Genomic DNA, 144,179 nt, shown 5'->3' with positions numbered 1-144,179 from the left:
GGTAGGACCCTAAGAAGGTAGAGGAGAGGTGTTCATTTGAGCCACACACATAATCAACTACATATGACAACGGGCATTAGTTTGACCCCATGGGAACAAGAGATAAACATGAAGTTACATTTAGCCATGAGATAGGAACTAGGCCAATACTTGTCCTAGAATATCAGGGAAAATATGAACACAATCGTGCAATTTAGATATACTTAGATATTCCCAAATGGCATGTAATGACACATCTGGCTTGGATTATTGAAGACAAAAGGGTTCCTCTTCATTCCCTTGAAATTCTCCTTTAGTGGGTTGGCGTGCTAGCCTGGAATCCAAACTGAATGATCCTTTCATTTTACTGAAGATAATGAAAGTGGGTGATATTCAGTTTGTAGTCCAGGCTATAGGCATACTGCAGCTGGCCAGTGACTCACCAAATGTAGAAGATGAAGAGGAAGCCTGGTGCTGAGATGGCCAGCTGGAGTTTACGCCAGTCTCGGATGAGGTAGGCCAGGCCTGCCAGGATGATGTAGCCAAACCCAAAGAAGTAGTCGGTGATGATCCCAGCTAGCATGCGGTGCTTTGATCCTGTCCACTCTGTGCCTTTGGGCCACAAACAAATCAGTATAGAGAGTAGAAAACCAGCACCTTATCATCTTCATTTTGCTAAGATCACAAGTCAAGAACTTTATGAATATTTACTGTATGTGCGTGTTTGTGAGTGTGAAAGAGAGAGAGAGAGAGAGAGAGAGAGAAAGAAGGAGACTGACCTAAAACAAATGCGTTCATGATGACAGCAGAAATAGTGGTTCCAACAACAAAGCGGAGGAAAACATACACGTAGAAATTTGGGGCAAACGCAGCTCCGACCCCACAGGTTGACTGGATAGTCAAACCAACCAGGATTATGTTCCTGCGTCCATACCTGAAACAAGAAAAAGGGGGATTATACCTTTTTAAATGACTAGAAACTGTTTCACTTGAGGTGTACTCACTCACGGTACTGTACGGGTGTGTTGAGAATGAATTGGACTGATAGGGAGTGGGAAATGTGCTGCAAATTAGATGCACTCTTTAATATCCCGTGTTAAAATGTGTCAAATGCTTTTGACTTGGCTGGCCTACAAGAGCTCTGAATATGACTGCTACTACTGAAAATAGTCTGTGCAGACATTTCTCTGTGTACTTTCTATAAATATTCCGAGTTACACAAATAAAATGTGCCAGCAAATGTAAATATCAATACAAGCTGCAAAGCGTTCATTGAGCTCAATTTTTGTTTTACTTCACCTAAAGTGGGCCTGAGTTTGTGTGAGTTTCGTTTAGCATGACCCTGCATTAAGTTTGTGACCTACCTAGAATACATGTCTCATAGATCATCAGGCTAAATGAGATTTTTTTTTAAACACATGGTGGAAAATGCACAGTTGTTTTATACGTACTTATCAGCTAAGAAACCAAACAGCACAGCGCCAACCAGAAGACCAAACATGTAGATTGAGGAACCAACATTGTTTAGATTGGCGTGGTCACACACCAGATCCCACTGTCAAGGACAGAGGGTTCAAATTAGTTGAAAAGCTACGTCATATTGGCAAGCACCAATTGCACAGCCCTGTAACTGTATTTTGACTGTGGTGTCCAAATATTTTGCCCATGAGCTATAGAAGCCTATGAGCACATGCTTCTCAACAGATTACATCTAAGTGTCCGTCATGGCTCTCACATCAATAATAACAGATGAGTCGTTCCATGTAATATCAGCATGCCATTACACCCACCATCTCAGATTGTTCTGAAATCGTGTCTGTATTTACAAATCGATAAGATTAGCGTTCCGGCAACATTATTTAGTTGAAAATCAAATAAAAGGGTCAAAAGCCACTGACGCACCCACCACCAATCTCACCCCTACAACCAGTGTACAGTATCAGTTCTCTATGTCTGACAAGTAGTAGGGAGCTGCAGCTTGGAGTATTGCTTCTTCATCCTAAGTAATGTATTCCCTGTGAATCGGATGTTTTTCACCACTTGTTCAGAGAAGTTAGCCATTGGAGTCCCTAGTTTGCATTTCTTTACCAAAAATGTGTGTGAAAGTACAAGGTACCCTATTGCAATCATGTTAGCACAGCGTGAAACTGTTGTACTGATTAAAGAAGCAATAAAACTGTCCTTCTTTAGACTAGTTGAGGATCTTGAGCATCAGCATTTGTGGGTTCGATTACAGGCTCAAAATGGCCAGAAACAAAGAACTTTCTTCTGAAACTCGTCAGTCTATTCTTGTTCTGAGAAATGAAGGCTATTCCATGCGAGAAATTGCCAAGAAATTGAAGATCTGGTACAATGCTGTGTACTACTCCCTTCACAGAACAGAGCAAACTGGATAGAAACCAGAATAGAAAGAGGAGTGGGAGGCCTAGAAGGCCAGCATCCCGGAGTTGCCTTTTCACTGTTGACGTTGAGACTGGTGTTTTGCAGGTACTAGTTAATGAAGCTGCCAGTTGAGGACTTGTGAGGCGAACATAAAAATGCTGATGCTCCAGATACTCAACTAGTCTAAAGAAGTCCAGTTTTATTACTTCTTTAAATCAGTACAACAGTGTTCAGCTGTGCTACCATAACTGCAAAAGGGTTTTCTAATGATCAATTAGCCTTTTAAAATGATAAACTGGGATTAGCTAATGCAACGTACCATTGGAACACAGGAGTGATGGTTGCGGATAATGGGCCTCTGTACGCCTATGTAGATATTCCATAAAGACTCTGCCGTTTCCAGCGACAATAGTCATTTACAACATTAACAATGTCTAGGACCATGCCTCAGGACTACCTGGCCTGATGACTCCTTGCTGTTCCCAGGCCACCTGGCTGTGCTGCTGCTCCAGTTTCAACTGTTCTGCCTGCGGCTATGGAACACTGACTTGTTCACCGGACGTGCCACCAGTCTCAGACCTGCTGTTTTCAACTCTCTAGAGACTGAAGGAGCGGTAGAGATACTCTGAATGATCCGCTATGAAAAGTCAACTGAAATTTACTCCTGAGGTGCTGACCTTTTGCACCCTCAACAACCACTGTGATTATTATTTGACCCTGCTGGTCATCTATGAACATTTGAACATCTTGGCCATGTTGTGTTAAAATCTCCACCCGGCACAGCCAGAAGAGGACTGGCCACCCCTCATAGCCTGGTTTCTCTCTAGGTTTCTTCCTAGGTTCTGGCCTTTCTAGGGAGTTTTTCCTATCCACCGTGATTCTACACCTGCAATGCTTGCTGTTTGGGGTTTTAGGCTGGGATTCTGTACAGCACTTTGTGACATCAGCTGATGCAAGAAGAGCTTTATAAATCAATTTGATTGTTTGATTGATTAGTCTACACTGTATTTCTGATCAATTTGATATTATTTTAATGTACAAAAAAGGTGCTTTTCTTTCAAAAACAAGGACATTTTTAAGTGACCCCAAACTTTTGAACGGTAGTGTATACAGTGCCTTGCGAAAGTATTCGTCCCCCTTGAACTTTGCGACCTTTTGCCACATTTCAGGCTTCAAACATAAGGATATAAAACTGTATTTTTTTTGTAAAGAATCAACAACAAGTGGGACACAATCATGAGGTGGAACAACATTTATTGGATATTTCAAACTTTTTTAATAAATCAAAAACTGAAAAATTGGGCGTGCAAAATTATTCAGCCCCCCTTATGTTAATACTTTGTAGCGCCACCTTTTGCTGTGATTACAGCTGTAAGTCGCTTGGGGTATGTCTCTATCAGTTTTGCACATCGAGAGACTGAATTTTTTTCCCATTCCTCCTTGCAAAACAGCTCGAGCTCAGTGAGGTTGGATGGAGAGCATTTGTGAACAGCAGTTTTCAGTTCTTTCCACAGATTCTCGATTGGATTCAGGTCTGGACTTTGACTTGGCCATTCTAACACCTCGATATGTTTATTTTTGAACCATTCCATTGTAGAATTTGCTTTGTGTTTTGGATCATTGTCTTGTTGGAAGACAAATCTCCGTCCCATTCTCAGGTCTTTTGCAGACTCCATCAGGTTTTCTTCCAGAATGGTCCTGTATTTGGCTCCATCCATCTTCCCATCAATTTTAACCATCTTCCCTGTCCCTGCTGAAGAAAAGCAGGCCCAAACCATGATGCTGCCACCACCATGTTTGACAGTGGGGATGGTGTGTTCAAGGTGATGAGCTGTGTTGCTTTTACGCCAAACATAACGTTTTGCATTGTTGCAAAACGGTTTCATCTGACCAGAGCACCTTCTTCCACATGTTTGGTGTGTTTCCCAGGTGGCTTGTGGCAAACTTTAAACGACACTTTTTATGGATATCTTTAAGAAATGGCTTTCTTCTTGCCACTCTTCCATAAAGGCCAGATTTGTGCAATATACGACTGATTGTTGTCCTATGGACAGAGTCTCCCACCTCAGCTGTAGATCTCTGCAGTTCATCCAGAGTGATCATGGGCCTCTTGGCTGCATCTCTGATCAGTCTTCTCCTTGTATGAGCTGAAAGTTTAGAGGGACGGCCAGGTCTTGGTAGATTTGCAGTGGTCTGATACTCCTTCCATTTCAATATTATCGCTTGCACAGTGCTCCTTGGGATGTTTAAAGCTTGGAAAATCTTTTTGTATCCAAATCCGCCTTTAAACTTCTTCACAACAGTATCTCGGACCTGCCTGGTGTGTTCCTTGTTCTTCATGATGCTCTCTGCGCTTTTAACGGACCTCTGAGACTATCACAGTGCATTTATACGGAGACTTGATTACACACAGGTGGATTGCATTTATCATCATTAGTCATTTAGGTCAACATTGGATCATTCAGAGATCCTCACTGAACTTCTGGAGAGAGTTTGCTGCACTGAATGTAAAGGGGCTGAATAATTTTGCATGCCCAATTTTTCAGTTTTTGATTTGTTAAAAAAGTTTGAAATATCCAAAAAATGTCGTTCCACTTCATGATTGTGTCCCACTTGTTGTTGATTCTTCACAAAAAAATACAGTTTTATATCTTTATGTTTGAAGCCTGAAATGTGGCAAAAGGTCGCAAAGTTCAAGGGGGCCGAATACTTTCGCAAGGCACTGTATGTAAATGTGATTGGTGACATTTAACATTGAAGCCAACCCTTGGAAGTTGTGGGAACATACGTTTTTGGTTTCCCATTGGTTCTGGGAACGAAGCCAAGTTTCCTGACCGGTACAACTGAACGTTTTTTTAAACGTTCCGAGAACGGAAGAGAACATTTTGCCGCTTTTGGGAAGGTACATTTTTAGTTGCAGGGAGGTTCTGAGAATGTTTTACTATAGTTCCTTAAAAGTTTTCATGTGAGGATTTAAAAAAAACAAAAGCAAATATTGCCTTTTTCTTCCCAATTTCGTGATTACGATCTTGTCTCATTGCTGCAACTCCCCAACGGGCTCAGAAGCCAGCCGCACCAATGTGCCGGAGGAAACACTGTTCAACTGACAACCAAAGTCAGTCTGAATGCTTCCTTGTCTCTTCGCTTCAACTCCCCAACAGGCTCGGCAGTGGCAAAGGTCGAGTCATGCGTCCTCCGAAACATGACTCGCCAAACCATGCTTCTTAACAGCTCACTTAACCCGGAAGCCAGCCGCACCAAAGGGTCGGAGGAAACACCATTCAACTGACGATCGAGGCAGCCTGCAGGCTTCCTGTGAGGTTTTATTAACGTTCTGAGAACAGAAATGATATGAGATTTCTAAGAAACCTTAAAAAGAACCTAAGTCAAATTCCTCAACATACAAGTATTAGGCACCATTTTAAAGATACAATTATCGTTAATCCAGCCACAGTGTCTGATTTCAAATGTTTTACAGAGAAAGCTCTACCAACGATTATGTTAGGTCACCACCAAGTCACAGAAAAACCCATCAATTTTTCCAGCCAAAGAGAGGAGTCACAAAAACCACAAATAGAGATAAAATTAATCACTAACTTTTGATGATCTTCATCAGATGACACTCATAGGACTTCATGTTACACAATACATGTATGTTTTGTTCGATAAAGTGCATATTTATATCCAAAAATCGAATTTTACATTGGCGTGTTATGTTCAGTAGTTCCAAAACATGCGGTGATTTTGCAGAGACCCACATCAATTCACAGAAATACTCATTATAAATGTTGACGAAAATTCAAGTGTTATGCATGGAACGTTAGATAAACTTCTCCCAAATGCAACCTCTGTGTCAGATTTCAAAAAAACTTTACGGAAAAAGCATACCATCCAAAAATCTGAGTACGGAGCTCAGAGCCCAAACCAGCCAAAAGAAATATCCGCCATGTTGCGCAGTCAACATTAGTCAGAAATAGAATTATAAATATTCACTTATTCACTGATCTTCATCAGAATGCACTCCCAGGAATCCCAGTTCCACAATAAATGTTTGATTTGTTTGATAAAGTTCATAATTTATGTCCATATACCTCCTTTTGTTAGGGCATTTGGTAAACAAATCGAAACGCGCGTGCAACTTCCAGCGGAAAGGTCGGACAAAAATTCCAAAAAGTTATATTACTGGTCGTAGAAACATATCAAACTATGTATAGAATCAATCTTTAAGATGTTTTTACCATAAATGTTCAATAATGTTCCAACCGGAGAGTTCCATTGTCTGTAGAAAAGCAATGGAATGGGAGCTACCTCTTATGTGAATGCACGTGACTGAGCTCGTGACTGCTGGCAGACCTCTGACTCATTCCCCTCTCATTCAGCCCCCCTTCATAGTAGAAGCATCAAACAATGTTCTAAAGACGGTTGACATCTAGTGGAAGCCTTAGGAAGTGCAACATAACCAATATCCCACTGTATATTCAATAGGGGCTGAGTTTAAAAAAACTACAAACCTCAGATTTCCCACTTCCTGTTTGGATTTTTTCTCAGGTTTTTGCGTTCCATATGAGTTCTGTTATACTCACAGACATCATTCAAACCGTTTTAGAAACTTCAGAGTGTCTATCCAATACTAATAATAATATGCATATATTAGCATCTGGGACTGTGTAGGAGGCAGTTTACTCTGGGCACGCTTTTCATCCAAAAGTGAAAATGCTGCCCCCTAGCCCAAACAGGTTAACTGTTATGAACACAAAGCACAGGACACATATAAATGAATTTTCTTACGCATTAATCATGCAAACACATTTCTTTTTTTATTGTGGCACGGCATCAGGGAAATTCGAACCTACTATCTTATGTTCTCTACCCATGGAATTAGTTCACTGCTCCACCAGTATGGAGCTAACATGTCATGTTTTTTTTTATTCATACAAAGTTGTTCATTTTGGTCAACTCAAACAGACCCCATTTCAAAGGAAACTAGCACTCATTAAGATCAGGTGTGGCCAATTAGTGGCCAACACACTTAACAAGACAGAGGATAGTTCCTCAATATGTGCTGAGAATGTTCCAAAGCCAAGCAACTATGCTGCAACATTCCCAGAATGTTGTGGGAAGGTTATATGCAAAATAACCATAGGACAACCACACTCTCACCAAGCTCTAAGAAACATATGGTTCTCAGAACTTTGTGTGCTAGCTGGGTGTGTGTTTGGGACTATATCCAGACCATTAAAACCATTAGAACTGCTGTAGTTTAATGGTTTGCTTGTTCACCAAGAATGGTTTAACTAATCCAGAAATTTTGTGAAGGGAATAAACCACACACAGAGCAGCCATTTCCTGGACACAGATTAAGCATTAGAGAAGGACAAACTAAATTGCTTTCATGGAGGACTGGCTTGAATTGTGAGGATGACCACACATTTTATTTTCATCATGAGGTTTTCTACCCACAGTTCCAAAGAAAATGTTGTAATCCATTTAAACACAAGACCAGCTGGATAAAATGGTATGGCAGTAGCAGGGACAGTGGCATCTCCAATGGCATTGAGGAGTACACCACATGTCATTGGCTTCATCAATAAGTGTATCGATGACGTCATCCCCACAGTGACCATACATATATACCCCAACCAGAAACCATGGATTACAGGCAGCATCTGCACTGAGCTAAAGCCTAGAGCTGCCGTTTTCAAGGAGCGGGACTCCAACCCAGAAACTTATAACAAATCCCGCTATACCTTCCGACGAACCATCAAACAGGCAAAGCGTCAATACAGGAATAAAATTGAGTCTTACTACACCGGCTCCGACGCTCGTCGGATGTGGCAGGGCCTGCAAACCATTACAGATTACAAAGGGAAGCATAGCCGGGAGCTGCCCAGTGACACGAGCCTACCAGACGAGCTAAACTACTTCTATGCTCGCTTCGTGGCAAATAACACTGAAACATGCATGAGAGCACCAGCTGTACCGGAAGACTGTGTGATCACGCCCTCCGCAGCCGATGTGAGTAAGACCTTTAGACAGGTCAACATTCACAAGGCCGCAGCGCCAGATGGATTACCAGGATGTGTACTGCGAGCATGCGCTGACCAACTAGCAAATGTCTTCACTGACATTTTCAACCTCTCCCTGTCCGAGTCTGTAATACCAACATGTTTTAAGCAGACCACCATAGTGCCTGTGCCCAAGAACACTAAGGTAACCTGCCTAAATGACTACCGACCCGTAGCACTCATGTCTGTAGCCATGTCCCAGGTTGGTAACAACACATCCGACTATTCACCCCCCCCCATCCCCCTCTCCACACCACTACCGCTCTCTGTTTTCATCTATGCATAGTCACTTTAATTAACTCTACCTACATGTACATACTACCTCAACTAACCGGTGCCCCCGCACATTGACTGTGTACCAGCACCCCCTGTAAATATATGTATATATATATTTTACTGCTCCTCTCTAATTACTTGTTACTTTTATCTCTTATTCTTATCCATATTTTTTGGAAACTGCACTGTCGGTTAGGGGCTCATAAGTAAGCATTTCCCTGTAAGGTCTACACCTGTTGTATTCGGCGCATGTGACTAATAACATTTGATTTGATATAGTGGGCAAAACCTGGTACTTTCACACTCATTTATCGTAAATAATGTAAGTGACTTCAATTGGTAATTTCTCCGAACAGGTGAACAAAACATCACAAGATACACAGGGAAGCAATAATCCAAGAATCTCAGAGAATCTCAATTCTATACCACAATCTGAGAAGAATCTGAGATGGTGGGTGTCAATCTTTTTGAGGTGGAACCACACCCCATGGAATGTAAACAAACGGGTCATGAGTTGACATACATCCTATTGTTTAGACAGCCTTTAACAGTTGGCCTCCCGGTGGAAGTTTATTGGTTGCGTACACAGTTCTGCAAACGTTATCGCAGGTGCAGTGAAATACTCATGTTTTTCACCCCAACAATGTAGCAATATCTAGCAAAATAAATAAAGTACAATAAACTAAGACATTAAGAACAGGCAATCCTAGGTCAGTGTTTGTAAATTAAAAACCTTCAACATGTTCTGCGGGCTGGGACCATTCCACTACTAACCGTACTAACAGTGTCACTGTGTGAAGGCCCCTCAAGATGCACTAGACCCAATCAGTTCATTCAAGTATCCCCACATCCAACCCTGATCCACATACTGTTTACTAGTGGGTTATGGAGGGAATGAACCTCACTGGCCAGGCTTTAGAGAGAGAGAGAGAGAGAGAGAGAGAGAGAGAGAAAGAGGGAGAGAGGATGCCTGCACCACAGGATCTAGATCAGGTTCAGATATCACCACCACTACACAGTTACATAGCTGTAAAAATGAGTTCCACATAACCAACTGCAGAATGGCTTCAATTCATGTGAGAATGTGTGACCAGAAGGTGTTCATCACATTTGAACCCCCCAGACAGAGACAGAGCCTGCCACGTCCATTTTCCTGCCGTGTCTCTTACTCACCTCGGTTGCCACGGTGCTGTGGAAGGTCTCCTTGCTGAATTCCCATCCCCCTTGGCAACCCTCAGTGGCGTGGCTGTCACTAAGGGCTAGGGCAGTGCTGTGATTCAGCTGGGCCAGCGGGGTGCCAGGGATCCCCCAGGGGCAGAGCAGGACTGGCCTGGGTCACCGTCTGGGCCGGTCACCAGGCTGAAGTTGAAATTGGGAGGGTCTGAGCTGGCGGTCAAGGGCCAGGTGGTGTTGGTGGAGCGACAGAGATGAGGGGGGACGGCCCCTGTGAATATGGATATCAGCATGTGGAACGCCAGCAAGATCTGGGGGAGGCAAATCCACACATACAGGCTCTTCTGGAACTTGCCAAAGCCCCCAATATGAGAAAGAATCTCATCAAAATTCATGCTTCTTTCCATGGCTGCTATTCCAATGCAGACCTTACCCTAACGTATCACCACGGATGCAAGAAGTAGGCAGGCTGTTGCTGTCGTCTGCGGTGTTGTGAACCCGCAGCACTTCACTAGCAGGGTAAATATAACTGTCATCTGCAGGGGAGAGGGAACTCGATCATGGGGTGGAGTCCAAGCTCAGAAGGAGGAGTTGCTCTTTGTGATAGCTGAGTGACTGCATTCGCTCGCTCTCCCTCTCGCTCTGTTAATTTGCATGGTGAGAATCTTATATTATGGAAACAAGTGGTAATAAGTCATATAGAAGCCCATAACACAACATACAGACATAAAGTGAAGGCTAATTGTCAAATGTATCAGAGGGACTCCAATTTCAAGAGGGATGTACAATAAAAGTCAACGCAAGCCCAAAGTTATTGTGCAAACAACTCCTTAGAAAGTGTGTGTGTGTACACGTATTTTTGCTTTACATTACGTTTTCAACAATCAGATTCCCAACAATGATGTGGGAATATTGCTAAGCTGTAAATCCACTTGCCTGTCCCCTGAGACACCACAGTTGCAAAACACCACCAAATGTCCCCAGTTCTAAAGAAATGCAAATTCTCTCTGGCACCCAATCATTCATCTGGCATGTGGATGCCAACAGGGGCGAGCTGGCTGGGGCTAAGCTGGCCAGACAAAAGCATCAGATGAATACCATGGCAGGGGACTTGTACATGACACAAATGAAAGGCGTGTACTCTGGCAACTCCATAACTACCCATTTTCCTTGGCTCTTATCATTTAATCTTTTCCCCTGTTGTGGTGTCACATGTTTGAACATGGTGAGCGCTCTTTTCTCCCAATGAGCCACAGCCCATCGCTCTCAACTAGGGAGGAACTCAATAATGTCTGGATGTTGAAATGACTGCCACTGACTAACATGATCATATTCCTCAGACTCACATGTGAAACTAGCATGTGAAGATTTCCTGTGTTTCTGGAGTGACATGAAGACAGCATCTATGCAATAGATCCTGTGAAAGGCAGTGTTGGGAGAACAGGAAGCCAATGAGAAACAATTAGTTTGTCAATTGTTTCTCCCTGATAATGATCCAAATCCATGTGTAGTTCCATAAAGGGCAAATGCTTTCTTTAGAATGATGGCTAGCGGAGTAGAACACTTGAAAAATGAAAGGGGAGCCGGCACACTCTAGGAGCTCAGATGCAATAATTGAATAACCTAATAACCAACGTTTCGACAGACAAGCTGTCTTCATCCGGGTATAATGACAAACACTGCGGGTTGACCGATTTAATATGGTGTTTATATAGCATACTATCATAGATACAATTTGGCTACGTAAGCCTACAAACATTTACAATAGCAAAATCTCAAGAATGGCTACGTTGAGACCGAAGGGAGCAAGAGTCTTTAAAGTAAAGATCCAGGCAACACCTCGTTTTAACAATAAATTGTCGAGGTCACCCTCTCTCCTAGGGAGGGTGACATGTTTGATGCCGATATAACATAGGGATGAGATCGAGTAGTTTGCTTCCAAAAAGTGGGCCGCAATTGGGTAAGTTGAGTTTTTGCACCTAATGGTGCTACGATGGTCCGAGATTCATTTTTACCACAAGGACAAGTTATAAGATAAATAACTGTCTTCGTGGAGCACGTGATAACACCTTTGATTGGGATATTTTTCCCTATTTGGGGGTGTTTGAAGGATCTACATTTCTAAGTGCCATTACATTGAGCACAGCCATTACACTTGTAGTTTCCTTCTAGTTGGGGCACAAATAGACGTTGTGCAGGGATATCTTGGGGTAGTAAATCAGAGTTTACCAATTGATTTCTGAGGTTTCTGCCCTGTGATAATATGATCAAGGGAGGGTCAGAAAACACATTTCCGATACTGTCATCGGATCTTAGAATGTGCCAATATTTGTGAACGATTCCCTTCATTTGTTCAGAGGACTTTGAATAGAGGATAGTCTTTTTGCGAGACTGACCTTGAAAAAGATCCTGTCTCGGTTTGTTTTGAATGTTCTCAATGGCAGTTTTAATCTGACCATTTTTGTACCCCCTCTCCTTGAATTTTCTTTGCGTTTCAGCCATATTTCTGTCGAGATCAGATTGTTTTGTGCAAATTCTTTTGAGTCGACAGAATTGGCTGTAGGGAAAACTGTTTTTTGAAGGGAAGCGGGTGACAACTATCAGCCCTCAACAAACGATCAGTAGGTTTTCTGTAAAGATCAGTGTATAGAACGTTATCCTCACACAAGATCAGAAGATCAAGGAAACTGATTTGATGTGTGTCAGATTACATAGTAAATCTCAGATGCTCGGAACAGGAAAAGCATGAAAAGGAAAAGCTTTAAGAAAAGCATGGAATGCCTGGAGCTGTTTTGCATCACCGCTCCATAGACCAAAAATATCATCAATATACCGTTTCCAAATAATGATGTCAGGCAAGAAGACGTTTGAGAGGATTGAAAATGGACTGTTTTTCCAAGTAACCAACATACAAATTAGCATAGTTAGGAGACATGGGGGATCCCATGGCAGTACCCTTCGTCTGAATAAAGAAATAATTTAGAAACATTAAGTGGTTGTGTGTGTGTGTGTGTGAATACTATTTCAGCCAATGTTATAATGCATGCATTGGAAGGTAGTTCATTAGGGTCACGTTGCAGAAGAAAATGTTCCATAGCTTCAATTACCGCCCTCGTGTGGAATATTCATGTATAACAACTCAACGTCAAAAGTAACTAACAAAGTATTATCAGGGAGAGGATCAATAGAGATCATAATGCTGGTGTCCTTTACAAAGGCAGGGAGGTGTTCTACGAGTGGTCTAATAAAAAAAGTCGATAGAGGGGCCGTTACTGCATCAATGCCCGCTACAATAGGGCGTCCTGGAGGTTTTGTAACATTCTTGTGTAATTTCGGCAAAGTATAGAAAGTGGCAATTTTAGGGTGTTGAATAGCCAAAAAGTCGTATTATTTTTGGGATATCTGACCAGAACTTACATACCCATCTCGGAGAGTAAAGATAGTGTTCTGAAATTTGGTAGCAGGTTCCCTTCTGAGTGTCAGGCATAGGTGGCAGGGAAGTCCGGCGCAGGAGAGTCAAATGGAGTGTAAAATTGAGTCTCTTAATAATGTCCACGGAGTATGTTCCATAACACTAAATGTACATAAACAAACATGGGTACGAGGACCCGACGCGCACCTATACAACAATCACACTACACTGACAATAAAACAATCTCTGACAAAGACATGAGGGGAAACAGAGGGTTAAATACACAACAGGTAATGAATGGGATTGAAAACAGGTGTGTGGGAAGACAAGACAAAACCAATGGAAAATGAAAAAAGGATCAATGATGGCTAGAAGACCGGTGACGTCGAACGCTGAGCACAGCCCGAACAAGGAGAGGCAACGACTTTGTTATAGTGACAGTACCCCCCCCCCCCGACGCGCGGCTCCAGCTGCGCGTCAACACCGGCCTTGGGGACGACCCGGAGGGCGAGGTGCAGGGCGATCCGGATGGAGACGGTGGAATTCTGATAACATGGAAGGATCAAACACGTCCTCCACCGGAACCCAGCATCTCTCCTCCGGCCCGTACCCCTCCCAGTCCACGAGGTACTGAAGGCCCCTCGCCCGACATCTCGAAACCAAAATGGACCGAACAGAGTACGCCGGAACCCCCTCGATGTCTAGAGGAGGCGGAGGAACATCACGCACTTCAGCCTCCTGGAGCAGGCCAGCCACCATCGGCCTGAGGAGAGACACATGGAACGAGGGGTTAATACGGTAATGAGTGGGTAGTTGTAACCTATAACATACCTCGTTCACTCTCCTCAGGACTTTAAACGGCCCCACAAACCGCGGACCCAGCTTCCGGCAGAGCAGGCGAAGGGGCAGGTTTCAGGTCGAGAGCCAGACCCTGTCCCCTGGTGTGAACACTGGGGCCTCACTGCGGCGACGGTCTGCGCCAATTTTCTGGCGCATTATGGCACGCTGAAGGTGGACGTGGGCTGCCTCCCAGGTCTCCTCAGCGTGCCGAAACCAATTGTCCACCGCAGGGGCCTCGGTCTGGCTCTGATGCCAAGGAGCCAGAACCGGCTGATACCCTAATACACATTGAAAGGGAGTAAGGTTAGTGGAGGAGTGACGTAGCGACGTAGCGAGTTCTGAGCCATCTCTGCCCAGGGCACGAACTTTGCCCACTCCCCCGGCCGATCCTGGCAATAAGACAGCAGAAACCTACCCACATCCTGGTTAACTCTCTCCACCTGCCCATTACTCTCGGGATGAAAACCTGAGGTAAGACTAACCGAGATCCCCAGACGCTCCATGAACGCCTTCCAGACCCTTGATGTGAACTGGGGACCCCGATCAGACACTATATCCTCAGGCACCCCATAGTGCCGGAAAACGTGTGTAAACAGGGCCTCTGCAGTTTGTAAGGCCGTAGGGAGACTGGGCAAAGGGAGGAGACGACAGGACTTTGAAAACCGATCCACAACGACCAGGATCGTGGTGTAACCCTGTGAAGGTGGAAGATCAGTCAAACAATCCACCGACAGGTGCGACCACGGCCGTTGAGGAACGGGTAGAGGTTGTAGCTTACCTCTGGGCAGGTGTCTAGGAGCCTTGCACTGGGCGCACACCGAGCAGGAAGAAACATAAATCCTCACGTCCTTAGCTAAAGTGGGCCACCAGTATCTCCCTTCAAGACAGCGCGTCGTCCGACCTATCCCAGGATGACCAGAGGAGGGTGACGTGTGAGCCCAATATATCAATCGGTCGCGGACAGCAGACGGAACCTACAGACGACCAGCTGGACACTCAGGGGGAGAAGGCTCTGCACGTAACGCCCGCTCAATGTCCGCGTCCAGCTCCCACACTACAGGCGCCACCAGACACGAAGCTGGGAGGATGGGAGTGGGATCCATGGACCGCTCCTCTGTGTCATACAGCCGAGACAATGCGTCTGCCTTAACGTTCTGGGTGCCTGGTCTGTAAGAAAGAGTAAACACAAAACGAGTGAAAAACATGGCCCACCTTGCCTGGCGAGGATTCAATCTCTTCACCTGCCAGATATACTCCAGATTGCGGTGGTCAGTCCAGATGAGAAAAGGGTGTTTAGCCCCCTCAAGCCAATGCCTCCACACCTTCAAAGCTTCTACGACAGCTAACAGCTCTCGGTTCCCCACATCATAGTTTCGCTCCGCCGGGCTGAGCTTCTTCGAAAAGAGAGCACAGGGGCGAAGCTTCAGTGGCGTACCCGAACGCTGAGAGAGCACTGCTCCTATCCCTGCTTCGGATGCGTCCACCTCCACTATGAATGGCAAAGAGGGATCCGGATGAGCCAGCACAGGCACCGAGGTAAACAGAGTCTTCAGATGCTCAAAAGCCCTGTTCGCCTCAGCCGACCACTGCAAGCGCACCGAGCCCCCCTTTAGCAGTGAGGTAATGGGAGCTGCCACCTGACCAAAACCCCGGTAGTAATTGGAAAACCCCCAAAAACGCTGCAACTCCTTTACCGTGGTTGGAGCCGGCCAATTACGCACGGCTGTAATGCGGTCGCTCTCCATCTCCACTCCTGAAGTGGAAATCCGATGCCCTAGGAAGGAGATGGATTGTTGGAAAAACAAGCATTTCTCAGCCTTGACATATAGATCATGCTCCAACAGGCGACCAAGCACCCTGCGCACCAGGGACACATGCTCGGCGCGTGTAGCAGAGTATATCAGAATATCATCGATATACACCACTACACCCTACCCGTGCAGGTCCCTGAAGATCTCATCTACAAATAATTGGACAACTGATGGAGGATTCATCAACCCATATGGCATGACCAGGTACTCATAATGACCTGAGGTGGTGCTAAATGCCGTCTTCCACTCATCACCCTTCTTAATACGCACCAGATTGTACGCACTCCTGAGATCCAATTTTGTGAAAAAAACGTGCCCCGTGCATTAACTCAATAATCGTATTGATAAGAGGTAGCGGGTAACTACATTTCACTGTGATTTTATTAAGACCTCGATAATCAACACACGGGCGTAAACCGCCATCCTTTTTTTTTTCACAAAAAAGAAACTCGAAGAGACGGGTGAAATGAATGGCTGAATGAACGCCTGATGCAGTGATTCAGAGACATATGTCTCCATAGCCTCCATCTCCGCTTGCGACAGGGGATACACGTGACTCTTGGGATATGCAGCGTCTACCAGGAGATCTATCGCACAATCCCCCCGTCGATGGGGTGGTAATTGAGTCACCTTCTTTTTACAGAAGGTAAGAGCCAAATCGGCATATTCGGGGGGAATGCGCACGGTGGAGACCTGGTCTGGACTTTCCACCGTAGTTGCACCAACGGAAAACCCTAAACACCTACCTGAGCATTCTCGCGACCACCCCGTGAGAGCCCTCTGTGGCCAAGAAACAGTGGGGTTATGACAAACTAACCAGGGTAGGCCTAGCACCACAGAATACGCAGGAGAATCAAAAAGGAAAAGACTAATCTTCTCCTTGTGACCCTCCTGCGTTATCATACACAAAGGTGCGGTTACCTCCCTGATAAACCCTGACCCTAATGGTCGACTATCTAAGGCATGAATAGGGAAAGGCATATCCACAGGAACAATAGGGATCCCTAAACTATGAGCTAGACTTTTATTAATGAAATTCCCAGCCGCACCTGAATCTACTAGCGCCTTATACTGGGAATGCAGTGAAAAATCAGGAAAAGAGACAGAGACAAACATTAGTGCAGCAGAGGGCTCTGGATGAGAATGGTGCCTACTCACCTGGGGTGACGGCAGAATGCCCTCTCTATTCCCAGAGGAACCAACCCGGCACCGACCAGCAGTGTGCTCTCTGCGACCTTGAATGGTGCTCGAGCGGGAACCCCCTCCGGTCTCACTGCGCACCATCCCTCCCAATTCCATAGGTTCGGGAGAGAGGGTGCGGGAGGATGGAACAACCAGACCCCGATCTAGACGTCCACGAGTAGCCAGCATGTTGTCCAGCTTGATGGACATGTCCACCAGCTGGTCGAAGGTGAGGGTGGTGTCTCTACAGGCCAGCTCCCGACGGACGTCCTCACGTAGACTACAACAGAAATGGTCGATCAGGGCCCTGTCGCTCCATCCAGCGCCGGCAGCCAAGGTCCTAAACTCCAAAGCAAAATCCTGTGCACTCCTCCTCTCCTGCCTCAGATGATAGGGAAGCTCACCCGCTGCTTTGCCTTCAGGTGGGTGATCGAATACTATCCGGAATTGGCGGGTGAACTCCTCAAAATGGTCCAGCGCCGCATCCTCCCTACTACACACAGCGCTGGCCCATTCCAGGGCTTTCCCGGTGAGGCATGAGACGAGGGCGTAACTCTTCTCACGGTCAGATGGTACTGGGGAGGCCGTGGCTAGATACAAGTTCAATTTAAGGAGGAAGCCCTGGCAGCCGGCAGTATCTCCGTTGTATCCCGTAGGTAGGGATAAATGGAACTTCAATTCCGGAGATGAAAAAACGTTCACGGGAGATTCCGGTTGTGGTGGTGGTGGCGCTGGAGAAACTCCCTGTCTCTCCCAGCGATCCATTTTCATGACAATGTGATCCATGACGGAGCTGATAACGTCAAGCTCCCTCGCTTGTTCCTGAACGCGTTCCTCCAGCTCCATGGGCATTGTGTCCTCTCCTGCTGACTTCATATATTGGTCAGAGATTCTGTCAGGCATAGGTGTAATAGGTGGCAGGGAAGTCAGGCGCAGGAGAGTCAAATGGAGTGTAAAATGGAGTCTTTTAATAATTTCCATGGAGTATGCTCCATAACACTAAATGTACATAAACAAACATGGGTACGAGGACCAGACGCGCAACTATACAACAATCACACTACACTGACAATAAAACAATCTCTGACAAAGACATGAGGGGAAACAGAGGGTTAAATACACAACAGGTGATGAATGGGATTGAAAACAGGTGTGTGGGAAGACAAGACAAAACCAATGGAAAATGAAAAAAGGATGAATGATGGCTAGAAGACCGGTGACATCGAACGCCGAGCACCGCCCGAACAAGGAGAGGCAACGACTTCGGCAGAAGTCGTGACACTGAGTTTCTTGTAAAAGGTGTTGTCAAGCAGTTGTCTATTACACTCATTTACATAAACAGTCCTATCCAAGAGTACAACCGACCCACCCTTATCAACAGGGCAGGTAAGGACTGACGGATTGTAAATCAAGCAAAACTTGTTTTTCATCCTTAGGTAAATTATGGAAAGATATGTACTCCTGTTTGTTCTTAAGGAGATGAACAACATATTATTCAACGAGTCTGCAAAATGTCTCAATAGAGTGATTGCGATTGTAATGAAGGTACAAAATAACATACTTCTAAAAGGAGTCGGGGTATGTGCAGGTGAGCAACGTACATGTTCAGTGGAAATATCACGATTAGGGGAGCTAAAGTATTCCCCTTAAACGTGTTGTTTTATTAAAATGTTTTATTAAAAACTTAAACATGTCTACCTTAACATCGAAATCGTTGCACTGAGTTGTAGGCACAAAATGTAATCCTTTACTAAGCAAGGAGACATGGGCAGGGCTCAATATCTTGCTTGATAAATTGAAGACACTCAGTCCCGTGGGTCCCTCTGCCTTTGGTAGTAGTTTCTTCTTACTCCGTCGGGTGCGGCATCTCGTCGGTGCGCGTGTCCGCCGCCACCTCCGAGCTTCAGTCAGCCCAGTCTCTGGTTGGATAAAAAACTGTCTCTGGAAGCGGGTGGATAGAAGTAAGCGGCCTCCCTCCTGCATCTATCATGGAGAGGAGCGGAACATTCTGCCAGTTGTTCAAGGCTAAAGTGGGGATTTCATAATGGAAACTACATCTTAGAGTGGGCTGGAAAATGCAGGCAACGGCATGATATCACCGGACAGGAATAAAAACCTTAGTAGAGTGGCGGGCCAGGGAATGGCAAATGGCTGTCACAGACTTGACGTGGTGGGCACTAGGCAGTGGGCTGTAATCTGCGGTAGTCTGATATAGGTTTAATGCAGATTCTTTGAATGGTGTGTTTCAAGGATAACAAATACTAATGTAAATCAGGAATGGTCCGCGGATCAATTTCCAAAGAAAAAAATATATTTATGATTTTGAGGGTTAGAATAGTAGAATGCACAAGGTGCAATTTCAAACTTTGCTTCTGCATTGGCATTTTTTTCTCTTGTGATGTCAGTCACTGACAGTCACTAAATTAGCCCATGTCAGCTAACATTTTTTAGATAGGTAAATTAGTGTAGCGGCCAGGTATCTAAACTTATAGTAATCATGGTTGAATTAACGACCGGGGTCCGCCCCTCTCCCACAGATATCATATTAAAAACTGCAACCATTTCTCTCTACTACATGTGTGGGTGTGGATGTGGGTACACAGACCCGTGAGCCACTGTGGCCCTCCATGATGAGTTCAGATTTTTTTGTGGTCGCCACCCCCATCAACGTTGCCCATCCCTGATGTAAGTGTATGTCATATCCATAAAATAATACATTTGTTTACAAACCATCAAAAACCGGTAGTCGAAACCGGCAGACCTGCCTTGAGAGCAGTCTTTGTTTCCACTATAGCAATATTGACACGTTAACATTCCTTGTTTACAATTTATTTGCATAATTCCTCAAATCTAAGTGAATCAGATAAACAACTAATCTTAGAACCTTTCATAAGCCTCATTATGTGAGGATGCATTACACTTCTGTTGAAGCATCATGCTGTTAGTTCTTCAGTCCAACATATTGTTGAACACAGATGGTTTCTATAACGGAAACCACTACTCTACTCCGGTTTATTGTGAGATCCTGTGAAAGGTGTGTGTGTGTAATTTATGAGTGGCTGAGCTGAGAACAGCACAGCTTTGGACAGGAATGTCCCCCAGGGCCCCCCTGTCTAGGGGACCTGTCAGAGATGGCTCCTGGGAGGAAGAGGAGGTGGCCATCTGTTTTGATGTTTTATAAATTACTCAGTGAGGTCACACCTACATTTTTGTTAAATAGCTTTTAGCGATCACCAACGATGGAAACAGAAGTGTGAATAATTGCGCTGTAACTGTCAAGTTCAAGACATCAGGTAGTATATTTAAGACGAGAGTGAAAGTAAAAATAACTACTCCGTTTGAACCAGATACATTTACTGCACAATGGGGTTTATGAAAGAAGCTCTATCATAAACAAATTCCTGTTTGTGATATAGGATTCCCTCTGGTTGTTCTGTGTGCCCCCTTGTGGTAGGAGAAGTATATTTTATGCAACAGGCAACTACAAAACTGTCGGCAGGGTTACTGTTTAAAAAACCTTCCGGACGTTTTGCTGTCATGCACTGGCCATAAGAGAAACACATTCATAACCCCATGCCATATGATATGAATATTTTGGATGAAAAGTAAAAATAACCATTATGTATGGATATTATGAAAAATAACTTTGGTTATTACTTTATCTTATAATCAATACATGACACTCTTGGAGAGATCATTCATAGAAGGGAGTCTTGCCTATAGAGTGGCTGCATTCCATATCAGTGTGTGTGGGTGTGTGTGGGAAAGAGAGAGAAACTGTCTGTTAGTGTGACAGGATGCCACAGGCTTTTCCACCACTTCATTAAGAAACTAATACACATACAGTGGGACAAAAAAGTATTTAGTCAACCACCAATTGTGCAAGTTCTCCCACTTAAAAAGATGGGAGAGGCCTGTAATTTGGTCCCAGGCCTCTCTCATCTTTTTAAGTGGGAGAACTTGCACAATTGGTGGCTGACTAAATACTTTTTTGCCCCACTGTATGTGTTTGTGCATGTGACGCCAGCCTCAGCACCTCCGTCCCAAGCCCAGTATCCTGTCCACAGACCCCATCCTTGCGAACGGCACAAGACGAAGGGGGACACATCAGCAGCTTGTGCCCCCACATCCACTGGGGCCTGTCTCTGTCTGTTCGATTGGCACCGTTGCCAGCCAAGCCTACTGGTCGTTTGTTCCATTGAGGTTTGTTCTATTGGCACGTTGCTATGCCAAACAAAGATTGTTGCTTTGCAGACTCTTCTCCCTTGCTAGCTAGCAAACTACACAGCTAACACGATCCCTTCAAACTGATGCTGGAGAGACAGCAAACCAGCTGCATTTTGTTTCGTTTGAACTGTTATTCTATTGAGATGAAAGTATACATGATTTTGCATGTCTTAGAAAAGCTGTCTGTCTTGTCAAGACATGTGGATTCTCTTTGGGCTGGTGGAAATCGCATTTCAAAATGTTGCAAAGGTCTGTTTAAATCCCTGCTGTTGCAAACCAAATGCTAGTATACACGCAAGGGGAAATAATGTTTAGATGCTTTTTTACAGTGGAGATCGAGTTTATGGATTGCCTGGCTGGGAAGACGAGTCAGTGAATCCACAGTGATTTCTCAGATAGAGCAGTAAACAAGTAGCCTATTTATGTGTCGTAGGCCAACCCGTTGTCAACAAAAAAATGTGCCCCGCTCAACAAAATCCAACACTTCCAGACCGCCTTCAGCTCTTTTATTGGAAAGGACTGACTTTTTTTAGTTTGTGAGACTTGTTTTTCCAGATGAAGTCAAGAAAGGTTTTATTGATCTCTTTACAAGTAGCAGGATTTACACATAAAGATAATGAGGGGTACACAAAACGATAGTCCCTCTGCCTTGGACAGAAGTACTCTCCCAAGAATAGAAAGATCTCTTTGTAGTCAATTATGAAAAAAAAAATATATATATATATATATATTTATTTTTTATTTATTTTATTTTAGGAGAGAAATTCATATGTTGTCTGACTAAGTGGTTTTTTGACAGATGTATTCCTAAATATTTAACACAGTCCTTTACAGGAATATTTTCTATTTCTTTATCATCAGAGTCAAATAAACATAAGATTTCACATTTAGAAACATTCAGCTTTAATCCTGATGCAATAGAAAATGCAGTTATAGCATTAAGGGCATGGGCGACTTGGTCTTTGTCTCTTAAGAAAAGAGTAGTATCATCAGCCAGTTGGGAAATTTTCTTTGTTGAAAATGGTTAAGCCATATACATTTGCATTATTCAGAATATCTAGAGATAGTTCCACCACCAAAATGAACAAAAATAAACTGGTTGAAAAGATGTTTGATCAATACTGATTCAATATGGTATTTAATTCCAAATAATGTATTTAACAAGTAGGGAGGTCTTCAATTTTTACTGAAATGTAATTATATTCTTGAAAGATTACCCGCCAAATTGGCTAGGTTTCACCAACAAGCTTTAATGGCCTGGAAAATATGTTTCATGCACAATTTTTCCCCACATAAAGCTCTTTTGTGGAATAATTCAGACATAACTGTAAGGAATAAGTCATTGTTCTACTTCAGCTTGCATGAGAGGAATATTGACTTTGTTCTTGATGTTTTCGACAACAAGGGTAATATTCTCACATATGAACAATTTATAACATTGAAAGAGTTTCCAATACCTTTCAGAGAGTTTATTTCTGTGATCAAAGCCGTTCCCAGTGGTCTAACTACACTAATAAAAACTCATCTTAGCTTTGGTAATGATCACAAAATTTATCCAGAACTCAGATTGGAAGGCGTGGGCTTACTTGAGAAATCATGTTGTAATAAATATATAAGACAAATTCTTCATTCACAAAACCAACTTACACCGAGAGGAAACAAATTCTGGAACACGCTTATTCCTGACATTGTCTGGAAAAATGCATGGTTAAGGCCTTACAAATATTGTATACCAAACAAAGTTATGGAAATGCACTTCAAAATTTTTTACCTAAGATGTAATTCTATGATATCCAAATTTGTGGCTATTGATGATATCTGTGTTTTCTGTGAAAAAGAAGGTGAGAATCTGTCTCACTTGGTCTTTGAATGTAAATTTGTGTGAGAATTTTGGGAAAACCTTGCAAAATACTTATTTACCATTATGAACACTACCCATGTTTTTGAAATGAAGGATATATACTATTGCAATGATAATAAGACCATTGAAATGATTGTTGTCAGGCATAGTTGTATAGGTGGCAGGGAAGTCAGGCGCAGGAGAGTCAAACGGAGTGTAAAATGGAGTCTTTTAATAAAGTCCACGTAACATGCTCCATAACACTAAAAGGTACATACATAAACAAACATGGGTACGAGGACCCGACGCGCACCTATACAACATAAAACTACCCTGACAATAAAACAATCTCTGACAAAGACATGAGGGGAAACAGAGGGTGACATACACAACAGGTAATGAGTGGGATTGAAAACAGGTGTGTGGGAAGACAAGACAAAACCAATGGAAAATGAAAAATGGATCAATGATGGCTAGAAGACCGGTGACGTCGAACACCGAGGCACCGCCCGAACAAGGAGAGGCAACGACTTCGGGAGAAGTCGTGACAATTGTGCATTTTCTTATTATTGTGGCCAAATACTTTATACACAAACAAAAATTCAAAAACCAAAATTACACTTTTTTAAAATTGAATTGAACTATTTTATTAAAACATTAACCATAGTGAATAAGAACAAGAATAACATTTTCCCCAAATCATTATAAGATGTTTTCAGAGTGATTACAATTGCACTAGAATTGTTTATTTTTTGATTACTTGATATTTTTTATATGTTTTAGTATTTTCTCGTTAATACCCGTGTTCTGTTTTGTATGATGTAACAATGTAAATTGTTGATTTGTATTTTTAACAACAAATGAAAAATAAATGTGTACCGCTTACAACACTTTAACCAATCACAATGCTTGTTTTGACCAACCCTTTGTAGAAACTACTATTACTACTACCACCCAACACCAGTCAGAAGGGAACATTAGGGCATACTATACTGAACAAAAATATAAACGCAACATGCAATAACTTCAAAGATTTTACTTAGTTACAGTTCATATAAGGAAATCAGTCAATTTTAATAAATTGATTAGGCCCTAATCTATGGATTTCACATGACTGGGAATACAGATATGCATCTGTTGGTCACAGATACAGTGCAGTAAAAAAGTATTTGCCCCCTTCCTAATTTCTTTGCAAATTTTTTACACGTAGATATTTCAGATTATCAAACAAATGTAAATATTACACAAAGATAACCCAAGTAAACACAAAATGCAGTTTAAGTGCTAATTTTATTTATTAAGGAAAAAAAAACTATCCGAACCTTCATGGCCCTATGTGAAAAAGTTATTGCCCCCTAAACCTAATAACTGGTTGTGCCACCCTCAGCAGCAACAACTTCAATCAAGCGTTTGCGATAACTGCCAATGAGTCTTTCACATCGCTGTGGAGGAATTTTGGCCCACTCTTCTTTGCAGAATTATTTTAATTCAGCCACATTGGAGGGTTTTCGAGCATGAACAGCCTTTTCAAGGTCACGCCATAGCATCTCAATCAGATTCAAATCCGGACTTTGACTAGGCCACTCAAAACCTTATTTTTATTTTTTTTTAAGCATTCAGAGGTGGACTTGCTGGTGTGTTTTGCATCATTGTCCTGCTGCAGAACCCAAATGCGCTTCAGCTTGAGGTCACGAACAGATGGCCGTATATTCTCCTTCAGGATTTTTTGGTAGAGAGCAGAATTCATGGTTCCATCAATCATAGCAAGTTGTCCAGGTCCTGAAGCAGCAAAGCAGCCACAGACCATCACACTACCAGCACCATATTTGACTGTTGGTATCATGTTTTTTTTTCTGAAATGCTGTGCTACTTTTACGCCAGATGTAACGGGACGCACACCTTCCAAAAAGTTCAACTTTTGTCTCGTCAGTCCACAGAATATTTTCCCAAAAGTCTTGGGGATCATCAAGATGTTTTTTTTTTTGCCAAAAGTGAGATGAGCCTTCATGTTGTTTTTGGTCAGCAGTGGTTTTCGCCTTGGAACTCTGCCATGGATGCCATTTTTGCAGAGTTTCTTTCTTATGGCAAGTCAGGCCTGCAGTTCTTTAGATGTTGTTGTGAGTTCTTTTGTGACCTCTTGGATGAGTCGTCGCTGCGCACTTGGGGTAATTTCGGTAGGCCGGCCACTCCTGGGAAGGTTCACCACTGTTCCAAATTTTCTCAATTTGTGGATAATGGCTCTCACCATGGTTCGCTGGAGTCCCAAAGCTTTAGAAATGGTTTGTAACCCTTTCCAGAATGATAGATGTCAATTACTTTGTTTCTCATCTGTTCCTGAAATTCTTTGGATCGCGGCATGTTGTTTAGCTCTTTGAGATCTTTTGGCCTACTTCACTTTGTCAGACATGTTCTATTTAAGTGATTTCTTGATTCAACATGTCTGGCAGTAATCAGGCATGGGTGTGGCTAGTGAAATTGAACTCAGCTTTCCAAAAAATGTGATTAACCATAGTAAATTCATGATTTAACAAGGGTGGCAATTACTTTGTCACATAGGGCCATGAAGGTTCAGATAGCTTTTTTCCCTTAATAAATACAATTATTACTTAAAAACTGCATTTTGTGTTTACTTGGGTTATCTTTGTGTAATATAAACATTTGTTTGATGATCTGAAACATATAAGTGTGACAAATGTGCAAAAAAACAAGAAATCAGGAAGGGGGCAAATACTTTTTCACAGCACTGTACCTTTAAAAAAAAGTAGGGGCGCGGATCAGAAAACCAATGTCTGTGTGAAGTTGCTGGATATTGCCGGGAACTGGAAAACACTGCCACACATGTCGACCCAGAGCATCCCAAGCATGGTCAGTGGGTGACATGTTTGGTGAGTATGCAGGCTATGGAAGAACTGGGACATTTTCAGAATCCCAAACAGATATAATATTTGACTAAAACATAATAATGTATACAGTCGGATTTGTATATGATCAAGTGTCTCTCTATTATGCGTGGGAATACCTGGGAAAAGATGTCCAAAATTAAAATGACTTCCTGGTGTTTTTACAGAGAGAATGATCATAACCTGCTCTACAGTATCTCAGATGAGCACAACATTTAAACGAATGATTACGGTTTTATAATCATTTTTGATTGGATTATTTTCATTCAAAAAGTGATTTAAAAAATTCAAAATAATATGCTCATACCACAGTAAATTGAAGCAAAAAAAAGATCAATGACCTGTTATTTTCTGTAACTGTAGTAGTCGATTGTTGTGTTTGGGGTTTGAGGTAGGTTACTGGCTGTGAGAGGGACCTCTTTACACAGTGTAAATAATTAAGGAATGTTACCTTAAATATATCCAGGTCTACCAAAACAAGGACATGCCCAGCACCACACGAAGACAAAAAACCCTGTACACTTCTACTTGAGAATATCACTTCTATATAAATTCATTCACATATACTGTCTATCTTTAGAGTATGTGTGTAGTGTAAACATGTTCATCTAAAATGTGTCCGTATAGTGTGGTTTCAAATACAAGGTTTGAGAATGAAGCACAGATGAATCCAATATGAATGTGCTTGTGTTAGCCAATAGATCTACAGACTGGGGGATAAACAAGTGGGTCGGACTTGGAGGTCGAAGAGCATACCAGAAGTTATGAAGTTAAATATTTCTCCTTCGGATCAGTAAGCCACAGAAAGGTGTGCTTGAAGGAGACAGAGGGGTGCTTTGTGCCTCTCCACCAGGTCAGCTCCCTCGATCTCTCTTTCCCATTCCCCCTCCTCTCTCGGTCGCTATCCCTCCTTCCCACTCCTTCGTTCTCGAGCTCCCAGAGTTCACCCAAACTTGGGTACTTAAAAGATGCTATCTCTGCTCTGCTCTTTGCTCCTGGTCATTCTAGCTCAACAGGTAAGAGCTGCGACTTTCCTTTTCTCTTAACAATAATGATGGGTTGTGTCTCCGCAGTCTCTGATAGGACTATGCTTGATGTGATACTCAGGGAGAACCAGGAAAAGGTGTTGACAACAAACCATAGAGAAGGGTGGTAGGGTTGATCTCAAAGTAAGGCATCAGTTGAACAGATGTTATTCACACTTTATAATTTTGGGTACTTACGTTACTTTCTAGGTTAAATAGTTTTCTTGGCCTTATTTTATATATACAACTTGATTCAAGGTTTTGTTTTGAATGAGTGGCTAATTCTACAGTGGCAGGAAATTACTATTGTGGCTTGCTGAGTGAGGCAACGTCACAGTAAAGTCGCAGTCAAAGGGGTTCCCTTTACGTCACTTTTTAAAAGACGTTCCTGGCAAAAGAGGGCAAGAGGTATGAGGTTCACTGTGCTTTTCAAATGAGCGCATTCTGTAAACCTGGTAGAAAGGATTCCAATATTTGGCATAACCAATCAATCAAATGTATTTTATAAAGCCCGTTTTACAACAACAGTTGTCACAAATTGCTATACAGATACCCAGCCTAAAACACCAAAGAGCAAACAATGCAGATGTAGCACAGTGGCTACGAAAAACTCCCAAAAAATGCTGGAACCTAGGAAGAAACCTAGAGAGGAACCAGCCTCCGAGGGGTGTCCAGTCCTCTTCTGGCTGTGCCGGGTAAAATTATAAGAGTACGGCCATTTAGTAGAGAAAAGAGTTGAGATTGTAATCAGGGGTTGGGGAAATATTTTTGGTTTTCCACGATTGCAAAAACAGGGTACTTTGCCCTTGTCAATATCTCTGTTTTCATTGTCATAAAGTACATGTCTAAGATCACACGGGACACCAGAAAGGACAATAAAGTTTTGAGATCACACTGTGCACCAGATAGGACAGACAGACCCTTGCCCCCCACACTCACTTCGCCAAAGCACAGCCCCCACACCACCAAAGGAAAATCAACAGACCACTAACGTACTACCCTGAGACAAGACAGAGTAAAGCCCACAAAGATCTCCTTAACCATACGAGCCTGAGGGGGGTACAAAACCGGACAGAAAGATCACGTCAGTGGCTCAAGTCGAGTATAGCAAAAAAAGCCTAGCATGTCGTGATGAGCCCTAGGGATGGCATGGGAGGCCCCCGTAATAGGGTCAGAGGCAGAAAATCCATGTGGCAAGGGGAGAGCCAGCTAGGCAAAAACAGCAAGGGTGGTTCGTCACTCCAGTGCCTTGCCATTCACTTTCACACTCCTGAGAGACCGAGTCTGCATCTCTCACATGGATCGGCAGACCATTCCATAAAAATGGAGCTCTATAGGAGAAATCCCCACCTCCACCTGTTTGCTTAGAAATTATGGGACAATAAGGAGGCCTGCGTCTTGTGACCATGGCATATGTGTAGATATGTATGGCAGGACCAAATCAGAGAGATAGTAGGAGCAAGTCCGTGCAATGCTTTGTAGGTTAACAGTAAAACCTTGAAATCAGTTCCAGTAGTTTACTGGTAAATTTAGAAAGTTTCCAATAATATACCAAATATTTGCAGCCCTAATCATAATCAATGGACATTCCATAGAGTTGTACATTTTATATAATATATTTTAAATCTGTGCTGTAGAATTTCTATATTGGAACAGAAATGAATTGCTCCCAGTTAAACTGACCTAAATACTGTGTCTTACTGCTCATTTTTTTAATTTTACCTTTATTTAACCAGGCAAGTCTGTTAATAATAAATTCTTATTTTCAATGACGGCCTGGGAACAGTGGGTTAACTGCCTGTTCAGGGGTAGAACGACAGATTTGTACCTTGTCAGCTCAGGGGTTTGAACTCGCAACCTTCCGGTTACTAGTCCAACACTCTAACCACTAGGCTACCCTGTACAAAGGATCTTCTTGTCTGAGGGCCGAAGAGGTTTTTCGAGGGCTCCATGTTGATTTAAACATGACAATTTCTAGATTAATAACAGGTCACTGCTGATTATGGAATGAAAAAGACAAAGATTGTAAAGCAATTTACACATCAGGTATGTATGATATGTTGTGTGTATCAAAATGCCAATCTGAGATTTGCCTAAAATCGATTTTTATAATTCACTAATGGAATTTGTTGATACTTTTGTAAGAACACCATGTTACTAGTCCTGCATTGTTTTGGTGTTCTAATCTTTTTATCCTTGTTCGTAGCCTCTTGACTGTTGTGAATGTTCTACCTTAGGTGACTTCTTGGTGAACTTTAAACTTTACCAAGAATTTACCAAAGGCAAAACTATATGAAGTCACATAAGACAACACAATCGCAGGCTTTGTTATCTATTGGGTAACGATTAACTTAGACTACATATCCATAACACATTTACAGTATTACACGTCTATTAGCATTTCATTAACATTTTATAACAGGTCCCAACCGCATTATTAAAGTACATCCATAGTATATCTATAGCAGATTCGTGTCATGCTATGCAATAACTAATATTTAGGTATCTTAATACAATAGATGCAACATTACAATGAAAGTTTAGTGTCATCATTATGGCAGTTGTTTTTAATTTCTATAAAAGAGTGCTTCTGTATACCAATGTTAGTCAATACGCCAAAAGGTATACACGAAAATGTTGCGATGGTGCCGGACGTCGTGCGTTGTTATGATTCTGAACGGTCAGATAGCTAGCAACAATGACAAGGATCTGCCATGTGGGTAGTCGTAGGTGGCTTGTTTCAGATAGTTTATGTAGTTCGTGATACGTCTTGCTTTGAGGTGTTTGGCTGATTTCACGTCAATGCTAATATGGCTACAATTCGCTAGCTAGCGAACAAACAACTGTAACGACGTATTTGAGAGACAAGTGCTCTTCGTGCAAATGTATTTATGTTTCCAATACACATTTGGAGACTAAATATAGTTTACATGTTATCAACAACAAGCCAACTCTGTCTGTTTTGCCCAAAAGTGGCGCACATATCGGTTTTGTCTTCTCACCAATTCCTGTAGTTGAGGGTCAAAATATAACTCATTAGAATTATTGCCAATCATTTGGCAAATTTTTCAGATGTAAGTGGTATATTTTAAAAACTCTTAAGTACAAAACCGATAAGACTTGTAATGCCCCCAATCTTATGTTCAGAGCCTTCGATTGTGCATTTACCCATGAGTCATTCATGAAAAATCTACATTTTCCGTGAAATACCATGAGCACATTTAGTTTTGTCACCAATACATCAAATAAAGGCTCACCATTGAAGTCATTTTAACTACCAATTGAATCCAATAGCAAATAATACATGATACACATTTCAAAACTGTTATTTTTGAAGTGCTGAATATAAACAATAGTAGATGGTATCAGTTGTGAGCATGTTGAGCATGTTGAGAAATATGTATGTTTTACAGTTTCATTATCCTTTTACAGTACAGTACAGGACAAATCATCAGAAAAATGAGTTTTGTATGACATTCCTGCCCCATGCAACATTGTACAAGATCACATTTCTATGCAACTGATACAGTACAGTATTGCCTGTCAGCCTACAGTGTATCAAATAAATGTACATAATGAATGGAATATATTGTTATATACAACCCAAGGATTTCAGCAGTGCATTGTACACTACACTATAATTCCAAAGGGCAGCACATAGTGACTCTGTCCACTTTGTCCTATTGAAGCAATGGAGAATGATGAAGTAGTATTTACAGCCACATCCATATATGATTTGGTTCTACATTCCAACATAACTTAATGTCCAACTTATACATTGATAGAATTGTACAGTGTTCAGCAGTTAATAAACTATATACTTTAACTAGACACTACATCATTTGGTTCAGTAGTTATTCGTTTTGAGTAGTTTGATTAAGTGATAGTCGATTATATTGTCAACAAATTACAAGAAAATCATATCAAAATTAAAGTTAATTTTGAAAAGTAGATATTTTGATTGAATATGTATCCAAATTGAAAGAGTGATTTGGTGCAGTGAACAAGTGACTTTGTGGATTTGTTTGCTGTACTCAGCAAATAAAAATGTGCTTAGTTTTGAAACCATTTTGATGTTTACATTTTTGCTTAGAGTTGTGAAAATGTACCACGTACTTGTGAAAATTGCACCAAAGTGAAAAAGAACTGTCACAGCCCTGCTTCACATCATAATTAGACCTAAATTGGCCATACTGGTTTATAACGCACGCATGAAGGTTCTATGTATGAATTCTATTCAGTCAAAGTAAAGTTAAATCTATTTTCCCATTCATAATGCAGTGATAGCTAAGCACTTCATGGTAATTAATGCTGCGTTCACGTGCTATCTGTTAGCGAAAGCCCCTAGTTCCCAGTGGGAACTTTCACTTGAATGACCCTCCAAATCGGAATTAAAAGTAAAAGTGGGAAACGGAGAAAATGAAAAATACCACTGACTTTTCTTTTCACCTTTTCAACCAATAAATGACCATTAAGTTTGACAATACAACCGTATCAATATCGATAATGTTGCTAGTCTGACCATATTGTTAAGCAAGCTTAGCTAACTTTATTATTAGCAATGTTAGCAACTTTATCAAGCTAGCTAAAATGTCCGACTTCAAAAGCACTTGAACACAATCATGTCTGACTTACCACTTCCCAGTTTCCTATTTCTCACGAGCATGTGAAGCCTGCATACCTGTGCAGTTTGCCACTCTGATCTATAACACCAACATTATAAGGTCTATGAATTCTATGCAGTCATTATACTGTCATTGCTATTTTCCGATTTCTAAAGCATTTATAAACATGCCTCACTTATAAAAAAAATACTCAGACCTGGCTACTTAGCTACTAATGTAGCTAGCTAAGCCCCTGGCACAATGTAAACACGTTAATCATCATTAAACTCATGAAACATTTAGTAACATTTTATGTTACTGTTTACAGTGTACTTTGGGTCATAAAACATTTCAAATATGACAAATAAAGAGACAGAAAGCTGTTGCTTTTGTTTTGACTGCAAAGAAGAGGAGAGCTGAGAGGTCAGTAACATCACTTCCAGGTGATAGCCTACAGTGCATTCAGAAAGTGACTTTTCCCACATTTTGTTACATTACAGCCTTATTCTAAAAGAGATTCAATTGTTTCCCCTCAATCTACACACAATACCACATAATCACAGGGGAAAAAACGTTTTTTTTAGAAATGTTTGCAAATGTATACATTTTTTTAAACTGAAATTTTACATAAGTATTCAGAACCTTTACTCAGTACTTTGTTGAAGCAACTTTGGCAGCTATTACAGCCTCAAGTCTTCTTTGGTATGACACTACAAGCTTGGCACACCTATATTTGGGGAGTTTCTCCCATTCTTCTATGCAGATCCTCGCAAGCTCTGTCAGGTTGAATGGGGAGTGTCGCTGCACAGCTATTTTCAGGTCTCTCCAGAGATGTTCGATCGGGTTCAAGTCTGGGCTCCACTGGGACACCCAACGACATTCAGAGACTTGTCCCGAAGCCACTACTGTGTTATCTTGGCTGTGTGCTTAGGGTACTTGTACTGTTGGAAGGTGAACCATCGCCCCAATCTGAGGGCCTGAGTGCTCTGGAGCAGGTTTTCATTAAAGATCTCTCTGTACTTTCCTGCATTTATTTATTTATTTATTTCACCATTAATTTAACCAGGTAGGCAATTTGAGAACAAGTTCTCATTTACAATTGTGACCTGGCCAAGATAAAGCAAAGCAGTTCGACACATACAACGACACAGAGTTACACATGGAGTAAAACAAACATACAGTCAAAAATACAGTATAAACAAGTCTATATACGATGTGAGCAAATGAGGTGAGATAATGGAGATAAAGGCAAAATTTATGCCTCGATCCTGACTAGTCTCCCAGGCCCTGCTGCTGAAAAACATCCCCACAGCATGATGCTGCCACCACCATGCTTCACCATAGGGATGGTGCCAGGTTTCCTCCAGACATGACGCTTGGCATTTAGGCCAAAGAGTTCAATCTTTGTTTCATCAGACCAGAGAATCTTGTTTCTCATGGTCTGAGAGTCCTTTTGGTGTCTTTTGGCAAACTCCAAGCGGGCTGTCATGTTCCTTTTACTGAAGAGTGGCTTTCGTCTGGCCACTCTACCATAAAGGCCTAATTGGTGGAGTGCTGCAGAGATGGTTGTCCTTCTGGAAGGTTCTCCCATCTCCACAGAGGAACTCTGGAGCTCTGCCAGAGTGACCATCGGGTTCTTGGTCACCTCCCTGACCAAGGCCCTTCTCTCCAGATTGCTCAGTTTGGCCGGGCGGCCAGCTCTTCTCTAGCTCCAGCTCTTGCTGGTTTCAAACTTCTTTCATTTAAGAATGATGAAGGTCACTGTGTTCTTGAGGACCTTCAATGCTGCAGAAATGTTTTGGTACCCTTCACCAGATCTGTGCCTTGACACAATCCTGTCTCGGAGCTCTACGGGAATTTCCTTCAAAATCATGGCTTGGTTTTTACTCTGACATGCACTTCCAACTGTGGGACCTTATATAGACAGGCGTGTGCCTTTCCAAATCATGTCCAATCAAATTAATTTACCACAGGTAAATTTCCTGTGTGTATCAAGGTTAGGTTTCCTGTGTGTATCAAGAATGGTACACCACCCAAAGGACATTCAGCCAACTTGACACAACTGTGAGAAGCATTGGAGTCAACATATGCCAGCATTCCTGTGGAACGCTTTCGACACATGCCCCAATGAATTGAGTCTGTTCTGAGAGCAAAACGTGTGTGTGTGTCGAAAGGGGGGGGCAGTACGTCCAACTGGCCTCATAACCGCAGGCCACGTGTATGGTGTGACACCGGCAAGTATTTTGCATGACAGTAACCGGCTGACAAAATTACATGACCGTCACAGCCCTAGCTTGGCCTTTAGGCATATTCACTAACACTGGTATGGCAGAAGCACACTACAGTGTCATGGCAATTATGCATCTATTAAGATACCTAAATATGAGCTCTTGCATAGCATGACATGAATGCACTATAGATCAAATCAAATCAAATTCAATTGGTCACATACACATGGTTAGCAGATGTTAATGCGAGTGTAGCGAAATGCTTGTGCTTCTAGTTTCGACTATGCATTAAAATCTAACAAGTAATCTAATCGATCAAATTCACAACTACTACCTTATACACACAATGTATACTAATATGCGATGGATATGATTAATTATTAATTAACATTTAACAATGTGGTAAGGACCTGTTAGAGCAAGTTAATGCAATGCTTATAGGCGTGTAATGAATGCATTGTGGCTATGTAATCAAAGTAAATCGTGAGCCTGTTAATTCCACCTCCCAAGCAGTGGTCTTTTACCACTGCACCACATGGAGGTCCTGAGTGGCACAGAGGTCTAAGGCACTGCATCTCGGTGCTTGAGGCATCACTACAGACACCCTGGTTCAATTCCAGGCTGTATCACAACCGAGCGTGATTGGTAGTCCCATAGGGCGGGGCACAATTGGCCCAGCGTCGTCCGGGTTTGGCCGGTGTAGGCTGTCATTGTAAATAAGACTTTGTTCTTAACTGACTTGCCTAGTTAAACAATGGTTAAACAAAGGTTACATATTAAAAACCCTACAAGAACCCTGTCCTTCCTACCTTCCCTCCAGTCTCTATGCAGGGCTCAGAACCATGGTGGGCAGCTGTCTGGTCCGCGAGGAGGCAAGGCCGTGTTGGAGAGGAAACAGTTGTGCCAGTGGCCGTGTAAGTGCAAGGCCAAGCCCCAATGTGCCCCGGGGGTCAGCTCAGTGCTGGACGGCTGTGGCTGCTGTAAGAGCTGCGCCCGGCAGATAGGAGAGGCCTGCAACGAGAGGGACATCTGCGACCCCCACAAGGGCATGTACTGCGACTTCTCTAATGACCAGCCGCGATATGAGGTCGGAGTCTGCGCTTGTGAGTGAACTTTTCGTTTCATATGTTACCCCTTCAGGCTATTCATAAGAGTTAAAAGTCAATGTATGACTGAATTTCTCAAGGTCAATAACTTTTTTTCAGAGGGGGCAGGAGCTGGATTGTGTAATAGGACCCAGCTACTTCAAAGACCTGGCTAGAAACTGTACTACAGCTAAATACTTTAATCTCATGCTACTCACTCAAGATTGTAGATTTGTATAAACCTGTAGTTCTATGGGATTGGTAGAGTCATTTACCTTTAGTCTCTTTGATTATGAAAAGAACCCAGTAGGTCGCACACATATATCAATCAGGCAAACACCCCAAGGCCAACCACACTAATAGAAACACACTAAGACCAGAAGACTGCTGCAAGCAGTGCACAGGCCAGTCAACCGAGTCGTGTTCAGTTTCCCCATCTCCTTCTCCGTAGACTTGATGGCAGTTGGTTGTGACCTGAATGGGGCCCACTATGAGAACGGCGAGGCCTTCCAGCCCAGCCCGCTGTATAAATGCACGTGCATCGCGGGAGCCATCGGCTGCACCCCGGCCTTCATCCAGAAGCCCGCTGGTCTCCTGGGTCCTGCCCCTCTGAGGAGCAACGCACCCCTGCCAGCTGGCCTGCAGAGCGCCCCTGGTGCCTCCAGAAAACACCAGCAGGACACACCAAACATGGCCGCCATGCCAGGTGTGTGTTTGCAGGAAAAACCAGGGCCAGAACCGCCAGCTTGTCTGCCCTGGAATGCTAATTGCTGTAAAAGCTAGATGGAAAGAGGAAGGCGTTTTTGTTTACTTTGGCTGGGAAGTGCAGAGGGTGGATGGAGTGTGGCTGACTGACTGTGGTTAGCCACACAGAGGGAGTAGGGTGGATGGTTCCAGTCATGCACAAACGTCCATAGAGAGAGCTCTAGTTCACTTTCCATCAAAAGCACCAATGCCTCTTTTAAGTATGCTTCTTTTGATATATTTGAGTAAATGTTCGCTTTGCTTGGCTTGATAAACACAAACGTCCTGCTTTCTAGTGAATCTGAAAGGTTAGCCGTCACTAGGTGTTGATGTTTTTGATATTGCCAACACACAAATCAAATATGTTTGCAATCACTGACTTCAAACCTTACAAAGAGGCAATTGAAACCATCTTGACATCATGGCCCGCCTAAAGATAATTTCTCTCCAACTGGGCTTTCCAATCATCTTTAGCAGGCAGAATGACTGAGGACCGAGAGCTCTTGATTCACTCTGAACAGCATGTGCTCTATAGCAGCATGGCGGCGTACAGGCCGGGTTCCTTCCTCTAGCGATGCCCTTTTAATACTGTAAAACCGAAAGCTTACAGGGATCCTCCTTTAGCCTGGAAGAAGAATTGCCTGATCCAGACCACTCCGTGGAGCCCCTGCTCCAAGACCTGCGGCCTGGGTATCTCAGTCCGGGTCAACAATGACAACGGCAAGTGTGAGATGAGGAAGGACCGCCGCCTCTGCCTGTTGCGGCCGTGTGAGAAGAGCATCATGAAGTCCGTCCAGGTGACTGACCACTGATCAGCTAGGCTCTTCTCTGAGAGATGTGTTCTGATGGTGATCGGTGAAATGTTAAATAACTGACTTGTACGCCCACAACACCCAGTGATATTTCTAATTCTGAAAATATGACAATGGTCTGGGAACTACTGTATACGGTGCCTTCAGAAAGAATTCACACCTTTTGACTTTTTCCACATTTTGTTGTGTTAAAGCCTGCATTTCAAATGGGTTAGATTGAGATGATGTCGTCACTGGCCTACACACAATACCCCACAATATCAAAGTGGTATTATGCTTTTAGAAATGTTTACAAATGAAAAGCTGCAATGTCTTGAGTCAATAAGTATTCAACCATTTTATGGCAAGCCTAAATAAGTTCAGGAGTAAAATGTGCTTAACAAGTCACATAATAAGTTGCATGGACTCACTCTGTGCAATAATTGTATTTAACATGATTTTTAAATGACTACCTCATCTCTGTACCCCACACTTACAATCATCTGTAGGGTCCCTCAGTCGAGCACTGGCTTTTAGATATAGATTCAACCAGGTTTTCCAATGCCTCGCAAAGAAGGGCACATATTGGTAGATAGGTAAAATAGCAGACATTGAATATCCCTTTGAGCATGGTAAACGTATAAATTACCCGTTGGATGGTGTATCAATATGCTCACTAAGAATATACAGGCGTCCTTCCTAACTCAGTTGCCGGAGAGAAAGAAAACCGCTCAGGGATTACACCATGAGGCCAACGGTGACTTTAAAACAGTTAAGAGTTTAATGGCTGTGAAAGGAGAAAACTGAGGATGGATCAACAACATTGTAGCTACTCTCTAAATGACAGAGTGAAAAGAAGGAAGCCTGTAAAGGATAAAAAACATTCCAAAACATTCATCCTGTTTGTAATACGGCATAAAAGTAATACAGAAAGAAATGTGACAAAGAAACTAACTTATGTCCTTAACACAAAGCGTTATGTTTGGTGCAAATCCAACACAACACATCACAGAGTACCACTCTTCATATTTTCAAGAATGGTGGTGGCTGTTGTTATGGGTACGTTTGTCATCGGCAAAGAATAGGGATTTTCGGGGGGGGGGGGGGCATATACACTGGAGTTGCTTATCAAGATGACATGGAGTGGCCTAGATACAGTTTGACTTAAATTGTCTTGAAAATCTATGGCAAGACTTGAAAATGGCTGTCTAGCAATGATCAACAACCAATTGTACAATCCAGGTGTGTAAATCTCTTAGAGACTCACAGCTGTAATCACTGCCAAAGGTGATTCTAACATGTATTGACTCAGGGGGTTGAATATTTATCTAATCAAGATATATATATATATATTACCAGTCAAAAGTTTAGACACACCTACTCATTCAAGGGTTTTTCTTTATTTTTACTATTCTACATTGTAGAATAATAGTGAAGACATCAAACCTATGAAATAACACATATGGAATTATGTTCAAAATATATATTTTATATTTATATTTGAAATTCTTCAAAGTAGCCACTCTTTGCCTTGATGACAGCTTTGCACACTATTGGCATTCTCTCAACCAGCTTCATGAGGTAATCACCTTGAATGCATTTCAATGAACAGGTGTGCCTTGTTAAAAGTTCATTTGTGTCCAAACATTTGACTGGTACTGTATATAAACTCAGCAAAAAAAAGAAACGTCCTCTCACTGTCAACTGCATTTATTTTCAGCAAACGTAACTTGTGTAAATATTTGAATGAACATAAGATTCAACAACTGAGATATAAACGGAACAAGTTCCACAGACGTGATTAACGGAAATGGAATAATGTGTCCCTGAACAAAGGGGGGAGGGGTCAAAAATCAAAAGTAACACCAGTGTGGCCACCAGCTGCATTAAGTACTGCAGTGTATCTCCTCCTCATGGACTGCACCAGATTTTCCAGTTCTTGCTGTGAGATGTCACCCCACTCTTCCACCAAGGTACCTGCAAGTTCCCTGACATTTCTGGGGGGAATGGCCCAAGCCCTCACCCTCCGATCCAACAGGTACCAGACGTGCTCAATGGGATTGAGATCCGGGCTCTTCGCTGGCCATGGCAGAACACTGACATTCCTGTCTTGCAGGAAATAATGCTGGAGGGTCATGTCAGGATGAGCCTGCAGGAAGGGTACAACATGAGGATGTCTTCCCTGTTACGCACAGCTTTGAGATTGCCTGCAATGACAACAAGCTCAGTCCGATGATGCTGTGACACACCGCCCCAGACCATAACGGACCAACCACCTCCAAATCGATCCCGCTCCAGAGCACAGGCTTGTGTAACGCTCATTCCTTCGACGATAAACGCAAATCCGACCATCACCCCTGGTGAGACAAAACCCTGACTCGTCAGTGAAGAGCACTTTTTGTCAGTCCTGTCTGGTGAGGACCTGCCTTACAACAGGCCTACAAGCCCTCAGTCCAGTCTATCTCAGTCCATAAAGGACAGTCTGAGCACTGATGGAGGGATTGTGCGTTCCTGGTGTAACTCGGGCAGTTGTTGTTGCCATCCTGTACCTGTCCCACAGGTGTGATGTTTGGATGTACCTATCCTGTGCAGGTGTTGTTACACGTGGTCTGCCACTGCGAGGACAATCAGCTGTCCGTCCTGTCTTAGGCGTCTCACAGTATGGACTTTGCAACGTATTGCCCTGGCCACATCTGCAGTCCTCATGCCTCCTTGCAGCATGCCTAAGGCACGTTCACGCAGTTTATCAGGGACCTTGGGCATCTTTCTTTCTGTGTTTTTCAGAGTCCGTAGAAAGGCCTCTTTAGTATCCTAAGTTTTCATAACTGTGACCTTAATTGCCTACCGTCTGTAAGCTGTTAGTATCTTAATGACCATTCCACTGGTGCATGTTCATTCATTTTTTTATGGTTCATTGAACAAGCATGGGAAACCGTGTTTAAACCCTTTACAATGAGTTTATATCCATTTTGACATAGTATTTTGTGTAGATCTTTAACAAATCTATTTTTATTTAACTTTGTAGCACAACAAAATGTGAAAAGTCAAGGAGTGTGAATTCTTTCAGAAGGCACTGTATGTCCACAAAAGGAGAGCAGAAGTATGATAGAAATCCTATCAATTTATCATATGACAAGAGACGATTTAACTATGTCCCTTTTCCCTCTAGATGCTGAGAGGAAAGACGTGCAAGCCCAAGTTCCAGGCTAAGAAAGCAGAGAAGCTGACCCTGTCTGGGTGCACTAGCACCAAAAGTTTCAAACCCACTTACTGCGGCATCTGCACTGACAAGCGCTGTTGCATCCCCAACAAATCCAAAATGGTGACCGTCAATTTCAAGTGCAAGGGCGGCTCCAACGTGCACTGGAAGATGCAGTGGATAACATCCTGCGTGTGCCAGAGGAAGTGTAATGACCCTGGGGACATGTTCGCAGAGCTACGCTTCCTCTAGCACCTTCTCCAGCATCTATAAATCAACCTCAGAGCCATGTCCATGCCCATAGACTAACACAGGCCTGGCCTATCTGCCTCTGGCTCTGTGCTGCCCGAGTTGGTATGGTATTTGTGTGTACAGGGCTGAGCTGGTCAGGGTTCGGCCTGGCCATGAAGTGCTACTAAACAGTGCCTGTGTTCTCTGGCGATATGCCAGTAGGCTGGTATGGAAAGTTTAAACGTGGAACCCTCAACTCATGAAGACTGGAGAGAAACAACTTGTTCTGGGTATATTGCTTGACAATTAACATAAAAGGAAATGTAATGTACGTGATGACAATGTGGGGTTAGACCTCAATTCTATGTTTTTTACAGTACCTCATTAAACAATAAGGCTGTGAGTGAGGCCATTAGTGGCAACAGGGATAGAGCAAACATGTTTGATCAATCTTAATTCATCTTTGTAGCGACCCACTGATTATACCCCTTATCAACAGTGTACCAGCTGGATCACAATACATCTTCCTACCAGTTAATTTTCAACATAGTTTGCACCACAATACCTCATACAATCTCATGTCCACTCTGATTCACTAGAAATTTAGATTCAGAATCAATAAAATGAATTGTTATTTTTTTTGTATTTTTCCCTGTGTTGTTGACCCTTTTCAAGGCATACATATTCTCATAAATCAGTTATCCATTAAAAATAAATTACAATTAATAAGGAATATCATTTAGACACAGGTAAGAAATGCTTTGTAACTTACAAAAATAAATAAACCAAGTTATCAAATTACAGTACTATTTTCTGCTAATAAAACACAAAAGTGCTTTGCATACACACACAAACACGCTCCACTATGTGTAGTCTGCTAGTGCGAACACAGAGGACCTTCATATGGCAATGTTGAGCCTGGCAGCGTCAGGCATAAGTCTGTCCTTGGTGGCATCCAGCTGACTGTACTCTTCTATCAGAGAAGCGAGGGAGGAGATCGCCTCCGTGAAGCAGCCCTGCTCCATCCCGTCCACATGCAGGTAGTGATGCATGTGAGCCTGTCAAAACAATCCATCGTGTCAGACAAGAATACTCCACACGGATTGCGAAAGGAAGGAAAAAAAGTGATTGGGAAAACACAGGGGCCTACAACCCTACTTAGAGAACATTAACTGTTGGTCTTTCCTTAGTAATAACTCTGCTATTGTCCACTGTGAAATAGAAATGGGTATTTTTGCTGTCTTTTAACCCTCAATCTTCTGGACCGTAAACACTTATTTTGCAACAGAGTTTTGGATTGTTGCGATTGAAGATTAGGATGTACCTTCTTCCTGTAGAGCTTGGTGAAGCGGTCTTGGAGCTCCATGAAGGTGGATTTGACACAGGTGTTGTTGGCCAGGGCTAGTAGTGAGTGGGAGTGACCCACAGGGGGCACAGAACACAGGCCTGTCTTCCATCCCTCCTGATTCCATGACACAAAAGGCAGCATGGGTTTCAGTCTAAGAGGAAGAAGGAAAGGAGAATAAATGCTGCTTTTCTATGAAGACGGATCCGCTTGTCCTTCTCCATAGAGAATACTAATTAAAAGTGCATTTTAGGCTCTGGGAAAATCAGCCCACAGGGTTTTTATTTTTATTTTTTAACTTAGTCACAAGAAACCCATTAAGACCAGGGTCTCCTTTTCAAAAAGGTGCCCTGAACACAGCAATACAACAAAATAATCACTCTAACCAAAGACTCACAAAAAAAACTACAACATTACAAACAACAATTTCTTCCTAAAAAAATAAATAAATACAACTCTCATTCAACACATTTAATACTAGAGTAAAAAACTGCCATGGTGGCACCGGGGACTCAAGATGCAAAGAGTTTCAAGAATGGGGACCATTAAAATGGAACGCGTATCTACCTAGAGCGGTACGGAGTCGGACTAGTGGAATCTCGAGTTCACCACCCCTATGAATGGGTTTGGTGTCTCACTTTTTCTCTCTCCCCTGTGAAGTTAAGTAGGTTGCAAGCTTTTTCAGCAGAGCTTTGTAAACAAAAAGGAACTAATGAAGTGCTCTATGGGACTTCAGTGAGCACCAGCCGACATTCTGACACGGGATGCAGTGATGAGTACTAAACCATTCACTTGTGATAAAGCGAAGTGCTCTATGGTTGACTGCATCCAAAGGTTTTAAAGTGGTGTCTGCTGCAATTTGATAAATGGTGTCACCATAGTCCAAAACTGTCAGGAAAGTAGATTTTAAAACCTGTTTCCTGCTGTTTAGAGAGGCAAGATATATTTCCAAAAAAATAAGCCCACTTTAAACCTTAGCTTTTTAAACTAGCTCATCATGCTTTTTTTTTAACATGAGATCTTTAATAATCCAAAACGGCCAGACATTTATTGGCAGGAACACACACGATGAGAGAATCAGCCAATGAGTAAATACTGTAAGTAGTCCATCCGAGACATTTTTTGCATGAATTAGAGAACATGTATTTAGATTTGCCCGAATTAAGTCAACAAGGGCATTCTGTAATGTACTGTAACAAAATCAGATTGCAGCTCTAACATAGCTTGGTCAACAGTTGGTGCAAATGACGTATATAACCGTATCGTCTGCATACAGATTCATATTACAGGAGATTACAGGTCCCAGACACTGAAGCAACCCACATATCCAGGGTTGACTTTAAAAACGGTATCTTTATGTGCAGGCTAATTCAACAACCAACGTGAATAATACGGTCGCTATCGAAAGCCACTAAACGTGCCAAGAGGTCTCTGTGCTCCAGGAGATTTCCCCTCCTGATTTAGATGGTGGTCACATACACACGCAAGTATGTGCTCTCATAGAAGCTCCTGTTTCTGTTGCTCTTGACAATATGCCACGTGAAAAGGGTCTCTGCAGGGAGGGAAGAAGGTGGGAGCTGAATGGGCCAGTCATGAATCAGAGGCGTCTGTACTGGAGCACAAACACACGGCGGTGAATGGGAACACTATTTGAGAGTGAGCAGTCGGGGAAGGTCATCTCTGGGTCTTATGAGTAGTTATGATGCTGGGTGAACTGGCAGCCCTTTTTATTCGAGACGGGGGAGGGGAGGATAGTGCTCAAAGTCATTTCCCCCGTGGGGGATCAGTGAAGAATGGATTGTTCCATGTAATTTCAGCAAGCCACGACACCCACCATCTCAGATTGTTCTGAAGTTTGGTCCAACTCAGATGTTTGGTACGACACTGAACAAAAATATAAATGCAACATGTAAATGTTCTGGTCCCATGTTTCATGAGTTGAAAAAAGATCCCAGAAATGTTCCATATGTACAAACATCTTATTTCTCTCAAATTGTGGACAATTTCGTTTATATCCCTGTTAGTGAGCATTTTATCTTTTGTCAAGATATGCCACACCTGCCACGTGGATGGACTACGAAGAAGCTGATTAAACAGCATGAACATGACACAGGTAATGATCATGGGGACAATAAAAGGACACTTCAAAATGTGCAGTTTTATCACGCAACACTATGCCGCAGATGTTACAAGTTGAGGGTGCGCGCAATTGGCATGCAGACTGCAGGAATGTACATCAGAGCTGTATCCAGAGAATTGAATGAGCCGCCCCCAACGTTGTTTTAGAGAATTTGGCAGTACGTCCAACAGGCCTCACAACCACAAGTAATCACACCAGCCCAGGACCTCCACATCTGGCTTCTTCACCTGCGGAATCGTCATAGGGGGAGGGCATGGTGCTGAGGAGTATTTCTGTCTCTAATAAAGCCCTTTTGTGGAGAAAAAGCAATTCTGATTGGCTGTGGGTGGGTGGGCCTATCTATGCCCCTGCCCAATCATGTGAAATCCATAGATTAGGGCCTAATACATTTATTTAAATTGACGGATTTCCTTATGAACTGTAACTCAGCAAAATTGTTGCGTTTTTATTTTTGTAGTTATAGTATGAGGGCATTTTCTGTTAAACCTTACCAATGCTTGTGCACTAAAATATCCTTCTTTAAGCATAGGCATTGGGCTTGAGTTTGTTAAATAAACTAATTCATAAGATAGAAAAGTACGTTTTGCATTAATAAGAGACCTGTGTGTGTAGAACGACCCCATGATGTCTGGGTGCTCCTAGCTTAACTGGAGACAGAGTAAAGGTTAAATCCTGCACACCAGTGACAGAGCGGTTGTTCTGTTTTGAGCCTGTTTCTGGGCCAAAGATTCATGCTTTGTGTGTGTGTGTGTGAGACCAGTAGGACCATACATCATCTGGGACGACAGTCAAAGGCGCTTGCTTGCCCAACTTGGGGGAACCGTTGAGCTACTGTTAGAGGAAGTATGTCTGGAGTGACTTCCTGTCACTTTGGTACCCATTGTCCTCACTCAGTTGTGACAGACTGAGACAACCTCTCCATTATTGTCTGTACCCTGTAACCCAGTTGTCTCCACACACACACCCTTGTTTTTGAAAGAAAAAAATAACATGTCCATTAAAATATCAAATTGATCAGAAATACAGTGTAGACATTGTTAATGTTGTAAATGACTATTGTTGCTGGAAACGGCAGCTTTTTTTAATGGAATATCTACAACGTCGTACAGCGGCCTATTATCAGCAACCATCACTCCTGTGTTCCAATGTCACGTTGTGTTAGCTAATCCCAGTATCATTTTAAAAAGGATAATTGATCATTAGAAAACCCTTCTGCAATTATGTTAGCACAGCTGAAAACTGTTGTTCTGATTAAAGAAGCAATAAAACTGGCCTTGTTTAGACTAGTTGTATATCTGGAGCATCAGCATTTTTGGTTCAAAATGGTCAGAAACAAATCATTTTCTTCTGAAACTCATCAGCCTATTCTTGTTCTGAGAAATTAAGGCTATTCCATGCGAGAAATTGCCAAGAAACTGAAGATCTTGTACAATGCTGTGTACTACAGAACAGAACAGCTAAAACGGAATCTAATCATAATAGAAAGAGGAGTGGGAGGCCCCGGTGCACAACTGAGCAAGAGGACAAGTACATTAGTGTCTAGTTTGAGAAACAGACGCCTCACAAGTCCTCAACGTGCAGCTTTATTAAATAGCACACGCAAAACACCAGTATCAACGTCAACAGTGAAGAGGCGACTCCGGAATGCTGGCCTTCTAGGCAGAGTTCCTCTGTCTAGTGTGTGTTCTTTTGCCCATCTTAATCTTTTATTGGCCAGTCTGATGTGGCTTTTTCTTTGCAACTCTGCCGAGAAGGCCAGAATCCCGTAGTCGCCTCTTCACTGAATTCAAGGCACACTTAACCAGGATGGCTACCATAGCATTCTGCAGCGATGAGCAATCCCATCTGGTTTGCGCTTAGTGGGACTATCATTTGTTTTTTAACAGGACAATGACCCAAAACACACCTACAGGCTGTGCAAGGGCTATTTGACCCAGGAGAGTGATGGAGTGCTGCATCAGATGACCTGGTCTCCACAATCACCCGACCTCAACCCAATTGAGATGGTTTGGGATGAGTTGGACGGCAGAGTGAAGGAAAAGAAGCCAACAAGTGCTCAGCATATGTGGGAACTCCTTCAAGACTGTTGGAAAAGCATTCCTCATGAAGCTGGTTGAGAGAATGCCAAGAGTGCACAAAGCAAAGGGTGGCAACTTTGAAGAATCTCAAATATATATATTTGGATTTGTTTTAACACGTCTTAGGTTTCTACATGATTCCGTGTGTTATTTCATAGTTTTGATGCTTTCACCATTACTCTACAATGTAGAAAATATTAAAAATAAAGAAAAACCCTGGAATGAGTAGGTGTGTATAAACTTTTGACTGGTACTGTATTTATTGAATATTATGTGAACCATAATTTTTAAAAATATTTTTTTTTAAAGGGCCCATTTGTGTGCAATCAATTAGCTTATTTTCTCCGAGATCAAATACAATTTCAACGAATAAAAATGTTTCAGGAATGCGACTCTTACTTGTTTCTAACTACAGAAACAATTTCAGGAGAATCTGAGATGGTGCGTGTGCTTTGAGGTGGAACAATCCTAGTAGCTCTCTCTGGGTCTCACCTCTCTATGTTCCTGCGGAGGTCAGACACTTGCACGTTGCCACGGACCATGAGGGCACAGGCCAGGTACAGGCTGTGTTTGGGGTCAGCCCGGATCAGCTGGTGGTCTTTACTGAAGGCATCAGTGAACATCTGATCAAGCCTGAGGTAGACAGGGTACACAGCTAAGGAACAACAACTATACAGAAGGGATACATGCCATTCACATTTGACCTATTCAGTAGACACTATTATCCATGGTGCCAAACTAACAAAAAAAGTGCCTTCAAACTAAGAAATGTGAAATACCACACTAGCTCTTTTGCAGTACACTTAATGTTATACAGGCTTGGACATGATCATTGGCACAATGTGCTGCCAATATAATTCCCACGTTCATCCAGAAAAGAGACCCACTCGAGTGAAAATGAGTTCCTGTTCCGTCTTGTCCTGTACATTTTTTGCCCGTACTGTCCCAATTGCACAACAGTTCTGTTAACCCACAACTTTCCTGCCCGATAAAAATCACCTCCGCTCAATTTAAACGCACAGAAATATGAAATAACTTCTTCCGTTAACTGCACTCTGCTGCATGAGTTTCCATACCAATGGCCTCGTTTTGGGCTCACGAGACAAGAGTGGGGGCTGGTAGCTAGCTACTATTTCGTTGCCTGCCCAGCTGGGTACCAAAACATTTATGCAGTAAATATATTTTGATTTGTTTCACACTTTTTTGGTTACTACATGATTCCATGTGTGTTATTTCATATTTTTGATGTCTTCACTATTATTCTACAATGTAGAAAATAGTAGAAATAAAGAAAAACCCTTGACTGAATAGGTGTGTCCAAACTTTTGACTGGTACTGTATAAATAAATGGCATATATTATGTATAATATTGATATTTATTATGTGAATTGTTGGAATCATATAATTAAAAAAATGAGTAGGCTATTCTAATTCTGTGGTTGGTGTACTCATGAAAATGAATGAAACAGACAGTATAGTAGGAGTTGTGAAGTCAGTGATTCCCAGGGGACCCCAACCCTTTGAATAGAAATGTTATCAAGATTTTAGATGTTATCAAGCTTCACCTATTCTCTCTGATCCAGAACATGACTTTGTTCATGCAACCTGCTGCCACCACCACTGGCAAGCACTTGTATTCAGTGATGCTAAGATTTAGCAACGTTTCAGACTACCCAGTATGAGGATTCTGTGTTATGTACTATAGCCCGTTACCATATATGTGATTGAATATTATCTGCTGTTTGTCTTGTGTGGATGTATGCATGTGTTATGCAACCCTAACACATGGCAACTTTTTTTTAAACAGCACCTAGCAACAAATTTAGCTACTTTAAAAAATGTATTTGGAACTTTTAGCAACTTTTGAAAAGTGACTCAAATGCTAAAATGCACGCATTTTCCCACTAAATGACACAAAAACGATTTTCTCTGTCACACACTCGGTCACAACACACATGCCTGACTGCAAAAGTGATGTTCAGTAGCAGGCGCTCAGCTCGTGCACAGCCAGCAAATCATTGTTGGCTGACTGCAGCTGCCTGTGCTGACGAGCTGAGCGTCTGCTGCGAACGTCACTCACAATGCACTTTGCAGCCAAGCATGATAACTAATTACCAATACACTGCTTAAAACTATAATTGTTCAGAATGTGTAGGTTTACTAGATTAAAAGAAAATAAGTCAAATGTAATTATTCAATAATGTGTAATTGTTCAATAATTAAGTGTTATGTTTAAAAATAAAAATATCTGATCATTAAATGTGATCATAAAATGATCATAAAATGTGTTGCGTTTATATTACTTTTACAAATAAAAATATGTGATAAACAAAAAATCTAAACTAACAAATGTCATCATATTTTTCGCCGAGATGGCCAGTCAAATCGAGTAACGTTATTGTGTATTCTACGTAATGACGCAGTTTTACGTTATTACGCAATGATATCACAACGTCATTTAACAACAAATCGACCTGCCTCAAGCAACTTCCCTGAAAATTTGTTGGCAACACTGCCTGTATTAGAGCTAACGTTTGCTAGCCAGATATGCCCTAGCTTCATATTACGTGCTACCTCAATGCATTTACCTAGCGATTAGCATTAGCAGCTAATGCAAATGAATTACATGGAGCTTGCTAAGACTAACTTACTAGCAGTTGGCAGAGATGAAGAAACTAATAGTACAATATAAAACATGTGGATTGATATGAAGAAGCAAACTTGAAAGCTGCATCGTTCTTGTTTCTTGACTGCATGGGAATCCTGTTCCCTTGTCAATCCTGTTCCAAATATAATATTCTGAGTTACAGAAAAGTCTAAACAAAAGACGAGTAAAATTAGCAATAGGGACAGCAGAGCAGACCTTCGGGTGGGGATGTTGACATCAGCCAGGGTGTAAAGAGGGGTGAGGCTGGGCACCAGGTAGTGCAGTCGAGGGAAGGGCACTAGGTTCATGGCTATCTCATTCAGGTCCATGTTGAGTGATCCCTCAAAACGAGCTGAACTGCAATAAAAGATAAACAAACAGTTAATTGATATCACACAGACATTTCACAATCAAGCAGACAGATACTATCGCCTAAAACAAACAAGTGGTCTTCTTTATTGACATAAATAACCCCTTTAACAGTTGAATGACTGCACTATGCAATGACGTTGTTGCTGGTGAGATGGATTTTTTGAAATTCTAATGAAATTCCGATTTTTCTCTTGATTTTTACAGTGGCAGTAAAAGGCACTGGAGACCAGACTCCAAACACCTGGGAGGCTTAATGAAGAGAGTCTGTCAAGGTAAATAAAAGGCCTAGTGCCACAGACAGCAGCCAGTTCGTCTCCAGTAGTCTACCTGGTGATATTGAGCAGCAGGTTGGCTACGATGTTGTTCATGGCATCAAAAGGCTTCTCGGCTCCACTGACCCCTCCCTGGCCTGAGATGATGGCACTGTCCTTCTTGATCACAGAACCTGGCTTCCCACTGTGGGACATGTGCTTGATCTTGTTCACTATGTCTACCAGTGACTGGAAAAGGAATCATAAGAATGGACAAATGGAAGGGAATTGTTATTTACAACAGTCAGTAACAGATTGTAAAACATAGTCATGCATCGTATGCATAATACGGAAATACCTTACATGCATGCAAACACACCTGATTCTCCACAGGGAGGACACAGTCGGCATGCTCGGTGAGCTCCCGCATGGCCAAGACACTGTTGTAGGGGGAAGTGACGACATCGTCCTCTGCTGAGGGGTAGACTGAGGTGATGATACGACATACATCGGGGAACTCCTCCTCCAGAAGTTTCAACACACAGGTGCCCAGGCCTGATCCAGTTCCTGACCATCACAGCATAGGACACAACACATCACGGTTATCCAAAACGTTACACTGAAAAAGCAGAACACGCCAACGTCGTTCATGTCGTAATAATGTGTTTCAGTAGTTATGAGACTATGTATACATTTGTACACTCGAGTCCTCACCTCCACCCATGGAGTGAATGAGAAAGAAGCACTGCAGGCAGTCACAATGCTCTGCTGCCCTCCTCAGCTGGTCCACAATCTGTTCCCTGTAGGCTGAGCCATACGTCCAGTGGCCCACTGCCCTGGAGAGGAATAAACAGGTGGCACAGTTGTTTTACAAATTCATGTTGTCAAACATAAAATGTACCTGCAATTGTACTGATGGAAATTACTACTGAGTGCCAGTCTGGTGCTATCATGCCAAGTCCTTGTCACTCATAGTTATGCCATAAGAAATGGAGTTGGCAAGAGCACCAACAGATCTGGGACCAGCCTGGGAAATGACCATGTATAGCCTATACAGAAAAAAATAAAGAGTTTCAAAGCAGTATTTTGAAGGCATGCGAGATGGCACCCCAGTCAGCAGGCACAGTAACCAGTTGTTGCCTGAGCCGGAAACATCAGTGATGAGCTGAGTGCTATCAAACAATTCTCTCAGCGGGCCCTGTAGGATCTCATTCACCACACCCTCCTCCATGTCCACCAGCACTGCCTGTAGTGAAAACATTAGTCTTGTCAGAGTGTGTGAAGCCGATACACAAACAAACACGTCAAAGTGAAGCAATAACTGTCACTGGAATTTACCCTGGCCTTCAGGGATTGAATCCTCCCACCAGTGATGTCACAAGATCCCCCAACGCTTCTCCTGGAAATACACACATAGCAGGGAACCACAGCAGTCATTTGAGAAGGCACTCCATTTGTTTGTCTGAATGAACATGCACATTTCACAGCCACGTGGTAGCTAGGGTTGAATGGATCACAGCAAGAGATTGGCAGGATGGAATTACCTTGAGTCAACGTTCCGAAAGAAGCTGCTCAGCGCCTCATCGTAGATTCCTTTCTAAAATAAATAAATAGGAAGGACATGCTAGAGATAATTCAGCTTGGATAATGAATAGCCTATGCCTGTTGTCCAATGGAAACATACCAGTAGACTAACTTCCTGTCCCATTTCACACAAGTGAGAAGACAACAGGAGGCAAGTATATGTAGGTTACCAGCCTAGACTTTTTCCACATAAAATCACATATTTAATCTTTATTGATTTTCTTTAAAAAGTATTACTTACTTTATTGACATGGGAATGTTCCCGCAAAGCAAGATCCCAAAACCTGCAGCCCACCTGGTTACCACACTGCCCAACTGCAGAACACAGACCATGAAAGCTAAGGGGATAGTCTGTCATAGAAAATTGTGAAACCAGCTGACCCATGTAAACATTAGCTAGCTCTTCCAGTTTCAAGTAATGATATTCCCATTGATATGCCTCACTCATCAGCCATCTGGGTAACACAACTTTCGCCAACATGGCGCTGCTTTGTTTACGAGACCACAGTAAACAATGAGCTCAAAATAGATCATCTTGGTCACTGCTCAAAAATCGTAGAAGTCAGATAGACAGTATCAAACAAACTCACCCTGTACAACAACTGATTGTGTCATCACTGGGAATAATAGCGGTCTTCTACGACTTTGTGCAACGTTCTCGTTTACAGAACATCATATAAACGTTCAGGGAAAATGTACACGACTGTAACAAGACACTTTTATATCCGCCGCGCACGTTTGTCGCATGTTGATGGCGTATATTTGTCATGGAAACATAAACCGTGGACCAATGCAACTTGTTTCTTTCATCATATTCCCCCCTTCAGTTTGACATCGGCTTGCATCTGTATGGCCGAGATGCAATGGCGATGAATGTTGAATCAATCGAAGAAGAACGCGATGAATCAGCACAGAGAAATGTTCCATCAACTTCCATTTTCCACTGTCATCATACGCTAGATGGCAGTACACTGTGGTTGAAATTCATACCTCTCCCTCCTAGAATATAAACAAGGTAAGACCTTATTTATTGCATTATATATACTTTCCATAACAAATTGTATGGAAAGCAATATACTTTCCATACAGCATTTGGGGTTTAAGGCCGCCTTCCTGATTCAAAGTTTAAAATAAAACCATACTTGATGGTCAAAACCAACTTACTCTGCACAACTAAAATAGTACATCAACAAAACTAAAACAAACTCACACTTCTTCCTTTCTCAAAGTTCCATATTTCCCCACTCAGTCTCTTGGGCCTGAGTGGTTAGTACGGCCCGTGACAACCTTTAACTCATTCATAGAGAAGTCCTCCAATCCCAGAAACTGCTCCACAATTATGTCAGTTTTTCTGGAGTTTTTCTCCACTTCGGCAGTGATCACGATAGCCACAAAGACTACAAAGCCCACCGTCTTAACATGTAGAATATCTGGGTCCTACTGATAAGAGGCAACCCCTTCCGCCTGCAGTGATGGCCTACCCATCACCATGGTTCGTTCAGGACCATTCACTCCCCAGCTCTCTTGACAGCCACTGCATATGATACAGTATGTTCTGGTCAGTGGTGGAAAAAGTACCCAGTTGAGTAAAGATACGTTAATAGAAAATTACTCAAGTGAAAGTGAAAGTCAGCCAGTAAAATACTACTTGAGTAAAAGTCTAAAAGTATTTGGTTTTAAATATACAGTTGAAGTAGGAAGTTTACATACACTTAGGTTGGAGTCATTAAAACTTGTTTTCAACCACTCCACAAATTTCTTGTTAACAAACTATAGTTTTGGCAAGTCGGTTAGGACATGTACTTCGTGCATGACATAAGTAATTTTTCCAACAATGGTTTACAGACAGATTATTTCACTTATAATTCACTGTATCACAATTCCAGTGGGTCAGAAGTTTACATACAATAAGTTGACTGTGCCTTTAAACAGCTTGGAAAATTCCAGAAAATGTCATGGCTTTAGAAGCTTCTGATAGGCTAATTGACATAATTTGAGTCAATTGGAGGTGTACCTGTGGACGTATTTCAAGACCTACCTTCAAACTCAGTGCCTCGTTGCTTCACATCATGGGAAAATCAAAATAAATCAACCAAGACCGCAGAAAAAATGTGTAGACCTCCACAAGTCTGGATCATCCTTGGGAGCAATTTCCAAACGCCTGAAGGTACCACGTTCATCTGTACAAACAATAGTACGCAAGTATAAACACCATGGGACCATGCAGCCGTCATACCGCTTAGGAAGGAGATGCGTTCGGTCTCCGAGAGATGAACGTACTTTGGTGCGAAAAGTATAAATCAATCCCAGAACAACAGCAAAGTACCTTGTGAAGATGCTGGAGGAAACAGGTACAAAAGTATCTATATCAACAGTAAAATGAGTCCTATATCAACATAACCTGAAACGCCACTCATCAAGCAAGAAGCCACTGCTCCAAAACCGTCATAAAAAACCAGACTATGTTTTACAACTGCACATAAGGACAAATATTGTACTTTTTGGAGAAATGTCCTCTGGTCTGATGAAACATAGAACTGTCTGGCCATAATAACCATCGTTATTTTTGGAGGAAAAAGCGGGAGGCTTGCAAGCCGAAGGTATTGGAGTGGCCATCACAAAGCCCTAACCGCAATCCCAAAGAAAATTTGTGGGCAGAGCTGAAAAAATGTGTGCAAGCAAGGAGGCCTACAATCCTCACTCAGTTACACCAGCTCTGTCAGGAGGAATGGGCCAAAATTCACGCAACTTACTGTGGGAAGCTTGTGGAAGGCTACCTGAAACATTTAACCCAAGTTAAACAATTTAAAGGCAATGCTACCAAATACTAATTGAGTGTATGTTATCTTCTGACCCACTAGGAATATGATGAAATAAATAAATAATTCTCTCTACTATTATTCTGACATGTCACATTCTTAAAATAAAGTGATGATCCTAACTGACCTAAAACAGTTTTTTAAGGGATTAAATGTCAGGAATTGTGAAAACTGAGTTTAAATGTATTTGGCTAGGGTGTATGTAAAGCTTCCTTCAACTCAAATCAAATCCCAAATCAAATTTATTTATATAGCAGAGCTGATATCTCAAAGTGCTGTGCAAGAAACCCAGCCTAAAATCCCAAACAGAAGCAATGCAGGTTACACGGTGGCTAGGAAAACTCTGAAAAGCCAAAACCAGGAAGAAACCTAGAGAGGAACCAAAATTCCAGTCCTCTTCTGGCTGTGGGAAGATTATAACAGAACATGGCCAAGATGTTCAAATGTTCATAAATGACCAGCATGGTCGAATAAACAGAACAGTTAAACTGGAGCAGCAGCATGGACTGGGGACAGCAAGGAGTCATCATGTCAAGTAGTCCTGGGGCATGGTCCTAGGGCCGCGGTTCAGTTGAAACTGGACAGCAATATGATGAAATAAATAAATAATTATCTCTACTATTATTCCTGACATTTCACATTCTTAAAACACCGAAACAGTGATGATCCTAACTGACCTAAAACAGTTTTTTTGAAGGCTGAGAAATGTCAGGAGAATTGTGGCCCCAAAACTGACAGTTTAAATGTATAACCCCACCCACTTGGCTAGCCCCCACACCACTGGAGGGATATCTTCAACCACCAACTTACCATCCTGAGACAAAGCTGAGTATAGCCCAGCTTTACTGTACTTAAGTATCAAAAGTATAAACCATTTCAAATTCCTTATATTAACCAAACCAGATGGCACAATTTTTTGTTTTTAAAATTTACGGATAGCCAGAATTATTTGTGTTTGTGAGTCCGCAAGATCAGAGGCAATAGGGATAACCAGGATGTTCTCTTGATAAGCGTGTGAATTTGACCATTTTCCTGTCCTGCTTTCCATGCAAAATGATGTTAGCTAGCTAAATTGAAACTGCTGGGGGAAAGGTACCTAGATAACTCTCACCTTAATCACTGCAGTGTAGCTAATGTTAGCTAGTTTTCTAGAAAATAAAAACTATAGCTATATTTTAAAGACCCTTTTTGTCAAAGTACTTAATTCCACTATTTATTAATTGGTGACTGAAAAAGTTGCAAAGAAAAATGTCCCTCCAAATTTCACTGCAAATAGACTAATAGGCTGTATAGGTTGGGTATCATTTGGCTGATGTGGACATTTACATGACAGGTTGACGACACCGCTGGCGTCGCGTGCGCAAGCGTGGCAAAATTAATTTAGAAGTCTATGTTATTCAATTATTGCACCCACACTGCTCGCGCACGCCAATGAGCATCTGCTTTGCCAAGGGCTAAAATAGAAATCAGTTCTATTTCTGACACAGATCGCGCTGCAAGTCCTGCCTCTCCTATCTCCTCATGGATTTATAGAAGCAGGTACCCACATGCAATCTCCTCATTGGTTATACCCACGTGGATGACTGAAAGACGAACGAGGTCAGTGGTGGTAATGCATCAAATTTATGAAAATTTCCAATTGCAATATAAAGTCAAGAGAATAAAAAGACTGGAAAGAAGAGGGATGACTAGAAATGATTCAGTTGACCGTTTTATGTTTGGATTAATTGGTAGAGTAGAGGACCTTGTGCATTTCAGGTCAAATAACAACTCAATGTTTATATCCCAAGACAAATTAGCTAGCAACAGCAAGCTAGCTAAATAGGACAAATTAGCTCGCAAGTGCAAGCTAACTAGCTAAATTGCCATAAATGTTTAAGGCTTTTCCGACCCAAATTAATATAATTGGTTCAGATATTATAATTGTTTTGATATTTTAACCTGCGTGTCGTGATCGCGTTTGGCGTGGGGGGGACAAAATACATTTGTGCGCGATGGTGCACGCGCTCAGCCGATTTAGGTTCCATGTGACTGTTTAGTTTTGCGAAGTTACTGACTTATATGCATATTGTTATTCATGTTTTTGTTATTGCATTTTAGGTGGAGAGGGAGTAAGATCACTAGAAAGCAGCATGCTGCCACAACCACTGAATACTGGGGCCTGCCTTGGAGTACTGTTGTATTCATCTCCACCACGTGCCTAGAAGTCATATGACGAACCTGCATAGACTAACAAAGGTAAATTGTGTATAGGTTTTTGTTCCAGTACTTCACTAACACCTCATTCAACTAATTGTGGTCTAAATTGAACAAAAACTTGCACAGTTTAGTCCCCTGGGACAGAAATCACCCAAGTCTATGTTACTGAATGATCTTCCAAAGTTATACGCTTCAATTCTGCATGATTGATTATAACATGTGTGGAACTATTTCTATCATTATTTTACTGGCAAATTTCATCCTACAAATTGTCAAAACTTCCTTCAACGTGACAACAGTGACAGAACTCTGAGCGAGCGCAGATTCAAAATCTTCAAGTGTATTTTTTATTCACAGCAGAATATTCATAGTCGTAAATGGACGTGCAGTAATTTTGAATATAAATTATGCTTTCAAATCTTATTGAATGTATTCAAATGTAGAGTTAAAAGTTTTCTTGACCGTTGCTAAACATTTCACACGTCCTGATACCAAGCGTGCAAAATTAAATTACACATTTTGCGAATGGTACTTGCAACCACAAAACTCTATTTGCGACCACAAAATGTAAAATACAAATTCACATAGCTCTGTCATGATTATAATCCCATACAACATAAACTCTTATCCTCAGAAGTACACCAAATAAAAACTGTCCTTTTCTCATAATCCTCCCAGCATTTACTTTACCCATCACTCTTTCCACCAGATTGGATATCTCAAATGGATTCCTCAGGTTTGGCAACTCGATATGCCCCTTCTCAATTCTCCCCGTTTCCCATTCTTTTGGACCATAGTCCAATCCTCCTCGCTTTCACCGCCATTAGTTCCAAGATCTACACCTAATCATGCCATCTTTTTCTCCTTTCCGACCTCTCTCTTTCTGTGTGTGTGAGGGGAATAAACCAATAACAGCAAGGATTTTAGAATATACATTTTATTAATCAGAAAAAAAGTAGAAAAACTGCACTGTGACAAAGCAATGAAGACGATTTTGTTACATACAGATGTGGCAGCATTGAGATGACAACATAGGGTGGTGGAAGCATTGTCTGGAACTGGACTTGGCTGCACTCCTACAGTACATCATAGCTCTCTGACAAAAATATAAACTATGCTTTAGGCTCCTATCAACCAAACCCAAACCAATCCCTTTGGAGTGGGAGTGTGGATTTATGAGTTCTGCCAATGTATATTAAAGGCCCAATGCAGCCCTTTTATATATCAAATCATTTCTGGGTAACAATGAACTACATTACTGTAATAGATTTCCATTAAAATGTGGAAACATAGCTTTTTTAGCAAAAACAAGAATTTTGCTAGTACTGTCTGGCAGTGGAAAACTAGAAACTAGCTGTTATTGGCAGAGAGGTTTGGAATTCTCTTTGTTATTGGTCTATTAATCACTGTACTGCATGGTGATGTCACCATGAAAAAACGAAAATCCTGCCCATGCAAACCTGCTGATTAGAAGGTCTTGTGTAGATTGTATTTTCAACCAGCAACTATCAGGAAATAACACTGATAAAAAATGTTCTCGCACTTTTACAGTGTTAGTTTCATCAGCTGTTGTACAATATTATATAAACAATGCATTTTGACTGTATTGGGCCTTTAAGAAAATGAAGATAACTTTTCATAGGGTGATACAGTTACAAGCCTTCTTAAGTTGGCTATAATATGAGCAGTGGTCCTTAATCACATCATGTTGCAGTCCAACTCTTTTGGGGGGATATTTTCTAACGTGAAACTAATTCATATGGGAGGGTTGGTTACGTTGCCGGGTCATTTTCTTTTCCGAATGAAAACAAACATTGTTCTAGTTAACATCAAACAAGAATAGACCATTTAAAACACAATGAAAATGACTTTTCATGCTTTATTGACAGTGTGGAAACTTGTTAGGAAGCAGAATTTGGTCAGTCGAGTTGCTGGTAGCTGGGCTGTATTCGTTATGACAGGGCCTTTAGGCAGCTGGACAGGAGCCCACACTGACGGCCCCGCTGACCAGGGCAGCTTTGCTGAAGGCCACTTGGCTCTCGTTCACCGTCAGGTTCCTCATACAGCCTGTGTAGGCCCTCCTAGTGGCAATGCCCTCTGGGAGAAGAGATTCTAGGAAGATATATAATAAACAACATTATAAACACATTTCCTTTTATTTTGCAAACTCAAGGTTGATAGTGCTGCCTCACCCTGTAACCAAAGTACTCACATTTTGGATGTGTTTTGTTAGTTGGAATGTCAGATAGTGTCTAGCAAAAAACTATTTTGTGTGAAGTTCAGTCGTCTTGAAATGCATGGCTTTGCCACTGACCTGGAGCTCCACCAATGAACACAGGGGCCCTGGCATTCTGGGTACTGTGGTAGAGAGGTCCCACCACATGGTTGACATCTGAGTCCACATCCAGCTGGATTACATTGGCATCTCGGATCACTGAACCAGAGGCAGAAAGGACAACAGAACACATTGTTGTCAGCCACTGCACATAACATGGGCCAATCATTGCAAATGAACCATGGTCCCATACTGTTTAAATCAGGGGCAGTCAATGCAATAAAGAGATCTCTTACCTGTGATCCTGTGCCAGCTCCCATCACACAGACCCAGTCTAGGAGTGACCTGAGTGAAGAACTCACGGACCCCATTGTTCACCAGCACCACCACCTGTTAGCATAGAACAATACTTGCATTGAAGATCTACTAATAGCAAATTAGCAAATTACGACTGATTGCTTTGTATTAGAAGCTTACCGCTCCTTGATGAATATACATCGTTAAGTACTCCTCTGCTGCTGTGTAGACATGCAGTAGTACCCCTGACGCCACACGAGGGCGCACCTCTACCACCAGCTCAAACTTCCGCCCCAGGTTGAACGTGTCATCTGAGGGAGACGGACAGAAAGAGTAATTCAAGTAAAGTCTGCTCTACCAGCCCCTCTGTCCGTTCGGAACCTCATCTTTAACGCCTGTAACCTGGAATGTTTCACTGCACTTCGGCCCAATGGGGTCGTGTGCACGTGTGAAACTTAGCCAGCCACAGTAGGGTGTGAAATTGCTCTGAACTCGTTCAAACAGCTGCAGCTTGGCTTCCAAGACCTTGGAGATTGCAGCTCTCCTCCGCGCCCTCAATTTTTCCACCAGGCCAAATTTTCACCACAGCTGCACTGGGCATATCATATTCCGATATCCTGACTAGAGCCTCTCTGCTTCCCCGTCTCTGTGGTGATTCGTGAGCGGCCCAGGGGTTTTGTCTGCTTTCCAGAGAAAATCTGACATGGCGTGTGATATAACTGACACATTGTTTCCAAACAGCTCCAGGCCCTGCCAAAGTGAACCATGTACAATGATAGGACGGAGTATGTCCTGAAGATTGCAGGAAAATCAATGTTTCACAAGCTTTTCCTTTCGTATCATACTTCAAATTAATCTGGTAGGGTTCAGCCACAGTATAAAGCCAGAAGGGCCTTGAGGATAATCATATGTCATTACTTTCTTAATTCCTAGCTAAATGGAGAGGCTTGGCAAAGTGTGTTTGTGTCTTACCCAAGACGACATATCCTCCCTCTTCAGAGAAGTATGTCCCTGGCTCAGAGAGTCCCTCGAAGCACGGCGTCACCCCGAAGGCCTGAGACACGGAGGACAGCCATTGGCCATTCAACTGGAAGTTCTTCACACAGCCAGTGAAGCTGTACGCAGAGTTTCTCTATTGGAGACAAATACAGCACAGGAAAGTGTAAATGGGTGGTAGTACAGATATCTGTAGGTAATATGTTCCACTATCAGACCCCAGAGAGGGGTCACATTGATGGTTTATTGTTTTCTGTGGGAAACGTATCGTCTGAGTACAGCAGTCTGAAGTGAAAATACTTGGATGGCTCCCAGTGTGAACATATGCCAGAAAAGACTAGAGGACCATAAATCATTCCAGACATCTCTTATAATGTTCTTTATCGAAAGGTCAGGATCTTGACTTTTTAGTTCTTCTTATACATTCTTGGCCAGGGTTTTCATATGTTTCCAGGTTTCCACTGTAGAAACATTCTGCTCCATTTTCCTTCAGTAGGCTATAAGGTCCTGCTCTGTGTCCCAAATTACACCTCATTCCCTATATAGTGCACAACTTTTTGACCCTGGTGAAAAGTAGTACACTACATAGGGAATAGGGTACCATTTGGGATGCACACCTGGGCACTAAGGGGTGTATCTTACCAGTATGTTCTGCTGGGCCCTCCCTGGTGGCACCCCTCCCACATAGAGGGTACTGCTGACGTGCCAGGAGATGTTGGAGCCCTGAGCTCTATCCTCCAGCAGTGTCAGCCCATCAATGATTAATCGGCCCAGATTCCCATCACGAATAAAAATAACCTGCAGGAGGAGAGACAAGACAGGGCTGTTACACTGTCGGGTAGAACTATGTCACTGCTGAAAATGAGTGGCTTATCCCATAGAACAATCTATTTATGTGTGACAGATGTCAGAGGTAAAAGTTATGTATTTTAGTATATGGTTAATGGGGAATAAGTACACTAGAACACCTACTCATTCAAGGGTTTCTTTATTTTTTACTATTTTATACATTGTAGAATAATAGTGAAGACATCAAAACTATGAAATAACACATGGAATCATGTAGTAACCAAAAAAGTATTAAACAAATTAAAAAATATTTTATATTTGAGATTCTTCAAATAGCCACCCTTTGCCTTGATGACAGCTTTGCACACGCTTGGCATTCTCTCAACCAGCTTCACTTGGAATATTTTTCCAACAGTCTTAAAGGAGTTCCCACATATGCTGAGCACTTGTGGCTGCTTTTCCTTCACTCTCCAGTCTGACTCATCCCAAACCATCTCAATTTGGTTGAGGTCGGGGGACTGTGGGGGGCCAGGTCATCTGATGCAGCACTCCATCACTCTCCTTCTTGGTAAAATATCCCTTACACAGCCTGGAGGTGTGTTGGGTCATTGAAAAATAAATGATAGTATCGCTGCAGAATGCTGTGGTAGCCATGCTGGTTAAGTGTGCCTTGAATTCTAAATAAATCACAGACAGTGTCACCAGCAAAGCACCCCACACCACGACACCTCCTCCTCCATGCTTTACGGTGGGAAATACACATGCGGAGATCCTCCGTTCACCCACACTGCGTCTCACAAAGACACGGCGGTTGGAACCAGTTGTGGACTCCAAACCAAAAGACTGGTGGAAATTTGTCCAATGTCCATTGCTAGTGTTTCTTGGCCCAAGAAAGTCTCTTCTTCTTCTTATTGGTGTCCTTTAGTGGTGGTTTCTTTGCAGCAATTTGATCATGAAGGCCTGATTCACACAGTCGCCTCTGAACAGTTGATGTTGAGATGTGTCTGTTACTTAAACTCTGTGAATAATTTATTTGGGTTGCTATTTCTGAGGCTGGTAACTCTTAATGAACCTATCCTCTGCAGTCTTTCATTCCTGTGGCGGTCCTCATGAGAGCCAGTTTCATCATAGCACTTGATGGTTTTTGAGGCTGCACAAAGTTCTTGAAATGTTCCATATTGATTGACCTTCACGTCTTAAAGTAATGATGGACTGTCGTTTCTCTTTTGCTTATTTGAGCTGTTCTTGCCATAATATGGACTTGGTGTTTTACCAAATAGGGCTATCTTCTGTATACCCCCCTACCTTTTCACAACCCAACTGATTGGCTCAAACGCATTAAGAAGGAAAGAAATTCCACAAGGCACACCTGTTAATTGAAATGTATTCCAGGTGACTACCTCATGAGGCAGGTTGAGAGAATGCCAAGAGTGTGCATAGCTGTCATCAAGGCAAAGTGTGGCTATTTGAAGAATCTTAAATATAAAATATATTCGGATTTGTTTAACAATTTTTTGGTTACTACATGATTCCATGTGTTATTTCATAGTTTTGATGTCTTCACTATAATTCTACAATGTAGAAAATAGTAACAATTTAGAAAAACCCTTGAATGAGTAGGTGTTCTAAAACTTTTGACCGATAGTGTATATTTACTTACATTGTGCCATGTTCCGTCGTTGTACTTCTCCGGGCTCTTGACCTTGACCTGTTCTTGACCCAGGTTGAAGGTGTACATCAGCTTCCCATGGGAAAGAAACAGAGCCATGTAGTTGTCCTCTGCCTCGTCTGATGCATAAAAGATGAGGCCGAACGAGGACTGAGTCTTCAGGGACAGGGAGAAGTGAGACCTGGGGGGTAAAAGGTGCATTATAAACTGGGTGGTTTGAGCCTTGAATGCTGATTGGCAGAAAGCTGTGGTATATTTAAGTAATAAGACCTAAGAAGGGTTTGAGGGCCTTATTGCTTTTATAAAATGGTTACCGTAATACGGTTTAGAAAAATATGAGTAACTTTCTCAGTAAAACATGGGTACATTCGTTTTTGCATTCTGAAGTTGCTACTTAAGCGTGCTGGTCGTTAGTTTAGTTAATTCGTTTCATTCTACGTTGCTATGCTAAACAAGCCATTGGCTTGTAGCTAGCAGATAATCAATGATGATGAGACAATAACTTCAATAAATATTTCTTTAATAAATATCCAATTGGCCGACATAGGCCGCACTTCTCTGGTTAATGAATTAATGATTTTCTGAGTGTTTACGGTTTCCATGGTGAATTATTAGTTTTGTGTTCATTTATGGGCTAGCTAGCTAGCTTACAGGCACGGGAGAGACCGCATTTGTAAAATGAAACATTGTTGCACAGGTAGTAGAGGCATATAGGTGTCACGATCGTCGTACGAACTGGAAATATACTCAGACCAACATGCACTTCACGGCGAGTGCGGGGAGGAGGAACAGGACGTACTGGACTGAGGAGGCACACTGGAGGCCTGATGCGTGGGGCTGGTACAGGTGGCACCGGACGGGTGACATGCACTTCAGGGCGAGTGCGGGGAGCAAGCACAGGACGTACCTGACTGGGGAGCCGCACTGGAGACCTAGTGCGTAGAGCTGGCACAGATGGTGCAGGAACGATGACACACTCCGCACGGCGAGTGCGGGGAGCTGGCACAGGACGTACTGGGCTGTGTATGTGCACTGGAGACCTGGTGCGTAGAACCAGCACAAGTTGTACCGGAACGGTGACACACACTTAAGGGCGAGAGCGTGGAGGAGACACAGGACGTACCAGACTGGGGAGGCGCACTGGAGGCCAGATGTGTGAAACTGGTGCAGATGACACCGGAATGGTGTCACGCTCCTCAGCACGCCCGCTCTGCAGCACTCTCATCACCACCACCTCTCTCCGGAATCTTTCCTTAAGTTCCTCCTTCGACTCCCTGACGGTCTCTGGCTCATTCCTCGGCTCTGCCGACCACTCCTTGTGTCCCCCCCAAAAAACAACAACATTTGGGCTGTCTTTTGGGCTTACTCTGTGGCCGCGAACCCTGGAGCCGTCGCGGTCTTTCCTTCTCTCCCTGCATCTGCTTCCACGGAAGGCTTTTGTCTCCAGCCATAATTTCCTCCCAAGTTCAGGATGTCTTCTCCTCCTTTATCTCCTCCCAAGCCCAGGATACTTTCTCCTCCAGGGCACGCTGCTTGGTCCTGTTGTGGTGGGATCTTCTGTCACGATCGTCATACGAACTGGAAATATACTCAGACCAACGTGCAGCGTGATTTGGGTTCCACATGTTTTAATAAAGGAAACTCACAAAAACAGCAAACGAAATGTGAAGTCATGGAGTGCTCACAGGCAACTACACACAAACAAGATCCCACAAAAACCAGGAAATGGCTGCCTGAATATGATCCCCAATCAGAGACAACGATAAACAGCTGTCTCTGATTAGGAACCATACCAGGCCAACATAGAAATAAATGCACTAGATCACCCACCCTAGTCACACCTAACCAAAATGGAGAATAAAAAGGCTCTCTATGGTCAGGGCGTGACAACAGGACGCGCAGTGGAAGGCAACATCCAACTGTTGCAAACCAAATAGCAGCATGGGAAAATAAAGCTGTAGAGGCTTTTTTCCAGAGGGGATTATGACATTAACACGTCATGGTTGTCCCACAACTCCCGCATATCAACCAATCAGCATCCAGGATCCAAACAACCTGTTTTATGACAGACCTATACCCACGAGTGTGACACAAAAAACGCTTTACTGTTGTCATTACGTTGGTAGCAATAAGGCACCTTGGGAGTTTATGGTATATGGCCAATATACCACGGCTGACTTCGCATTGCTTCGTGGTTAAGAACAGCCCTTAGCCGTGATATAGTGGCCATATATCACACTACCTTGTGCCTTATTGCTTAATTATACTATACTCAGACCATTACTCAGAGACCCAGAGTAAAGTGCATGTGACTAGTACTTAGACTTAAGAAAACAGAGTGGAGTTCATGTGTAGAGTGGGTTCATGATTGACCTCTGGTTGACCTCTGGTTGACTTCTGCTTGACCAATCACCTATGTTGTACCCCCAGGTTGTGTCCCAAATGTCACCCTATTCCCTTCACAGTGTACTACCTTTATACAGAGCCCTATAGATGTGGTGAGGAGGTCATTGGAATGCAGACCATGGGGGGATAGAGGAAGGATGCAGGATTGATCTAACAAAGTGGATATTTATTGGAACAGGCCCACAATGTGGTTAATAAAGTCTGATATGGATATCTTTGGTTGTTTTTGCATAACATTTAGAAGTTGTCTCTTTTCAGGTTGAGATGTGTCTGCTAAATGCTAACTCCCGTTCATATAAGCTGGTAGCATAGAGTAGCTAGCATACATCGGTGGTGGTAGTCAAAGTCATTTTTAACTGTACTGCAGTTGATTGGTGACGATGACATGAACATGTGTTGGGGTTGACATCCATAAAAGCATTATACTCTGATTTGTACCTCAACATAGATGTGAAATACACATATAAACACTAGCCTACATGTAGGATCATTTTGCTGGGGGGCAATGAGGAGATTGGGGATCTTTCCCAGACAGCATCTTTAACCCAGGTGTTTCCATGGCATTTACATTGTTTTGGTTGAGTTCCATTGACCTTATCTATGGGCCCTGGTCAAAAGTAGTACACTATATAGGGAATAGGGTGCTATTTGGGATGCAAGCCAGGTGTTCTTCCCTTTCCTGGCCTTACCTCTCAGCGAGGGACTCTGGGATGTCAGTGTACTCCTGCCTGCTGTTGGCGATACCCCCGTAGTGGTGGGCGTGGCGGGTGGCATGGGGCCTGGCGGACAGGTAGCATGGTGTCTCTTCTGTCTCTCCTGGCTCCTGGTCATCACTGTTCAGTCCCAACAGGCCTTGTGGCTGGTTGATCTTGTCTCTGCCCGCCTTAGTAAGAGAATGGAAGTTATTTGACTGTTAGTAGTGGGTCAATGCATGCCTATTGTTCGGTATACAGTATCGTCTTTAAAGATCGAAATTGGGGGAAGCAGCGCTACTGTTTGCCCCAGCGCCTTTGTTATTGTCCTGTGTGGCTTTAAAGATCAAAATTGGGGGCCACCCATATGTAAAAGTAGTGGCCCCAGCCGACTTGTAAGTGTTTGCCCAAAAGCGCCTTTGTTATTGTGGGGAATGGCGCCTCAGCAGCACGGGGGAAAAAAATTGCAGTTCATATTCTGCTGTTCAATTACACGTGCAATGATATCCGAGGTGTTTGTTGTTTGGGGTAACTTCTTTGTTAATGTATTATCCCAAACGGATGTGGCAGTATCACCAATTAAGGATTCCATCTTTAAGTGTTTTTAAGACTCTTTTAAGACTTGAAAAGACAGGCAATTTTTATGAATGAATAATGATGACTTTTGTATCCGGCAGGCGTAAGCTTTTAGAAGCCAAACTCTGGTTCAATGACATGTATTTAAATGATCTTAATTTCTCTACCTTCCTAGTATGGCCCTGGTTGGAGTTTTTGCTGTGCTTTGAGAGCAGGGCAGCGGGCGGTCGCTCCACAGGGCAGTCCTGCAGGGAGGTCTGGACATTCTCAGTGTACTTCTGAAAGTCCTCAGGCTCAATGTCCCTGTCTTGTCTGGAGAGAGAGAGAGAGAGAGAGAGAGAGAGAGAGAGAGAGAGAGAGAGAGAGAGAGAGAGAGAGAGAGAACTAGCAGTGCCAAAGACACAAGAGCCATAGAGATACTCACACACACACACACACACACACACACACACACACACACACACACACACACACACACACACACACACACACACACACACACACACACACACACACACACACACACACACACACACACACACACAACTCTGTCTCCATGGAAACACACTCCATGTCCTCCCACTCGGCTCTCAACAGCAACTCTGCCTGGCTTTCTTCCTCTCATAGATACAGCTAGGCAGCAAGGTTTTCACCAACCGACCTGAGCCGGATGTCCAATGAGCTTGCTATCATAACAACGTTCTCTGGAGATAGGAGGTGTGTACAACCTTGGACTCGTTCACTTGCTAATATTAGATGCAATCCATTACACTCCATGACGTCAAACGCATTACGCTTTTAATGTGATCTGAGTGCCGTCGCAGTGAGAGAGGGGCCAGGTCACCTGCTGATGTAGGCGTAGCTGATGCAGCCAGTGAAGTTCTTGATGCTGCTACTGGGAGAGCCTCCTAAGTAGAAGCTCCTCACTGTGGAGGCTGAGGTGGGGGAGGACGGACGTTTCTTCTCATGCTTGTCTTTGTCATCCACCACCAGCTCATATCTGATGGCGATAGATAGTTATCGGTCAATTGTTACAGTGAACAATTATAATACATTTTGCTAGTAAATCACACTTTTAAATATGAAGAAATATGTATGTGGCTTGACAGCGAGGCAATCCGTAAAAAATACTTGCCAGATAAAGGGAGATGTTATTTACAATACTTTGGAGTCTTACTTGTCATTATTCGCTGAAGCTACCAGGAAATGGGTCATTCCATCATTGTACTGCTTCTTGTGTGATTTGACTCTGGTGCCCCTGGAGTTCAATACCACTGCTCCGTTCTCCAGAGCGATGGTAAACTCATCAGACTGAAGGAGGAATAGAGTTTGGAGTTGAACAACAGTTGTATTTCCTTTGCAGTTCCTTTGGAACTCACAAACTCAGCAAAAAAAGAAACATCCCCTTTTCAGGACCCTGTCTTTCAAAGATAATTCGTAAAAATCCGAATAACTTCACAGATCTTTATTGTAAAGGGTTTAAATCATGTTTCCCATGCTTGTTCAATGACCAATAAACAATTAATGAACATGCACCTGTGGAACGATCATTAAGACACTAACAGTTTACAGACGGTAGGCAATTAAGATCAGAGTTATGAAAACTTAGGACACTAAAGAGGCCTTTCTACTGACTCTGAAAAACACCAAAAGAAAGATGGCCAGGGTCCCTGCTCATCTGCGTGAACATGCCTTAGGCATGCTGCAAGGAGGCATGAGGACTGCAGATGTGGCCAGGGCAATAAATTGCAATGTCCGTACTGTGAGTCGCCTAAGACAGCGCTACAGGGAGACAGGATGGACAGCTGATCGTCCTCGCAGTGGCAAACCATGTGCAACAACACCTGCACAGGATCGGTACATCCTAACATCACACCTGCGGGACAAGTACAGGATGGCAACAACAACTGCCCGAGTTACACCAGGAACACACAATCCCTCCATCAGTGCCTGAGGGTTTATAGGCCTGTTGTAAGGCAGGTCATCACCGGCAACAACGTCGCCATTGGGCACAAACCCACCGTCGCTGGACCAGACAGGACTGGCAAAAAGTGCTCTTCACTGACGAGTCATGGTTTTGTCTCACCAGGGGTAATGGTCGGATTTGCGTTTATCGTCGAAGGAATGAGCCTAACATCGAGGCCTGTACTCTGGAGCGGGATCGATTTGGAGGTGGAGGGTCCGTCATGGTCTGGGGCGTGGTGTCACAGCATTATCGGATAGAACTTGTTGTCATTGCAGGCAATCTCAACACTGTGTGTTACAGGGAAGACATCCTCCTCCCTCATGTGTTACCCTTCCTGCAGGCTCATCCTGACATGACCCTCCAGCATGACAATGCCACCAGCCATACTGCTCGTTCTGTGTGTGATTTCCTGCAAGACAGGAATGTCAGTGTTCTGCCATAGCCAGTGAAGAGCCCGGATCTCAATCCCATTGAGCACGTCTGGCACCTGTTGGATCGGAGGGTGAGGGCTAAGGCCATTCCCCCCAGAAATGTCCGGGAACTTGCAGGTACCTTGTTGGAAGAGTGGGGTGACATCTCCCAGCAAGAACGGGCAAATCTGGTGCAGTCCATGAGGAGGAGATGCACTGCAGTACTTAATGCAGCTGGTGGCCACACCAGATACCGACTGTTACTTTTGATTTTGACCCCCCCCCCCCTTTGTTCAGGGACACATTATTCCATTTCTGATAATCACATGTCTGTGGAACTTGTTCCGTTTATGTCTCAGTTGTTGAATCTTATGTTCATACACATATTTACACATGTTAAGTTGTTGTTGAGTTTATGAAACAAATAAATACAATTCAGGCAAGAATCAATATACCCCTTCGATGTGGTAGAACAGGAGACCAGTAGGCTGCAGTGTCCTGAAGTTCAGGCCACCCTCGAAGGTGTCGAAGGGAGATATCTTTGCTGCAGACCCCAGGTAGCTCTCTCCAGTGAAGTAGGCTTTACGGGACATCTGTTAGAATCCAAGACACAACAGGGACATTGTCAACTATTGTAGTTCAGTTGATTCTGTATACACCACCAATGCTTTGTCTAGTAGCATTTGCTATGGACTACAGTACATACAAAGGACTCCTCAGGACAACCGCTGCTGATGCCAATAGTGCCTGGTTCCTCCAGGAGGTTAAAGTCTTTCTTCTGGAACTGGAAGCCCTTCACACAGCCCTTCAGCCCCATCAGGGAGGATAGCTCAGGCCTGGGGGAGAGGGAATATGCTCATAGTCACATAGGGCCTGCCGTCCAACTGTACTCAGTGTAATGCTAATGTAACAATCTGTTGATATTGTGTTACAATTGTCAACTATGCTTACAAAGGAAGACCTCTTAAGGTCCTTGGATTGGTGTGAGGAAGTGCACATGTGTGATTAGATAACTGACTCACCTGGAGAGGAGAATGCGCGAGGGGGCCCCTCCTATGTAGATATCGGAGAAGGGCAATGTTTTTTTTTCATTCTCCATGGACTTGACGTGACTCTTGTCCACCAATAGAATGATCTTCTTGGAGTAATGATAGATGACTGACACCTATAAAAAGAACAGCACAGCTTAGATTGGATTGGGCCTGCTGTTGAAAGGAAATTGGTTGCATTCACATCTCAATAGAGACACCCCTCCCGACAGAAAGACGATGGGCTGATTTAGATTTACCTCATGGTATCTTGCGTCATTGATCTGTAGTTTAGGTAAGTTACTCTCCATGACGATCGGGCCTCCGCTGAAGCCAAAGTCGTACATGAGACGTAGGAAGCCATTCTTCAACTCTAACAGGAAGAACTTGTCCTAGAATGAATTATTGAACAGTTTCTTTCTAGTCATTTTTCCCCAGTAACATGACGCAGAAAAAGTATTGGTAAATCTCTCTATGCTCTCTGAAGAATTGCAAGGCATAGCATTGCATCACTGACTGACACTATGTTGCTTGTTCAAAAATAAAGGGGACATTTTCGCTACTATATTTACCCCGGTGACCATGAGTAACAGGATGCCGTTGTTTGCTACTGTCCGAACAGCAATGTCAAACCGGGTGACGATGCCAAATTTACCCCTCCTCTCCATGTTGTTGATGAGGGCATATCCAGTTCCGTCAAACAGGTAGCTGGCGATACGACTCTGCGAGAATGCCAGCTTATACCTGATACGGCAAAGAAAACAATGTTAGAGTTAAGTCGAAATGAAGCGACTCGCCTGAAGGAGCCTCAGATGGAGACGTGGACTCTTTAAGGGCAGAGGTCATATCTAATGTTCCCAACAGAAAACGTATATAGACAAGATACAGTACGTTATACCTGGGACAAGGTGTTGAAGCAACTACATCCATCTTGTGCGTCTGTTTGAAATTGTACAGACTGATGACATCATTATTTAAAGAGGCCAACTCGATGCAGCCCACAAAAGGAGCGAGGCTGAGTGCAGGTGGCAGCTACAAGGAAAAAACAAAACATTCAGACTCTTAATCTTGGAAGGAAAAAAGTAAATAGAGAGTCATCGCAATACTGATTCAATTCTGCTGTGTCAGTGGTTCATGAGTGAAGTACAGTTTACATCAATATTGTACGATGGAAATGGTCTGCTACGCATTAGCCAATGCCACAGAACTCTGATCAGAGGTCGATGTCATATCCTGTTAGAAAGTGATACCGTACCCTGACGTCAGCGGGGACGCCACCCACGAAGAAGACAGTGTCTTCAGGGTCCAGGTTGAACAGGGAGTCGGTGCCAAAGGCTTCGCCCTTTTGGATGAACTTCTGCTCGTCAGTGGACGTCTGACTGGGCACAGTCAGGAACACTTTTCCATGTCTGCCCAGCCTGTCAAAACAAAGACACAAAGAAGCGTGAATAATCAGTCCCATCAACACCGTTACATACTGCATGGGCAGAACAGCCTCATGAATCCCTGTGAGTGGTTAGACGAGACAGATGTCCTGTCTGTGTGAATGGACGGACGGTCTTTAGCAAGGTTGCAAATCTGTACTGTATGTGCTTTAGCCAAGTTCTTTGTCATCGCTTGTCATTCATTAAACATGTGTGGCATGACGACAGACACGACAGATGTCTAATAAGCATTGATCTTCTACCAGGCTTTGCCAGTCTATCTGTGCGACTGGATCTGTTGCTTAGGTAACACACTACTGTACCTCTCCACTTTGATGAGGTTGAAGACTGGAGGCCATTGGCTGACGGGCTTTGAACCCAGCGGGATTTCAACATCTTCCCCTCCCAGGTTGTAGATGTACACCAGGTTGTCATTCTTGATGGCCAGACCCATGTAGTCCTTCTTACCCTATATGATATGTAGAAAAGAAACCAAGGTGACAGGTTTTATACAGCACAGTGCCTGTATTGTGATATTGAATCCCTGCCTGCGATCTTATTCAGGAAAATCTCCTAATCTTTGCTTTATAAAACCAACGAAGGGTCACAGAGCGCCATTTCTAAGCATCAAGCAGACTTACACAAACACCACTGCATAATTTACAGCAGTGGCAGAATCACCAGGGTAAGCAGCATCATTAAAGAGAACAGAGAGGCCCAGAGAGGAGAGCTCCTGTGGGTGGGTAACGGCATTTATGTAAATGAGCCCCGACTTTGGCGGCAGTGGCGCACACAACAGGCGTCTACCGGAAACCTTTTGAAAAAGGCAACTGTCTCAAAGGCCTCTTCTGCTCACATGATCACAACAAACCATTCATCTGCACACAAGCTGCTCTCGCCCTTTTATCTCAAGCCATCCTCAGGGTCCAAGTCTGGGAACTTTCATTGGCAGATCTGGGCCATTCTGCAACCCCCTTCTCCAACCCACCCACTTCTTGCACACAATAGAAAAACACGTCAGCATTATCACAGGGGCTGTTGCGCTATATGCTGGTCTAGCCTGATCCCAGATGTGTTTATGCTGTATGGCCAACTTCCATGGTTGTGGCATGACAACAAAAGGAGTTGGCTATACAGGACGAGTAGATCTGAACCCAGCACCAGCCCAGCTCCCTATTTCCTAAACCCCCCTCCCCCAGCCTCCTCACGTTTCTGTCTCCCAGATAGAAGATGAAGCGGTCCTCAATAGGGTCCTTATCTGGGTCCACCCTGATGAACAGACTGATGGTGGTCACTGTCTTAAGGTCCGCCACATTGATGTGGGGCTGCACTTCAACCGACGACTGACCGTTGAACTTCATGGACACTTGGACCTACAGTATGGTGTAACAAAACATGATATACAGTGCCTTCAGGAAAGTATTCAGACTCCTTGACTTTTACCACATTTTGTTACGTTACAGCCTTATTTTAAAATGGATTAAGAAATGGGGTATTGTGTGTATATCGATGAGGAAAACAACTATTTTATCAATATTAGAATAAGGCTGTAACTTAACAAAATGTGGATAAAGTCAAGGGGTCTGAATACTTTCCGAAGGCACTGTATCTGTGTCATACAGGACTCGATTATGAACAAGACTTGGGATTATAGTAACACAAGACTGTAGAAGGTTTTTCATTGGTGGTGATAGGTGATAATATTGACCTTCTTGGCCACACTCCTGGCCTGGGCGATGAGCTCTCTGATCCTCATAATGTTGGTGGTCACGTTGTTCACTGGCTTCTTCTCAATGACACGCAGCTTGTCCAGCAGCTCAGGAACCAGCTCAGACAGGTTCTCAACTGAAAACCCCACCATGGATGGAGAGGATTACCACTTACTAGTTTGAGGGTAATGCTTAGTCATTTAGTCTTCTCTGTCGAGGATTGAAATACTGTAGAAGTGTTGATGAGTATACTGTACCTGCTTTCCCAGCAGAGACTACAGCGCGGTCAAAGGCTGCAGCAGAGTAATCTTGATTCTTCATGTTGGTGGCCCACTCCTCCACCTTCTCGTGGATGGGGGTGATGGTCTGCAGGACCTCCACAGAGCGGTTCAGGGTGCCTTCAGCCACCTCCCTGGTGAGCTCCAGACGCTTGGTGGTTCTGCCTGGAAGATCAAAGTGGAATTCAGAACAACAAATTCAGTACCGAGATGAGGAGAGCAGTGAATGGCAGTGAATACAATGATGTGCATGTCAGAGACCCTAGATAGGCTATGGTCCAGAACAAGAATGTGTTTTACCTGGCTCAATTTCCTTGATGTCTTTCAGTACTTCCTCTAGTTTTTTGGTGTTGTCATCCATGGTCTCCTTGGTCTCCTCAATATATTTAATCTTGTCCAGAACCTCAGTTTCAACCTCTGTTGAGACAATTCACACATGAATCATCGAGGAGAACCCGTACAGTCTAGTCTAAAAATAACCAGACATTGCCTAATCTAAAAAATGTCATACCAAGTTGCTCAGAATGCAATGAAATAGATTCCTTGAAGATGTTGTCACTCTGGGTCTTCAGGAACCCCAGCTGTGTGTTGATCCCGTTGGTGGCCTGCCAAAGACAGCACAGTTTTAGCTTATCAATTGAAAACCACTCTATATTAGCCGAAATACTGCATGTAGCTAATGTAGCTAACTGCTGAGCATTTCGGACAACCTACATCCTCAGCTCTTGTTGCTAAATCCAGTGTTGTCAGTCCAGTGATGTTGGCCTCTTCGATGTACTGGACTATGTTGTTGTACACATTGGCTGCAACCAGAGCCTTCTGCACGAATCCGTTGGCATCGCTGCCTTTCAGATCACTAGGTGGAAAGAAACGTACAACAACGTCAAGGTCTAGTTGGAATCTTTGTAAGGCATTAAGGGTAAAGAACATAGCTGTAGTGTTGGCCTGCTTTTAACTGTGATACTACTACTGTACTACTCATTTGTGCTTCAAGTAAAGTGTGATTGATTGTTGATCAGTTTTGAATAATGTTCAGTGGTGGTTTTGTTCTTGAATGTGGTGTGCATTATAATGGAATAAAGTGGATAATCGAGTCGTGTTTAGCAGTTGGTTGTTTGGTTCTACAGTGTGATGTGCATTAGAGTGATGCCATTAGAAGATCATTACTATATGACATCACTACTACTCACTACTCCAGCTCTGTAGCTTGACTCTGTAGATCCTTTGCGTGGTCCTGGGCTCTCTGGACTAGTTCTCTGTCTGCCAGGGACAGCGCCTCAGTCTTCTCCTGCAACAGTTTGCTGGCGCCATCGATCGCAGCGTGGTACTCAGTCACGTTCTACACAGATACAGACCCCATTCCAGGACTTAACTAACAAAGTTACGTCTGAATGATTCTATTTCACCACTGACTTAACCAATAGAGAGCCAATTGACTTAAAGGGATACCTTGGGATTTTGGCAATGAAGCCCTATGCTTACCATTAATGTCCAGCCATTATGCTAATGCTAGTTAGCAATTGCTCTAATGGTAGTTAGCAACATTCTTCACGCAGAGAAATACCAATGGTATCCACAAGTTCATCTGACTCTGGGGAAGAATACAAAGTGCTTTGTTTCGAAAATCCTGAAGTATCCCCTCAAAAGGGGAATTGTATAACCTGTTAAACCTGAGCGATTGTTTTGTGTCCTGTACAAGGTCTGGCAAATGTTGCTGGGTTATAAGAATGAAGTTCTTACCTTTCTAACAGTACTAAGCATGTGTTTGTAGTACTTATAGTTTTGAAACTGAAATGTACTTCATGAGGGTAGTATACAATATTATGAATCGTTTAGAAAATGCCATTAGAGGGCGTCAGAGTTTTCAGCAGCGTTTTTGATCTCATGCTACCTCAAAAAATGCCCTAATATCATTTTGGGTGTCTGTTAGATTTGTCATGGATTCATACAAAGTGCATTGACAATACGTGGTACTCTCCCTGTCATGCCATACAGTGCCTTTAGATAGTATTCACACCCCTTGTCTTTTTCCACATTTCGTTGTGTTAAAGCCTGAATTCAAAAGGGATTCCATTTAAATCAAATCAAATCAAATTTTATTTGTCACATACACATGGTTAGCAGATGTTAATGCGAGTGTAGCGAAATGCTTGTGCTTCCAGTTCCGACAATGCAGTAATAACCAACAAGTAATCTAACGAACAATTCCAAAACTAATATCTTATACACAGTGTAAGGGGATAAAGAATATGTACATAAAGATATGAATGAGTGATGGTGCAGAGCAGCATAGGCAAGATACAGTAGATGGTATCGAGTACAGTATATACATATGAGATGAGTATGTAAAAAAAGTGGCATAGTTAAAGTGGCTAGTGATACATGTATTACATAAGGATGCAGTAGATGATAGAGTACAGTATATACGTATACATATGAGATGAATAATGTAGGGTATGTAAACATTATATTAGGTAGCATTGTTTAAAGTGGCTAGTGATATATTTTACATAATTTCCCATCAATTCCCATTATTGAAGTGGCTGGAGTTGAGTCAGTGTGTTGGCAGCAACCACTCAATGTTAGTGGTTGCTGTTTAACAGTCTGATGGCCTTGAGATAGAAGCTGTTTTTCAGTCTCTCGGTCCCAGCTTTGATGTACCTGTACTGACCTCGCCTTCTGGATGATAGCGGGGTGAACAGGCAGTGGCTCGGGTGGGTGTTGTCCTTGATGATCTTTATGGCCTTCCTGTAACATCGGGTGGTGTAGGTGTCCTGGAGGGCTGCTGCGCCTTCTTCACGATGCTGTCTGTGTGAGTGGACCAATTTAGTTTGTCTGTGATGTGTATGCCGAGGAACTTAAAACTTACTACCCTCTCCACTACTGTTCCATCGATGTGGATAGGGGGGTGTTCCCTCTGCTGTTTCCTGAAGTCCACAATCATCTCCTTAGTTTTGTTGACGTTGAGTGTGAGGTTATTGTCCTGACACCACACTCCGAGGGCCCTCACCTCCTCCCTGTAGGCCGTCTCGTCGTTGTTGGTAATCAAGCCTACCACTGTTGTGTCGTCCGCAAACTTGATGATTGAGTTGGAGGCGTGCGTTGCCGCGCAGTCGTGGGTGAACAGGGAGTACAGGAGAGGGCTCAGAACGCACCCTTGTGGGGCCCCAGTGTTGAGGATCAGCGGGGTGGAGATGTTGTTGCCTACCCTCACCACCTGGGGGCGGCCCGTCCTGAAGTCCAGTACCCAGTTGCACAGGGCGGGGTCGAGACCCAGGGTCTCGAGCTTGATCACGAGCTTGGAGGGTACTATGGTGTTAAATGCTGAGCTGTAGTCGATGAACAGCATTCTCACATAGGTATTCCTCTTGTCCAGATGGGTTAGGGCAGTGTGCAGTGTGGTTGAGATTGTGTCGTCTGTGGACCTATTTGGGCGGTAAGCAGATTGGAGTGGGTCTAGGGTGTCAGGTAGGGTGGAGGTGATATGGTCCTTGACTAGTCTCTCAAAGCACTTCATGATGACGGAAGTGAGTGCTACGGGGCGGTAGTCGTTTAGCTCAGTTACCTTAGCTTTCTTGGGAACAGGAACAATGGTGGCCCTCTTGAAGCATGTGGGAACAGCAGACTGGTATAGGGATTGATTGAATATGTCCGTAAACACACCAGCCAGCTGGTCTGCACATGCTCTGAGGGCGCGGCTGGGGATGCCGTCTGGGCCTGCAGCCTTGCGAGGGTTAACACGTTTAAATGTTTTACTCACCTCGGCTGCAGTGAAGGAGAGACCGCATGTTTCCGTTGCAGGCCGTGTCAGTGGCACTGTATTGTCCTCAAAGCGGGCAAAAAGTTATTTAGTCTGCCTGGGAGCAAGACATCCTGGTCCGTGACTGAGCTGGATTTCATCTTGTAGTCCGTGATTGACTGTAGACCCTGCCACATACCTCTTGTGTCTGAGCCGTTGAATTGAGATTCTACTTTGTCTCTATACTGACGCTTAGCTTGTTTGATAGCCTTACGGAGGGAATAGCTGCACTGTTTGTATTCGGTCATGTTACCAGTCACCTTGCTCTGATTAAAAGCAGTGGTTCGCGCTTTCAGTTTCACGCGAATGCTGCCATCAATCCACGGTTTCTGGTTAGGGAATGTTTTAATCGTTGCTATGGGAACGACATCTTCAACACACGTTCTAATGAACTCGCACACCGAATCAGCGTATTCGTCAATGTTGTTGCCTGACGTAATACGAAACATGTCCCAGTCCACGTGATGGAAGCAGTCTTGGAGTGTGGAATCAGCTTGGTCGGACCAGCGTTGGACAGACCTCAGCGTGGGAGCTTTAGATGTTTAGATGTTGTGTCACTGGCCTACACACGATACCCCATAATGTCAAAGTGGAATTCCGTTTTGAGACATTTTGACAAATGAATAGAAAATGAAAAGTTGAAATGTCTTTAGTCAATAAGTATTCAACCCTTTTGTTATGGCAAGTCTAAATATGTTCAGGAGTAAAAATGTGCACAGGCAATCCTACAGGAAAACCTTATTCAGTCTGCTTTCCAACAGACACTGGGAGTCCTTTTAACTTTCAGCAGGACAATAACCTAAAACACAAGGCCAAATATACACTGGAGTTGTTTACCAAGATGACATTGAATGTTCCTGAGTAGCCTAGTTACAGTTTTGACTTGAAAATCTTTGGCAAGACTTGAAAATGGCTGTCTAGCAATGATTAACAACTAACTTGAAAGAGCTTAAATAATTATTTTAATAATAATTTGCTAATATTCTACAATCCATGTGTGCAAAGCTCTTAGAGACTTATGCAGAAAGACTCACAGCTGTAATTGTTGCCAAAGGTGATTCCAACATGTTTTGACTAAGGGGTTTGAATACTTATGTAAATGAGAAATATTTGTATAACATTTTTTTTACCCCCTTTTTCTCCCCAATTTCATGATATCCAATTGGTAGTTACAGTCTTGTCCCATCACTGCAACTTCCGTACGGACTCGGGAGAGGCTCGTGCATCCTCCGAAACACAGCCCCGCCAAGCCGCACTGCTTCTTGACACACTGCTCGCTTAACCCGGAAGCCAGTCGCACCAACGTGTTGGAGGAAACACCATACAGCTGGCGACCGAAGTCAGCTTGCATGCGCCCAACCCTCCATAAGGAGACGCTAGAGCACAATGGGACAAGGACATACCGGCTGGCCAAACCCTCCCCTAACCTGGACGACGCTGTGCCAATTTTTCGCTGCCTCATGGGTCTCGGGAGGCCCCCAAAATGAGATATTTCTGCATTTCATTTTCAATAGATTTGCACAATTTTTTTTAAACATGTCTTCACTTTGTTATAATGGGATAGATGGGTGAGGGAAAAAACATCTATTTAATCCATTTTGAATTCAGGCTGTAACTCAACAAAATGTGGAACAAGTAAAGGGGTATGAATACTTTCTGAAGGCACTGTGTCCTAAACATGCACTGAAGCAATCCAATCCATCGTAATTACATGTATAATACAGGTGATCTCATTCAGTGGGTCCAAAATACAAAGCTTTCAGGCATAGGTTAATGGTGACTGTGGCGTGTACAGAAAGAGAACAGGCCTTACCTGCACCAGGAGAACCATCTCAGCAACAGTATTCTCAGTGTCCTTGACGAGGTCTTCAGCTGTCTGCAAGGTGTCATTCACAGCTTCGTAGTTCTCCACCAGTATCTGCTGCTTGGCCTGGGAGAGAGATGTTCAGTCATATCTTTGTTTTAGTACAGAGCAGAGGAGGCTGGTGGGAGGAGATATACGATGGACAGGTTATACATTATGTGTAGTGAGTACAGGTTATGAATGTCTCACATATGAACACTCTTATCACAAAAGCACATAAATCATAGGAACAATAATATTAAACGTGAAATGAAAAGGATGAAAAATGTGTTTTTTCCCCAAAGAGGCAAGATAGAGATATTTGTTGACAAAGATATAAGTATAGCACAGTAACATTGTCCTACCCCCAGAGTAACTCTGGCTTTGTTCCTGTTGCTATGACTAGTGTTGACCAATCTGCTTAGGGAAGGAAGAGCCCCAGATTATGGGAGGCCTCCTGTTTGGACAGTGCACCATTCATGTCATTGGTTTACAGCAGAGGCCCTGAACCACAATGGGCCCATAATGTCAACTTGGGCATGACAACAGGCCAGTCTGTGTGCTACAAAGAATCCCAATCCCTCAGGTTTTCACACCGTAATGAATAGGACCAACAGGCCTGTTGTATTGTATTTCGGATCTATAAACAGAACATACACGCCCCAGACTTAAAGAAATGCTTTACAAAATGACTGTACACATGATACCCAGTTCAATGTCAAGCAGCTGTAGTTAACTCTAAGGGGCATAGCCTTTTTATATGGGGATATGATTGTGTGTGCAGTAATGTATCTCCCCCAGTTTGTGCCTCCTAACAATCCAATCCAACAGCTGTTTCTGTGTTACTGTTCTCTACTACTAAATACCACGGGTAATTGAGTTCTCTGGCAGACTTTGGGAACAACAACAATCCCCATACAGATGGAGAGAAATATCTGGTCTATTCCTTGGCAGGAGCAGGACAGTGTTGCTTCCCAGTGATAAAGCCAAGCTGAACTCCTACAACATTCAGAGAAGAGATAGAGGTAGACTGCACTGAGGCAGAACTCAACAACATCACACTCCCTCAGAGCAGGCTTGAGCTTCACTTATCGTTTTAGCAGGGCGTTCTCACAGTGAACTGTAGTAATAAACACAGAGAGCTGGAAACCAGAGAGCCAGGGAGTCAGGCCAGCAGGCAGTCAGTCAGTCAGGCGGCCAGTCAGGAAGTCAGTCAGAGGGTCAGAGGGTCAGGGAGGCTGGGAGTCAGGGAGTCAGCTAGAGACATTTGGGGAGCCAAGACGAGAGTGGCTCCCGGCGGCACGGTTTGGGCCAAGCGGAGCGGGGTTGTGGGAAGTTACCTCACTCCTCTGGAATTTGACGGTGTTGGCTTTGTTCATGTCCTCCGTCTCCTGCACAGTGTTGGCAGCCTTCTGGAGGATCTCCTGGGCCTCAGAGAGCTTTTTGGTGAAGCGGGAGAGCACCTCCCGTACCGGGGCCATGCGGCCTTCCGTACTGATCAGCTTCTTCTCCAGCTGACGCACGTTTCTAAGGACTGAACGACACACAAATGGGACCCCAAACGCAGCCTTTTGTAACAAACCATCAAAAAATGTGTGTGTGTGTGCGCAAGCACGTGTTTTCCTCACGGTCGTGGGCCTCCGTGGACTCATCGGTGGCGGTGGGCTCTCGTGGGGACAGGTCCAGTTTCTTCATCAATGTCACCATGCCCTCGGCCATGGCCGTCTTCTTTCTGATGACCTCTGGGTCCAGGTCCTGATGGACACTGTAGAGCTCCCAGTCACTGATCATTTCTGTGATACACAAACATAACAGGGAGCAGGGTGAAGGAAGGCTGGGATATGACTGAGGCCATGTTACCAGAAGCTCCCCTAGAAAACTCAAACGCTGATAAATGGATGACTGTAGGAAATACAGCAACGGGGATTTGGATTTCAATCTTAAGCCAAGGCGTCATTCAAAAGTTATTGGAAATCACATATCAACATTTAGAACATACCTAAAAGCCTATAATAATCACAAGGGAGGTGGACAGTACTCAAGGAGACAGAGCAGTGTAGCTTTAGCAGACCTAAAATTACCTTCAAGGAGTACGTTGAGGGTGGTGAGGTTAGTGGTCAGCTCGTCAGCCAGAGTGATGCTTTGTAGTGTGTCTTCATCCACTCGGTCCCCCATGGACTTCACTACACTCTCCTGGCCCACCACAAACACCAGACAGATCAATGACATAGTCAAGACAAACACCACAAGAACACACAAATCAATCACACAGTCCGGACACTACCACTACAGCTCAATAAAATAGATGTGATGGCTCTGAGAGATAAGCTAACTGATCTACACTCCCCTATGTATTTATTTGGACAGTGAAGCTAAAATATTCTTACTGGCTCTATACTCCAGGATTTTGTATTTGAGGTCAAATGTTTTTTTCTCAGGCGACAGTACAGAATGTCACCTTATATTTGAGGGTATTTTCATACATATCTGTTTTACCATTTAGAAATGAAAGCACTTCATGTATCTAGTCGTCCCCCCCCCCCCCCCATTTGAGGATGTCATACATTTTTGGGCAAATTCACTTATCAGTGTATTAAAATTGGTCAAAAGGTTAGTAATCTGCCCCATATTCCCAGCATGCAATGACTACATCAAGCTTGCAACTCTACAAACTTGTTGGATGCATTTGCGGTTTGTTTTGGTTGTGTTTCGGGATTAATAGAAACGTTTTTCTGCAGGTGGACTTTATTTCACCTCCAGCGTAATGTAAACAGTGGAAGAGGGAGGAAGAGGAGTGCGAGTGAGTTAGATGAGCGATGAAGGTGTCCTCTTACTGTCTCTGCCAGATGGTTCATGTCTGAGAGTAGAGCAGCACTGGCCTCCTCCAGCTGCCCTGTCTGTGTCCTCATCATAGATGACTTATTTCTCCAGTTCCTAAACTGATTCTGAAAACAAAACGGGAGAAGTTAGATACACTTACACAATACTATTACAATACAGTCTATGCTTGTTAGGGTTGTGAGAAGAGAATTGTGTGATGTGCACTGTACAATGTTTGGTGTATTGGTTGGTTAGTTAGTTGGTTGGTTGGGTGGTTGGTTGGGTGTTTAGTGTGTGAGATTTGCCAATATCCAGCGGCTTTGTAATAGTTAAACTCCCGAATTTGCTAATTTCTCTTGTTTAAATCAGAACGAACTGATAATATAGGTGTGCATCAACATGATTGAGTCCCGACTATATCAGCGTGAGCAGAAAGAGAGGCTGTACTCTACCTGCAGACGGTGGGCGGTGTAGTTGTAGTACTTGAGCCTGTCATTGGCTGCAGCCCCAGTGGAGATGTTCAACACACTGACCTTCACCTGGTCCAGCGTCTTATTGGACAGCCTCAGGTCACCAGTCAGGTGCCAGATACACTCATCACAACCTGATAGGAGGGAGGAGCCAAATGAAGACAAATGATTTTCTATGTCATTTCCCCAACATCACATCAGTCCAACACAAATAGATAGTTGTTTAAAGATGAACTGAAATGTATTTTTTTATTTCTAACCAGGCCCTCTTACTGATGTTGCAGGGGTTGACCATGGCTGCTTCTGGCAAACACTCCCCAGTGTGCATGTCACAGTGCCCGCTAGCACAGTCACATTCTGGATGGAAGAAACAGACACACACATGTACCTCATATATAGCTACAGTTGATTACATGTGGAGTTCCCTTCATCAAGTCGAATGCTTTATCAGCCGGACACGTGAGAGTCAGTTTGGGTACCAAAAATATGATGGAACCCATGGTGAGTATTATGGCTGGGATGGAGTGCTGCTGCACGTGCTGAGTGGTTTGGTACTGGCTTTGACCGTGTACTGTATATAGGTTCCTCTCTTAGTTCTTATTTCTCATGTTTTGTATTTTCTTATAATTGATACTTTTGAATACTGCGCTGTTGGGCAGGGCTTGCAAGTGAAAGGTGCAATATGCCAAAATCGCTCCGCTATTGCCTGGATGCTAAAATTCTAAAAGTTCGGACTCATTTCTGTTTATGTGTCAAAACAATCTATGCATAGTGTAGAGAATCATTGTGCCATCTAAACCACTGTGGAATACCTTATCAATAGCCCAAAATATTGTATTTTCAGCTGTTTGAAGCTGGTGTACAAAACCGAAAGTAAAAGACGCAAAAACGAAAGTTAAGAATGGGCAGCATGGAAATAGCGCAATAGATCTACCGCTTCTTATACTTGCTTTCAATGAGAATGACAGTTCTACAACTCACATTTCTATGTGAATTTGGTTGGGTCGCCCAAAAGTTACATAGCAGCTTTAAGTATTTCACTGTACTTGCACACGTGACAAATAACACTTGAATTTAGTTCCCTGATTCTCTATACTGTGGCTGTGGGATGATTTTGGCAGCTGGCCAGATTAATTGGAGCTGGGCGGTGATGTCAGAGGAAAATTGGATGCTAGCTGCAGTTTGTCCTTGTGGATTTGTACAAATGTGTACAGCTGGCCCGGGGTTGCAGATTGCAGCAGATGCCTGCCTGACATCATGTATGAGTGGGTGTGAGAACAGTGGACTGACTAGCTAGCTGCAGTAAAAACTCTGGGGAAAACAATTTAGTTTCCGAATGTTTGACCAAACTGGTCTGGGTGGTTTATGTTCTTGAGTGTGTGAAACACAGAGAGAGAGAGTGATTTTTTTTTTTTTACATCTATGACAGACACTAGCTTTTGATTCCAGGATTTCCTGCATGTGGGTGATTGAGATGTGAGTAGGGTCACACATGACTTACTCTGGCACCCTGAGGGGCCGTAGTTCCAGTGGTCTGGGAGGCAGCGCTCGCAGTATCGGCCTCCGGCCCCTGGTTGGCACTGGCAGCTGTGGGTCAGAGGATGACAAGTAGGCCGGAGACCGGCAGCCCCACAGTCACACCTCCGGCAGCCCTGGCAACTGTTGAAACCTGTGTGACCCTCCTAAAGCACATTATAGACACAAGCCTTATAGTTAGTTTTGCTTGCTGTTGTTGTTCATGCTGTTGTTAACTATATACAGGTGTATTCACAGTAGCCTAAACAATTTTGTCTGCTCTCTTCTCCACCTGCTTTGCTTAGTTATCAGGGAAGACTGTCCAACAGTGTGAATGTGTGTCCACATGGTCGTACGGCTCACATTGAAAAGGTCCCTGAGTAACTCACCTCACATCGGTCACAGAGTCGGCCGGTGACGCCAGGCTTACAGTGACACGTCCCGGTCCTGTCATCACACGATCCTGTCCCGCACTTGCTGCACTCACACGCTGTAACACAGGACACACACACAGGTAATACAGCGCGGGTCACAGAAGCGTGACATGGTCATAATGGAAAAGGTTATTTTTGCCCTTGCGGAGGACAATACAAATGCTAATCCTGCAACAGCTTGACAAGGAGTTCCCCACGTCCATTAGTATTCTATGACGTTTTCTACAAGTGACCAGAAGATCGACTCTGTTGTCTCATAGAGTGACTAGAGCTTGACTTTCCAAGGATGCTTTTCTTCCACCGATGTGCACATGCCACAGGGTTATCTTTGTTTCACTGCACTGTCTCTGAGGCATTAGAGCACGGCAGGACCAGCCCGCCAAACTATGTAAACACACAAAATGGACTTTGTAATAGAGCTTTGAAATTGGTGTATGTCTATAACACCCATTATGAGCATCACAGGGGGGAATTGTCAGAGCTCTACCTGAGGACAAAGCCATAGCAAGCCTTTTAAGACAAAGAGCAAGGTAAGAGCAGGGTTCAAATGCAACGTAAAGCATTTTACTGCTCATAAACACATCTTCACTCTCCAGACAAGTGGGTATCATCTTCAGATGTATAAATATCTGTTTTGTTCTCTATGTTTTTCCATGGATAGTCTTCATTGACAGTAGGGCTGACCTGTATTATTGGAGCAAGGGCCTTAGGGTATGTCATGTTTAATAGTACTCTTGGCAAGTTGGCACGCACCTCTGCAGTTCTTGGCACTGATGGCATCACCGTAGAAACCCGGGGCACACCGTTCACAGTTGGCTCCAGACGTGTCCCCCCAGCAGTTCTGACAGAAGCCGGTCACGTTGTGGCACTCATTGAAGATGTGGTTGGGGTCCGAGTTACCGTTACAGTCACACCTCTTACAGGAGTCACCAATCATCATGGGGTTGCCAGAGAAACCTGGAGCACATCTGGGTGAGGAAGAACGCAAAGTGATTGCCAATAATGGTTTGACTTAGGATGTCTTATCACTTATACTGAAACATCATTATTTGTAAGCATTTCCAAATATTTTCCTTTCAGGTTCAGAAAAATTGGCCCATATTCAACATGTAGAAATACGTGAAAATGCAAGAGATTCATTTGTGGCTATTTGAGCTGATTTAATGTTATGAGTGTAATTGCTCCCATGGTGGAGTTGCAGTAACTCATGGTTGTGGCCAAGCCAAGTCCCTGTCAGCACTGACCTCTCACAGTAATGTCCAGCATAGCCCTCTTGGCACTTGCACCGTAGGATGTTACTGCTTCTGTCACAGTGCTGTGCAAAGCTGGCCAGACACACAGGGGAAAGAATGTCAGTCAGTGAGCTCTGCCCGCCAACACACAGCCCACTGGGCACAGACGTCATTTTGACATCTAGTTCTGATTTACATTTGGTTGAGACGTCAACTAACGTGAATTAAACATGAAATCAACACAACATGGCACCATGTCATTGGATTCAGATGACAACTTGGGTGAGAGGAAGACAACATTCCTTTACGTTGATGACTTTTGGCAAATTCAATCGTTTTTTTTTTACGCTGATTCAACGTCATCAGATTTGTATATTGATTCAACCAGTTGCCCAGCTTCTCCCTGCAGGGCCGACACAACAGTAGGGTCTGGAGGTACATGCGCTGTGGCTTACTTGTTGGAGGGGATCGAGAGGGGACAGGCACACGGCCGGCAGGAGTGACGTCCGTATGTGTTGACGTCAGGCATGTATCCGTCTTCACAGATCTCACAGAAATCCCCAGTGGTGTGGTCCTGACATGACTGTATGGTAGGGGAGAGTGGGGTAAGTTGAGCCAAAGGGGTAAGTTGAGCTGCCCTTGTTTCTAGGAAACCATACACAAAATTCATAATTTGACCAAATATTTAGGAAGAGCCTATCCTTTCATGGAGCCTGTGAAGGGAAAAAACAAACATATAAAAGTGGTAAGTAAGTTAGGTCCCCCCCAAAAATATATTTTCACCAAGTCAAAGAAATGTATTTGTGTTAGAGGTTTCATGATGCTTGTATCTAAACCAAAGTAGATCATTTTAAGATTGTTCTATACATCAGTTGGGGTCTCCATAAGCTTAATTTAAGGTCCTAAACCTAGCATGAAAGTGCATCCTTGTGGCTGTGTGAGCTAATATAGTCTAAATGTTTGCCTTGGGGTAAGTTGAGCCAATGGTTGAGCAAATGGAAGTGTTTTCTTCCCAGGTGTAATGCAAGGCATTATCGCTGGGATATGAGGTAACAACAGAGCCTAGCCTATGTTAAAAGTGTTAAAAAAAGTACAAAGTGTTTGTTTGCTGCTAAGCCAGTGTAAAAAGATGCTTAAAATGATTAAAATACCAAAATGATTGTGATTGTGTTGAATTGTGTTTGGGAAATAAAGATAAACATGTTTTTTAGAAGGTAGGGGTAATGTTTATTTCAGTACAGGAAGTCGTAGGCGGTTTAAGTTACCCTATCCCTCGGCTCAACTAACCCCATACCCGGAGTAAATTGTGCCAAGAGACCTTTTTTTTGGACAAGCTACATTTTCAAAACTGCAATGTTTACATGAATTCTGATTATTTCCAGGGATACACATCAATCTAAAATATATGTAGATATCTTTGTGAGAAAAAATACTATATTTCCTTTGATGGAGTGATATTGAAAAAAAAAATAATAATATATATATATATATATATATATATATATAAACTCTACCCTAAAGAGTGTAATCTAGTTGAAATATATTACTGATATAATAGTAGAATGTAATCTAACGGTTATTAAGATCTATTACACCATAGTGTAACAATGATTAATCAAGAGGAGGTAATACATGGGAAAATACTTACTATACAAATGCCAGTGATCTCCTCACAGGTTTCTGAATGGCCTTTGCAGTTACATGGTAGGCATTTGTTCTGGTTACTGAGGAAATATCCTTTTGCACACACCTAAGAGAGGGAACATGAGGGAGATGTTTGTAAACAGAGTACAACCCCAGTTTCCCACAAGTACAAATTTGCCCCTCTACCTGATCTGTCTAAAATGAACCAGTTTAATGGCTGCAAAATTAGAAACACATTGACCAGAGAGCAGCTGGGTTCCTGACGTTAATGCCAAGTTGCTAACGAGGCACTCTATCATTCAACAGCAATTTCAGAAAGTAGAGCACCTGGAATCGTTTTGGCCAGCCTGGCTTAGGTTGGTCTGTCGTCAATGGGATACAACGTTCCACTGTTTTCCACAACATCTCTCATCAAACACACACATTCCTTCATGGGAGAAGATGCTCTCTTATTCAGCTACTGTAAGATGTGGAAGTTAAGCACAGTACATGACCAGGGGGAAGAAAGTATGACATACTCGATACTGCTCTGTAATATATTTACAGAAAGTCAGTTACACAAAACATTTGTGCCAAATTCACTCTGACACTCTTTCTGCCAGTGGTAGTGCTGTGGACTAAAGTGCAGGGATGTGGGAACGACAGTCCCAGCTCCGACACCTCTAGAGTTTCTCCCTCGCACGGCCGACACAGAATTTACGAGACAGTACTTTTAGTCATCCCACGTCTGGTGCATGTAAATCCACTTCGAGGTGGTTTCCTGCTGCAGTGTGATGTCAGAGTTCAGTAACCCCCCCCCCCCCCCCACACACACACACACATCACTTTGATCTTCAGTCACCCCATTCAAAGGGCGCAGTGATCATACAATACCACTCTGTTCATATTGGCCTACTGTAAGAATGCCAAGTTGCCCCCCCTTGCCCCATCCAGAGTGGCTGGGACAAATACATCATACATTGCAGAGATACTGTATGCTCCCAGTTGTGATGCATATTTTTCCCTTGATTTATTCATGAGCAGGCCGTGAGACAGAGAAATGCCTCTCCAGTGAACTAATGTGGAACATCCTGTGAACAGCAGTGCTTTCATGACCGGGGCAGATTTTTCCCTGTAGCCCCTTCCTTCCAGTGGCTTTCCTGACCGATAGTACACAAACTAAATAAGAACAGACTTATACATCATATTGTTACGATGTTATAGGATGTCCTGGTTACAGTTCAATCAATTCTACTGACCTTATGCACGCACACATACAGTATGTTTGCATTACAATTGATTACATACTTTTTTTATTGAACTTTTGATTTAATAATTAGCAGAGAAGAAGAACCTAGACCAGACATGATGTAAAATGATCTGACTGTGCACTGGGACGATAAGCAGTCCAGAGATCCATATCACAGATGAGGCCCTTGGACAGGGGTTCTAAGTCCACCACAGAATGTTAGTCCACCGGTTTTAGTGGTGGCTGACAGTGCTGAAGAATGACCCTTCATTGCTAATGACTGGATTTAGAATGATTAGCTGTGTGACATCCTGTGATGGGTCAAACAGCTGGACGATGCATACAAGTCCAGACCCGTGGGACAAGAGGTTCATGGGAAAGATGGAGCAGAATCAGCAGATGGTTTAGTGTGGGATAGGCTGTGTCCAAATGGCAACCGATTCCCTACATAGTGTACTACTTTTGACCACCAAGGCCAATACAGTAGGGTTCTGGTCAAAAGTAGTGCAATATGTAGGGAATAGTGTGCCATTTAGGACTCAAGTGTGTATACAACCCAGTAGCCTTTACACCACGTCATATCTAATTACATTATTTCCTGTTCGTATTAATGCTTTCATTAAAATGTAATTTAGTTTCGAATCCCCTATCATTCAAAACCAAGACCAAACTTTGGGTGATATTTCCCCTGGGCATAGGGAGTAATCCTGAGATACTGAAAATGAACACTCAATAAGAATTCACAGCATGGTGAATGCTCTAATCCGCTCCTAAATGGCATGAACATTGAAATAATAGACATCTGTAGCCATCTGGTCCACTATGAATGTCCTCGGTATGTGAGCAATTTTGGAACTTCTCCTCTGTGTGCCCACTACCATAGAGAACAAAGATGACATTCACCACGCGGTATAGCCTCTCTGTGTTTCATATGCAGCAGCATGTTCCAAAGACTATCTCACTGGGCTCCACTTCTAACAAGACTGAACACTGTTAAATGGTATGTGTTTATCACTAGCTGTTCATATCATGTGTTCAGAAGTGCTGTAGTAGGCCTATGTTATTAGATTCACACGATTGACCAAGAGTCTGCCTCTATCTCTGCCTCTGGGACAGCGCTGAATAAATACAGTGGGGTTTTAGCTCAGGCAACAACAAAAAACAAGAATTGGCTTCAAACAGGAATCCAGTCCAAAATCTACATCTCTTCAGGTATGAGGCTGTGTAACTGTGTGGCTGTGAAATCTCGCTCTCTTTGCAATGGGAACAACAAACCATATGCCTCCCTGATTCCACTCCTCACCAATAAGTGGCAGATAGCTTATTTACTTTGGCCCTGGTGAAGGCTTCGGTCCCTGGCTTAGTGGTAAACTCCTCGGAAGACACTGGGGTGAAAAGGGCCTGGTTAGGTCATGTGAATTTCATCATAATCCAAAAACGGAGCAGAGACAATATGTCTGCAGTGGAGAGGCCTCATTCTCCTCATGGGACAATGGTATTTGAATGCTCACAGAACAAGTAAACAATCTTTTTCACAAGAGGCGGAAGATCGTCAATTCTCAATTGGAACAATGTGTCCTGTGTGGCTCAGTATGTGTCCTGTGTGGCTCAGTCGGTAGAGCATGGCGCTTGCAACGCCAAGCGTCGTGGGTTCGTTTCCCACTGGGGCCACCCATATGTAAAAGTAGTGGCCCCAGCCGACTTGTAAGTCGCTTTGGACAAAAGCGTCTGCTAAATGGGATATATTAACACTGTGGGGGGTCTGCTCCCTGCCCCTCCCCCACACAAATCTAGCGATTCAACTCATTGTTCTTACATTAGTCTAGCTCTGGACACATTGTTTTGCCTGTGTCCCCCTGAGATAGAAGAAGGCATCTTTAAGCTCGAGGCCCATTATAGGGGTCCCATTTGGCCCCACAAACAGGAAATACCAGCCTGTACCCAGTCTACCCACTATAAATGCATCAGCAGCATGTCACGTATTGTTTCTCATGCTCTTTCTACCCGCTGTGTTCCCTCTATGTGTGTTGCTCAACACTTGGCAGCTGGTTTCCATTAGGGCCCTATCGGGGGGCCAGCGGGTGCCAGTGGAGAATGGCACGGCCCTCATCGAGATCTCGGCTGGAGCTCCTCCGCTAAACAGCCCGAACCCAGGCAGAAAAAAGAGCGGGTTGAGAGGCAGCACTGAGTGGCCAGAGTGCGGCCATAGAGATATAGATCCACACAGCAAGATCCTCTCACACCCAAACCACCCCAGCTCTTCACAAATGTCTACGAAGCACAATGACTAACTCACAAATCTGTCTGTCTTACAGTGGCTCTCAAATCTAAACCCGCCAGGGTTTAGCTACAGAGGCATTCAGCACAAGTCTTTGACATGACACAGTCCAAAGGACAGGACTCTTTCCACAGTCGTGGAAAAGTTTGTAACAACAACAGGCCCTCTATATTTAGCTGCGATAAGGCACTGGAAGCCTGCTATGCATCCTGTACCAGCCAAGCAGAGGAAAAAACTAAAAGTCTGGTCTTACTTTTACCACCGAACGCTGTTCCAAATCTAAACCGTTGGGAGCCGCTGGGCAGACGATCCCTGAGAGGATGATGGAAAAAAGAAGGCAGAGGCATGGCAGAGCTCTAGTAGCAGACATGTTTGTGTGTAAGTCCAGTGGAGCACTGCTCCCTCTCTGTCTCTCCCTGTCCCGTCTGTCGGGAAGTCTCTCTGGGACACAGGCAGCTCTCTCCCTCGCTCCACTGCACCCGTTGGTTTCACTTTTCCACTGGTCCGACCTCCAGATGCGGTGCCTGCACCAGCCCAGCCCCAAGTCCTGTAAACTGTGTGTACTTCCTCCTCTCCCTCCTCCCTCTCTCCTCTCGACTCCCCCCTACTTCTCCCCCAGTGGACCTGCCTCTCCCCAGAGCCTGAGCTTAAATCACATACATATGGGAAGTCTGGAGAGAGTGGGAGAGACGGGGGGGGTTGAATTGAGAGAGGAGGGGGAGAGAGAGTGGGATAGGAGATAGTTGAATTGAGAGGGGGGGGAAAGAGGGGGAGAACAAGAGGGGAGAGAGAGAGAGAGGGAGAAAGAGCAATAGAGAGATCACTAGACTAGTGTGTATGTCCAGCAGACAGACAGACAGACAGTGTAGTGTAGACATCCAGATGGCATATCTACCGCTGACTGTCAGAGTCACATTGAGTGTTGTCTGGCAGCAGTCGCCTCCGTTTGCAGGGTCTGTGTGTGGCACCCTTTCACCTTGGGGGCCTGAGTAACAGACACAACCCCCAAACCCCCAGACCCCTATCCCTTCCCCCTCTGCTCCACTCGTCCAGGAAGAGAGGGCAGTCGGAATAAGCCTCAGCACTCTGTCTGTAGTACAGGCTGAAGGAAAACCAGCTGTCCTCCCACCCCACCTCCTCTCCCTTCTCCTCCACTCCTCTCCCTTGCCGGCACCGCCTCTATGTTTGTTTACCCAGGTCAGACCGTCAAAGAAGGTGATTCATTTATGAAAAATGTGTAAGGGTCAGGATGCTTCCACACACCAGGAAGAGGCCGGTAACTGACTGACTGACTGCTACTTTCAGTCACAAAGGAAGTATTGTTCTGTGTACCTGTTTTTATGTGTATGGGCATTTTCAATGCAGAAACTCAAGACTATAAAGTGACATGTCATGCTGGACACTAGATTGTCACAGGGTGATTTTGTTCTCGCTTCATGTCTCTGCCTACAAAGAGCGTGTTGTCAGCTGTTTCAAATGCGGCTGAGTTGTGCCATTGGTCCTGACTGGACCATGTGGAAGTCATATGTCTCAGATGACCAATAAACAGGTTGTCAAATTCCATTGATGCATGTTAGGGATGTTCCTTCCCGCAAGAACAAAACAACCCCACAACGACATGGCAGTTAACCGCTTCCACTTGAATGAGACACATCGAAGGAGAGCAAACCCCAACCTTTATAATATGCATAGGGTTTCTCTCTCACACACAGACACAGCACACCCACTGCCTTATGTAAAGTTTGGGAGATGCTGGGAGCTCATAATATGTTATTATAACCAAAAGCAGCAATTCAGCGTTCTGAAACCCGCAAGCTCTCAGCAAGGTTTGTCTTAACTTAGTGAGCACCAAGTAAACAAACTTCTCTGGCTGCATGTTGAAGAGGCTGTTGAGGATACTGTGAGTCTCCTCTTGGTCCCCGGGAGTCCCTCCACCATTTGCCCTATTGCACATTGGTATTTGCAGCAGAGGGTCTAGACACAGGGGGAGATCACTCACAGGGCATTGCCTTCTGGAATGATCTGTGGGCTTCACAGAGGTTCACTCCTTCATGGGTAAATCAGTCTGTGGTGGTCTACACTGCCCCATTCAGCCCACTGAGCCCAGGAGTCACAGCAAGGCCATCAATCTGATGAAAAGCTTGGATTGAGGCTCCCTCCCCCTCCTCGCCCACTGAATACGTCAACAGTCATGACGCTGCTGCCCTCTGATCAAAAGATTGAAAGAGATCTGATGCGTGGGGCTGCCGCCACCTGAGACACTCAGTTCTGCATTGTTCATTAGTGTTTAGTGATGTTGTTCTGTGTGCTCTACTGCTTTCAGGGTCCTTTCACTGCCCTGAATAATAAGGAGATGAATTAGGTTAGACTACTGCAATGCTCTACTTTCCAGCTGCCCGGGTAAAGCACTAAATAAACTTCAGTTAGTGCTAAATACGGCTGCCAGAATCATGACCAGAACCACAAATTTTGATAATATTACTCCAGTGCTAGCCTCCCTACACTGGCTTCCTGTCAAGGCAAGGGCTGATTTCAAGGTTTTACTTCTAACCTACAAAGCATTACATGGGCTTGCTCCTACCTATCTCTCTGATGTGGTCCTGCCGTACATACCTACACGTACGCTATGGTCACAAGACGCAGGCCTCCTTATTGTCCCTAGAATTTCTAAGCAAACAGCTGGAGGCAGGGCTTTCTCCTATAGAGCTCCATTTTTATGGAATGGTCTGCCGACCAATGTGAGAGACTCAAACTCGGTCTCAACCTTTAAGTCTTTACTGAAGACTCATCTCTTCAGTGGGTCATATGATTGAGTGTAGTCTGGCCCAGGAGTGTGAAGGTGAACGGAAAGGCTCTGGAGCAACGCACCGCCCTTGCTGTCTCTGCCTGGCCGGTTCCCCTCTTTCCACTGCGATTCTCTGCCTCTAACCCTATTACAGGGGCTGAGTCACTGGCTTACTGGTGCTCTTTCATGCTGTCCCTAGGAGGGGTGTGTCACTTGAGTGGGTTAAGTCACTGATGTGATCTTCCTGTCTGGGTTGACGCTCCCCCTTGGGTTGTGCCGTGGCGGAGATCTTTGTGGGCTATACTCAGCCTTGTCTCAGGATGGTAAGTTGGTGGTTGAAGATATCCCTCTAGTGGTATGGGGGCTGTGCTTTGGCAAAGTGGGTGGGGTTATATCCTTCCTGTTTGGCCCTGTCCGGGGATATCATCGGATGGGGCCACAGTGTCTCCTGACCCCTCCTGTCGCAGCCTCCAGTATTTATGCTGCAGTAGTTTATGTGTCGGGGGGCTAGGGTCAGTTTGTTATATCTGGAGTACTTCTCCTGTCTTATCCGGTGTCCTGTGTGAATTTAAGTATGCTCTCTCTAATTCTCTCTTTCTCTCTTTCTCGGAGGACCTGAGCCCTAGGACCATACCTCAGGACTACCTGGCATGATGACTCCTTGCTGTCCCCAGTCCACCTGGCTGTGCTGCTGCTCCAGTTTCAACTGTTCTGGCTGTGATTATTATTATTTGACCATGCTGGTAATTTATAAACATTTGAACATCTTGGCCATGTTCTGTTATAATCTCCACTCGGCACAGCCAGAAGAGGACTGGCCACCCCTCATAGCCTGGTTCCTCTCTAGGTTTCTTCCTAGGTTTTGGCTTTTCTAGTGCGCTTTTCCTAGCCACCATGCTTCTACACCTGCATTGTTTGCTGTTTGGGGTTTTAGGCTGGGTTTCTGTACAGCACTTTGAGATATCAGCTGATGTACGAAGGGCTATACATTTGATTCGAATTAGAGGCTACTGCTAGCACATTATTTAGGTGTTTTGACAGAGACAGATGCTATCTAACCCCAATCTCCCATTTATCTAACATTTTGGCCTGTCTAACCTTCAGTATGGGCTGAGAATGTCATGGTACTGTATGGAGAAGGGAGTCTTTACTGCTGCACATGAGTGTGTGGTTGATTTAAAGTAAAGATGCGTTTGTTACGATAGATCTTTTCCCTGGCTGCCTGGGCTTACCATGTGGCAGAGAGTGAAAGAGGATCTCCTAGGCTCAGCCACACGGATTTAAGGGGCAAAGAGGGAGACAAACAGGGGTGCGGGGCAGTGAGGGTTGACTTGTCAGGGCGCTTTTGGACTCTCTGATCTCCCTCGCACTCCAGGAGAGACCGTAAAGCCAGTCTGCGCCCCTCCCATTCCCCCCTACTTTATGTGACCCTGCTCAGCCTCACCCTATCACGATGGAATGAGGTATACATTTCACAGGCGAAATGACTTGGGGTTAGGTCTAGCACCCAAACGGTTTTCAAAATGAGCTCGAGGACACTGCCTGCTTAGTTGACCATAGACAAGGAAGTTGCAGGAAATGAATTATTCATGTATTTGGAAATCATGTATTTGGAAATCCTCATGAAATCAGTTTTAGTTTCTCTCCTCACTCCCAGACAGTCCTGGCAAATGTCTTGCTTGAGAAACTGCTGTTTGCTATGAAGCTCTTTTTTTGTTTTGTTACCATTTTAATTTAAAACATTCACAGTAAGATACTTAATTGTTACCCAGAAAGGATTGATATTGAGATAATAAAAATGAATCCACCAATCTGGAGAAAACAGACAGCTCAAGAGGTACAGTGGCAGGAACAAGTATGTGAACCCTTTGGAAATACCTGGATTTCTGCATAAACTGGTCATACAATTTGATCTGATCTTCATCTAGGTCACAACAGTAGACAACTGTCTGGTTAAACTAATAGCACACAAAAAAAGTATAGGATTCCATGTTTATATTGAACACACCGTGTAAAAGTTCACAGTGCAGGGTGGAAAAAGTATGTGAACCCTTTAATAACTTGTTTTTTACTTCTGTGTTTTGGGTCTTTTTCCTGTTGCATTACCCAACTTCTGTTGAGCTTCAATTTGCGGACAGATAGCCTTACATTCTCCTGCAAAATGTCTTGATAAACGTCGATAATGGCAAGCTGTCCAGGCCCTGAGGAAGCAAAGCAGCCCCAAACCATGATGCTTCCTCCACCATACTTTTGATGTTGGTGTGCTGTGAATTTTTTTTTCTCTCTACACATAGTGTTGTGTGTTCCTTCCAAACAACTCAACTGTAGTTTCATCTGTCCACAGAATATCCAGGTGCACTTTTGCAAACTTCAGACGTGCAGCAATGTTTTTTTGGATAGCAGTGGCTTCTCCCGTGGTGTCCTCCCATGAACACCATTCTTGTTTAGTGTGTTACGTATTGTAGACTCATCAACAGAGATGTTAGCATGTTCCAGAGAGTTCTGTAAGTCTTAGCTGACACTTTAGCTGATTCTTCTAAACCTCATTGAGCATTCTGCACTGTGCTCTTGCAGTCATCTTTGCAGGACGGCCACTCTTCGGGAGAGTAGCAACAGTGCTGAACTTTCTCCATTTATAGAAAATATGTCTTAACATGGACTGATGAACATCAAGGCTTTTAGAGATACTTTTGTATCCCTTTCCAGATTTATGCAAGTCAACAATTCTTAATCTTAGGTCTTCTGAGATCTCTTTTGTTTAAGGCATAGTTCACTACAGGCATTGCTCCTTGTGAATAGCAATCTCTAATTTTGTGAGTGTTTTTTATAGCTCTAACCAACATCTCCAATCTCATCTCATTGATTGGACCCCAGGTTAGCTGACTCCTGATTCCAATTAGCTTTTGGAGAAGTCATTAGCCTCGGTGTTCACATACTTTCCCCAACCAACACTGTGAATATTTCAATGATGTATTCAATATAGACAAGAAAAATACAATCATGTGCGTTATTAGTTTAAGCACACGATGTGTGTCTATTGTTGTGACTTATAGATGAAGATCAAATTTGATGACCAATTCTGTATCCTTAGATAAGCAGAAAATGAAACATATTTTTTTACATAGAATTCTGAATAATGATTATGGCTCTAGATTGCAGGAAAAGGCTGATTCAGGTGTTTGGAAAATGCAACATTCTCCAACATCTAGACTGGGGGCTTAGCCCCACTCCAGATTTACCCCAACCACCTGCCCCAGCCTCCAGCCCCCACCCCCAGCCTTCCTCATGTGTTTTGTGCCCCCTCAGATTTTTGGAGTGCATTACGCCCCTGAAAGGTGGTGCACTATACAAGGAATATAATGTGACATTTGGGATGCAACCACTGAGGCAACATGGGAGAGGATGTAAAGTATGCATCACTTCCGGGTCATGATTATTTACATTTACATTACATTCACCACCAGATGATGACGAGGATCCAAACAAAGAACAGGAAACATATTTGTTTATATCACCGGTTTCAAGAGTTGCGATAGAATGCAATTCATTCCCACCTGGTCTAAACATATGTTCAGCATGGAAATACATATTTTTCCTGTGTAATTACATGTTTTTGAACTTGTCTGGTATATATGTAAACATTCCTTTAGACAAATTCAGTACGTGTATGGTGTGTGTATGAGTGTATGGTTGTATGAGTGTATGGTTTTCATGTGTCATCTCAATACTATAACAATGTACTTCTTTCTCTGTCATTTGGTATTTTGAAAGGCTCAAATAAAATGTATTATTATTATTTTACCATTTGAATTATATCTCTAGCCGATCTGTTGACAGTAAAGTCTGTATAATGTGAGCCAAGGAAATGAATGCTATTTATTGTCTGGTTTCTAGTCTGTCATGCAGTTTCTCAGTTTGTGAAAAGGCTACCATGGGGAATAGGAGAGAATTGGATCCCTGGGCCACTGGCGGTTAGCGTTGATTAGAAACAGATGCAGAGAGGAGAGGGGGTTGTTTGAGAGAGGGGTGGGGTGGAGAGGAGAGGAGAAGCGGTGAGTGGGAGAGGGATTTCATTGTGTAGAGAGGTCTGACTTGGTGGGAAAATTTGTAACACATTCAAGACTACTTTTACATAAATTGTTCCGGTCTACAGCAAAAATGGATGCAATCGGACAAGTGAAATTTCTCTAGCCTATAGGCACAATTTAAAAAAAAATCCAGCCTGTGACTTTGAAATGTAGAAATGTAGAATGTATTTTTATGCCTTTCATAATTAAATATACTGAACAAAAATATAAATGTTAGTCCCATGTTTCATAAGCTGAAATAAAATATCCCAGAAATTATTTATCTCAAATTAAGCTTATTTCTCAAAACTTTGGTGCACATTTCTCCTTAGCCATCCATCCACTTGAAAGGTGTGGCATATCAAGAAGATGATTTAACAGCATGATCTTTACATAGGCGTACCTTGGCTGGGGACAATAAAAAGCCACTCAAAAATGTGCATTTTTGTCACAATGCCACAGATGTCTCAATTATTGAGGGAGTGTGCAATTGGCATGCTGACTGCAGCAACGTCTACCAGAGCTGTTGGCAGAGAATGTAATGTTAATTTCTCTACCATAAGCCGCCTCCAAAGTCATTTTAGAGAATTTGGCATTACAGCCAACCGGCCTCACAGTTGCTGACCCCGTGTAACCACTCCAGCCCAGGACCTCCACATCCGGCTTCTTCAACTGCGGGATCATCTGAGACCAGCCATCCGGACAGCTGTGGATTTGCACAGCCGAAGAATTTCTGAACAAATTGTCAGAAATCGTCTCAGGGAAGCTCATCTGCGTGCTCCTCGCCCTCACCAGTGTCTTGACTTGACTGCAGTTCGACGTCGTAAACGACTTCAGTGGGCAAATGCTCATCTTCGATGGCCACTGGCACGCTGGAGAAGTGTGGTCTTCACAGATGAATCCTGGTTTCAACTGTACTGGGCAGATGGCAGACGGCGTGTATGGCGTCGTGTGGGCGAGCGGTTTGCTGATGTCAACGTTGTAAACAGAGTGCCCCATGGTGGCAGTAAGATTATGGTATGCGCAGACATAAGCTACAGACAACGAACACAATTGCATTTTATCGATTGCAATTTTGTTGTCGTGCCATTCATCCGCCGCCATCACCTCATGTTTCAACATGATAATGACGGCCCCATGTCTCAAGGATGTGTACACAATTCCTGGAAGGTGGAAATGTTCCAGTTTTCCCATGTCACCCGTTGAGCATGTTTGGGATGCTCTGGATCGATGTGTACGACGGCATTGATCCTCCGATTCCCTTACATGAACTGTAGAAATTGTTGCATGTTGCATTTCTATTTTTGTTCAGTGTTGAAGAACTGCAAAGGAAAACAGAAGGCATCTTGTCATCAGGTCAGATGAAACCACATATCCGAGGCCCTGTCTTTAATTGAAAATCTCTTTTTAAAACTAACCCAAATAAAAGTGTATAGTTCTGTATGACCGCCTCAGCTGGTGGGGCAGTGGTGAATACATCCTTACATAGCGCTGGCCTGCCTGCCTCCCATGGGCTTGGTTAGTTCAGCACAGTCCCAGCCATGCACAGCTGCTGTGGCCAACAGACCTCAGAAACACTACTCCACCATTAGTCAGTTGCTGGGTAAATTTCTAGCGTACACATTTACACAGCAATACCACGAGAGAGTACATTTGTTTATCAAATTGTACTACAGGAAGAGTGGTTGCACGATCATACTATACATGACATGGCAGTGGAGTGAAAGTCTAAAAGTGTTTGGTTTGAAATATACTTGCGCATCAAAAGTAAATGTAATTGCTCAAATATACTTAAGTCTCAAAAGGAAACGTAAAGCAAACTAGGCGGCACTATTTTTTATTTGTTTATTTATGGACAGCCAGGGGGCACTCCAACACTCAGACATCATTTACAAACCAAGCATTTATGCTAAGTGAGTCAGCCAGATCAGAGGCAGTATGGATGACCAGGGTTGTTCCCTTGATTTAAAAAAAATTGTTTTATTTCACCTTTATTTTACCAGGTAGGCTGGTTGAGATCAAGTTCTTATTTACAACTGTGACCTGGATAAGATAAAGCAAAGCAGTGCGACACAAACAGCAACACAGAGTTACACATGGAATCAACAAACATACAGTCAATAACACAATAGAAAAAATCTATATACAGTGTGTGCAAATTAGGTCAGATTAGGGAGGTAGGGCAATAAATAGGCCGTAGTGGTGAAAAAATTACAATTTAGAAATTAAACACTGGAGTGATAGATGTGCAGAAGATGAATGTGCAAGTAGAGATACTGGGGTGCAAAGGAGCAAATAAATAAATAACAATATGCAGTTGAGGTAGTTGGATGGGCTTTTACAGATGGGCTATTTACAAGTGCAATGATCTGTGAGCTGCTCTGACAGCTGATGTTTAAAGTTAACGAGGGAGATATAAGTCTCCAGCTTCAGTGATTTTTGCAAAAGGTGGCCAAATGAGGAATAGGCTTTGAGAGTGACCTGCTGGAGCGCGTGCTACGGGTGGGTGCTGCTATGGTGACCAGTGAGCTGAGATCAGGCGGGGCTTTACCTAGCAAAGACTTATAGATGACCTGGAGCCAGTGGTTTTGGCGACGAATATGATGCGAGGGCCAGCCAACGAGAGCATACATGTCACAGTGGTGGGTAGTATATGGGGCTTTGGTGACAAAATGGATGGCACTGTGATAGACTGCATCCAATTTGCTGAGTAGAGTGTTGGAGGCTATTTTGTAAATGATATTGCCGATGTCAAGGATCAGTAGGATGGTCAGTTTTACGAGGGTATGTTTTACAGCATGAGTGAAGAATGCTTTGTTGTGAAATAGGAAGCCGATTCTAGATTTAATTTTGGATTGGAGATGCTTAATGTGAGTCTGGAAGGAGAGTTTACAGTCTAACCAGACACCTAGGTATTTGTAATTCCCCACATATTCTAAGTCAGAACCGTCCAGAGTAGTGATGCTGGATGGGCTGGCAGGTGCGGGCAGCGATCGGTTGAAGAGCATGCATTTAGTTTTACTTGCATTTAAGAGCCGTTGGAGGCCACGGAAGGAGAGTTGTATGGCATTGAAGCTCGTCTGGGAGTGCGTGAATTGGACCATTTTCCTGTCCTGCTAAGCATTCAAAATGTAACGAGGACTTCTTGCTGTCAGGGAAAATGTGTGGGGTAAAAAGAACATTATTTTTTTAATGAACGTAGCCAAGTAAAAATAAAAGTTGTCAAAAATATAAATAGTAAATAGTAAATAGTAGTACTTTCAAGTGTTTTTACATAAGTACTTTACACCACTGTGAAATGGTGGCTTTAAACAGAGAAATCATCATCTCCTATGAACATAACTGCATGTTTACTGAGTTGTTGCCTGTGATTATGCAGTGTGACTTTATACCATCCTAAATGACAGCAGAATGTTGCCATAAACTATTCAAAATGTCACTTAGTGACCTTGTCTGTATGCTAAGTATCTTATTCCTCATGGTTGAAATTCAAATCTACTAATCGTTGTTAGTGTCAGGGCCCTGAACAGGGTACAGTGCTTCCCCAACACTCAACAGGAGTAGTCTTCTGGATATGCGTTCCTCCACTATCTCAGTGTGAAAGGCCGGATAGCAACCAGTCTGGATACTAGCAGTGACACTCGGGACTCCCTCCTGTCCTGTCTCTCCCTCCTGTCCTGTCCTCCTGTTATCAGAGACACTGGCCCGGTTAGAGCAGCAACTGACAAGGACACGTGTCATATCCTGTCCAGTTCCTGTCACCCTATCATAGTCTCACACTCCTGGTTCCAAACCAAGTTCCTTTGAATACTGTTAGTCCATCCTAAAATCCTTAGTGGGAGTAAGCAGTCCCCCCAAAATTGTTGCATGATGTAAATTAGATAAAAGTCTGAGTAAAACGCTGCCTAATTTCTACTGTATCTTGTTTTAGACTTGATAATCTTTGAATTAACCTTGTGTGATCGTATTCAAAGTATTTATCACCCAATGTAAGGAATCATGAAGTTAAGCTACTCAACTGTGCTGGGCCCGGTTTCCCAAAAGCCTCTTAAGTCTAAGTTCATCTTTAGAAAAATCTTCAGTCTAAGTTCATCTTTAGAACCATAGGATCCTATGGTTCTAAGATGAATTTAGCATTAAGATGCTTTTGGGAAACCTGGAATTTTATTTTAGTTATATGAGTGCCCCCTGGTGTTGATACACGAAACTACAGTTAATTTCCCCCAGTAGAATGTCCTGAGCATTCCCCACTTTGGACTCACCATCCTCATCCTCATTGAGAGAGGAGCATGTTTTTGACAAAAAGCATCTTCACACTATATAAACAAATATTTGAATACAGAATGAATACATCCATGGTTGAGGGCTTCTAAGATCTAATAATATAAACATAAAAGCAGAAACATTTAACACTGCCACACGTAGTGGTCATTTCAATAAACACTGAAAATCCTTCTTCCTCTGTCGGCCCCAACTACCATGAAAAATAAAAAAAGCATCAATCTTCAGAGGGACTGTCAAAATCTCGAGGGGATATTAATCTGTTCCCTTCCCTTCTAGTGAGGTGCAGGTGCTGCGGAGAGCAGGTCTGTGGAGGAGGTGTAATCCTATGGTACCTGACAGAACACTTTCCCACAGAGACAATAAACCCTATCCATCACCTCCACCCACCTCTACCAGCGAACACCACGGCACGGAAAGATGACAAATTACATTGATTTACTTTTGGAACACAGCTACCGCTGCGCTGAGGTTCATTGCTCCTCACTTCAAAGTGATTATTTTGTTTGCGGGAGGACCAGTGGAGCGGTGTGTGTGTGTGTGTGTGACAAATGCTCTTCATCTTATTGGTGAGCTGGCTTGATCAAAGCAGCCCACTCCCCGGAAACTGTCGGTGCCCAGCCTTCCATAGGCAGCTCAGCTCAGCCTGCATTCAGGGAGACAGTAAATTACTTTTTCTTTCTTCAGAGGCCAGGCAGACAATAATTGTGCTGTGATGGTCTGTCAGACTAATGAAAATACCTTGAGGGGAGTCACTGGCATTTTAATAACTTCATTATGTTTCATTCATTCATTAGATTAAAACCTTCTCCGCTCTGAGTAGTTTAAAAAAAAAATTCCCACCCAGTACAGATATTGTTAGGCTCATTGTGCTGTCACCTGCCCTTTGGGGCTTTACATGAGCAGAGAGTATGTTTCAGTAATGTTTGACGATACTTGAAAGACGATCAAGAAATGTACAGGTCCGTTAGGATCACCACTTTATTTTAAGAATGTGAAATGCCAGAGTAATAGTAGAGAGAATGATTTATTTCAGCTTTTATTTCTTTCATCACATTCCCAGTAGGTCAGAAGTTTACATATACTCAATTAGTTTTTGGTAGCTTTGCCTTTAAATTGTTTAACTTGGGTCAAACTTTTCGGGTAGCCTTCCACAAGCTTCCCACAATAAGTTGTGTGAATTTTGTCCCATTCCTCCTGGCAGAGCTGCTGTAACTGAGTCAGGTTTGTAGGCCTCCTGACAGAGCTGGTGTAACTGAGTCAGGTTTGTAGAACTTCTTGCTCACACACACTTTTTCAGTTCTGCGCACACATTTTCTATAGGATTGAGGTTAGGGCTTTGCGATGGCCACTCCAAGACCTTGACTTTGTTATCCTTAAGCCATTTTGCCACAACTTTTGAAGTATGCTTGGGGTCATTGTCCATTTGGAAGACCCATTTGCGACCAAGCTTTAACTTCCTGACTGATGTCTTGAGATGTTGCTTCAATATATCCACATAATTTTCCATCCTCGTGATGCTATCTATTTTGTGAAGTGCACCAGTCCCTTCTGCAGCAAAGCACCCTCACAACATGATGCTGCCACCCGCATGCTTCACGGTTGGGATGGTGCTCTTTGGCTTGCAAGCCTCCCCCTTTTTCCTCCAAACATAACAATGGTAATTATGGCCAAACAGTTCTATTTTTGTTTCATCAGACCAGAGGGCATTTCTCCAAAAAGTATGATCTTAGGCCCCATGTGCAGTTGCAAACCGTAGTCTGGCTTTTTTATTGCGGTTTTTGAGCAGTAGCATCTACCTTGCTGAGCGGCCTTTCAGGTTATGTCGATGTAGAACTCGTTTTACTGAGGATATAGATACTTTTGCAGCTGTTTCCTTCAGCATCTTCACAAGGTCCTTTGCTGTTGTTCTGGGATTGATTTGCACTTTTTGACAGAACGCGTCTCCTTCCTAAGCAGTAGGATGGCTGCGTTGTCCCATTGTGTTTATACTTGTGTACTATTGTTTGTACAGATGAACGTGGTACCTTCAGGCGTTTGGAAATTGCTCCCAAGGATGAACCAGACTTGTAGAGGTCTACAATTTTTTCTCTGATGTCTTGGCTGATTTGTTTTGATTGTCCCATGATGTCAAGCAAAGAGGCACTGAGTTTGAAGGTAGGCCTTGAAATACATCCACAGGTACACCTCCAATTGAATCAAATGATGTCAATTAGCCTATCAGAAACTTCTAAAGCCATGAAATCAATTGTTGGAATATGTCACGAGTCCGACCGAGGGTGGCTTCCCTTCCCGGTCGGGTGGCGCTCAGCGGTCGTCGTCACCGGCCTATTAGCTGCCACTGATTGTCTTTCCTCCCCCTCCTTGTATGTTTATTGTTAGCACCTGTTTGTGAATGATTAGTTGGGCTTTATTAGACAGGCCCGCCTGTTTCTCTGTGCGGGATTAATTATTGTGACCTTCTGTTCTGTAGTAGAGGAACGTGTTTGTTCCTGGTCGTGTTTTTCGGTTGTACTATTTTCGTCCCCCGTGTTTAGGGCAGTTTGGTTGTGAGCACCCTGTGGTGCATTTGTGCATTAAAGAGCACAGCATTGCACTCTCTGTTTCCTGCGTCTGACTCCACAGCCACGACACCCGGAGCGTTACAGAATCCCGCACCATATTGAATGGAGTCGGCAGGAGCAGCCAACCCTCTCCTATCGATGGAGGAACGGGTTCTCCACCACACCACCGTCCTTCATCGGATCGGAGATGGATAAAGTGATGGAGAGAATGGACCGATGGGAGAGGAGTGGTCTCCTCTCTCCACCTTCGGCACCCCTGGCTCCGGACGCCCCATCTCCCGACTCCAACACCCTCCGTCTGACGCTACCGAGGGCTTATGATGGAGCGGCGGCGGGTTGCCAGGGGTTTCTGCTTCAGCTGGAGCTATACCTGTCCACCGTCAGACCCACTCCCTCGGGAGCGGAGAGGGTGAGTGTCCTCATCTCCTGCCTCACGGGTCGTGCTCTGGAGTGGGCGAATGCAGTCTGGAATGGCCCAGACTCAGCGAGGGAGCACTACCCAGAGTTTTCCCGCCGCTTCCGTGCCATGTTTGATCACCCTCCAGAAGGCCGAGCGGTGGGAGAACGACTATTTCATCTCAGGCAGGAGAGGAGGAGCGCCCAGGATTACGCGCTAGAGTTCTGGACCTTGGCAGCAGGATCTGGGTGGAACGACAGGGCCCTTATTGACTACAGGTGTAGTCTCCGTGAGGACGTCCGCATGGAGCTAGCGTGTCGGGACACCGCTCTTTCCCTGGATGAGCTGATTGACATGTCCATTCGACTGGACAATCTGCTGGCTGCCCACGGGCGTTTGGAGAGGGTCCTGTGTGTTCCACCACCCAGCCCCTCCGCTCCCATTCCGATGGAGTTGGGAGGGGCCGTGCCGAGGGTACCGGAGGAGTAGGCCTTCCCTGCACCAACTGTGGTCGGAGAGGACACACGGGCCGATCGGTGCTGGGGAGGTACGTCTGGGAGTAGAGATGGCAGGCGGAACGCTTCTCAATCACCCCAGGTGAGTCAGCATCAAACTCACCCAGAACCCCCTGTTGGCCACATGTTTGTCTTAACCTTTTTCCTTCACTTTTTTCCCTCTTCCCAGCATAGGGCGCTAGTCGATTCAGAACTTTATGGATCGCGGACTCGCCCTTAAGTTAGGGGTTCCGCTGGTGCCGATAGATTCTCCTTTTCCCGTGCACTCCCTAGATAGCCGGCCATTAGGGTCAGGGATGGTCAGGGAGACCACGGTCCCACTGTACATGGTGACGCAGGGGAATCATAGGGAGCGTATCAGTCTTTTTATTATTGATTCGCCTGCGTTTCCAGTGGTGCTGGGGATTCCCTGGCTGTCCCGGCACAGTCCTAAAATTTAGTGGAGACAGGGGGTTCTCCAGGGGTGGTCAGAGGAGTGTTCTGGAAGGTGTTTGGGAGTTTCCATTGGTGCCACGTCGGTGGAAAGTCCAGACCAGGGTTCCACGGTGTGCATTCCCCCCGAGTATGCCGATTTGGCAATCACTTTCAGTAAAGTGAAAGCAACTAAATTACCACCTTATCGACCGGGAAGGGATTGTACGATAGATCTCCAGGTAAACGCTGCACTTCCCAAGAGTCACGTGTACCCGTTGTCCCAGGAGGAGACGTTGGCGATGGAGACATATGTCACGGAGTCGCTGGGACAGGGGTACACTCGGCCCTCCATCTCAAATCAAATCAAATTTTATTTGTCACATACACATGGTTAGCAGATGTTAATGCGAGTGTAGCGAAATGCTTGTGCTTCTAGTTCCGACAATGCAGTAATAACCAACAAGTAATCTAGCTAACAATTCCAAAACAACTACCTTATAGATACAAGTGTAAGGGGATAAAGAATATGTACATAAAGATATATGAATGAGTGATGGTACAGAGCGGCATAGGCAAGATACAGTAGATGTTATTGAGTACAGTATATACATATGAGATGAGTATGTAAACAAAGTGGCATAGTTAAAGTGGCTAGTGATACATGTATTACATAAAGATGCAGTAGATGATATAGAGTACAGTATATACGTATACATATGAGATGAATAATGTAAGGTATGTAAACATTATATTAGGTAGCATTGTTTAAAGTGGCTAGTGATATATTTTACATAATTTCCCATCAATTCCCATTATTAAAGCGGCTGGAGTTGAGTCAGTGTGTTGGCAGCAGCCACTCAATGTTAGTGGTTGCTGTTTAACAGTCTGATGGCCTTGAGATAGAAGCTGTTTTTCAGTCTCTCGGTCCCAGCTTTGATGCACCTGTACTGACCTCGCCTTCTGGATGATAGCGGGGTGAACAGGCAGTGGCTCGGGTGGGTGTTGTCCTTGATGATCTTTATGGCCTTCCTGTGACATCGGGTGGTGTAGGTGTCCTGGAGGGCAGGTAGTTTGCCCCCGGTGATGCGTTGTGCAGACCTCACTACCCTCTGGAGAGCCTTACGGTTGTGGGCGGAGCAGTTGCCGTACCAGGAGGTGATACAGCCCGACAGGATGCTCTCGATTGTGCATCTGTAGAAGTTTGTGAGTGCCGAATTTCTTCAGCCTCCTGAGGTTGAAGAGGTGCTGCTGTGCCTTCTTCACGATGCTGTCCGTGTGGGTGGACCAATTCAGTTTGTCTGTGATGTGTACGCCGAGGAACTTAAAACTTACTACCCTCTCCACTACTGTTCCATCGATGTGGATAGGGGGGTGTTCCCTCTGCTGTTTCCTGAAGTCCACAATCATCTCCTTAGTTTTGTTGACGTTCAGTGTGAGGTTATTTTCCTGACACCACACTCCGAGGGCCCTCACCTCCTCCCTGTAGGCCGTCTCGTCGTTGTTGGTAATCAAGCCTACCACTGTTGTGTTGTCCGCAAACTTGATGACTGAGTTGGAGGCGTGCGTGGCCACGCAGTCGTGGGTGAACAGGGAGTACAGGAGAGGGCTCAGAACGCACCCTTGTGGGGCCCCAGTGTTGAGGATCAGCGGGGTGGAGATGTTGTTGCCTACCCTCACCACCTGGAGGCGGCCCTTCAGGAAGTCCAGTACCCAGTTGCACAGGGCGGGGTCGAGACCCAGGGTCTTGAGCTTGATGACGAGCTTGGAGGGCACTATGGGCACTCTAGTCGATGAACAGCATTCTCACATAGGTATTCCTCTTGTCCAGGTGGGTTAGGGCAGTATGCAGTTTGGTTGAGATTGCATGGACCTATTTGGGCGGTAAGCAAATTGGAGTGGGTCTAGGGTGTCAGGTAGGGTGGAGGTGATATGGTCCTTGACTAGTCTCTCAAAGCACTTCATGATGACGGATTTGAGTGCTATGGGGCGGTGTCCATGCTAAAGGCAAGCTATTCACACTCGCTATCAGTTTTTCAATTTTTTTGCAATCTGTTTATAAGTGTGTCCGTGAGACAGTCTGTAATGGTTGTGAAAGCAGTGAGTGATGTAATGGTCTTTGAAGTAGAGGAAATAAGAGTGTACATGTCAAACCCTTGAACCCAGAGTCCCAATTATTTCAACTTTGTCATCATCGCTAGCTAGCAATAACATCTAAAAAAAAATATACGGGACATTTTACAAACATATCAGCCATCTTTGAACCCACCCACTCATGTTCACATGGTGTGTATCAACCAGACCAATTACCCCATGAGCAAGATTTCACCACACACACACACACACACACACACACACACACACACACACACACACACACACACACACACACACACACACACACACACACACACACACACACACACACACACACACACACACACACACACACACACACAGACGCCAGCATATATTAACATCTGCATTGTCAAACAACACACTAAATCTGACTCAGTCCCAAGGATAAACGATCTGATTCATCATTATCAGCAAACAAAGCCTGCAGTGTAGCACTGTTAGCCCCATCTCTCAGTCAGTCAGGCCGGCTGGGATGACTGGATGTCTGGCCCACATTTCTCCGTAGGCTGCAGTACCCTGCCAGACACTCTAGAGGGCAATGCCGCTCACAGGTTCAGGTCCGGACCTACCGCAACATCTCCCCAAGGTCTTCTATTACATGGAGAGAGAGAAAAACAGGCTGTCTTCCTCTTCCTAGTTACTGCAGGATGGGACCCCTGCCAGCCTCCTCTCAAATATTACACACGCAGAGAAGAATGAGTGAAAACCCTATGGAGCAAAATACAGGCCACAAACATTCAGACCTGGCATGTGCCATTTCATTCCTGGCCTTGGAGAGTGGAAGTGGAAGTGTTTTTTTTCCTTCCGTAGGCCTTAATAATAGAACCTGCAACATTTCACAGTGGCAGTCAATTTGTCTGGTTGCATCAAACAATGATAGATGCAACTTAAAAAGAGAGATAAGATATAGAAGGCCATAAAGCACTGCTTTTGATAAATCTGCCAAGCGCATTTATACTGTGATGTGAAAATGTATATTTTAAAAGAAAAATAAGCCTAGGTGAAGGAAAGACCCTAAAATACGCACGAGATTGTCTCTTTAAATGCTATTGTCAAAGACGACAGGCAGGTGTCAAAGGTTAACAAAGGAGATGTAAATACAGACGGCTTTCATCTCTCCGGTCCCCAAGGCATTATGGGGGAGTTATCCATGTCAGACAGATGCAAGCGGGTGGGTGTGGGTGTGGGAGATCCGTGCTATCCTCGTGTGATTGGGTTGAAACGTCCACTCTACCCCAACAGCACACACCCACACAGCACATCAAAGCTGTCCGTCTCCTCATGCCCTTAGCTGTAAATCAAACACGTCCTCCAGCTCCCAGATCTATACCGTAGGATTCACACCCCAACCCCCAGCCTCCCATTTCTGACACATAATGAAAAATACATATTTCAAAGTCACTCCTGTCTAATCTTTTTTCCAACGTCTCAGGACTCGGAGACAGGGTCAAGGTTGAGGTGAAAGCAACCAGGCACAGAGATGTCGATGAAATAATGATTTGAGTTTCTAATTCGGAATCATCAATCATGTTTGGTCAGATATGTCTTGTTTATTTTTATATTCAGTCTTTAGAGGGTGCAACAACAAAGTAACAAAACATCAGCAGAATGGGGGAAATTGCAAATGAAACGGCCGGGCACTCACACCCATAACAATCTAGTGTTGTATACACTTCTATTTCCTGCATCAAATATTCAAGAGCAGATTAAATCAGAGGAGTCCCTTCCCTGGGGTGACTCCTCCCTCCCCTGTGATTTCTGGGACTATGGCTACAAAGTGACCATACTGGTTATATGCACCGATATGACGATTGTAGATGCCCTATGACAATATGCTCACATATATGTCCGAGTATGCACACAAGCATAATAGCATGTGCATGTAATGAGAGTACCTCGAAAAACAAGGCACTGAACTGGATGTGAGCCAGCTCACCTGCTCGCTTGAGGACAGTAAAGAGTTAACCATGTCCTTATCTGTAGAAACAAGCACACCGTTGAGGAGTATGCTTACGCTGCGAGAACCCCTCAGCCCTGTTTAGCAGTCAGCCTCAGAGCGAGGAGTCCGAGGCAGGGCGGTAGAATGGCGAGTGAATAGGCAGGCAGACATCCGCTGCCTGCCATCTTGTCAATATTTGCTCTAATAATTGCCAGGTGCCGTATTATCCTCCAAATCCCCCTGTAATAATCAGAGTTCCTCAAATAAGAAGCCGTAGTCTACGAGCACTTTCAGTTTTTCTTTCAGACAGGCTGTACTTTTCCACGCCTCATTTTTCGAGGTGTGAGGCAGAATTCCTTTTCGTAGAAGTTTAGTTTTCTATGAGATGTGTTCAGGGTCTCCAAAAGAACACACAGGCAGGGGGAAGTGTACTGTAGTAGCCACCGCATAGCTTCAGGGTCGTCACTGATAATGTCCAGGATACAGCTCACATACTGCAAAGCAAAGAAAACATGTCCCCTTGATGAAGAGATGTTCCCCTCCTGCCCTGCCATGCAGGTTTTAGAGCATGGCCGGAAGGAAATGACCAGCAGCTCCCCAAACGACCACGAGATGACTTGTCTGCCGGTACAGTCTATGGCTGAGATGTCATTTGGTGGAAGGTGTGCTTTGCCTTACTTCAAAAGGGGAGTGCCAAAAACAGATCTCACACGAGAGTCATTACCTATGTGTTTCACACTTGAAAATACACACTTTGATTCTGCAAAAAAAAACGTTTTGTCTACTTTATTCAATTTTCTGTTAAGTGACCACTGCTCCTTATGAAACTTCTCTGACTGAGAGCACGTTGCCTGAGGAGGAATGTGCCCGTTGCTCTCTGGGTGCAGTGGAGGCAGCTGCGGTGGAGCTTTAACCATTGATTTATTATTCCCCAGCACATTCTACTGCTTTGTGTCAGTACACCATTTTGTTTTTGCCCCGGAGCGCTGAGCCTGATCTCAAAAGGAGACGTGTCATAAAATACAGTAAACACAATGTTGAAATGATTACAAAATACCCACAAAACATGTGGCTTAGAGATTTATGAAACCGTCATTCAATTACATGTGTTTTGAAAAGAGGCCAGACTCCACTAAACCCTACTGCTTTGGGTTGGCCAGCCAGTCTTTGTTTGCTTTTCACTTCACAGTGCACAGCAATATTGATGAATTATGCCTCCGTTACTCTCTTTGCATTGTGTAGAGAGAAGGGACACACTTTCACCGTCTGTTTCTTCTCCCAAACGGAAAATCCATACACCTCTTCCTCATCTGTTACAGTAGAATCCAGACATGGTCACACATAATACGTTATAATGGGAACTGACATTGAAATGCCCGGATGTTAGTCATAAGATATCTCCATGCAATACATCGCATTCCACATTCAAATGTCTCTGTACTTCCTAGTTTCACCATGCAAGGCATTCTTTAAAAAAGAAAGAAAAGAGTGCTCCTGTCCAATGTTAGTGACAGTAAATAAAGTGTGTTTGGAGTGAGTGGCCTGGGTATAGGCTTGAATCCCAAATGGCTTCTCATTCTTTATGTACTGTACTGTGCTTTAAAAAACAACAACAAATAAACCAGGGCCTATAGGGAATAGGGTGCCATTTGGGACACAGGCATGTTATGCAGAATGGACCAGATCAGAGGCTCGTGGTGCTAGTTGTGTCAGGTGAGGTCCAGCCAGCAGGACTTAAACAAACACAGCTGTTGGTTATTATAACACCGCTGTCTCTAGACAAACATCATCGTTAAAATGCATCTTATGGGAATTCTATTAATTAAGCAAATATTCACCCCAAGTTATTTCTGCAATGTATTTTTTTTAAAAGATTTATGTTTATTCACATTCTAGGCATTCCACCGCTGTCTCTTCTCTCTTCACTCACGTCAACCTGACATTGTGCACCCAGTATATTTTGCTGTCGCTGACGATTAATCCCACAAAAATGACGGCGGTGCTACCTGAAGCTATATGCCCAACTAGAAAATGACATTAGAGCAGCAGTCAGATACAGAGTTTCCAACAAGTTGCACTTGTGATTAGCCGGTGTGAAGGACTCCTGCTCCACTAATTCCTTGGCTCACTGGCCTTTTAATGGGATTAAACTACTACCACAGCCAGATAAACTGGATTCCCATATCACTCCTGGCAGGAGGGCCTAGGTTATTATCACTGGAGGAGCTACCGAGCGGAGGAGAAGAGAGGGAGCGAGGGATGGAGGAAGGGAGAGGAGGAGAGAATTAAAGATGGGAGGTGATTAGGCTAGATTAGGGCCCCTGGTGTCCACATCTCAGCTCTAATCAGTCCACAAGGAGAGAAAGTACGAAGTGAGAGAGATAGGAGGAGAAAGGGAGGGAGGGAGGGAGGGATGATGAGTCCAAAAAGCAGTGGTGCCCCACCGATAGGAAAGAGAAGTAACTACAGTAGTCAGTCCCCTATGAAATGGATGGCAGTGGAGCTGTACTGTTGAAGTAGTGCCTTTGTAGGACATCATTGCTATGATAAGCTTCAGACAGGTTCAACTATCGTACTACTTGAACAGAAGCATTTACAACTAACTGATAAAGGTGCTGTCTGGAACCTAAAAAGGTTCTTCGTCTGTCCCCGTAGCGAAACCCGTTCAATAACCTGTTTAGGTTTGAGGTAGAACCCTATTGAGTTCCATGTACAACCCTTTTCCCAAAGGGTTCTTCATGGTACCCAAAACAATTCTACCTGAAACCAAAAAGGGTTCTACCTCGAACCTAAACGGGTTATTGAAAGGGTTCTCCTATGGTGGACAGCTGAAGGAACCCTTTTTTTCTAAGACTAAGATAATGCTAATTTTATCTGTTATTTTACCAGGTAAGTTGATTGAGAACACGTTCTCATTTGCAGCAACGACCTGGGGAATAGTTACAAGGGAGAGGAGGGGAATGAATGAGCCAATTGTAAACTGGGGATTATTAGGTGACCGTGATGGTTTGAGGGCCAGATTGGGAATTTAGCCAGGACACCGGGGTTAACACCCCTACTCTTACGATTAAGTGCCATGGGATCTTTAATGAACTCAGAGAGTCAGGACACCCGTTTAACGTCCCATCCGAAAGACGGCATCCTACACAGGGCAGTGTCCCCTATCACTGCCATGGGGCATTGGGACATTTTTTTTTTCTTAGACCAGAGAAAAGAGTGCCTCCTCCTGGCCCTTCAACACCACTTCCAGCAGCATCTGGTCTCCCATCCAGGAACTGACCAGAACTAACCCTGCTTAGCTTCAGAAGCAAGCCAGCAGTGGTATGCAGGGTGGTAATGCTATGAATCTAGTGTCTAGACCACAGTATGACACAAGGGGATGGATAGCAGGCTATACAATGATACCCTTCTGCTCCTATAATGCTACAGCACAATCACTTTCGCATGATACAGTATCAGCCTGATGATCCCCTTTCATGATCCTCTTTCAGGGCTCTTGGCAGTAGAGCGCTTCTCCCATAGAATGAAAGAGATCATATTCTCTGGCTTTGCCCCCCCCTCCCTCCTTCCCACGTCCTTCAGCAGTGTGTGTTTTGTAGCAGTGTGTATTGTAGTACACAATATACAGTAAGTGGCAGTTGGTGCCGACCCCCCTTGGAGCAGTGTAGTAGGAGTGGTGATGGGTGATGCCAGACCCCACGTGAATAATAGGAACCCTGTACGATGGCACAGCTGCTCCTGGTTGGCCTCTGCACAGCCAAAGGCGAACAGCGGGGCCTCTTATAGTCGACGTTCCACACAGATAACACACTCTGCTCTGCCACTGGCCAGTCATAGGCCAGTACAGGCACACAGCCAATCATAGCAGAGCATGGCATGTGGCGATATCTCAGTCCTGGCCTATGTGACCTTGGAGGTGACCTCTATTGACGGATGTGACAGACTAGACCTGGGATGAAGTCAGGATGATGTCTGAGTGCAGGACTGACCCCTGGCTAACACACAACCTGCATTCAGAGGGAATATCTGAAATGTGGACTTGTATGACGGTTATTGCATGACATCGTCATTTTTTCCCCACAACAGCATGCGTGTCAGAACTATTTGTACAACACAACAAGTTATCGTTGTAACACACCACTAACTCACACCTGTTTGGATCTCCTTCTCCTTCCTCTGATGAAAAACCAGAGGCGTGTACCTCAGACAGGTTTCCCAAACAGAAACCGAAAGAGACACTTCTGGTAATGAGACGCATGACACTGGCTGACAGTCAAAAGACAGCTATCGACCGGGTGTAATAAAACTGCCAGGAGCTTCACTACTCCCCTGTCAAGATGTGAACGGCGCAGAGCAGACTGACAGAGAGACGGTCCCCACTTCATTTCCCCTGCGTATCAGGCAGCCGTAGTGTGCATAGAGCAAATCGACAGGACGTCAACTGATACGTCAAGTAAACACTGAGCGAAGGTGACCAAACTGTCAAAAAGCAGTGAGCGTGCTCTGGGAAGGCCGTAGCTGAGGTCGGAATGCTTACCAAACACATAGATAGACCACAGAGCAGAAACTTAGCTAACACAGGGGGGGGGGGAGTGTGGGACGAGAAGTGCATCCGGTCATTCTCTTGATATGATATGTTTAACCCATGGTACACAGGGGAATTGCCTGGTGGGATCTGGAATGTGGGTGGATGAGAGGAAGCAGGGGCACCGCTAGAGTCAAGTATTTCCCCTGGGCTCAGGTCTGGATGGTGGAGGGCGGTGGGATTAAATCAAATCAAATCAAATGTATTTATATAGCCCTTCGTACATCAGCTGATCTCTCAATGTGCTGTACAGAAACCCAGCCTAAAACCCCAAACAGCAAGCAATGCAGGTGCTGAAGCCTGTTGGCTAGGAAACACTCCCTAAAAAGGCCAGAACCTAGGAAAAAACCTAGAGAGGAACCAGGCTATGAGGGGTGGCCAGTCCTCTTCTGGCTGTGCAAGGTGGAGATTATAACAGAACATGGCCAAGATGTTCAAATGTTCATATATGACCAGCATGGTCAAATAATAATAATCACAGTAGTTGTCGAGGGTGCAGCAAGTCAGCACCTCAGGAGTAAATGTCAGTTGGCTTTTCATAGCCGATCATTTAAAGTATCTCTACCACTCCTGCTGTCTCTAGAGAGTTGAAAACAGCAGGTCTGGGACAGGTAGCACGTCCGGTGAACTGGACAGGATTCCATAGCCGCAGGCAGAACAGTTGAAACTGGAGCAGCAGCACGGCCAGGTGGAATGGGGACAGCAAGGAGTCATCATGCCAGGTAGTCCTGAGGCATGGTCCTAGGGTTCAGGTCCTCCGAGAGAGAGAAAGAAAGAGAGAAAGAGAGAATTAGATAGAGCATACTTAAATTCACACAGGACACCGGATAAGACAGGAGAAGTACTACAGGTATAACAAACTGACCCTAGCCCCCCGACACATAAAGTACTGCAGCATAAATACTGGAGACTGAGACAGGAGGGGTCAGGAGACACTGCGGCCCCATCCGATGATACCCCCGGACAGGGCCAAACATGAAGGATATAACCCCACCCACTTTGCCAAAGCACAGCCCCCACACGACTAGAGGGATATCTTCAACCACCAACTTACCATCCTGAGACAAGGCCGAGTATAGCCCACAAAGATCTCTGCCACGGCACAACCCAAGGGGGGGCGCCAACCCAGACAGGAAGATCACATCAGTGACTCAACCCACTCAAGTGGCGCACCCCTCCTAGGGATCACATCGCTGAGAGGAACGTAGGCAGTGTTTGGGTAGGAGTGGATGAAGGAAGTGGATAGAGTGAAAGGTTAATGATGTAAGGAGAGTGGGTGGTGGTTGGGGGTGGATGGTATAGAAGGGGGGTAGTGACTGTAGCTTGGGTGGTTCAGTCGACACACTGACCAGCAGCTAAAGGTGGAGCTGGAGGTGGAGCTGGAGCTGGAGGTAGAGCTGGAGGTGAAGGTGGAGCCAGAGCTGGAGGTGGAGCTGGAGGTAGAACCAGAGCTGGAGGTGGAGCCAGAGCTGGAGGTGGAGGTGGTGCTGGAGGTGGACCGGTACCACACCACACTGCTGTGGCTTCACTCTCAGGAAGTCAGCCCACTCTGTCCCCACATTCCTCCAACAGATGTGTGACAGAGAAAATATTTCCAGAGCTGGGAGAGAAGGAAGGGAAAATAAATGTTTAATGATATATCATACTGGAGGTAGAGAAAAAAAACACACACAAGATGATATTACGGTCAATTTACTGTTCTCACAGTCTTCACAAGTTCGGGCCAGAACACAATACAGTATGTCCATTCAGAGTTTCCTCAATCTTTCCCAGGTTTCACTGTGTCACTGCTCTGAGGTGTATTCCAGCTGATCTTTATCCATTCATCCACCAGCCTGGTGTGACTACTGTGCATGGGTGCATTCTGTTCAGGGCCCTGACACTATCAACGATTAGTGTGTTTGTCTACCACTAGGAATATGACACATAGCTTATATGACTCCTTTACACATTTTTTACCTAACAATAATTTATATTGGTTAATTACCTGGTCATGTGACTTGAGCTGTATGTATTTAACCCCCCCCCGTTTTGTGTTTCTTGGCGGCCGCCCACAGGAAGTGATGCGGTCTGGAGAGCATGTAATGGCGGCAATGGGTCAGAGCATATGGCTAAAATGGAGTTAGTATGATCAAATAGAATGTATGATGAAATGGTTGCCTGCCTGCTGGACTGTGCCACATTTTGTTTGTTTTGTGTTAATTTGTTCTGTTGTATTTTAGATAACTTGGTTTGTAAAGCTAAAAGTATAAGAAAATGATACAAAGTGTGGAAATATTTTTTTATTTTTTACCACCTTTTTTCTCTCCAATTGGTAGTTACAGTCTTGTCTCATCGCTGCAACTCCGTACGGAATCGGGAGAGGCGAAGGCCGAGAGCCGTGCGTCCTCCGAAACACAACCCATCCAAGCTGCACTGCTTCTTAACACAATGCCAACTTTAACCCGGAAGCCAGCCACACCAATGTGTCGGAGGAAACACCGTACACCTGGCTACTGTGTCAGCGTGCACTGCGCCCGGCCCGCCACAAGAGTCACTAGAGCGCGATTCCCCTAACCCGGATGACGCTGGGCCAATTCTGCGCCGCCCCATCGGTCTCTCGGTCGCGACCGGCTGTGACTTGAGCCCAGAATCGCTAGTAGCACAGCTAGGACTACGATGCAGTGCCTCAGACCACTGTACCACCTCGGAGGCCCGGAAATGATTTATGGAACTTAACCGAGAACGAGCATGAACTCTGATTTCAACATGTGGAGAACCATGCCTTAAGGAAATACATGTTGACTTTTGTTGTCTGCCTCTGGTTCACTATGCCTTCTCAACCCATACCTAGAACTTGTCACTTCCCACCCCGTGACATTTACACAATGTAACTTTGTGACATTTGAATAGTTTATAGTTTAGGATGGTATAGATTCACACTGCATAATTACAGTGTGTAATGTGGTATTGCTGTGTAAATGTGTACACTAGAAAACTACCCGGCAACCAGCTGATGGTGGAGTAGTGTTTCTGAGGTCTGTTGGCCACATCAGCTGTGCATTGCTGTGAATGTGCTGCTGTAACTTAACCCATGGCAGGCAGACCAGCACTATGAAAGGATATATTCACCACTGTCCCACCACTTGAGGGATACATTCAGGTAACTGCCAAAATTTCAGAAACACCAACATAGTGCCATAATAGGGCATTGGGCCACCACGAGCCAGAACAGCTTTAATGCACCTTGGCATAGATTCTAAATTTGTCTGGAACTCTATTGGAGGGATGTGACACCAATATGCTTCCACGAGAAATTCCATAATTTGGTGTTTTGTTGATGATGGGGGAACATGCTGTCTCAGGTGCCACTCTAGAATCTCCTATAAGTGTTTTAGATCTGGTGACTGAAACAGCCATGGCATATGGTTTACATTGTTTTCATGGTCCTTAAACCATTCAGTGACCTCTCGTGCCCTGTGGATGGGGGCATTGTCATCCTATGGGGGTATAGCCATAGTAGCCAAAATAATGGCTGGACCAGCATTTTTATACATGACACTAAGCATGATGGGATGTTAATTGCTTAATTAACTTGGGACCACACCTGTGTGTAAGCACCTGCTTTTAATATACTTTATATCCCTCGTTTACTCAAGTGTTTCCGTTATTTTGGCCGTTACAAAATTCTAAACTTTTATTTGGGTTGGTTTTAAAAGGTAATGTCCAAATAAAGACAGGGCCTATGATATGTGGTTTCATCTGAACATATACAACATTCTGTTTTACTCTGGTATTTGTGGAATTGGGACAGCTGCAGTCCTTATATTTAATTACAAAATGAATCAAAATAAACGCCACATTCCAAAGACACAGGTTGATTTTGCCTAGGTTAGATGGAAAGCTTCAGCAGGAGTAGCACACACACATGATGTGTTACTCTGGAGCCAGAATAACGCAATGCACAACACATTCACTTCACTTTGTCCAATTGTATCTCTTTTCGCTGAAGACAGGAACAATTGATGTAAAACCTTGAAAGTGTGACAAGTTTTCCCAGCATGCCCATGGACACTACTATGCACACTCCCGGTTCTACACCAAGGTCCATAGAGTTCTGTTAGTCCATCTCTAATATGTAATTGAATGCAGTAGTTGGATGACTGGATGTTTAGTTTTGGACCATGTCAGATGGGAGAAGCTAAGTGGTCTTTATCAGGCAGAATAACAGTGCCAGCCCAGTACAGGGTTTATATGGGAGACTGTGACTATATGGGAGACTAAATGATACCCTACATAGGAAATTTGTTGTGGTCTTATCACCCAGAATACAAGCGCCAGCCAGCCCGCCAAGTACGGGGTGCTTTATATGGGAGCCCCTCTCTAGGGCAGCATTTCCCAAACTCGGTCCCGGGGACACCAAGGGGTGCACATTTTGGTTTTTGCACTAGCAGTACACAGCTGATTCAAATAATGGATTCTTCATTAGTCTTTTTATTATTTGAATCAGCTGTATAGTGCTTGGTCAAAAAGCAAAACGTGCACCCCTCGGTGCCCCCGGGACTGAGTTTGGGAAATGCTGCTCTATGGGGAGGCCCCAGTGCTCCGAGCTCTCTGAACAGAAACCTCATAAACACCAGGGACCAATTAAGCTCTATTTTCTGGGCTCTGCCTGGGCTGTTTTGATCTAAAGTGAATCGAACACCCTGCTGAGGCAACAATTTTCTCCTCTCAGAGAAATATGCCTGGTCAATTATCTAACCACTCCTAAACCATTCGGTGTTTTACCTAGCAATTGAAGTCAAAACAACCGTAAACAAGTTTCAGTTTTCGCCAGATTGTTGTTTGTCTAAGGGACGAGTTGTATTTGGAAAGGCTGTAATACAAGACGTAGTCCGTTGGAGTGTTATGGCGTTTAGATCGTCCTGTACATTTACCCACCGCACTGAACCCTCTCCTCTCTCTTCTGTGTTGTTGAGTTTGAACATCCTATAATGGAAGGAAAACATGGGCTGGGAGAGATCAATATCCATTCTGTTATTATTGCTTCTGTGGCTTAGAGACACTCGGGGAGAATGGCCAGAGGCAGCAGGCAGCATGTCACTCGAAAGACCAGAGAGGAGCATCCTGTCTGAGAAAGACAGTAACAAAACCGGATTGACAGACAATGCACTATAACTCAACGTCGATGCATAGTAACGGAGTGTTGAGGGATGACATGAGGCTGATGTTGATGATGCTGCTGCTGCTGATAATCATCATTATTGAATAGTGTTGTCTGCCCAATACATAGTGCATGTTACTAAATGCTGTGATCTATGGAATGTCTTGAGGATGTGTGCTAGTTAGTACGCCTGCATGAATGCCTGACAACATACAGCTTTGTCATCTTAGTCTTTTACCCTTACCCTTGATAAAGGTACTCCTAGGAGAAAGAGGAAAAGTTGACCCATTTTGCCACTGATTCTTAACAGGGAAAATATGAGCTTCTTCTAGCCTCTAGCTGTTACCATGTTAGTCATGGCTGCTGACCGGTAGTGTCATACCCCCACTGTCTGTACTAGTGTCACACCCCCCATTGTGTGCTGCTGTCCACACTGACCAGACAGTCTCCTTTCAGCAGCCCCGGTGTCTGAGCAGACTGCCCTTAGCCGGGATACAGTCACTATGCTAGAGCAGTGAGGACTGGCTAGCAGTTGCAGTATCAACTCTAGTCTTGTGTTTTATTCAATGCATTTCTGGATTGGCTACTGCTTGATCAGACAGTATTGTACTCATTGAATGTATTACATTCACAACTCCAACAGTGCTTGATTCCAAGCGGAGGGTCAATATCTCCTGCTCATTCCACTGTTTTCTTCCAAATCACTAGGGCACATTAATCTCCGTCGTCAGAAACAACCTCTGGAATCTATCGGCACTAAGATATGCAGGGGCAGGATTGTAAAACAGGGATGTTAGGCCATTACTTCTCTGTGTCTCTGTGTTTGTCCCATGGTCATGGTGTTGCCTAAAGGTCTTCCACACCCCTGCTGACACTCAACACTCTGCTCCATCTCTCTGCTCCATCTCTCTAGATGGTTAAACAACTTCAATGTTTATTAGGGAAGTTGCTTTCTTCTCGATGGCTGGTACCGTGTTAGAAAGAAAAGTTTACCATTTGCTTCCTGTGTATGTCCCATTCCCACTGAGGATGTTGCACACTCACATATGCTATTGCAATTCGAGATGAAGCCCAATTGCATATTTTTTTGAAAAAACGAATAAAAAACGAATAATAAGTGCACATGCGCGCCTATGCAGACAAGCACACACAAGCATGCATAACATGCATCATGTTATGGGTATGCTTGTCATCTTCAAGGACTAGGGAGTTTGTTAGGATAAAAAGAGACGGAATAAAGCAAAGCACAGTCAAAATCCCAGAGGAAAACTTGGTTCAGGGTGCTTGACATCAGACACTGAGAGACAGATTCACCTATCAGCAGGACAGTTACCTAAAACATATAGCCAAATTATCAAGGCACAAGGCAAGACCCAGATGCAGACACAGGAGGCAGATGGTTGGAGTCTTACAATGTTTAATAATCCAAAGAGGTAGGCAAGAGAATGGTCGTGGACAGGCAAAAGGTCAAAACCAGATCAGAGTCCAGGAGGTACAGAGTGGCAGACAGGCTCGTGGTCAAGGCAGGCAGAATGGTCAGGCAGGCGGGTACAGAGTCCAGAAACAGGCAAATGTCAAAACCGGGAGGACTAGAGAAAGGAGAATAGCAAAAGGAGTACGGGAAAAACATGCTGGTTGACTTGACTAAACATACAAGACGTACTGGCACATAGAGACAGAAAACACATGGATAAATACTCTGGGGGAAATAAGCGACATCTGGAGGGGGTGGAGACAATCACAGGGACAGGTTAAAACAGATCAGAGCGTGACACAAATATACACTGGAGTTGCTTACTAAGTTAACATTGAATGTTCCTAAGTGGCCTAGTTACAGTTTTGACTTAAATCGTCTTGAAAATCTATGGCAAGACTTGAAAATGACTGTCTGTCAATGATCAACAACCAACTTGAGAGTGCTTGAAGAATTTGTTAAGGAATAATGGGCAAATATTGTACAATCCAGGTGTGCAAAGCTCCAAGAGTCTAACCCAGAAAGACTCACAGCTGTAATCGCTAGCAACGGTGATTCTAACATGTATTGACTCGGGGGGTTGATTACTTATCTAATCAAGATTTATTAGTGTTTTGTTTTCCATAATAATTTTTTTTATACAAAACTGAATTGTTCTTCCACCTTCATAATCAGAGTATTTTGTGTAGATCGTTGACCAAAAAATGACAATTAAATCCATGTTAATCCCACTTTGTAACAAAACTTTTTTGGAAAAAGTTAAGGGGTGTGAATACTTTCTGAATTTTCTCTAGAAATGTATCAGTTCAAGCTAGAACTGCATGATGTAGTAGGGAGTTGCAGTTTCCAACAAGCCAATATTTTTTTAATAGTTTTAGTACAGAAAACGTGGCAATTAACTACAATGACCATAATTCATTGCACACCCTCTTGTCCGGTCAGTATTTTACACGTGCGATTAAAAGAGACAGAAGAATGCGTGATGAGGGATCGAGAGCAATTGCTTCATAAAATACATGATGACCTAAGTGATTGATAGTGGGTATTCAGCAGTCATAAAAGTATGCCTTGTATGCATACTTTTATGCAAGAACTAGTATGCAAGAATAGTGCACTAGTATGCAAGAACTAGTAGTGAATAGTGATTTTGTCAGACAGCATAGGAAGCAGCTCTATAGAGATGAGATGACTTGGAATGAAATAATAAATAAAATAAATGTAATATACACAACTGAAATATTTGACTAAGGTAAAGTAATGTGAATAAATGATGGTTAATAGGTGATCAGCGGTAATGGGCAGTCACTACCATCATGGGACTTTATTAACTATTTTATTCTGTGTTTTTACATACTGAATTTAATGTAACAAAAAAAAATAATTGAAACCGAAATCGAAAACCCAGATGATTTTTTTAATGATCGAACCGAAAACCAACCTCAAAGAGCACTAATCGCTCAGCACTATATGATAAGTCATTTTACCTTCCACTCTCTTGTACTCAGACAAAGTGATTTGACATTTGATGTACAGGGTGAGTAGCTCAGCGGGATTGTGAAATTGTGTAGGGCAGGTTCCCATGAATCTAATGACTGTTGTCATCTGACATCATTTCAAGGGGCCCTGCATTGTTGTGCTTTCAACACCATCCCTCCAACAGTAGTCAACTAACAGAAAATGGCATCTGTGTAAAGCCCGGCTTCTTGGCTGTAATTTTCTAATCAATAGTCAAACTATTTAGTAATTGGTGTTTAGCGATATTTGGAGAATAAAAGGCAATTTCCTTTTTGACTGGCAGGTCAGAGCTTGTTATAAACAGGATCTCTAGTCGACCTGGGGCCAAAATGTCTCCCAGCACGCCAGGAAAATAGCAATCGCATAATATGCTGCTTCTCTCCGGATATGGGACCAAATCCTTACAGTATACAGTATTTCAGTAGAGCAAGAGAAAGGGGAACATGAAATAGTAGATCAAGTTGGCTTATAGTCAAAGCCCAATAACCGACTTTGGAGCATTGCTTCCAGGTTCGGTTTTTCTTTCAAACAGCCATGGTCGTGAAAGTAGGGGGCACAGTAGTACAGATGGTGAATGGGGTCGGGGGCCCGGTCGTGTCTCGCCCGCTCCGCTCATTGTCAGGTCCTGTTCAGTGCTCCATGCACGGGCTTGGGCTCAACCACAGCCTCCCTGTGAAAAGAGCAAGGATTAAGACAGTTAGAGACAAAGACAAAGGGGATATGTTGCCTCCCTTTCCCCTTAGAGCACCCCCGGCCACACAATGACAGTGAACAATGGGATGATGTGTTCTTTCGGGCCTAGGCCGGATGTGTCATCCCGCACTACTGTGCAGAACTTCCTAGCATTGTGTGCGGCCCTCTGCCATTGTGCCCGGGCCATACTAACACCTTACAGATATTTCACAGTGGGTGAATGCTTTCTTTCCGCCCAGGCTGCCTGGTGTTTCTCAGGCACCCAGGGCCAGGAAGCAGGGAGGACCCTGGACTCATGATCCAGCAGAGCCGACCACAGCCTGTTGGCCATCACCACTGTAGGTGATGTAGAGATCCTCTTCGGGGATCCTCTTTCTGGCAATCTGTCTGTCCATCCATATTTCCCTCCTCTATTGCTCTCTCTCTCTCTACCTCCTATCACTTGTCACCTGTCACCTGGTCCCGTGTGGCTCAGTTGGTAGAGCATGGTTTGCAACGCCAGGGTTGTGGGTTTGATTCCTATAGGGGACCAGTATGAAAATGTATACACTCACTCACTACTGTAAGTCACTCTGGATAAGAATGTCTACTGTAAATGTTAAACACTATATATTTTTTAAAGAAACGTAAACGTTAAACCTGTTAAATGGCTTCAGGCCTCTCAGTGTTTCAGAACTAAAGTGTGAGATGACATGCAGATGTCTGTCATATTTTTTCACGGCCACAAAGCCATGTCTGGGGAGATGTGACTGGAGGTCAGCTGAATGGGCGGCCAGAGGACAGAGGACCTGACTGACTGGCTGATTGTGTGAGAGCTGAGCAGAACAGAGTGGGAAAGAAAATGGCCCCAGGGGGCTAAGAAAGCAACAAAAAGAAATCTCCAATGTCATGGAGATTTCTGTCTCTAATGAGTTGAGGCCATGGGCTATCAACTGGTTCCAAACTGCAGAGGGGGTGTTGTTCATTTGGTTAATTCAATTCTGGGTGATTTTGCAGCCGTAATGCTCAGAATGTGAACCGCTGTGAATCTGTCAGTGGGAAAAAAAACATTCTCCACACATTCTTGTTTGATTTGATTCCATGAATGAGCTCAATGAACGTCTGAAGGATTAGATGATTTGTTGAGGTTGGTAAGCAGCATTTTTATATTTTCACACTGAAAGTTAAGTGTGGACATTTGTCAATATTTAACCTTTCCCTCCCCACACCTCCAGCAAAGTCAGTTGCACACCCAAAGCATGGCTTTTAATTAAGTGCCCCTCTCTCCAAACAAAGGAAAAGTCAAAATTCCCAAGCTAGACTCGTTGCCAAAATGGAACTATGCACTGGTTGAATCAATGATGTTTCAAAATAATTGAAAACAAATTGTGACATGGAATACTTTGATAAAAGTCATAAACAGTACTGTTTTCATCTCATTTCAACCAGTGTTGTAAATTAGGGTAAACCTTCAACTGAAATATATTTACTTGACTTGACTAATGATTTCTGTTGAACAGTGACTCCTACTGGTATATGAGGGGTAATGCACTTCAGTGAGAACAAGTCTACCAGCCAGATGCCTACCTCTATGTACACTGCTTAGCTTTGGAAACAAGCTGTGTTCGATTCAGCTGAGCTATCATGTCAACACATTCAGACACTAATCAGCTTCCATCCTTATTTCTGTAGACTACCTAAATAACATTTATTACTTGAAAGTAGCTCCTCTAACTTGTCTAACACAAGCTGTATGTGACAGTAAATTCAGAGTGAGGTTGGATTTATGTAGGCTACATTGACATCTGATTTGACTAAAGGACATAATTTCAACGTGAAGCAAGGTGTACTATCATTCGCCCATGCTTGATTGGATCTTAGGAAGTTTAGAAGTCAACATTAGACCTATAAATAGGATGCAATATTCATGATATTATATACGCTTTTGCCTTTGCATATTGTCTTTTATTTGATGGATGGTTGGTTGATTTCAAATTTAATCTGCTAGTTATTAATATGTTGGATTCAAGTCTCCATCTCAACCAAAAATGTAAGTTGAAGAAAAGGATTGAATCAAATTTTATTTGAAGTGCATTTAAAGTTTGACTTGATTTAGTGCTATTCATTAACTTTACATTTTTTGGTTGAGATGGAGATGTGAATCCAACATATCAACATACATTTTTAGGCAAACTGGATATTGAATTTTGAACGCAACCAAATATCAACATTTGAAGGAGATGTATCTTCTGCTTGGATAGTATATTAAGAATAACATATATGAATGACATTATCCAAAATAAAAAATGTATTATTATGATCATCAATTTAGCATCCTATTTATAGGGCTATACTAGTAGGAATTACTGTTCAGGAAGGAATCGTTGGACTGTGGCTACACATTTTATTTAAATATACCTTTTTATTTAGGTCAGGGGTTTTCTAACTGGTGTCCGCAAATTATTTACTTATTTTTATATTATTACAAATATTTGTCGGGATTTTTTGAATGTGAGAAAGAGTTATTTTATGAATATCGCTAGCTGAAACAGAATACCATTGTGGATACCATTTTTATGTCTCTGTGTCCAATATGAAGAAAGTTAGAGGTAGTTTCACAAGCCAACGCTAACTAGCGTTAGCGCAGTTACTGGAATTCTACAGGAACAGTTAGTATGCTATGCTAGTTAGTCTCAGACTCTGGGGAAGTAGATACATTGCTTCATTGCCAAAATCTCGAACTATTCTTTAAATATGGAGGAAATTACAGTCATTGGAGCTAATTACAGTTTTTTTTTTCTGTATAGAAAATTCATAAGTGGACCGTTTAAGTCAAGTGTCAAACTCCACGGAGGGCCGAGTGTCTTCGAGTTTTTGCTCCTCCCTTGTACTTGATTGATGAATTAAGGTCACTAATTACTAAAGAACTCCCCTCATCTGGTTGTCTAGGTCTTAAATGAAAGGAAAAATCTAAAACCTGCAGACACTAGGCCCTCCATGGAATGAGTTTGACCCCCCTGGTCTAAGTGGTAATTTTCAGAAATAGAAAAACAGTTCTGTGTTAACTTAAACAACCAAAAACAAATAGAAAGTGTGCAGAAAAATATTGAATATTAGTAAAAAATAATTTAAAAACAGGGATTCAGGGCACATGCCTATTGATTTTTATATAATTTTTGGGCAGATGAACATAGCTTTGACGAAATGCATAGAATTGCAGGAAATGTGCTTTATAACTGAAAAATTGTCTCTCAGCTCAATTGAAACAACAGCAACATGTTACCCTTATCTTTCTAGTTAAAAGACTATATTACAGTTTATACTTCCTTGTGAAAACGTGAAAAATCTATTATATAGTGTATATATATTTTTGCTTTCATATGATGGGGGTCCCTGGGTCACCAATTTAACTGAGTGGGGGTAAGAACAGTTTGAAAACCCCTGATTTGGTTGATGGCATGATGTTGAAACAATTAAGTCGATTCAAACATACCATTTTATTACTAACATTGGAAAAAATGTCAAATAACATACTGTATGTCTAATCAAATAAGAAATTCTCATAATTTCAACCACTCAATATACACTACATGACCAAAAGTATGTGGACACCTGCTCATCGAACATCTCATTCCAAAATTATGGACATTAATATGGAGCTGGTCCCCACTTTGCTGCTACAACAGCCTCCACTCTTCTGGGAAGGCTTTCCACTAGATGTTGGAACATTGCTGCAGGGACTTGCTTCCATTCAGCCACAAGTGCATTCGTGATGATGGGCACTGATGTTGGGCGATTAGGCCAGGCTCACAGTCGTCATTCCAATTCATCCCAAAGGTGTCCTATCCTATGAAGGTGCCATGTTGAAAGTCACTGAGCTCTTCAGTAAGGCCATTCTATTGCCAATGTTTGTCTATGGAGATTGCATGGCTGGGTGCTCGATTTGATGTCAGCAACAGGTGTGGCAGAAATTGCAGAATCCAATCATTTGAAGAGGTGTCCACATACTTTTGTATAGACAGTATAGTATACAGTATATTGAATATCGCGTGACATTTATTTAAAACTTTTCTATGTGTAATTTTCTACGCAATTTCATTGTATAAATGTAGAAATTAGATTGATGTAACAACCTGTTATCTATGTTAAGTCAATGTATTTAAGTTGTAGTTGTAATCTAATTTCAATGTTTACAACGCTGGTTGAAATAAGATGAAAAGAGTAGTGGTTAATGACTTCAAATCCATTGTATTTTCTACATTGATTCCATGGCAAAATATGTTTACAAATTACTTTACACAACTTTGACTCGACCAGTGTGTTCCCAGTTGGTAGATCTTCTCTTAGGATGGCTGTCGTCCTTCCAAACAATATTGACTGTGGCATGACATGTAACACAATACCCTCCACAGAAAAGCCAAACAGACTTTCACCCATAACATGACACATGATCCTTGAACAATGCTTTGGAAAACCTATACACCTCAAAGAGCTTAGGCAATGTTAGCTCTGCCCTCGGGGTAATACCGATGGTAAACGTAATGGGTCCCAGCAACGAAGAGAAGACCAGTACAGTGAAAACAGCAAGGGGCTCAGTATCATATTGGTAAAACCACAACAGCCAGAGTAATCCCTCTCATAGTGCTGTCCCTCATGGGATTGACAGGTAATAGGTCTAATAACTTGGCAGTATTATCTCCCGCTCATCACCTCATTCTAAAAGTCTTTAACGAGTTGATCATGTATTTAGATACAGTATGTCAGTGTGGTCAGTTCAGGCATTCCCCTTGACAGCTTTTCTTAAATCTTCATTTTTCAAAGCTGACAGTTTACACTTCTCAAAGTATCTGGGGGACAGAAATAGTTCAAACGGAGGGGTTTACGCGAGTGCATTCACCTTGGCAACCTCGAGTCTACCACATTTCCTCTTCTAATAGACCAATGAGGTTTTTTTGTTGTCTGAGAAGCCTTTGAGATGATGAAAAGAAGTTCCGCGCGAAGCTTAAGCCAACAGCTGTTTTAACAATGCAACAGAAGTGAGAATGCAACTTTTTCATGTTCAAGGCTTGCCCCTCCTGATGAAAGGGTTCTTTCATGGTGTTATATGTGTTCAAAATGGCCACTTGTATGCAGCAGACTGGAACTCAGGGGGGGGGGATTGGTTCCAGATGGTCACGGCTGGCACACAATGGAAAAACAAACTTGGTGTGGACCAGTGTTGTATTTACATTTGTGTTGGTCCCCGGGCTCTTTCCCTTTCAACATTATATTGAGTGGTCACTCTGCTATTACTACCACAGGTGCTTTACATTTTTTATTTATTATTAATTTAGCGGGAATATAAATTGGAAATGAAACTGCTCACATGCCAAATGTTCAGCAGACTGTAAGACCGCAGACTGAAAATCAAACACAAGTACTGTATTCTCTGTGGAGAAGTTGCAGCTTACTATTTCAAAATATATAAACAACATATTTGCTTATACCGTATGGTTTCACATAAAAACCTAAAATACAGTATATAACTATGTCACAGCAGTTACAGCAGAAGAATGCATTCCACAGAAGTGTCATAGCCCTGCTCAGCTAGATACCACTGCTGTCTCATGTTCAAAGTGCAGTGCTTTCAGACTTATCTCTTGCCACAAGGGACTTCATTTATGACATTCTGATGCTTAGCGGGCCTCATTTCCACAAAGAGCACTCACTCCAGATTTTCAAAAGGATTTTTTTCTTTTTTTCTTTCTTTTCCTTTCCAGCATATATTCCCATGTTCAACTGTACTGCTCATACAATATCCAAACCACAAGCACATATATTCCTGGTCCCCTCTCAAAGCAGACACATTTGATCTGGTGGCAATATCCCTAGAGTACATGTGAAGTTGTAGGAACACATTATGATGAATGAATAGGTCAATTAATTCATAACACTAGTGGTACTCTACCCCGACAGAGTTAATGGTATCAGGTTATTTGATGAGTCTCTCTCTCTCTCTCTCTCTCTCTCTCTCTCTCTCTCTCTCTCTCTCTCTCTCTCTCTCTCTCTCTCTCTCTCTCTCTCTCTCTGACCTGTGCCAAAGCAGAGCAGAGGTTGTGGGTTGTGTTTAAGAGGCAGGATTTGCTACCCTGCTCTGGGTTTCCAAGGCAGCTGAGCTCCTGTCAGCGGCTAGCTGAAGCTGTCATAAGTAACGCCTGCACACCCATCTTCTCGGCTTACGTCAAATTGTCTCTGGCCATCATTGTAACATAGGTAATGAGGTTCTGAAAGACTGTGCTCCTTCTCGCCCAGGGGGAGTGGCCATACCTTAGAGTAGTAGTCTGTGCTAACAGACAGTGAGATTTCACTTTCAGTCCTGTTGATATCTCTAAATATTGTTAAAATATTTTGATTGGCCTTTATATTAAACAAGTCTGGACTGGGTCTGCTTCCCAAGTAAAACATGCTTATATGAATATAATCATCTAAGCAGATTGTATCTGAACAGCATGTTTGCCAGATCTGAGATAGGTAATGGCCTAAATAGGACTTATTGTTTTGTTAAGAGATGAAAATGAAAATAAAGGTCAATAGTTTTGGCTCATCCTTACAGTAACTTTTTTTTATGTTCAAAATCTCCACATTTGAAATGTTTCCTTTTAATTTCCTGTCTGTAAGAAAAAGATGGCATCTGGAAAAGATATCATCCACTCCCTTTGCTTTTGTTACTTAGTTACAGTGGTCATGGAAACAAGGCACAAGACAAGGCAGACAACTACAGTTGAAGTCGTGAGTTTACATACACTTAGGATGGAGTCATTAAAACTTGTTTCTCAACCACTCCACAAATTTCTTGTTAAACTATAGTTTTGGCAAGTCGGTTAGGACATCTACTTTGTGCATGACACAAGTAATTTTCCCAACAATTGTTTACAGACAGATTATTTCACTTATAATTCACTGTATCACAATTCCAGTGGGTCAGAAGTTTATATACACTAAGTTGACTATGCCTTTAAACAGCTTGGAAAATTCCAGAAAATGATGTCATGGCTTTAGAAGCTTCTGATAGGCTAATTGACATCACTTGAGTCAATTGGAGGTGTACCTGTGGATGTATTTCAAAGCAGACCTTCAGACTCAGTGCCTTTTTGCTTGACATCATGGGAAATTCAAAAGAAATCAGCCAAGAAATTCTTTTTTTTTTGGACCTCCACAAGTCTGGTTCATCCTTGGGAGCAATTTCCAAACGCCTGAAGGTACCACGTTCATTTGTACAAACAATAGTACGCAAGTATAAACTTTGGTGCAAAAAGTACAAATTAATCCCAGAACAACAGCAAAGGACCTTGTGAAGATGCTGGAGGAAACAGGTACAAAAGTATCTATAGTCACAGTAAAACGAGTCCTATATTGACATAACCTGAATGGCCGCTCAGCAAGGATGAAGCCACTGCTCCAAAACAGCCATAAAAAAGCCAGACTACGGTTTGCACATTGGGACAAAGATCGTACTTTTTGGAGAAATGGTCTGATGAAACAAAAATTGAACTGTTTGGCCATAATGACCATCGCTATGTTTGGAAGAAAAAGGTGGAGGCTTGCAAGCTGAAGAACACAATGCCCACCCGTGAAGCACGGGGGTGGCAGCATGATGTTGTGGGGGTGCTTTGCTGCATAATCTGAATATATTGAAGTAACGTTTCAACATATCAGTCAGGAAGTTAAAGCTTGGTCGCAAATGGGTCTTCCAAATGGACAATTACCCCAAGCATACTTCACAAGTTGTGGCAAAATGGCTTAAGACAACAAAGTCAAGGTATTGGTGTGGCCCACAAAGCCCTGACCTCAATCCTAGAGAAAATATGTGGGAAGAACTGAAAAAGCAGATGTGAGCAAGGAGGCCTACAAATCTGACTCAGTTACACCAGCTCTGTCAGGAATAATGGGTCAAAATTCACCCAACTTATTGTGGGAAGCTTGTGGAAGGCTACCTGAAACATTTGACCCAAGTTAAACAATTTAAAGGCAATGCTACCAAACAATGCTACATTTTGTGTATGTAAACTTCTGATCCACTGGGAATTTGATTTGTTTGATCGTAGCTAGCCAGCTACATAGCCGTCTTTGTTTCTAAGACAATTGTGTAGTCTAGAGCGATTTTCTAGGTTAGCTGGCCAGCTATTGTCGTTCTTTTAACGTAGCTAGCCAGCTAGCCCCCGAATAGCAGCACTGTAGAAACTATTACAGTACAACGGTTTGATTTTTTTGATCGTAGCTAGCTAGCTACATAGCCGTCTTTGTATCTAAGACAATTGTGTAGCCTAGAGCGATTTTCTAGGTTAGCTAGCCAGCTATTGTCGTTCTTTTAAGGTAACGTAACGCAATCAACCTGCTAGCTAGCCAGCTAGCCCCGAATAGCAGCACTGTAGAAACTATTACACTCGACGGAACGACTTGATTAGTGTAGTGTCAACATCGCAGCCACTACCAGCTAGCCTACAAAGTCAACAACGCAGCCACTGCCAGCTAGCCTACTCCAGCAGTACTGTAGCATTTCAATCATTTTAGTCAATAAGAATCTTGCTACGTAAGCTTAACTTTCTGAACATTCGAGACGTGTAGTCCACTTGTCATTCCAATCTCCTTTGCATTAGCGTAGCCTCTTCTGTAGCCTGTCAACTATGTGTCTATCTATCCCTGTTCTCTCCTCTCTGCACAGACCATACAAACGCTCCACACCGCGTGGCCGTGGCCACCCTAATCTGGTGGTCCCAGCGCGCACGACCCACGTGGAGTTCCAGGTCTCCGGTAGCCTCTGGAACTGCCGATCTGCGGCCAACAAGGCAGAGTTCATCTCAGCCTATGCCTCCCTCCAGTCCCTCGACTTCTTGGCACTGACGGAAACATGGATCACCACAGATAACACTGCTACTCCTACTGCTCTCTCTTCGTCCGCCCACGTGTTCTCGCACACCCCGAGAGCTTCTGGTCAGCGGGGTGTTGGCACCGGGATCCTCATCTCTCCCAAGTGGTCATTCTCTCTCTCTCCCCTTACCCATCTGTCTATCGCCTCATTTGAATTCCATGCTGTCACAGTTACCAGCCCTTTCAAGCTTAACATCCTTATCATTTATCGCCCTCCAGGTTCCCTCGGAGAGTTCATCAATGAGCTTGATGCCTTGATAAGCTCCTTTCCTGAGGACGGCTCACCTCTCACAGTCCTGGGCGACTTTAACCTCCCCACGTCTACCTTTGACTCATTCCTCTCTGCCTCCTTCTTTCCACTCCTCTCCTCTTTTGACCTCACCCTCTCACCTTCCCCCTACTCACAAGGCAGGCAATACGCTCGACCTCATCTTTACTAGATGCTGTTCTTCCACTAACCTCATTGCAACTCCCCTCCAAGTCTCCGACCACTACCTTGTATCCTTTTCCCTCTCGCTCTCATCCAACACTTCCCACACTGCCCCTACTCGGATGGTATCGCGCCGTCCCAACCTTCGCTCTCTCTCCCCCCGCTACTCTCTCCTCTTCCATCCTATCATCTCTTCCCTCTGCTCATACCTTCTCCAACCTATCTCCTGATTCTGCCTCCTCAACCCTCCTCACTTCCCTTTCTGCATCCTTTGACTCTCTATGTCCCCTATCCTCCAGGCCGGCTCGGTCCTCCCCTCCCGCTCCGTGGCTCGATGACTCATTGCGAGCTCACAGAACAGAGCTCCGGGCAGCCGAGCGGAAATGGAGGAAAACTCGCCTCCCTGCGGACCTGGCATCCTTTCACTCCCTCCTCTCTACATTTTCCTCCTCTGTCTCTGCTGCTAAAGCCACTTTTTACCACTCTAAATTCCAAGCATCTGCCTCTAACCCTAGGAAGCTCTTTGCCACCTTCTCCTCCCTCCTGAATCCTCCCCCCTCCCCCCCCTCCCTCTCTGCAGATGACTTCGTCAACCATTTTGAAAAGAAGGTCGACGACATCCGATCCTCGTTTGCTAAGTCAAACGACACCGCTGGTTCTGCTCACACTGCCCTACCCTGTGCTCTGACCTCTTTCTCCCCTCTCTCTCCAGATGAAATCTCGCTTCTTGTGACGGCCGGCCGCCCAACAACCTGCCCGCTTGACCCTATCCCCTCCTCTCTTCTCCAGACCATTTCCGGAGACCTTCTCCCTTACCTTACCTCGCTCATCAACTCATCCCTGACCGCTGGCTACGTCCCTTCCGTCTTCAAGAGAGCGAGAGTTGCACCACTTCTGAAAAAACCTACACTCGATCCCTCCGATGTCAACAACTACAGACCAGTATCCCTTCTTTCTTTTCTCTCCAAAACTCTTGAACGTGCCGTCCTTGGCCAGCTCTCCCGCTATCTCTCTCAGAATGACCTTCTTGATCCAAATCAGTCAGGTTTCAAGACTAGTCATTCAACTGAGACTGCTCTTCTCTGTATCACGGAGGCGCTCCGCACTGCTAAAGCTAACTCTCTCTCCTCTGCTCTCATCCTTCTAGACCTATCGGCTGCCTTCGATACTGTGAACCATCAGATCCTCCTCTCCACCCTCTCCGAGTTGGGCATCTCCGGCGCGGCCCACGCTTGGATTGCGTCCTACCTGACAGGTCGCTCCTACCAGGTGGCGTGGCGAGAATCTGTCTCCTCGCCACGCGCTCTCACCACTGGTGTCCCCCAGGGCTCTGTTCTAGGCCCTCTCCTATTATCGCTATACACCAAGTCACTTGGCTCTGTCATAACCTCACATGGTCTCTCCTATCATTGCTATGCAGACGACACACAATTAATCTTCTCCTTTCCCCCTTCTGATGACCAGGTGGCGAATCGCATCTCTGCATGTCTGGCAGACATATCAGTGTGGATGACGGATCACCACCTCAAGCTGAACCTCGGCAAGACGGAGCTGCTCTTCCTCCCGGGGAAGGACTGCCCGTTCCATGATCTCGCCATCACGGTTGACAACTCCATTGTGTCCTCCTCCCAGAGCGCTAAGAACCTTGGCGTGATCCTGGACAACACCCTGTCGTTCTCAACTAACATCAAGGCGGTGGCCCGTTCCTGTAGGTTCATGCTCTACAACATCCGCAGAGTACGACCCTGCCTCACACAGGAAGCGGCGCAAGTCCTAATCCAGGCACTTGTCATCTCCCGTCTGGATTACTGCAACTCGCTGTTGGCTGGGCTCCCTGCCTGTGCCATTAAACCCCTACAACTCATCCAGAACGCCGCAGCCCGTCTGGTGTTCAACCTTCCCAAGTTCTCTCACGTCACCCCGCTCCTCCGCTCTCTCCACTGGCTTCCAGTTGAAGCTCGCATCCGCTACAAGACCATGGTGCTTGCCTACGGAGCTGTGAGGGGAACGGCACCGCAGTACCTCCAGGCTCTGATCAGGCCCTACACCCAAGCAAGGGCACTGCGTTCATCCACCTCTGGCCTGCTCGCCTCCCTACCACTGAGGAAGTACAGTTCCCGCTCAGCCCAGTCAAAACTGTTCGCTGCTCTGGCCCCCCAATGGTGGAACAAACTCCCTCACGACGCCAGGACAGCGGAGTCAATCACCACCTTCCGGAGACACCTGAAACCCCACCTCTTCAAGGAATACCTAGGATAGGATAAGTAATCCTTCTCACCCCCCTTAATGATTTAGATGCACTATTGTAAAGTGGCTGTTCCACTGGATGTCAGAAGGTGAATTCACCAATTTGTAAGTCGCTCTGGATAAGAGCGTCTGCTAAATGACTTAAATGTAATGTAAATGTAAAGAAATAAAAGGTGAGAGAAATCATTCTCACTACTGTTATTCTGACATTTCACATTCTTAAAATAAAGTGGTGATCCTAACTGACTTAAGACAGGGAATTGTTACTATGATTAAATGTCAGGAATTGTGAAAAACGGAGTTTAAATGTGTATGGCTAAGGTGTATGTAAACTTCTGACTTCAACTGTAGTTTTGAGGAGTGCTGAATACCTAAAAATGAAACAAATGCCCAAAATATAAGTCAATTATGTTATGCTTCCTTGGATAAAGTTCAGCTTTATCTTCAGTGCTTGAATGAAAATGTGCCGTGCAATCCAAGCTTCAGTAGACAAAATGAAAGCACAAAACAAAATGTCCTCAGCCGGCAATGCTTCTCTGGGTTAGACTCTTCATACTGTCTTTTTGAACAGTCATGGCAAATGAAAGCTCAGTCAGTTCTCTCTCTCTCTCTCTCTCTCTCTCCCCCACTCTCTCTGACAGCCATCTTAAATCCATTCAGAGATCTCAGGGGACCAGTTTTCTGCATACTCAATATGCTCGCAGCTCCTTTAGACCACACAGTCACCATGGCAACCGTGGACCACCTCTGGCTCCCAGTGCATCTGTCAGCCTTCCCCCACTACTCCCTCTGCCCACCCCACCCGTGCTCACCGACACCATGCCGCCCCACCTTACCACAGAGAACAGAAGGCAAGGGGCTCCATTCACCGTGCGCTTTGTGGTATACTGTAGTAGTTAAACCTTCATTTGATTATGAAGACCTTAGATTTACCACAAACCAAGAACTGCACTCGACATGGTTTTCAATGAAAGCCAGTGCTGTGGAAAATTGGTCCGTTTAATAGATCACAAACCTCCATTTTATTTCTGCACCTTCACTAGATACGGTTGGAGATGTTACTGTAGCCGAGGGCTCTACTCTGTCTGCACAATTTGCAGTTGGTTTTCAGGTGCCATGCGCACCACCTGAAGAGGGCAGACTTGATCCTTTCTGTTGCAGCCGTGTGGATACTTCCTCACGTCATCACCAAAACCATGCAAACCTGCTGTGTCACAACCACTTCTCTGAACCCAAGACCACCCATTCAGCACCAATATTCTCTGGCCGTGATTTAAACTCTTCAAATCTCCCTCAGAAACACAGGAAACTGTACTGTGTGTGCGTGCACGTATGCATGCTTTTGACGTTTGTGCGTGAGCAGAGGGGAGGAGAGAGAGTGAGAGAATGAGAGAGGGAGAAGGCAGCTCTCCCTCAGCACTCTGTCATGTTTCCCATAGGCTTTCAGAAAAAGGCGAAACAGCATTGTGCAGTCAGCTGTGCCGAATGTATCTATTCTCTAGTAGCCCTCTTCTCTTTCATGGGAGATTTATTTCCATTGTTGCCACCAAACCCTCCCCACCCTCTACAATCTAAAGTCCCCCCCCTCCTAAAAACAAAACGAGGAGAGGTGGGGTTGGACGTGATCGGGCGCAGGCAGGTGGGGGGAGGGGTGTAACTAGCGCAGTTGTAATCTGCAATTGTTACAGTCTGTGGCCTAGCTACGCTGTCACCATTCCAAATTGATTTAACCATCAATGGCAGCAGCCATTTAGATTTGTTAGAGGTCCGGCCGGGCTGCTCAAACTCAACTGAATGTGCAATGAGCCCCTCACTCCCTTTCCCACCATCTAGGTATCAAAGGCCATTGTGTCCCAAAAAAGTGGAGGGGTCATCCATTCACCCCGTGGGTCAACTACAGGCTGAGATAGAGGGAAAGTGAAAGAAAGAGAGAGAGAGAGAGGAAAAGAGAGGGAGGGGGCTAGGGTCTTTAAGTTTTGAAGACAGCAGCTCCATAGAACAACTCTCTCTCCAATGAAGGAGTTGACTGGCTCCCCCAGCGTCAATGGAGCCAATTAATCCAGCAGACTGAAAATATTTGGAATTCGAGGCATTTGTCTTCTATTATCACTGGGATGAATATGAGTTCCTGTTTAACGTCTCCTCGTGGTGGGTTCCTCTCTGCCGGCCGGCTCGTCTCCCTCGGGCCGTGTTTACGGGGACTCATCAGAGGCCATGTGAGGATCGTTTGACCCTCTCACAGACAAAGCATGGCTTTAAAGGGCCACACTCATAGCTTGTTTGTTTTGTCTTGGCACATTGGTTTCACCATTTTTTAGTTTGCATGTGCACAAAGCATTCATCGCCGATGAGGTTTCTTTCATGTGTCGGCTGTCGTAGGGAGATGCTGATTGACAGGAGCAGAGCGTGAATAAGAATGTTTTCATAATATCTGCCGAGGGGCTGGTGGTGTTTATGATCAACAAGAACATATCTTAATCTAAGCCTGTTGATGTTTAGTGGGCGAGTACAGCAAGCTCAATAATAAGATGTAGAGCCAAGATAGCTAATACACACACAGTTACTCCCAGTACCAGCCCCCCCCAGCTCAACAGACTCTAGAGCAGGAACCCAGATTACACCAGACGTGTTCCTTGATTTGCTAATGGTTGTGAAGTCCAACCTGACAGATTCGTGGCCACGCACAGTTCATTGCAGACATGTTAATGTAATGATGCTGTTTATGCCGTTTTAACTTTCCCCCATTTCCCAAGCCCAACATGAATACATAAGAAAGCAAAAACAGCTCCTAGAAAATTGTCTGAATGAATGCTTTTACAATACTTATTAACAATAACAAAAGTTATTCGACCCATGGGGGAGAAATAAAATATTTGTTGTTTTAAAGTGTCTTTGGTAAATATGCTTTCTTGGAGTGATCGCAATTTTATAGTACACTGTACTACATATCATATCAATTTAAGATAATATCCATAATGTGTCATTTGTCACAGTCAGCAAGCCTGTGATATTGTCAGAGACAATAAAACAGTCAACTGATCTTAATTAGCGTCAGCGTGAGTTGTTTTGACACTTCCCTTTTTTTGTTTGTGTGTGCCAACAGAGGTGTCTAAACTATGCAGCTCATCGTCCAATCCGATTCCTCCCATACGTTGGGGTTTTAGTATCTGGCTGGTGAGTGTGTAATGTGACTCAGATCTGGATAACAAAGGCTTTGTTTACACAAGCAGCCCAATTCTTATATTTTATTTTCACTAATTGGCCTTTTGATCAATCAGATCAGCTTTGGAAAAAATCTGATGTGATTGGTCAAAACACCAATTAGTGGGACAATTATCAGAATTGGGCTGCCTGTGTAATATCAGCAGCCAGTCTGTGTCCATATGACAAACTCATTGCTCAGGATAACACCACAATTAGCTGCACAGTCACTTTTTCATAATACCACATTTAGCCATCAAAATGAATGACTCTGGGAAGAGAGTTAGACAGTTCATTATGAGACTTAATGGTGTGTGAGGATCTTGAGGTGGGTTATTTTTCCACCTGAGACCAGTTCTCAGGTTTATCTCCTAATTGTCCAGAAAGAGTTTCATTTTGAGTGTTGAAGTTTAAATGGAGCTGAGGGGCGGAGGGGTTTGTGGAAAGAGATAATTTATCTCCATGTAAGGTAGCCTTGGGAGACAACAATTATGCATAGGATATTTGGGTTGATACATCCACCAGAATGCAGATGAGGCTTCCTTTAGCATTCCTTCTACAAAGAGTATCACTCTCTCTCTGTCACCCAGAGAAGTACTGAGCTGCTGAGCACAGTCCCTTTATCTCTCAGTTTCGCTGCTCCACGTGTTACCATAGTAACCTGGATACTATTCAGTCCTCTTCAGTGAGAGGCAGGCAGGCAGCCTTTGCAGGTGGCTGTGCTTTCATGCGAAGAATGCTACAAATGCAGTTCCTTCCTAACAACTGACTGTGTGAGAGAGGGGCCCTCCATTATTTGGACTAGCTAGATTTGTAATGTTAAATGTTAAATAGCGAAATATGATGAATATCGAACTTTACGTTGTCTATACCAGATTCCTGAAATGTAACTTGCTCAGAAACAGATATGACATATTATTCTAACCCTAAGGATGCATTTTTCAGGAGTAGATGCGTTTGATTAGCATGTGGATGTAATAAATAAACTTAATCTAAAATGGATTAAGTAAAAAAAAATGTTCAGCAATCTACTGACAATACCCCATAATGACAAACTGAGAACAGGTTTTTGGAAATTTTAGAAAATTTATTAAAAATAAAAACAGAAATACCATATATACAGTTGAAGTCGGAAGTTTACATACACTTAGGGTGGAGTCATTTTCAACCACTCCACAAATTTCTTGTTAACAAACTATAGTTTTGCCAAGTCGGTTAGGACATCTACTTTGTGCATGACACAAGTAATTTTTCCAACAATTGTTTGCAGACAGATTATTTCACTTATAATTCACTGTATCACAATTCCAGTGGGCCAAAAGTTGACTGTGCCTTTAAACAGCTTGGAAAATTCCAGAAAATGGTGTTATAGGTTTAGAAGCTTCTGATAGACTAATTGACATCATTTGAGTCAATTGGAGATGTACCTGTGGATGTATTTCAAGGCCTACCTTCAAACTCAGTGCCTCTTTGCTTGACATAATGGGAAATTCAAAAGAAATCAGCCAAGACCTCAGAAAAAAAATTGTAAGACCTCCACAAGTCTGGTTCATCCTTAGGAGCAATTTCCAAACACCTGAAGGTACCACATTCATCTGTACAAACAATAGTATGCAAGTATAAACACCATGGGACCACACAGGCATCATACCGCTCGGGAAGGAGATGTGTTCTGTCTCCTAGAGATGAACGTACTTTGGTGAGACAAGTGCAAATCAATTCCAGAACAACAGCAAAGGACCTTGTGGAGATTCTGGAGGAAACAGGTACAAAAGTATCTATATCCACAGTAAAACGAGTCCTATATCGACATAACCTAAAAGGCCGCTCAGCAAGGAAGAAGCCACTGCTCCAAAACCACCATAAAAAAGCCAGACTAAGGTTTGCAACTGCACATGGGGACAAAGATTATACTTTTTCGAGAAATGTCCTCTGGTCTGTTGAAACAAAAATAGAACTGTTTGGCCATAATTACGATTGTTATGTTTGAAGGGAAAAGGGGGAGGCTTGCAAGTCAAAGAACACCATCCCAACTGTGAAGCACGGGGGTGGCAGCATCATGCTGTGGGTGTGCTTTGCTGCAGGAGGGACCGGTGCACTTCACAAAATAGAATGCATCATGAGGCAGTAAACCTATGTAGATATATTGAAGCAACGTCTCAAGACATCAGTCAGGAAGTTAAAGCTTGGTGGCAAATGGGTCTTCCAAATGGACAATGACCCCTATGTCAGGAGGAATGAGCCAAAATTCACCCAACTTGTTGTGGGAAGCTTGTGGAAGGCTACCCAAAACATTTTACCCAAGTTAAACAATTTAAAGGCAATGATACCAAACACTAATTGAGTGTATGTAAACTTCTGACCCACTGGGAACATGATGAAATAAACAAAAGCTGAAATAAAGCATTCTCTCTACTATTATGGATATTTCACATTCTTAAAATAAAGTGGTGATCCTAACTGACCTAAGACAGGGAATTTTTACTAGGATTAATTGTCAATAATTGTGGAAAACTGAGTTTAAATGTATTTAGCTACGGTGTGTGTAAACTTCCAAACTTCAACTGTATATTGCAATGTTCAGACCCCAGATCCTAGAGCTGGCTGCCCGGCCAAACTGAGTAGTTGGGGGCAAAGGGCCTTGGTCAGGGAGGTGACACTCTGATAGAGTCCAGAAGGGCAACCGTCTCTGCAGAACTCCACCAATCAGGCCTTTATGGTATGGTCTTCAGTAAAAGGCACATGGTAGCCCGCATTGAGTATCTCTGGTCTGATAAAACCAAGATTGAACTCTTAGTTTCTGGAGGAAACCTGGCACCATCATGCTGTAGGGATATTTTTCAGCGGAATGGACTGGGAGACTAGTCAAGATCGAGGCAAAGATGAACAGAGCAAAGTACAGAGAGATCTTTGATGAACACCTGCTCCAGAGCGTTCATGGCCTCAGGCTGTGGCAAAGGTTCACCTTCCAACAGGACAATGACCCTAACCACGCAGCCAAAACGCAGGAGTGGCTTCGGGACAAGTCTCTAAATGTCCTTGAGTCGCCCAGCAAGAGCCCGGACTTGAACCCGATTGAACATCTCTGGAGAGACCTGAAAATAGCTGTGCAGCATCGCTCCCAATACAACCAGACAGAGCTTGAGAGGATCTGCAGAGAAGAATGGGAGAAACTCCCCAAATACAGGTGTGCCAAGCTTCTAGCGTCATACCCAAGAAGACTCGATGCTGTAATCGCTGCCAAAGGTGCTTCAAAAAAGTACTGAGTAAAGGGTCTGAATACTGTGATAGAAATGTGATATTTCCAGTTTTTATTTGTAATACATTTGCTAAAATTGATAACCTGTTTTTGCTTTGTTGTTATGGGGTATTGTGTGTAGATTGATTGTCACACCCTGACCTTAGATATCTCTGTTTTCTATATATTTTGGTTAGGTCAGGGTGTGACTAGTGTGGGTACTCTAGGGTTTTTTGTATGTCTAGGGCTTTTGTATATCTATGTTGGCCTGATATGGTTCCCAATCAGAGAGTAGTCAAGATTGAGTCTGATTGGGGATCATATTTAGGCAGGCCTTTTTCCCACTTTCTGGTGTGGGATCTTGACTATGTGTAGTTGCCTGTCAGCACTATATTGTATAGCTTAACGTTTTGTTTGTTAGATTGTTAGTTTGTTCGGTTTGTTCATTCTTTTAATAAAGTGAATGTACGCATACCACGCTGAGCCTTGGTCCGATCCTTTCAACAAACGTGACATTGATAAGGGGAAAAAACGTTTTAAATAATTTTAGAATAAGGCTGTGAAGTAACAAAATGTGGAAAAAGTCAATGGGTCTGAATACTTTCCGAAGGCAAGTACTCAAAACTGCCTTCTTTTATCACTAATTATTTTTGTCCTTTAACACATTTGCACTCTGAAATTTGAGGGGTGTGGGGAGTGAGATGGTTGGGGAGGAGAGATGGGTGGTGGGGGTAGAGATAGTGTAATGAGATTGATGTAATCTAATATTTCTATGCTGCGCTTGTCGCTGAGTAACGGGTTGCCGTGGCAACCATTCTCCTTCTTTCTTCTGCTTCTTCCCTGCCAGCTCGCCTGCCCGCCTCTCCTTCAGTGGGTATGTGATCTTCATTACTGGTGATATTAAAGTGGCTTCTATTGAGGCTTAGGATAACTACCAGGCCATGGTCATCCGGGTTCATACACAGGTCCAGATAAACGATCCAGGGGACTGGTGTGTCATCCTCCATATGCTGGTTGTGTCATGTCACTGGTTGGGCTAATGGTTCTGCACACCCAAACCTGACTGAGGGCAGTGTGGCTGGCTGGCTTGGAGTGAAAGGGAGGGGCCTGACGGTGTAATGGGGAGTTGAGATGACAGAAAACACACTTGGTTTTTCATTAAAGATGTTTGAAATTCATTCAGTCACTAATGAGGCATAAACAGGGTGTGGAGTCAACCTGTTTAAAGGGGGAATGTGACACAAAGAAATGATGTGACAGTCAGTATTGAGAAATGTGTCAGCTGATGTCACTTTAAACATGTCTAAAGTACAGCTGTTTTGAGGTATGCATAAACCCTGTCAGGTAAAGCTATTGCTGTTACTACCGTTATTACTGTGTAGTTACATAGTAATAGGGGCAACTTAATGTCAAGTGTTACCAAAGCTATTACGGATGTTTTAATGACAACTTACCATCATGGATATATGCCTAAAATGCATTCAAGTATGATCTAATAAACCTGATACTGCATTTGAATAGCATCACACCACACATTACATGAATGTACTGTATGTGATACCTTAGGCCCTTTATGCCTCAGATGTATAGACGTGCTGTGAGTGTCAATACCATAGTATCTGTGAGCATTCCTGCCTGTCTTGCTCAGACGCCAATCAACTGTGTCATACATAGCACCACGTGTGTGATTGGAATCTACAGGCGATTGAAGTTCGTGTCGTAGAATGCACGGCTTGTTGACAAGAAGCTATAAATCTCCTTCATATCCCCTCCGCAATTAACAACTAGTTACAAGGACACACTTCACCTTTCCAGATAAAAAGTCAGAACATCTTGAGGAACATGAATATTTAGGCCCTAAAGTAGAGAGTTCAGGGGGTTGTCTTGCTGAACATTGCTATACTTCACTAACTAGTCGTACTAGTACTGATAGCCACACATATTGATGGAGTTAAATGCCTGTTTCATGCCCATTTCACTCAGTTTATTATGATTAACATATTGTCAATCAAACATATTCACTTCTGAGGATACATGGGGCCGGTATAGATCTAGCCCAGATTTCTGATTGGACCCTTGTCAGAGGCAGAACAAATCAGATGAAATAATCAATGACCGCCAGTTTCCTTCCCTCATTGCAGAGTTATAATAATCTCACAACAGACAACATCAGAGGTTATGAAAGTTTGTCATAGTGATGGCGGCCAGATAAAAGCAGTTATTGTAACTCAGCATTTCTCATCAGTGAGTGCCGCCTCCTCATTGCAAACAGGGTTATTTGCTCCTATAGATGAACACATCCTGATGAAACAGGCAATAAGGTAAACATCAGACTCCCACTGATCTAAAGCAGGGAAGCTTGATTTAAACTTCCATTAGTCTTCAAGAGAGGAAAAGTTGAACTCATCTTAAACATTCCAAAAACCATTGATAAGCCTAATTATTCTAATTCGGAATTAAGTGTGCACTCACTTGAACTTCCAAAAGTGTTCCGGATTCACAGTTTCCAGCTATCTAATAGGCATATAAAATGATCTCTTCTATTTAAAAGTGCATTTAAGTTTCTAAGTCAAACACTTGCTTGGTGGGTGTGATTTAAAAGAGGAGAGCAACTTAGATTTCCTGGTGATTTTCCTGCAGCGACACAGAGCACCACTCTGCATCCTGTTTTAATTATGGAAACGAAGCTGCATTTCAGGAGCCAGCCAGATCTGCTGGGGAGCACTGACTAATTTATTCTGGGTTTGGAATCACCTCCCGTCAGAACTCTCACTGAACAGGCATAGAGCCCTTCGATTCCCAGCCCAAAATACCCCCAGCCTTCTGAGATCAACTTCACAGAGATTTATGAAACAAACAGTTCATGCTTTGAACACTGATCAAGAAGTCAAAATTCTGGATCAATTACCCCAACTCTGTTCGTTTAGAATTAAAGCTTTGTTTTACAGTGTACGGCTGAGTCAGAAATAACCATGGGGGTTTTGCCTTTCAAAAAAGGCAGACGATTTGAATAACACCTATTAGGTTAACAAAACACAGGAGAGGGGGGGAGAGAAAGAGAGATGGAGAAACCGGATGATGAGCAATAGGGAGTCTAGATGACACCTTTATCAAATCATCAGCCACTCAAGAGTTTTAACCCTCCACATCAGTGAGTTAGTGAAAGGAATACAACAATGCGAATGAGTTGAGTCAGCCTGAGGCTAAGTGTTTCCCAGTAGGCCCTGGGAGGTTGGCTCTGTATGAGGTGGTATGTACTACTGGGCCTGGCTGACATTTCCCTGGACAAACTCTCTGCAGCTGGAGCCGAGCATGGATAAATAAAAGGAGAAGGAGGAAAGAAGTGCACTGTTCAGAGCCCACTGGAAAATCATTTAGGGCATTACAAAAGTCTGATTGTCCTATATTTGATCCAAGAGTGCAGCTGGGAACTGCGATTTACTACCCTGTACCCAGGAGTCCTTTCTGCGCTCATCACATGGCACTGGAAACCACCAAGGGTCACGGCTCAAACCATTTCTGGGGGATGCTGGGGGATTACTACTGAGCAATGAGGCGCGCAGTCACAAGGCCCTGGCTTCCAACCATGAGACCCCAGAACCAGTTAATAACTGCATGGGAGCTGCATGGGCTTACCTGGGACAGTCAAGTCAACTGGGCCGTGGGGTCTGGAGCCAGACAGTGGGAGGCGGTCAGTGGGACTGTATGGAAACAGAACATGAACAGAGCTTTCTAAATCAGAGAGGAGATGTACTGTATATGGTCTAAATTGTCTGCATTCAAATTCAGTACAGTTTATTCAATGCATTGGTCTATTTGTACTAAATACACCCATAATCTTGCTTCCCTCTCCACTTGGACGTTGAGATTTAATGAGGGGAAGAAATGGACTGAAGAAAACCACTCAACATGCCAACTCTAGTAATATAGACTGAGCTATTTCAGAGGAGCAGCATTTGAACGTAAAAAAATGTATTCTGGGACAACTTTCATCTGCCTTAATAACAAACTCGTATTCCATCCATAAATACGAATAAAATAGTTAAATTATGAGCCTAGTTGGTTTAGCCATGGAAAAGACAGGAAGCCATGATTGGCTGACATAATGTACGGGCTGGACATGCCTGGAGATGAGTTTTGGATTGGTCTGCCATGTACTGTAGCACGCTTCTGTCTATAATGTGAGCTGTTCAGTATGTGTTAACAGTCCTTTCTACCTCGCCATTTTTGAAATAAATAACTTTAGCCATCGAGAACTACAAAAGTTTTGCTATTTTTCTCAACTACATTGATGCCCTGAATTTAGCAAGCTCTATGGACAGATCAGTAGGAAAAAAGTGATGGGCTACTTTCTGCACATGCCATGGTCAGTGTGAACCGGAGTGACTTTACACAAAGCTGGCCAAACAAGATGTCGCTACAAACAAAACGGTTAAATGGTTCCAGTCTGCCGTAAAGCATT

At 43.7% G+C, this 144,179-nt stretch overlaps 4 protein-coding genes and 1 long non-coding RNA gene across 6 annotated transcripts in view; 2 read left to right on the top strand and 3 right to left on the bottom strand.

The window, feature by feature from the left end:
* Positions 1-10,378, bottom strand: part of LOC135557510 (solute carrier family 22 member 6-A-like) — a 17,258-nt gene extending 6,880 nt beyond the window's left edge. Inside the window, 6 exon segments of the mRNA XM_064990811.1 lie at positions 1-9; positions 423-591; positions 759-913; positions 1,431-1,534; positions 9,876-9,994; positions 9,997-10,378. The exon segment at positions 1-9 is cut by the window's left edge and continues 115 nt beyond it. Coding sequence (XP_064846883.1) covers positions 1-9; positions 423-591; positions 759-913; positions 1,431-1,534; positions 9,876-9,994; positions 9,997-10,282 — 842 coding nt within the window. The 5' untranslated portion in view covers positions 10,283-10,378.
* A 16,434-nt stretch (positions 10,379-26,812) lies between these two features.
* ccn6 (cellular communication network factor 6) lies at positions 26,813-40,015 on the top strand. Of its 2 annotated transcripts, none has more exons than XM_064990808.1 (5): positions 26,813-27,103; positions 34,765-35,047; positions 35,481-35,735; positions 36,377-36,570; positions 39,734-40,015. In XM_064990808.1, exons 1-5 carry the CDS (start codon positions 27,056-27,058, stop codon positions 40,013-40,015), a joined length of 1,062 nt encoding a protein of 353 aa, XP_064846880.1. In that variant the 5' UTR covers positions 26,813-27,055. The 2 variants fall into 2 exon arrangements, with proteins under 2 accessions (XP_064846880.1, XP_064846881.1); XM_064990809.1 differs by lacking the exon at positions 26,813-27,103 and adding an exon at positions 28,955-29,158.
* Positions 40,016-40,650: 635 nt separating this feature from the next.
* tube1 (tubulin, epsilon 1) lies at positions 40,651-51,336 on the bottom strand. Its single transcript, XM_064990807.1, has 12 exons — positions 51,002-51,336; positions 50,653-50,726; positions 50,372-50,424; positions 50,166-50,226; positions 49,958-50,073; positions 49,542-49,663; positions 49,207-49,394; positions 48,904-49,076; positions 48,421-48,561; positions 46,050-46,190; positions 41,319-41,493; positions 40,651-41,052 (listed from the first exon to the last, which is right to left on the bottom strand). The coding sequence occupies exons 1-12, from the start codon at positions 51,024-51,026 to the stop codon at positions 40,894-40,896; spliced, it is 1,428 nt and encodes a 475-aa protein (XP_064846879.1). The 5' UTR covers positions 51,027-51,336; the 3' UTR covers positions 40,651-40,893.
* Positions 51,337-51,355: 19 nt separating this feature from the next.
* LOC135557507 (uncharacterized) lies at positions 51,356-96,011 on the top strand. Its single transcript, XR_010458216.1, has 3 exons — positions 51,356-51,426; positions 55,331-55,468; positions 92,605-96,011. It is a non-coding gene; the product is annotated as an uncharacterized LOC135557507 (long non-coding RNA).
* Positions 56,351-89,791, bottom strand: LOC135557505 (laminin subunit alpha-4-like). Its single transcript, XM_064990806.1, has 40 exons — positions 89,461-89,791; positions 85,706-85,807; positions 84,513-84,640; positions 84,070-84,150; positions 83,579-83,793; positions 82,781-82,881; positions 82,378-82,558; positions 81,150-81,233; positions 80,859-81,010; positions 80,421-80,531; positions 79,668-79,779; positions 79,215-79,379; positions 78,927-79,120; positions 77,557-77,673; positions 73,135-73,283; positions 72,659-72,800; positions 72,456-72,549; positions 72,245-72,361; positions 71,924-72,109; positions 71,666-71,802; positions 71,166-71,330; positions 70,281-70,426; positions 69,789-69,951; positions 69,432-69,565; positions 69,106-69,277; positions 68,794-68,925; positions 68,528-68,670; positions 68,212-68,341; positions 67,961-68,098; positions 66,307-66,440; positions 65,974-66,129; positions 65,297-65,441; positions 64,551-64,744; positions 61,447-61,636; positions 59,640-59,795; positions 58,974-59,133; positions 58,182-58,312; positions 58,001-58,094; positions 57,744-57,863; positions 56,351-57,541 (listed from the first exon to the last, which is right to left on the bottom strand). The coding sequence occupies exons 1-40, from the start codon at positions 89,575-89,577 to the stop codon at positions 57,396-57,398; spliced, it is 5,634 nt and encodes a 1,877-aa protein (XP_064846878.1). The 5' UTR covers positions 89,578-89,791; the 3' UTR covers positions 56,351-57,395.
* Positions 96,012-144,179: the final 48,168 nt, after the last annotated feature.

The sequence above is a fragment of the Oncorhynchus masou genome, chromosome 16 (assembly GCF_036934945.1).
Source record: "Oncorhynchus masou masou isolate Uvic2021 chromosome 16, UVic_Omas_1.1, whole genome shotgun sequence".
NCBI lineage: Eukaryota > Metazoa > Chordata > Actinopteri > Salmoniformes > Salmonidae > Oncorhynchus > Oncorhynchus masou.
Note: the sequence above shows the minus strand (reverse complement) of the source record. Positions and strands in the feature narration are given on the sequence as shown.

Coding starts and splice junctions, on each gene's coding strand:
- ccn6 (XM_064990808.1), top strand. CDS start 27,056: ATGCTATCTCTGCTCTGCTCTTTGCTCCTGGTCATTCTAGCTCAACAG. Junction 27,104..34,764: donor TGGTCATTCTAGCTCAACAG/GTAAGAGCTGCG, acceptor CCTTCCCTCCAG/TCTCTATGCAGGGCTCAGAA. Junction 35,736..36,376: donor AAACATGGCCGCCATGCCAG/GTGTGTGTTTGC, acceptor TAAAACCGAAAG/CTTACAGGGATCCTCCTTTA.
- tube1 (XM_064990807.1), bottom strand. CDS start 51,026: ATGACACAATCAGTTGTTGTACAGG. Junction 50,074..50,165: donor TTCAATCCCTGAAGGCCAGG/GTAAATTCCAGT, acceptor TTTTCACTACAG/GCAGTGCTGGTGGACATGGA. Junction 41,053..41,318: donor CCAAGCTCTACAGGAAGAAG/GTACATCCTAAT, acceptor TTGTTTTGACAG/GCTCACATGCATCACTACCT.
- LOC135557505 (XM_064990806.1), bottom strand. CDS start 89,577: ATGTCTGCTACTAGAGCTCTGCCATGCCTCTGCCTTCTTTTTTCCATC. Junction 65,442..65,973: donor AGCTACGCCTACATCAGCAG/GTGACCTGGCCC, acceptor CTCTCTCTCCAG/ACAAGACAGGGACATTGAGC. Junction 59,134..59,639: donor GGGCCCAGCAGAACATACTG/GTAAGATACACC, acceptor TGTCTCCAATAG/AGAAACTCTGCGTACAGCTT.